At 43.5% G+C, this 143,138-nt stretch overlaps 8 protein-coding genes and 1 pseudogene across 15 annotated transcripts; 4 read left to right on the forward strand and 5 right to left on the reverse strand.

The window, feature by feature from the left end:
- Window positions 1-30,406: 30,406 nt before the first annotated feature.
- Window positions 30,407-39,899, forward strand: fam20a (FAM20A golgi associated secretory pathway pseudokinase). The gene is made up of 11 exons (XM_038975424.1): window positions 30,407-31,822; window positions 33,816-33,994; window positions 34,159-34,209; window positions 36,155-36,233; window positions 36,356-36,448; window positions 37,629-37,744; window positions 37,918-38,098; window positions 38,266-38,375; window positions 38,578-38,659; window positions 38,749-38,808; window positions 39,011-39,899. The coding sequence occupies exons 1-11, from the start codon at window positions 31,428-31,430 to the stop codon at window positions 39,288-39,290; spliced, it is 1,626 nt and encodes a 541-aa protein (XP_038831352.1). The 5' UTR covers window positions 30,407-31,427; the 3' UTR covers window positions 39,291-39,899.
- A 1,176-nt stretch (window positions 39,900-41,075) lies between these two features.
- On the reverse strand, window positions 41,076-51,451 carry prkar1ab (protein kinase, cAMP-dependent, regulatory, type I, alpha (tissue specific extinguisher 1) b). Its single transcript, XM_038975434.1, has 11 exons — window positions 51,319-51,451; window positions 48,260-48,497; window positions 47,895-48,062; window positions 47,559-47,650; window positions 47,363-47,424; window positions 47,210-47,256; window positions 46,629-46,787; window positions 46,300-46,360; window positions 43,859-43,980; window positions 43,696-43,777; window positions 41,076-43,458 (listed from the first exon to the last, which is right to left on the reverse strand). Exons 2-11 carry the CDS (start codon window positions 48,431-48,433, stop codon window positions 43,286-43,288), a joined length of 1,140 nt encoding a protein of 379 aa, XP_038831362.1. The 5' UTR covers window positions 48,434-48,497; window positions 51,319-51,451; the 3' UTR covers window positions 41,076-43,285.
- A 1,209-nt stretch (window positions 51,452-52,660) lies between these two features.
- Window positions 52,661-61,409, forward strand: LOC120030092 (WD repeat domain phosphoinositide-interacting protein 1-like). Its single transcript, XM_038975433.1, has 12 exons — window positions 52,661-52,737; window positions 56,631-56,713; window positions 57,389-57,558; window positions 57,695-57,791; window positions 57,886-57,983; window positions 58,225-58,317; window positions 58,909-58,979; window positions 59,130-59,237; window positions 59,426-59,590; window positions 59,691-59,798; window positions 60,045-60,193; window positions 60,330-61,409. The coding sequence occupies exons 1-12, from the start codon at window positions 52,661-52,663 to the stop codon at window positions 60,446-60,448; spliced, it is 1,338 nt and encodes a 445-aa protein (XP_038831361.1). The 3' UTR covers window positions 60,449-61,409.
- Window positions 61,216-80,474, reverse strand: LOC120030088 (arylsulfatase G-like). Of its 6 annotated transcripts, XM_038975425.1 has the most exons (13): window positions 71,656-71,867; window positions 71,394-71,532; window positions 70,123-70,365; window positions 69,644-69,831; window positions 69,468-69,515; window positions 69,210-69,327; window positions 64,325-64,471; window positions 63,460-63,656; window positions 63,296-63,376; window positions 63,069-63,177; window positions 62,804-62,924; window positions 62,580-62,670; window positions 61,216-62,404 (listed from the first exon to the last, which is right to left on the reverse strand). In XM_038975425.1, exons 3-13 carry the CDS (start codon window positions 70,350-70,352, stop codon window positions 62,124-62,126), a joined length of 1,611 nt encoding a protein of 536 aa, XP_038831353.1. In that variant the 5' UTR covers window positions 70,353-70,365; window positions 71,394-71,532; window positions 71,656-71,867; the 3' UTR covers window positions 61,216-62,123. The 6 variants fall into 6 exon arrangements, with proteins under 6 accessions (XP_038831353.1, XP_038831355.1, XP_038831354.1 ...); XM_038975427.1 differs by lacking the exons at window positions 71,394-71,532; window positions 71,656-71,867 and adding an exon at window positions 80,413-80,474; XM_038975426.1 differs by lacking the exon at window positions 71,394-71,532.
- LOC120030085 (monocarboxylate transporter 7-like) lies at window positions 71,053-85,111 on the forward strand. 2 transcript variants are annotated; one of them, XM_038975422.1, is made up of 7 exons: window positions 71,053-71,200; window positions 71,429-71,538; window positions 81,682-81,936; window positions 82,337-82,480; window positions 82,584-82,712; window positions 82,943-83,947; window positions 84,142-85,111. In XM_038975422.1, the coding sequence occupies exons 2-7, from the start codon at window positions 71,475-71,477 to the stop codon at window positions 84,450-84,452; spliced, it is 1,908 nt and encodes a 635-aa protein (XP_038831350.1). In that variant the 5' UTR covers window positions 71,053-71,200; window positions 71,429-71,474; the 3' UTR covers window positions 84,453-85,111. The 2 variants fall into 2 exon arrangements, with proteins under 2 accessions (XP_038831350.1, XP_038831351.1); XM_038975423.1 differs by lacking the exon at window positions 71,429-71,538 and having other exon boundaries at window positions 71,054-71,200.
- A 2,864-nt stretch (window positions 85,112-87,975) lies between these two features.
- LOC120029427 lies at window positions 87,976-95,615 on the reverse strand (annotated as a pseudogene).
- Window positions 95,616-96,051: 436 nt separating this feature from the next.
- On the forward strand, window positions 96,052-98,349 carry si:dkey-21c1.1 (protein FAM104A-like). Its single transcript, XM_038975441.1, has 3 exons — window positions 96,052-96,714; window positions 97,226-97,349; window positions 97,442-98,349. Exons 1-3 carry the CDS (start codon window positions 96,698-96,700, stop codon window positions 97,676-97,678), a joined length of 378 nt encoding a protein of 125 aa, XP_038831369.1. The 5' UTR covers window positions 96,052-96,697; the 3' UTR covers window positions 97,679-98,349.
- A 4,561-nt stretch (window positions 98,350-102,910) lies between these two features.
- Window positions 102,911-108,215, reverse strand: LOC120029429 (neuronal pentraxin-2-like). Its single transcript, XM_038974641.1, has 6 exons — window positions 107,899-108,215; window positions 107,760-107,868; window positions 106,450-106,669; window positions 104,613-104,857; window positions 104,141-104,320; window positions 102,911-103,147 (listed from the first exon to the last, which is right to left on the reverse strand). The coding sequence occupies exons 1-6, from the start codon at window positions 108,213-108,215 to the stop codon at window positions 102,911-102,913; spliced, it is 1,308 nt and encodes a 435-aa protein (XP_038830569.1).
- Window positions 108,216-132,997: 24,782 nt separating this feature from the next.
- Window positions 132,998-138,938, reverse strand: LOC120030084 (AP-4 complex accessory subunit Tepsin-like). Of its 2 annotated transcripts, XM_038975421.1 has the most exons (14): window positions 138,771-138,938; window positions 138,312-138,438; window positions 137,851-137,923; window positions 137,614-137,705; window positions 137,317-137,410; window positions 137,116-137,183; window positions 136,951-137,020; window positions 135,468-135,539; window positions 135,195-135,383; window positions 134,914-135,103; window positions 134,689-134,802; window positions 134,507-134,585; window positions 134,254-134,388; window positions 132,998-134,086 (listed from the first exon to the last, which is right to left on the reverse strand). In XM_038975421.1, the coding sequence occupies exons 2-14, from the start codon at window positions 138,348-138,350 to the stop codon at window positions 133,367-133,369; spliced, it is 1,935 nt and encodes a 644-aa protein (XP_038831349.1). In that variant the 5' UTR covers window positions 138,351-138,438; window positions 138,771-138,938; the 3' UTR covers window positions 132,998-133,366. The 2 variants fall into 2 exon arrangements, with proteins under 2 accessions (XP_038831349.1, XP_038831348.1); XM_038975420.1 differs by having other exon boundaries at window positions 135,195-135,539.
- Window positions 138,939-143,138: the final 4,200 nt, after the last annotated feature.

The following is a 143,138-nucleotide window of genomic DNA, read 5'->3' on the forward strand; positions in this document are numbered from 1 at the left end:
AGGAGAAGGAGGGATGAGTTCTGTGATTGGTCCAGACAGCCAGGGCAGATGGATGGAAAGGGTCTTTAATGAGGTAACATGTGAACTATAACCCTTTGTTATGTATATTTTAACTGTTTGATGTTTGTTTGTTTACCCAATTTCATCAAGTAAGTCTATTTTAATGATCGGCTATGAAAAGCCAACTGACATTTACTCCTGAGGTGCTGACTTGCTGCACCCTCGACAACTACTGTGATTATTATTATTTGACCATGCTGGTCATTTATGAACATTTTAACATCTTGGCCATGTTCTGTTATAATCTCCACCCGGCACAGCCAGAAGAGGACTGGCCACCCCTCATAGCCTGGTTCCTCTCTAGGTTTTGGCCTTTCTAGGGAGTTTTTCCTAGCCACCGTGCTTCTACACCTGCATTGCTTGCTGTTTGGGGTTTTAGGCTGGGATTCTGTACAGCACTTTGAGATATCAGCTGATGTAAGAAGGGCTATATAAATTGATTTGATTTGATTGAGAACTAATTCTCGTTCACACCAATGTCCTGCTGTTCTTATAGATTGACGTGTCATGTGAGTGGAAGGAGCTGTGTAGCTACCTGCTACAGAAGTGCAGAGAGAGAGACAACACCTCCAGGCCTAGAGGTGCTCTACCCCCCACTCCGCTACATCTGTGTCAGTAAAGAGGGGCTGCCCACTCTGTGGAACCGCCAACTACATGTCCTCTAGACTATGAAGGTGAGTGGGATAATGTGTGAATGAGTTAGCACACACACACACACACACACACACACACACACACACACACACACACACACACACACACACACACACACACACACACACACACACACACACACACACACACACACACACACACACACACTCTCTATGTATGTCCCCAGCTGGCTGGAGACCCTGCAGAGGAAGGGTTTAACAGAAGGAGGTTCAGGGGCTGGACCACTGATTCGTCTACATGTCCACAAGGACGCTGTAGCAACCAGCAGCATGGACCTCCACTTTGTTGACGTGTCCACGACCAGCTGCTTTAAGGACGTCCACTTGTTTGGTGTCTAGCTGACTTTTAACTGTTAACTTTTAAAATACTCAAAGTGTAACTTTTGCTTTTGATTTGATAAATTGAAGTTCCATTTTTGACTGAGTGTCTCTTGTTTTCAGTAATGTCCCAATCTCTCTCTGCTACTGGTATGACACAAAAGTACAGCTAAAATTCCTAATTCTCTTTGTGCTAAAATAAATGTCCCATCTGAAGATTTGACCAATCTGGCCAGTATTCCTCCCAGTCACCAGGGCTGCGCTGTTTGCTGCAATGGGGAGATGAGAGGGGAGGGGTCCATCTGTTGTGGTTCCTCAAACATCACACTGGGCTGTTTGAGAGCCCCTTCAGTGAGGACAACGACCCGAAGAGAATCTACATGCAGGTAGGCCTCATTATCTCCATTTACTTTGTGCTGGGCTAGAACAAAACCCTGCACACCATTGCAATGACTGTATAATTGCTTGCTGCATTACAAGCTCTTCCAAGGGAGTTATTTGTCTTGGCACTGTGGTTAGCATGCCTTCCTTGGGACCAAAAGGGTAGGGTGTTTTTCAGGCTTCTTTCCTAAGAGAGCTACACCCCATAGTTCTCCAGGACCAGGGTTGGTGACAGGATACAAATTGGTTAACTGGCATTATGGGTGAGAACATGTCTCCTACCAGGATATTGGTGACTTCTACCAAAAAATCCCCGTAGTCCAACAGGAACCAATCAACAGGATCAGCGAAGCCTCCTCAGTATTCATCATGCATGTCTCACTCAGGAGAAAACCCTAAGTGTGGGAAATCAATAAGGTAATAATATTACATAGTATCTACATTATTATGCATATTTATTGTGTTGTTACTATGGAGTAAGCAAGGTATAAAGTGCCACCATTTCTATTGGATGATACAAAAAGCAGTGGGTAGCTGTTATTGTACCACACAGCCTTATTCTTTATCAGATTTTGACAGCACTCAAGGTTGGGTTTTAATAGACAGAGAAGGTCTGAGTGACCTTGACCCAGGTCAAGTTGAAATGTCAACTCTGACATAATCAGATTCTCTCATGGTAGCAATCTACACATAGTCATGGAGAGTAATGAATAACATCAGAGGTCAACCGTCACACCGCAGAATGATGAAACTCAACTGGTCAGAATTATTTTGAGTCATAACTGTGTTTTATCTAGAAATTAGATGTTGCTCACTGTCGTTGACTCCCTCCCTATAACCAATGTAAAAAAAAAAAAAAAAAACACACACACAGACACAGAGGATATAATGTCCTTTTACTGGGGAGAAAACATGTGAAGAAGTAATTAAAGTGGGAGGGGATGTTTTCTATTAGTCGTTATGGCTTCTGAGAGGGCACATTTTGTGCTGCAATAAACTGTCTAGCTTTGGTCAGTTGAACAATGAAGCTGTCCTCAACAGTTCCCAATTATAAACTAATAGGAAAGGAAGTATTTTTAGAATAGTTATGCTACATTTTATTAAGTAACCCATAAATCCTAAACTCCCTTTCTCTATGTCTGTCTGTCTGCTGTCCTGTCTGTCTGTCTCTCTTCCGCTGTTCTCTCTCTCCTTTGCCCACCCTCTCTCTCCCTCTCCTCCCCCACCCTATTTCCCGCTCTCGCTCTTCACCCCCTCTCTCCCTCCTCTGCAGGGTGTGACCTGTTTTGACTTCAGCAGGTCTCTTAACCAGTTGGTGACGTGTGGTCTGGACCATACGGTCAGACTGTGGAACCGCTTCATTGTAGTTAATTATTAAGTTTTCTGCGCTAAACTATGTAGAACATTGGCCTGTTGGAAACTACAACTCCTTACTAAATCTCAAAGTTCGGCAATTATCTGATTTATCTCTAGAGAAACTGCAGCGCAATGTGAGCATTGAGTTCAGAAAAAAAGGAAAGAAATGGTTTCACATAATTGAACCGACGTAGGAAAATAACTGACATTTCGGTTAATCGCTCAGCACTACTAGAGACAAAAGGGGGAGGAACAGGGAGGAGGAGAGGGGAGACAATGCCATGGTGCCCCCCTCTCCTGTGCCCTCTACAACCACACACTGAAACAGGAGTGTATGGAATCTTATACACATATACACTGTCACATCTACATATACACACACAAGAGTGTGCATACTGTATGTGTGTGTTTACGTCCGTGTGTGTGTGTGCGTGCCTGTTTACATCCATGTGTGTGTATCGTGTGTGTTTCTATGTGTGTGTAGGTCATCGCCGGATGTAATGACTTGTCTGTATCACTGTGGGACGTAGAAATAGGGACTCTGAGTCTGAAGATCACCAGTGTTCATGGAGAGGAAGAAATTACCTGCATGGCGATAGACTCCTCCCACACAAGACTCATCACTGGAGCACACAACAGAACCAGGACCTCTCAAGGACCCTGTTTGCAAATGATCAATTAATCTCTCTCCATATTTTTTTGTTATCACTGAACTGACAACCTGGATTGGTAAAAGCAACTGTAGCTTATGCAGTGGAGCCTGTGCTTTCACCCATCCAATCATGTTACTGATGTCTGATAACTATTTTAAGAAAAGGAGAAAAGCAGGATACATTCTCCAAGTATCTGTTAATGTAACGGCTTTCGTCCTCTTCGTCTGAGGAGGAGTAGGAAATATCGGACCAATGTGCAGCGTGGTACGTATCCATAATATCTTTTAATGATAATGAATACAAAATACAAAAAGAAATGATAATGAATCAAAATGAAAACCGAAACAGTCCCGAATGGTGCAAACACTGAAACGGAAAACAACTACCCACAACCATTGTGGGAAAACAGCCTACCTAAGTATGATTCTCAATCAGAGACAACGATCGACACCTGCCTCTGATTGAGAACCATACTAGGCCAAACACATAGAAATATAAGATACAGAACAAAAAATAGAATAACAACATAGAATGCCCACCCCAACTCTGCCCTGACCAAACTAAAATAAAGACATAATAAAGGAACTAAGGTCAGAACGTGACAGTACCCCCCCCCCCCCCCCCCCCCAAAGGTGCAGACTCCGGCCGCAAAACCTGAACCTATAGGGGAGGGTCTGGGTGGGCATTTACCGCGGTGGCGGCTCTGGTACGGGACGTGGACCCCACTCCACCATAGTCTCGGCCCACTTATGTGGCGCCTTAGGAGCGGCGACCCTCGCCGCCGACCTCGGACTGGGAACCCTTACAGCGGGCCCCGAATAGATGGGAGACTCCGGCAGCGCCGGACAGGCGGGAGACTCCGGCAGCTCCTGACTGACGGGCGGCTCCGGCAGCTCCTGACTGACGGGCGACTCCGGCAGCTCCTGACTGACCGGCTCCTTCATTATTTTGTATTTTATTTAACCTTTATTTAACTAGGCAAGTCAGTTAAGAAGAAATTCTTATTTACAATGAACAAACCAAAAGGCAAAAGGCCTCCTGCGGGGAGAGGGGCTGGGGGCTGGGATTTTAAAAAATAAAATAAAAAATATATAAATATAGGACTAAACACACACCACGACCAGAGAGACAACACAACACTACATAAAGAGAGACCTAAGACAACAACATAGCATGGTAGCAACACAACATAACAACAACATGGTAGCAACACAACATGGAAACAGCACAAAACATGTTACAAACATTATTGGGCAAAGTCAACAGCACAAAGGGCAAGAAGGTAGAGACAACAATACATCACACAAAGCAGCCACAACTGTCAGTAAGAGTGTCCATGATTGAGTCTTTGAATGAAGAGATTGAGATAAAACTGTCCAGTTTGAGTGTTTGTTGCAGCTCGTTCCAGTCGCTAGCTGCAGTGAACTGAAAAGAGGAGCGACCCAGGGATGTGTGTGGACCTTTAACATAATGTGACTGGCAGAACGGGTGTTGTATGTGGAGGATGAGTGCTGCAGTAGATATCTCAGATAGGGGCGAGTGAGGCCTAAGAGGGTTTTATAAATAAGCATCAACCAGTGGGTCTTGCGACGGGTATACAGATGACCAGTTTACAGAGTAGTATAGAGTGCAGTGATGTGTTCTATAAGGAGCATTGGTGGCAAATCTGATGGCCGAATGGTAAAAAAACATCTAGCCGCTTGAGAGGACCCTTACCTGCCGATCTATAAATTATGTCTCCGTAATCTAGCATGGGTAGGATGGTCATCTGAATCAGGGTTAGTTTGGCAGCTGGGGTGAAAGAGGAGCGATTACGATAGAGGAAACCAAGTCTAGATTAAACTTTAGCCTGCAGCTTTGATATGTGCTGAGAGAAGGACAGTGCACCGTCTAGCACCGTCTAGTACTCCCAAGTACTTGTATGAGGTGACTACCTCAAGCTCTAAACCCTCAGAGGTAGTAATCACACCTGTGGGGAGAGGGGCATTCTTCTTACCAAACCACATGACCTTTGTTTTGGAGGTGTTCAGAACAAGGTTAAGGGTAGAGAAAGCTTGTTGGACACGAAGAAAGCTTTGTTTTAGAGCATTTAACACAAAATCCGGGGAGGGGCAAGCTAAGTATAAAACTGCATCATCTGCATATAAATGGATGAGAGAGCTTCCTACTGCCTAAGCTATATTGTTGATGTAAATTGAGAAGAGCGTGGGGCCTAGGATCGAGCCCTTTGGGTACTCTCTTGGTTGACAGGCAGTGGTTGAGACAGCAGATTTTCTGACTTTATACACTGCACTCTTTGAGAGAGGTAGTTAGCAAACCAGGCCAAAGACCCCTCAGAGACACCAATACTCCTTAGCCGGCCCACAAGAATGGAATGGTCTACCGTATCAAAAGCTTCGGACAAGTCAATAAAAATAGCAGCGCAACATTGCTTAGAATCAAGGGCAATGGTGACATCATTGAGGACCTTTAAGGTTGCAGTGACACATCCATAACCTGAGCGGAAACCAGATTGCATACCTGAGAGAATACTATAGTCATCAAGAAAGCCAGTGAGTTGATCTTTTTCCAACACTTTTGATAAACAGGGCAAAATAGAAATAGGCCTATAACAGTTAGGATCAGCATCTGACCCAGATGTTTTTGGGGGGTCAAGTTTAAGGAGCTCCTTTAGCACCTCGGACTCAGTGACTGCCTGCAGGGGGAAACTTTGTAGTGGGGTAGGGGGAAAAGAGGGAGAAGCATCGAGGATAGTTGCATTAGAAAGGGTGGGAGATGAGGACATTTTGGACGGGCAAGGAGGCATGGCTGAGTCAAATAGGAATCCTGAGTTAATGAAGTGGTGATTAACAAGCTCAGCCATGTGCTTCTTGTCAGTAATAACCACATCATCAACATTAAGGGACATGGGCAGCTGTGAGGAGGAGGGTTTATCTCCAGGTCTTTAACCGTTTTCCAGAACTTCTTGGGGTTAGACCCACAGAGAGAGAACTGCTCCTTAAAGTAATTCACTTTGGCCTTCCGGATAGCCTGAGTGCACTTATTTATCATTTGCCTAAACGAGAGCCAGTCAGTCTGAGTATGCGTGTGCTAAGCCTTGCGCCAAATGTAATTCTTGAGGTGGAGTAACTCTACAAGATCACGGTCAAACCAGGGGCTGAACCTGTTAATAATTCTAATTTTCTTTATGGGGGCGTGTTTGTTAACAATACCACTGAAAATATCAAAAAAGGTTCAAGTGTCTTCGACAGAGGGGATCAAGCTGATTCTGTATACCATTTTACAGAGGCCAGTTTATGACTGAAGGCTTTCTTATTAAAGTTTTTTAGCAAGCGTCTATGACAAATCAGGACAGGTTGTTTCACTGAGCAGCCGTTACGAACACAGGCTGTAAACAGTGATCATTACAGAAAACACCAGACCGATACCTATCAGGATTATTTGTGAGGATAACATAGTAGCCTTTTCTGGGTGTTTGGAGTCATACTTTGTGGGATTGGTAATAATCTGAGAAAGATTTAGGGAGTCCCATTGCTTTTGGACTTGGTCAGGTGGTTTAAGCATGTCCCAGTTTAGGTCACCTAGCAGGACAAATTCAGACTTAGTGTAAGGGGCCAGGAGAGAGCTTAGGACAGGTAGGGTACAGGCCGGTGCTGATGGAGGACGATAGCACCCAGCAACAGTCAACAAAGAGCTATTTGAAAGTTTAATGCTTAAAACCAGCAAATCAAAGTGTTTGGGGACAGACTTGGTGGAGACAACCGAGCACTGAAGGTGAGCCTTGGTAAAGATTTCCCCCCCACCTTTGGAAGATCTGTCTTGCCGAAAAAGGTTATAACCAGAAAGGTTAACATCTGTATTCAAAACACTCTTCCTTAATCACGTCTCAGTAATGACCAACACATCTGGATTGCAGCTGTGAACCCACACTTTCAATTGATCCATTTTAGGTAATAAGCTTCTAGTGTTAATGTGCAGAAAACCAAGGCTTTTAACGAGAGCAGAAATCAGTGAAGCAGATATCAGAGCACAAGTCAGAATTGGAGCTAGCAGCTGTAGATGGGCCAGGGTGTACATGCACGTTTCCAGATATCATCAACAGTAATACAATCAAGGCACAGCATAGGACAGGGAGAGCTCTGCAGTGCTGATTTATGACATCTGAATGTGCATCAGATGGCAACAAGATCATATTGTACAGCAATTTCATCAGGTAACATGAATACAAAGCTGGCGAGAGGTGGTTAGAATAGGATGGGAGGCCAAAAGTCTATGTAACCAATAGAGTGTCAGTGTCCTGAGTGTGGGAACAAACATAGTCTGTCCCACGGTTGGGTAAAGAAAGTTTGTAGTCAACGAAGTATGCAGGAGTCATAAGGCAAACAGCAAAATGCACAATAAAAAAATTAAATATATAATGACTTGGGGCTAGCCATTGTAAGTTCAGAGTCACTCGCCCCAACAGTGTGTGTGTGCTGGAGGTGAGCGAAAGCTCAGGAAAGAGGGGGGAGTGTGGTGGGGGTACCTGTACCACACGGGGGAAGACAGGCCAGGGCAGGCGGTGAACAGATCGCCAGGTGGAATCCAAGCAGCAGTGCAGCAGGCAGCGGGAATAGGTGTCACACCCACTTGGGAGAAGCTTTTATTTCTGGAGGCAGATTCTTGTAGAAAATGCCAGTGAATGGTCTTTGAACAGCAGGAGGGGGCTTCAGAGGACGCTTCAAAGACTCCTGCCACTTGTTGAGCCCGAAAGGCCTCAACACCTTTTACTTCACACCTTAGTGCTAATTGAAGTTGTATCTGGTCTGTCCTTGCAAGCCTGGCAGCCTTAACTAAGCATTCAGTCCCCATAAAGTCAAATATATCATTGTAATGTACTTTATTTTTCATTTTTTAAATGTCTTTTTCTTCTTGGCTTTCAAAATAGCATCAGACTAAACACTACTCACTCAGTTCCAGGTTGGATGGTGTCCTCAGGTCTCTGCTGTTTGTTTGCTTGAGCACCCTCCGTATAGCTTGGAAAAAGGAAACCTTGGTAGCAGTAATCTCTCCGGTTAATTTTGGTCAAAATTAGGTTGTAGGTTTGGAGTTTTGATCTGGAGCGAAGGCCATGCTGTGGAGGGTAGCAACCTGCACATGTCCCTGCCGAAAAATCCAAGTTGATCTAACTCCAAATCTATCCTTTTGTAAAAAACATGCTGAAAAATGTGAGAGCTCACATGCAGCTGTGTCTCTCTCTCTGAGGGGGGGGTGGATTGACTATGATTAAGTTAGAACAACTTTAGATGGACACAGATGTAGTTTACTGTGATGTGATGTTTCTGTGTGTTAAAAGGTGTGGAACCTACTGAGCAGCCTCAACCTACACAAGCTAGAGCATGCCACCTTCTCAGAGGTCACAGGGATCATCTGTATCCATGACAATCAGCTCCTGGCTGTGGGGTGGAGCCAGCAGATCGCTAGTATGACATCACAGGGGCTAAGGTACATTCCCACACACATTTTCCTTGTCAATGAAAAGTGCTTTTGTTACAGCCAGTATAAACACCTTTACTGCACTCTCTGGTGAAAGAGTCCACCACACCTCAACCCCAGTGTTATCTTACACTACCGCCAGACCATGTCTGCACCATGTGGTTCCACTCAGAGGTACCAGACACATACCTTCCTTACAAGAGAGCTTTCATGAATTAATATCTATTTATATATATATATAGCATATTAGTTCTGAGGTTTCTTATTGTAAGACGTCAGCAGAACCTGGTGGGGTTTTGAGAACACATCCTGTTTATACTCTAACAACTTGGCTAAGAGGTGGTGTATGTAAAATATATCAGTGAATCAAATCAAATCAACCTTTATTTGTCACATGCTGTCACGAGTTCCACCGAAGGTGGCCCCCCTTCCTGTTCGGGCGGCGCTCGGCGGTCGTCGTCACCGGTCTACTAGCTGCCACCCATTCCCTTTTCCTTTTCTGTTGGTTATGTCTTATTGGTTTCACCTGTTTCTCGTTTGGGGTTTGGTTTAGGGCTATTGAAGCCTGTTATGCCCGCCTGCTTTTGTGCGGGCTTGTTTCTCTGTTCTGTTTTGTGGATGGTATTGTTTGTATTTTTCCGGACTGTTTGTGTTCTGTTTTGTGGATGGTATCGTTTGTATTTTTCCGGACTGTTTGTGTTCTGTTTTGTGGATGGTATTGTTTGTATTTTTCCGGACTGTTTGTGTTCTGTTTTGTGGATGGTATTGTTTGTATTTTTCCGGACTGTTTGTGTTCTGTTTTGTGGATGGTATTGTTTGTATTTTTCCGGACTGTTTGTGTTCTGTTTTGTGGATGGTATTGTTTGTATTTTTCCGGACTGTTTGTGTTCTGTTTTGTGGATGGTATTGTTTGTATTTTTCCGGACTGTTTGTGTTCTGTTTTGTGGATGGTATTGTTTGTATTTTTCCGGACTGTTTGTGTTCTGTTTTGTGGATGGTATTGTTTGTATTTTTCCGGACTGTTTGTGTTCTGTTTTGTGGATGGTATTGTTTGTATTTTTCCGGACTGTTTGTGTTCTGTTTTGTGGATGGTATTGTTTGTATTTTTCCGGACTGTTTGTGTTCTGTTTTGTGGATGGTATTGTTTGTATTTTTCCGGACTGTTTGTGTTCTGTTTTGTGGATGGTATTGTTTGTATTTTTCCGGACTGTTTGTGTTCTGTTTTGTGGATGGTATTGTTTGTATTTTTCCGGACTGTTTGTGTTCTGTTTTGTGGATGGTATTGTTTGTATTTTTCCGGACTGTTTGTGTTCTGTTTTGTGGATGGTATTGTTTGTATTTTTCCGGACTGTTTGTGTTCTGTTTTGTGGATGGTATCGTTTGTATTTTTCCGGACTGTTTGTGTTCTGTTTTGGGCCGGTCATTTATTCGCCTGTTGTTTTGGCATGACCTTTTCTCACCGGAATAAATACGGTTTTCCTTAAACCTCTGCTCTCTGCGCCTGACTCCGCACCCACCACTCCTAGTTACGTAACACATGCGCCGAATACAACAAGTGTAGACCTTACCATGAAATGCTTACTTATACAAGTCCTTAACCAACAGTGCAGTTGGTTGACTCAAAGAATGACTCAAAGTACGACTTCTGGGTCTTGTTATACTCACAGTATCACTCACTAGATGGGTAGATATAAAGTCATACATACTGCATACAGAGGCAAACTTGGTTTGTTTTCCCATTTTAATGGATGGCATGTTGGCACCAAGGTTCAAATTAGTATGTTATTTTGGTGAACGTATGGTTCCAATATGGCGTCCTGTGTGTGTTGGTGTAGGATGTGTATGTGAGGGCGGACATGTTGTTATATGGCCTCTTGTGTGTGGTGTGTCATATGGGATGTGTATGTGAGGGCAGACATGTCTTGGGAGTCGGGTCAGCAACACAGAGCTGACATCCTGGCGGTTGACCACTGCCCTGCGCTGGGGGTCGTTGCTACGGGTAACCACGATGTAGAGGTCATCATCTGGAGTTGGGACACATAGAGACCTCTGGTTCGCCTGCAGAGGGACACACACTCACTGTGAGTCTGCTGTGTGTGTGTGTGTGTGTGTGTGTGTGTGTGTGTGTGTGTGTGTGTGTGTGTGTGTGTGTGTGTGTGTGTGTGTGTGTGTGTGTGTGTGTGTGTGTGTGTGTGTGTGTGTGTGAAACAATTTACCATGTTTTCCTTTGTACCTCAATGCTTCAATAAAATTTTCATAATGTGTTTGCTGTCTGTGTATGTGATGTGTGTGCGTATGTGTCCAGGACAACGCTCCTCATAGGGAGTAACCTGGTCACACAAACGGTAACCTGATCACACACTCACTGTAAACTGGTTGCCCACACGGTAACCAGGACACACACACGGTGAGAGAGGGAAGGAGGGAGAGGAGGTGGCAGAGGGACAGGGATCTGGGAAAAAAAGGAGTAGCTAAGGAAGGAGAGAGAGAGAGTTTGTGGTGGGCTGTAGTAAATCTGAAAGTGATTATGATGACAGTTGTGTGGTGGTGTGGTGTCATCCAAGTGGAGGCGAAGAGGAATGGGGAGCCAAGACAAATTATATTACTCATGATATCAATCAACTTATTTATTAGAGCTGGGAATTTCCAGGGACCTCACGATACAATATTATCACGATACTTAGGTGCCGATACAATATGTATTGCAATTCTCAAGATTCTATATGTATTGCGACTCGATACTGCGATTTTATTGCTGTTCGATGTTCCAAAAATATTGCTCACCCTGTCTGCTGCAGGGATGAGAGAGCCATGAGAAAGTGAGTTTTGATCAGTCATGGAAATAAAAGTGCTAAAAACATGTTGGCTTGTCATTTAGAAACAAGATGGCGAATAAGCTATAGAAGGAAAAATACCTGAGTTTTGGCGCAGGTACAGCCAGCTAGCCCAAAAATATATTGCGATATTGTCAAAAATAGTACCCCCACATCACTACCGTAGTGGGAATTTCCAGGTGAACAAAAGGAGAGCAGTCGTTGATCTAATTAATCAAAAATTATTTCGGATTAATTACAATTTGCAACAGGAAGACAACCTCCAGCATAGAATCATCTAACTTGTCTAACTAAAGTCTAACTTGCCTTCTCTAAGCAGGCCCCTTATATTGTAATCTCACAGCACCAATGTTCTGTAACACCCGCCTAGAGACTTGCAGGAAGTCACAACATCAGCTGCTCCATAATCACAGTGTGACAGAATACAAAAACATAAAGTGTCCTCGGTCCGTGTACATCCAGTCCAGTCTAGCGTTAATCACTATCAACAGATATGATTACCCATCAGCCACGGCGCTAGGGGGGCCCCTCAAGCATTTTTGTATATATCTTTGTTTAAATAAAGCAATATGTATAAATTAATAACCAGCCATTCTGTTCCCAATCTGATCCCTGGCTGCGTGCTCGTGCCGCGCGTGTACCCTATGACGTGTGTGTGTGTGTGTGTGTGTGTGTGTGTGTGTGTGTGTGTGTGTGTGTGTGTGTGTGTGTGTGTGTGTGTGTGTGTTTGTGTGTGTGTGTGTGTGTGTGTGGAGGCGGTCTGGTGTGTGTGCTCGCGCACGTTACAGGCTGACTACACTGCTCGCGTCACGTGCGCTCGCGTTGCAAAATAAATTTAGAAATCTATATTATTCAATTATTGCACCCACACTGCTCGCGCGAGCCAACGAGCGTCTGCGTTGCCAAGGGCTAAAATAGAAGTCAGTTCTATTTCTGACGCAGATAGCGCTGCAAGTCCTGCCTCTCCCATCTCCTCATTGGTTTATAGAAGCAGGTACCCACGTGCCATCTCCTCATTGGTTATACTCACGTGGGTGACTGAAGACGAACGAGGTCAGTGGCGGTAATGCACCTAATTTATGAAAGTTGCCAATCACAATATAAAGTCAAGAGAAGAAAAAGCCTGGAAGGATGAGAGATGACTAGAAACGATTCGGTTGATCGTTTTATGTGTGGATTAATTGGTGGAGTAGAGGACCTTGTGCATTTCAGGTAAAATAACAACTCAATGTTTATATCCCAGGACAAATTAGCTAGCAACAGCAAGCTAGCTAAATAAAACAAATTAGCTAGCAAGTGCAAGCTAGCTAGCTAAATTGCCATAAATGTTTAATGCTTTTCGACCTGTCCCCAAATTAATATAATTGTTTCAGAGTTTGTTTTGATATTTTAACCTGCGTGTCATGATCGCGTGTGGGGGGACAAAATACATTTATGCACGATGGCGCACGCGCGCAGCCGGTTTGGGTTCCGTGTTAGGCTACGTTATGTGAGCTAACTTCTAGCTAGCTAGTCACCTATGTCGCCCCGTTGCGATGGACCGTTTTCTGATCAAGAGAAGAGTGCGGGTAGAAAATGAAAATCCAGACCCAGACCCTGTCTCCGAGGGGGCCAAAGAAGAAGAGGGAGATAAGAAAGATGAGTCGGAGAGAGAGACTCGTGAGCCACGACGTGAGGGAGCACCAGAGCAGTTCATCACTGCCACCGTTAGCTGCACTGTTAGCACAGCCACCACTCCCTCTGATTTAAGCCAGTCACCTGTTGAAGAACCAAGATGCCCTCTTTTTCTGCATTATCCAGCCACAAAAGTTGGACAGCAGGATCGTTACTTCAATCGTAAATGGTATGAGGATTACAAATAGCTGGAATATTCTATTTCAAAGGGCCGTGCTTTCTGTTTTGCATGCCGTCACTTTCAACGTCCAGGAAAACATGGTGGAGAGAAGGCGGCATTTACCCACGATGGCTACCAGAACTGGAAGAAGGCGACAAGTTCGTTCAAGCCACACAATGCTAGTGTGGAGCATAAATATGCAATGACAGCGTGGAATGAGTGGACAATTCAGAGAGAGTCTGGCTCAACAATATGCAATGCTCTAAGTGATGGACATCGAAAATAGTCTGAGAAAACAGAGAGTATATGAGAGCAGTTGTGGAGTCATTGTGTTACACTGCATACCAGGGACTTTCACAGAGAGGAGACATAGAAAACGACATGGCTGTCAACCAGGGAAACTTCCTTCAACTTTTACAGGTCATAGGCAAATTCGACAAAACAGTTGCACAGAAAATCTCAGATAATCCTAGAAATTCTAAGTACACGCATCATGATATACAGAATGAAATACTAGGCAAACCCTCAACTCAGCAACCTTGCCTGCCTGTCCATACACACAGAAAGAACCAAGGCCCTGGATGACCAGAAGATTATAGACTCACTTGCACTGAACCACATCAGACACATTGTCCTCCTATAAAACAACACTTGGTAACTGAAAGGCCTTTTATTTATTGACAGGGCACGCCTGTCCTGTGGTGGGAACATGATTCAATCGTGCTTATCTGGGTGGAACAAGAAGACGCATGCATATTGTCGGCCAGTTGGCCAACAAGTATTTTTGCAATAGAAATATAATCGCTAAGATTGTGATGATAGCCAGCTCGTTTTACACAATGTGTGCACAGTTGACAGACAGAGGGTAGATGCGCTTCTCGTTGTGGCTGCACTGTGGATATTATGCCTTTCATTTCTGACGTTGTGATAGACATTTAATCCTTAACATTATATCCAATGCACAGCAGGACGCATGTATATCGTTGGCCTACAAGTTATTTGTTTGCAATAGAAATATAATCACTAAGATTGTGATGATTAACAGACATAGGATAAATACATTGCACTTCTCATTGTGGCTGCACTTTGGATATTATTCATTTCATTTCTGACATTGTGATAGCCATTTCATCCAAAACATTATTACCAATGCACAGTTGTCTGATTATGCATATGGAATAAATGCTGTAATAAATAGTCATGAAAATCTACTATTTTCTTAGCACCCCCAAGTATTGGTCGCAATTCAACAGCTCAGACACAAGAGGTATGTGGCAGGGTCTACAGTCAATCACGGATTACAAAAAGAAAACCAGCCCCGTCGCGGACCAGGATGTCTTGCTCCCAGACAGGCTTAATAACTTTTTTGCTCGCTTTGAGGACAATACAGTGCCACTGACACGGCCCGCTACCAAAACCTGCGGGCTCTCCTTCACTGCAGCCGAGGTGAGTAAAACATTTAAACGTGTTAACCCTCGCAAGGCTGCAGGCCCAGACGGCATTCCCAGCCGCGTCCTCAGAGCATGCGCAGACCAGCTGGCTGGTGTGTTTACGGACATATTCAATCAATCCTTATCCCAGTCTGCTGTTCCCACATGCTTCAAGAGGGCAACCATTGTTCCTGTTCCCAAGAAAGCTAAGGTAACTGAGCTAAACGACTACCGCCCCGTAGCACTCACTTCCGTCATCATGAAGTGCTTTGAGAGACTAGTCAAGGACCATATCACCTCCACCCTACCGGACACCCTAGACCTACTCCAATTTGCTTACCGACCCAATAGGTCCACAGACGACGCAATCGCAACCACACTGCACACTGCCCTAACCCATCTGGACAAGAGGAATACCTATGTGAGAATGCTGTTCATCGACTACAGCTCAGCATTTAAAACCATAGTACCCTCCAAACTCGTCATCAAGCTCGAGACCCTGGGTCTCGACCCCGCCCTGTGCAACTGGGTCCTGGACTTCCTGACGGGCCGCCCCCAGGTGGTGAGGGTAGGTAACAACATCTCCACCCCGCTGATCCTCAACACTGGGGCCCCACAAGGGTGCGTTCTGAGCCCTCTCCTGTACTCCCTGTTCACCCACGACTGCGTGGCCATGCACGCCTCCAACTCAATCATCAAGTTTGCGGATGACACTACAGTGGTAGGCTTGATTACCAACAACGACGAGACGGCCTACAGGGAGGAGGTGAGGGCCCTCGGAGTGTGGTGTCAGGAAAATAACCTCACACTCAACGTCAACAAAACAAAGGAGATGATTGTGGACTTCAGGAAACAGCAGAGGGAGCACCCCCCTATCCACATCGACGGGTCAGTAGTGGAGAAGGTGGAAAGTTTTAAGTTCCTCGGTGTTCACATCACGGACAAACTGAATTGGTCCACCCACACAGACAGCGTTGTGAAGAAGGCGCAGCAGCGCCTCTTCAACCTCAGGAGGCTGAAGAAATTCGGCTTGTCACCAAAAGCACTCACAAACTTCTACAGATGCACAATCGAGAGCATCCTGTCGGGCTGTATCACCGCCTGGTACGGCAACTGCTCCGCCCACAACCGTAAGGCTCTCCAGAGGGTAGTGAGGTCTGCACAACGCATCACCGGGGGCAAACTACCTGCCCTCCAGGACACCTACACCACCCGATGTCACAGGAAGGCCATAAAGATCATCAAGGACAACAACCACCCAAGCCACTGCCTGTTCACCCCGCTATCATCCAGAAGGCGAGGTCAGTACAGGTGCATCAAAGCAGGGACCGAGAGACTGAAAAACAGCTTCTATCTCAAGGCCATCAGACTGTTAAACAGCCACCACTAACATTTAGCGGCCGCTGCCAACATACTGACTCAACTCCAGCCACTTTAATAATGGGAATTGATGGAAATTATGTAAAAATGTACCACTAGCCACTTTAAACAATGCCACTTAATATAATGTTTACATACCCTACATTACTCATCTCATATGTATATGTATACACTGTACTCTATATCATCTACTGCATCTTGCCATCTTTATGTAATACATGTATCACTAGCCACTTTAAACTATGCCACTTTATGTTTACATACCCTACATTACTCATCTCATATGTATATACTGTACTCTATACCATCTACTGCATCTTGCCTATGCCGTTCTGTACCATCACTCATTCATATATCTTTATGTACATATTCTTTATCCCTTTACACTTGTGTGTATAAGGTAGTAGTTGTGGAATTGTTAGGTTAGATTACTTGTTGGTTATTACTGCATTGTCGGAACTAGAAGCACAAGCATTTCGCTACACTCGCATTAACATCTGCTAACCATGTGTATGTGACAAATAAAATTTTATTTTATTTTATTTGGTCAAGCCCCCCCTTAGCACCAGGAGATAAAAAATCAAGTCTAGTGATATAACGTGTGCGCTGGGAGTCGGGAAGCAAGTTCAGGGAGTGAATCATTTAATAAATGAAACATAATACAAAACACGAACAACGCACAAACAGGAAACTGAAACAGAAACAATGATGCCTGGGGAAGGAACCAAAGGCAGTGACATATATAGGGCAGGTAATCAAGGAGGTGACGGAATCCAAGTGAGTGTCATTATGCGCTGATGAGCGTAACGATGGTGACAGGTGTGCGCCATAACGAGCAGCCTGATGACCTAGAGACCGGAGAGGGAGCACATGTGACAAGTGACCATCAACCCGTTCACAAATGAGTGCACTCATTTGAGTGCATCCCAAATAGAACACTGGAAATCATGTGTATTACAGAAGGGGGGCGAAAGTATGCTAAGCATTGTGTTCATTATGCTAAACTGAATAAGAACGTTATTCACCTTAAAATTCACAACTACAACTAGTATTTATGTTCTCTGTCCTTGTGTGGGTGTGTGAATACTGTACATACCAGTGGAGGCTGCTGAGGGGAGGACGGTTCATAATAATGGCTGGAATGGAGTGAATGGATATCAAACGTGTTTGATACCATTCCATTCACCCCATTCCAGCCATAATACTCCGTTCCAGCCATTATTATGAGAAGTCCTCCCCTCAGCAGCCTCCACTGGTATGTACTGTCTCTCTCTGGTCGGGGGTATACAGTATTATCCAGATCATCGCCTCTGTTTTTGGTACAGTATATGCAAGTTTAGGATACATCTCTTTATTCATCTCTGTTTTATGTGTTTTACACTGTATTCTATCTTCAGGTGTGTCTACCTGTCTGTTTCACCTCCCCAGCCCTCCTCCAGCCACCCTCCTCCCCTGCAGTCCTGGAGGGCCCACGAGTGTGGAGGTGCTGGTGTACACAGAGTGACTTCCTCTCTGGCTCTGTGGATGGGACCACCAGACTGTTGATGGGGGAGGGAGGGCATGTAGGTTCCTTCGGAACAGTAACCACAGTGGAGCCTCAATGACGCAGCCACTTACCATACTTACAGATACTGAACTGAAGTGGTCTTTAGGTGCTGTACAGTACTCTTTCTGTCAGTTTTCCATAAATGGCCCATTTGGATACACATCACTCACAAAGTTCTTAACATCTACTGTTTTATGGATCTTGGAGAACATTATGTGCTAGCTGAATTTAAGTGATTTTAACCTTTCCCTGGGAGATTGAGTTGGATCCATTTTTTTGTCACTTATTTTTGTAACTTCTAGGCCTACCGCAGTCTTTCTCAATCTGCTCCTTTGCAGAGGTTTGTAGTCTTTTATATATAACCGAAAATGGCTGCCATCATATATCACAAAATACCCCAGAACAAAGCAGTCTGGTCTGGTGTACCGCTGTTGGCTGGGGAGTATTTCTGTAAGACCGTGGTGTATTTAAAGGCACTGGGAAAGACGCACAAAATGAGAGATTTGCATCAAATAAATGAGGATGTTGGAATGTTGGAGAGGCTTTGTCGGAGTCATAGAAAACAGGGCTAGGCTGAAATGTAAAGACTCACTGTATACACAGTGTGTGTGTGTGTGAGTGCGTGCATGCGTGGGTGGGTGTGTCAATTTTGATGGGAAGCAATGAGAAAGACATCCTGATGAATTGGCTAACTGTTTCAACAATGGTTGACTTCTGTTGATAGTTTACTGTAAGCACAGCTGAGTTAAACCAGATGGAGTTTGGTTCGGTTTCGACAGTTTTCAGTAGGTGTGTGTGTGTGTGTGTGTGTGTGTGTGTGTGTGTGTGTGTGTGTGTGTGTGTGTGTGTGTGTGTGTGTGTGTGTGTGTGTGTGTGTGTGTGTGTGTGTGTGTGTGTGTGTGAGTGTGTGTGTGTGTATATGCATGTGTATCTTTTTGTGTCTGTGCGTGTGTGTGGACAGAGAGAGTCACCCGTAGCGACCGTTTGTTGTTGTGGGGATGTGGTGAACAGAGCATCATCAATCTTCCCATGATGTTGAAACCCAAGTAAAAGACACAGGCACACACATGCACACACACACCTACTCATCAATATGTTATGTGAGGGCATAATGACTACCAGCTCTGAGAACAGACCTGATGTAAGTGACAGTGTGTGTGGTGCTGGTTTTAGTGGTTATGAGGTCACTGTGGTACAACCCCAGTGTAGGCTGTGTAGGATAAAAAAACATGTCATTATATGTTTGCTGGCCAATTAAGCTCCCTAGAAACATACGTTTTCAAAAAAGAGATCATTATTCTAAATGTTTTTCACAAAGTCTCTCTCGAAAGTGATTTATATCAATGATAATTAAAGGTTATATGTAAGTTTCATCAAACTTTTCAACAGCTATGTTTTCTATACAAAGACCAACTGAATGACATGGCAGAGGAGGAGAAAGAGAAACTGAAGAAGAAGAAACTGTACTACGAAAAAAACATTCATGATATAAAGAATGATAGTAAAGAGCTTTGGAGCACCTACATTACATTTTAGGCATTACAACAACAAATTCTGAACCTACACATCCATGCATAACTGACCAAATTATGAAAGACAAGCATTGTCGTTTTGAATTCCTTAAAGTGATTGTGGAAGATGTGAAAAAATATTTGTTGTCTATCAACAATAACAAGCCACCTGGGTCTGACAACTTGGATGGAAAATTACTGAGGATGATAGTAGACGATATTGCCACTCCTATTTGCCATCTCTTCAATCTTGCCTACAGGAAAGCGTGTGCCCTCAGGCCTGGAGGGAAGCATAAGTAATTCCGCTACCCATGAATAGTGAAGCATCCTTTACTGGCTCAAACAGCCGACCAATCACCCTGTTACCAACCCTTAGTAAACTTTTGGAAAAATTGGTGTTTGACCAGATACAATGCTATTTCACAGTAAACAAATGAACAACAGATTTTCAGCACACTTAAAGGGAAGGGCATTCAACATGTACAGCACTTACACAAATGACAGATGATTGGCTGAAAGAAATTAATAATAAAAAGATTGTGGGAGCTGTTTGTTAGACTTCAGTGCAGCTTTTGACGTTATCGATCATAATCTGCTGTTGGAACAACGTATGTGTTATGGTTTTACATCCCCTGAATATATTGTGTATCAAGAGTTACCTGTTTAACAGAACACATAGGGTGTTCTTTAATGGAAGCCTCTCCAAAATAATCCAGATGGAGTCAGGCATTCCCCAGGGCATCTGTCTAGGCCCCTTATTTTTTCTAACTTTACTAATGACCTGCCACTGACTCTGAGTAAAGCCTGTGTGTCTATGTATGTGGATGACTCAACACTATACACGTCAGCTACCACAGCAAGTGAAATCACTGCAACAATTAACAAAGAGCTTCAGTCAGTTTCAGAACGGGTGGCAAGAAATAAGTCCTAAATATAATATTAGTTAGTCATAAATATTTCTAAAACAAAAATCATTGTATTTGGGACAAATCATTCACTTAACCCTAAACCTACTAAATATTGTAATGAATAATGTGGAAATTGAGCATGTTGAGACTAAACTGCTTGGAGTGACCCTTGATTGTAAACTGTCATGGTCAAAACATCTTGATGCAACAGTAGATTGGGAGAGGTCTGTTCATTACAGGAGGTAGGTGGCACCTTAATTGGGGAGAACAGGCTCTTGGTAATGGCTGGAGCGGAATTGGTGGAATGGTATCAAACACATCAAACACATGGTTTCTATGTGTTTGATGCCATTCCAATTACTCCGTTCCAGACATTATTATGAGCCGTCTTCCCTTCAGCAGCTTCCGCTCCTGTCCATAATAAATCACGTCTCTGCTTTCTTAAGAACGCTATCAACAAGGCAGGTCCGACAGGCTCTAGTTTTGTCACACCTGGACTACAGTCCAGTCGTGTGGTCAGGTACCACAAAGAGGGACTTAAGAAAAACTACAGTTGGCCCAGAACAGGGCAGCACGGCTGGCCCTTTAATGTACACGGAGAGCTAACATTAATAATATGCATGTACATATCTCCTGGCTCAAAGTAGATTAGAGATTGACTTCATCACTACTTGTATTTGTGAGAGGTATTGACATGTTGAATGCACTGAGCTATCTGTTTAAACTATTAGCACACAGCTCAGACACCCAAGCATATCCCACAAGACATTCCACCAGAGGTCTCTTCATAATCCCCAAATCCAGAACAGACTATGGGAGGTGCACAGTACTACATAGAGCCATGACTACATGGCTCTATGTATTCCACATCAAGTAACTCATGCAAGCAGTAAAATCACACAACGAAAACCTGCACACACAGTGGCCCTACGACAGGAGTCTGACACACAGTGGCCGTGTTGAGAAAGGAGAAAGGTTACTGTAAAGCCAGACAGGTCATAGCCAGACCCAATAAAAGCTGATGCTATAATTCAATCACCCTCAGTTTAACTGACTTATGAAGCATGGAATCTGTACATTCTTGACATTCTAGAACAGGAATTGGAGCAGGAGTTTAGTACATTTGGCCAACGTTTCACTCAGGACCTGGGGGCTGGAATTGAAGAGCAGAACTGAGCAGGTGTGTGTGTGTGTATGTGTCTGGTTCTCTGGTGTTGGGGCTTCCTCTACAGGCCCTGTCTGGTTCTCTGGTGTCGGGGTTCCTCTACAGGCCCTGTCAGGTTCTCTGGTGTTGGGGCTTTCTCTACAGGCCCTTTCTGGTTCTCTGGTGTTGGGGCTTCCTCTACAGGCCCTGTCTGGTTCTCTGGTGTTGGGGCTTTCTCTACAGGTACTGTCTGGTTCTCTGGTGTTGGGGCTTCCTCTACAGGCCCTGTCTGGTTCTCTGGTGTTGGGGCCAACTCTACAGGACCTGCAGGGAGGAAACTGCTTAATGTGTGTGTGTGCCCGTGTGTGTGAGTGTGTGAATGAGTGTGTGTGTCTGGAAAGGGGAGCACAGCTAATCGCTTATTTTGGCAGGGACAAGGAAATAGGCAGACTGAGAGAGGAAAGGGTAGGAAATGTTCTACACACACACACACACACACACACACACACACACACACACACACACACACACACACACACACACACACACACACACACACACACACACACACACACACACACACAAGCACACACAAACACACACACACACACTGCAATATTCTGCTTTCAGGTCATGTAAACTCAGAGATTGTTCAGACCATGTTGACATATTCAGGAGAGGGTAAATCATTGACTACCAGATATGTTCTAATGTCACTAACACTGACACTGACACACACTGATACTGACACTGACACACACTGATACTGACACTGACACACACTGATACTGACACTGACACACACTGATACTGACACACACTGATACTGACACACACTGACACTGACACTGACACACACTGACACACTGATATTGACACTGACACACACTGATACTGACACACACAGACACACACTGACACTGACACACACTGATACTGACACACACTGATACTGACACACACTGATACTGACACTGACACACACTGATACTGACACACACTGATACTGACACTGACACACACTGATACTGATACTGACACACACTGACACTGACACACAGTGACACACTGATATTGACACTGACACACTGATATTGACACTGACACACACTGATACTGACACACACTGATACTGACACTGACACACACTGATATTGACACTGACACACACTGACACACTGAAACACACTGATATTGACACTGACACTGACACACACTGACACTGACACACACTGATATTGACACTGACACACACTGATATTGACACTGACACACACTGACACACTGACACACACTGATATTGACACACACTGATATTGACACTGACACACACTGACACACTGACACACACTGATATTGACACTGACACACACTGACACTGACACACACTGACACACACTGATACTGACACACACTGATACTGACACTGACACACACTGATACTGACAATGACACACACTGATACTGACACTGACACACACTGATACTGACACACACTGACACTGACACACACTGATACCGACACTGACACACACTGACACTGACACACACTGATACTGACACTGACACACACTGATACTGACACACACTGATACTGACACTGACACACACTGATACTGACACTGACACACACTGATACTGATACTGACACTGACACACACTGATACTGACACACACTGATACTGATACTGACACTGACACACACTGATACTGACACACACTGATACTGACACTGACACACACTGATACTGATACTGACACTGACACACACTGATACTGACACACACTGATACTGATACTGACACTGACACACACTGATACTGACACACACTGATACTGACACTGACACACACTGATACTGACACACACTGATACTGATACTGACACTGACACACACTGATACTGACACACACTGATACTGACAATGACACACACTGATATTGACACTGACACACACTGATATTGACACTGACACACACTGATACTGATACTGACACACACTGATACTGACAATGACACACACTGATATTGACACTGACACACACTGATATTGACACTGACACACACTGATACTGACACACACTGATATTGACACTGACACACACTGATATTGACACTGACACACACTGATACTGACACACACTGACACACACTGATACTGGCACACACTGATACTGATACTGACACACACTGATACTGATACTGACACACACTGATACTGACACACACTGACACTGACACACACTGATACTGACACACACTGATATTGACACTGACACACACTGATACTGACACACACTGATACTGATACTGACACACACTGACACTGACAGACACTGATACTGACACACACTGATATTGACACTGACACACACTGATACTGACACACACTTATACTGATACTGACACACACTGATACTGACACACACTGATACTGACACACACTAATACTGACACACACTGACACTGACACACACTGATACTGACACACCCTGATACTGATACTGACACACACTGACACTGATACTGACACACACTGACACTGACACTGACAATGACACACACTGATACTGATACTGACAATGACACACACTGACACTGACACTGACAATGACACACACTGACACTGACACACCCTGATACTGATACTGACACACACTGATACACACTGATACTGACACACACTGATACTGACACACACTGATACTGATACTGACACACACTGATACACACTGATACTGACACTGATACTGATACTGACACACACTGACAGACACACACTGATACTGATACTGACACACACTGACACTGACACACACTGATACTGATACTGACACACACTGACACTGACACTGACACACACTGATACTGATACTGACACACACTGACACTGACACACACTGATACTGATACTGACACACACTGATACTGATACTGACACACACTGACACTGACACTGACACACACTGATACTGATACTGACACTGATACTGACACTGATACTGACACACACTGATACTGACACTGATACTGACACACACTGATACTGACACACACTGATACTGACACACACTGACACTGATACTGACACACACTGATACTGACACACAGTGATACTGACAAGCACTGATACTGATACTGACACACACTGACACTGACACACACTGATACTGACACACACTGATACTGACACACACTGATACTGATACTGACACACACTGATACTGATACTGACACACACTGATACTGATACACACTGATACTGACACACACTGATACTGACACACACTGATACTGATACTGACACACACTGATACTGACACACACTGATACTGATACTGACACACACTGATACTGACACACACTGATACTGATACTGACACACACTGACACTGACACACACTGATACTGACACACACTGATACTGATACTGACACACACTGATACTGACACACACTGATACTGATACTGACACACACTGATACTGACACACACTGATACTGACACTGACACACACTGATACTGACACACACTGATACTGATACTGACACACACTGATACTGACACTGACACACACTGACACTGACACTGACACACACTGATATTGACACTGACACTGACACTGACACTGACACTGACACTGACACACACTGATACTGACACACACTGATACTGACACACACTGATACTGACACACACTGATATTGACACTGACACACACTGACACACACTGATACTGACACTGACACTGACACACACTGATACTGACACACACTGACACTGACACACACTGATACTTATACTGACACACACTGATACTGACATTGACACACACTGATACTGACATTTACACTGACACACAATGATACTGACACACACTGATACTGACACTGACACACACTGATACTGACACTGACACACACTGATACTGACACTGACACTGACACACAATGATACTGACACACACTGATACTGACACACACTGATACTGACACTGACACACACTGATACTGACACTGACACACACTGATAGTGACACTGACACACACTCACACTGACACACAATGATACTGACACACACTGACACTGACACACACTGACACTGACACAGACTGATACTGACACACACTGACACTGACACACATTGACACACACTGGTACTGACACTAACACTGACACTAGTAACAAACAATAACAGCACTACAGACACAGCCTGACACAAAGGAGCTTGGAGCTCTCTCTCTCTCCCCCCTCTCTCTCTCTCTCTCTCTCTCTCTCTCTCTCTCTCTCTCTGTTTGCCATTTACAACCAGAACCTTATTTCCCTCCCTCCCCTCCCTCTCCCCCAGGTGTCTCTGTGTCACCAGCTGTATGGGGACATCCAGAGGATGATGAAGGCGAGAGAGGAGGGAAGTGTTTGGGGGCGTGTGCACGACCTTCCAAGCCCTGGCCGGGCAGGTGAGTCAAGGTCAAATGTCACAAACCAGCATTCCCTCTGAGCTATAGTTGATTAATATATTGCATTACATTGTATTGTTACTGGGTTTATACACATTTGGTTGCTAAGGGACTTGACATTTAAATCTGGGTTACTTACACCAGTATTATAATAGCTATTACCAGTAATATAACTGAAAAAGATCAATTATCAATGTTGAAGGAATTTTTCAAGCATAACTCCACATCCTTTAGGCAAATATTCTGTGATCAGAAGGACTGGAGTAGAAGAGGGAGCGGAGGAGGAGGAAGAAGTCACTTGGCTCTGTCATAACCTCACATGGTCTCTCCTATCATTGCTATGCAGACGACACACAATTAATCTTCTCCTTTCCCCCTTCTGATAACCAGGTGGCGAATCGCATCTCTGCATGTCTGGCAGACATATCAGTGTGGATGACGGATCACCACCTCAAGCTGAACCTCGGCAAGACGGAGCTGCTCTTCCTCCCGGGGAAGGACTGCCCGTTCCATGATCTCGCCATCACGGTTGACAACTCCATTGTGTCCTCCTCCCAGAGCGCTAAGAACCTTGGCGTGATCCTGGACAACACCCTGTCGTTCTCAACCAACATCAAGGCGGTGACCCGTTCCTGTAGGTTCATGCTCTACAACATTCGCAGAGTACGACCCTGCCTCACACAGGAAGCGGCGCAGGTCCTAATCCAGGCACTTGTCATCTCCCGTCTGGATTACTGCAACTCGCTGTTGGCTGGGCTCCCTGCCTGTGCCATTAAACCCCTACAACTCATCCAGAACGCCGCAGCCCGTCTGGTGTTCAACCTTCCCAAGTTCTCTCACGTCACCCCGCTCCTCCGCTCTCTCCACTGGCTTCCAGTTGAAGCTCGCATCCGCTACAAGACCATGGTGCTTGCTTACGGAGCTGTGAGGGGAACGGCACCTCCGTACCTTCAGGCTCTGATCAGGCCCTACACCCAAACAAGGGCACTGCGTTCATCCACCTCTGGCCTGCTCGCCTCCCTACCTCTGAGGAAGTACAGTTCCCGCTCAGCCCAGTCAAAACTGTTCGCTGCTCTGGCACCCCAATGGTGGAACAAACTCCCTCACGACGCCAGGACAGCGGAGTCAATCACCACCTTCCGGAGACACCTGAAACCCCACCTCTTTAAGGAATACCTAGGATAGGATAAAGTAATCCTTCTAACCCCCCCCCCCCCCCCCCCCCCTTAAAAGATTTAGATGCACTATTGTAAAGTGGCTGTTCCACTGGATATCATAAGGTGAATGCACCAATTTGTAAGTCGCTCTGGATAAGAGCGTCTGCTAAATGACTTAAATGTAAATGTAAATGTAAGAACATTGCTGTTCTATTTCGGAGAGGTTTTTGGGGAGAAAAGGTATTTTTCTGCACTGTTACATAGCGACGGAGTTTGGATGCAGTTTCTTCTCTCTCACCATCTTTCTTTATTTCCCCTTCTCTCTCTCTTCCTCTATTTGTCTCTCCCTCTATTTCCCTCTCTCTGTCTCCCTGTGTTTGTTGTGTGTCTGTTGCCATGCTCTGCCTGAAGTGAGGGATTTTGACCTGCTGACTCAGTGATGGTCAGTGAGGGAGGAATGGAAAGAGCAAGATAAAGAGAGGTTTGAAAAGATTCTCAGGCTTAGAGGGAATTATTCCAACAAAGAATGGCAGAATTGTTTTGTTCTTCGAACGTCAGTTCTAAGCCTGCACGACAAATGTATTCTCAACCTGAACTTTGAACCTCACACTCTTCCTTTAACCTCCTCCCATTCCCTCTCATCCCCATATCACTCTTCACCTCCTTTACCCTCCTCCCCTCTTTTTCTCCCTCTTCTCCTCTTCCCTCTCATCCTTCTCTCCCAGGACTGTCAGGAGGTGTTGTTAGCGGAGGATTTACCTATGAGCCTGTGGATGCAGCGTCAGGCTCTGAGGTGTATGAGTGAAGTGGGGCTTAGCTCCCTACCGCTGTCAATCAACAGATCAGAGCAAGAACAGGAAGCCACCTGACCAGCCTCCTCTTCCTCTTCTATCAGATCAGACATTGGGATGTAGAGTATTAACTGATAATGACTTTTCAGACAAGTGGACAGTCTAGTACTCATTTCTTTAATGCAGTTTAAGGACATTTAAAAAAAAAAAAAATCATAAAAACGACCAGAATCATTAGGAAAAACCATGAAATAAACCATAAAGAATTAAAATGTGTTATATAATGTAAAAAATGATTTGGCTTTTCATAACAGCTTTTTTTATTAGATTATCACAAGGTAAGCACGGTCTACCCTCACTGCACGTCACGGGGTACTATGCTATGGCAGGGCTGGCGTCCTTACAGGGTAATGCGATACCACTTTGACTAAACTACTGCAAGGAACTCTAGAGCATCGAAGGTCAGTCGCTGTGTAATTTCTTTCTCCTCTCTTGTCCTTTCTCTACTTCTTCATTGGTTTTATCTGTCCCATTTCTTTCTCTTTCTTCCCCCACTCTCTATCTCTTTCTCTCTCTCTCCCTCTATCCCTCTCTCGCTCTCTCCCTCCCTCTCTCTTTCTCTCTCTTCCTCCCCTTCTTTCTCCCCCCTCCCATATTTTTCCCATCTCTCTGTCTGACCTGTTTGGCACTATCATCTCCCACAACATGTTCTGGTTCTCATGACATCATCGCAACGACCAAATAACAGGAATCAGGGTGAGTTGTGATGACAGGTGTACATAAAATACAGCACCCACTGGGCACAGACGTCAATTCAATGTCTATTCCACGTTGGTTTAACGTCATTTCATTGAAAGGGACGCGGTAACAACGTTGATTCAACTAGTGTGTGCCCAGTGGGCAGGCTTCACTGTGTAAGAAGAAAAGGGTAGAGACTAAACCTTTATCAGCACAATTACATTTTTTACAATATTATCCATCCCATCCTCATCACTGCACATTTTAATTATAGAAGTAAAAACAATGACGTACAACCTGGGATAGTTTTGTTGTGTTGTTTTCTTATTCTATTTCCCCTATTTATTGCCTGCGTGTGCCCTCCTTGTGTATTTCCCCAAAGCCAGTTATGCTATTTTACACTTGGTTTTCTGGAGAGAGAGGGAAACAACGTTTCTAGAAGGAGCAGAGCAGTGTTTGTGTCGGGGATAAAACAGAAACAGACAGGGTTAGCTCAAAGCAAGTAAACAACTCCCGGTTCATACTAACACAGACATTATATGTTGATTTCGGGAATTATCAGATGATAATCTAGAGGTATTATGAATTGAACCCATATTATAATTTAAAAAATGATTTCTCTCTATCAGTGTCAGGCTACCAAGGTTTATTTTAGGGGGACTGTGACAATAGCCTTTTAAGGAGTCACATGCAAACAACAGTTTAATTAAATGGAAAGCTCAGTCTGTTGTGAAAAATAGTGGTCGTCGCCTGTCTAAATAAAATGCTTATTTTTACATCAAACTTTTAGGTTTGTTAGAACAACAATAGCTGCTCATATTTTCATAGTTGTGGTATTCCTAGCACTTCTAGGGAGTGTTCACTTCACTCATTTTAGTGTCTTCACACAGAAGCACTTTAACAGCTAAAAGGTCAGGTTACGGACGCCTTTCGCTAATTTCCAACATCAATCAAGGAGAGTCTGGGTCCATTTTCTCCTTCTCAGAGAGAGAGTGAAAACCCCCAGAGAACAAGTTCCACACACACACACCCAAACACACGACAGATGTTTCTAAAATACCACAGTAACAACAACACACAGATGGAGTCTGGGAAATACCCTCTGAGTTTCTTGTTGCTCAGGGAATTAGAATAACAAATGTAGTCTACTGTGACTTTTAGTAGTGCCATTGAAGAACCTTTTCACCCACTGAAACAACAGAAGCATAAAAAAGAGTGTATGAGTGTGTGTCAACGCTGTTTTACTCTGTGTGGGTAGACGTATTCTAGCTCTCTTCACCATGCTCTCGCTCTCTCTCTGTCTCCCTCTCTCCCTCTTGCAAGTATGACAGATTAAGGGAGGAGTGTGTCCATGTGTGTGTATGTTCATGGGAAGTGGGACGGGGAGGAAAGTGCTGTTGGAACAGTGCCTAGGAGCTGAACATAGTGAAGCAGAGACGAAAGGAGGGAGGTGTGTAGAGGAGAGGAAGAGTGCGGCAGCAGTGTAGAGGAGAGGAAGAGGGCGGTAGCAGTGTAGAGGAAACGAAGAGGGCGGGAGTAATGGAGAGGAGAGGAAGAGGGCGGGAGGGAGCAGTCTAGAACAGAGGAGTAAAGGAGAGGAAGACCGAGAGGAGCAGAGGGGAGAGGAAGAGGGGGAGTGGATCTGACTGAGGAACAGGTGAGAGGAGTTGAGATTACAGGAGATGGGTGGAGAATAATAGAATAAAAGGGGGAGGAGTGGGGTGGAAAGGGGGAGGAGTGGAGAGAGAATGGAGGAGAAAAGAGGAGAGAGGGTGTTGAGAGTGTTGTGTTCACACCCGACTCACCCAACGGAAGAGAGGAGAGCAGGAGACAGATGACCAGAGACAAGCCAATCACACTGAGACGGTTGACTTACCACACCCACCAACGCACACACAAGCCACACACACATACCACATGTACACCACACACACACACACACACACACACCACACATACACCTAAAGAGAGCAACTCAGACACATACACAAAGACTTGTAAATCTGTTCAGACACATGTACAAGCAAACATACAGACAAACACACACAGACTTTCACTTTTCTCAGAGAACACTGTTCGCCAGGTCCAGATGAAGAGGAATGCGTTCAGGAGGACAAGAGGTGACCAGGAAACACACACTGGACTTGGACCTCCAATCTCCCACCAACAGGCGTGTAACAAACACACACACACACTGTCAGAGCAAGACCAGGAGGACAGAAGCTGGACTGTACTCTACATTCTGCTGTGACAAGAGATGGACACACGCTCTCTTCACACAGCCAAGGACCTCTGCTTGGAGCCACAAAACAACCTGTCACTTGGAGTAACACACTGTCTCTCATCTGATCTGAGCCAGAACGGAACCAAGCACCTGGAACCTGGAACATTGACTGTGTCCAGCACATGCTTTGGGCTTTGACCACCTTCATCCAGGAAGATTGCACACAGACAGAGACCCGGATCTAGCCTCTGACCTCTCACCTGCAACCTGTGGCTGGCGGTGTGACGGCTTGTCTACTGTGGAGCAGCACCTACTCTCTTTCTCTGTTCTCTCTGGTCTCGCTCCTTACATGGTCTCGTTCTTTAGTCTCACTGTCTAGTTAATTATCTTGGTCTCTCTCTTCTGTCTTTTAAGACTTCTTTGGTTACTCTCTCCATCTTCTTGTTCTCTCCCGTGTCTCTCCCTAGCCACTATCTCTCTCCTCCAGTCTTTCTCTCTAGTCTCGCTTCTGTCTCTCCCCTCCATCTCCCTCTCTGTCTCCTCACATCCTCCCGCTATGATGCTGAGGAGAGACCGTCTGCTCCTGTCTGTGACCCTCACAGCCATCTTCACTGCTGACCTCTACTTCGTCCTGCTCCCCAAGCTCCGCCACAGACAACCAGGACCAGATGATGGAGGCTGCATTTGTCCCTCCTCCAGGGGGACTAACTTCACCCTTGCCGGGTACAGCGGCCTCACCGCCCCCTGGCCCTCCAACACCACCTCCATGGACCTCCAGGGGATGGGGGTCAGAGCTACGGACAACCTTACAGATTGGGGCTCGAAGCTGGAGAGGCTGTTTGCTCAACCCCTGTATAACATCCAGACACCGGAGCTGGTGCTAGAAGAGAGGCTGTTACAGTCTGAAGAGGTAATGGGGTATTACAGGAGGAAGGTCTCGCGCTGGGAGAGGTGAGTACACTACACACAGCCCTGAGTTTAGACATTTCTCAATGTTTTGTTATGGTTGTGATTTAGTTTTGGTGGGACTAGAGATGTTAGGAGACATGTGTGTTTCCCCACTGTGGCTTCGATGTGGTGGAGGGGTAGGGTCCCTGACATTACGGCTGTGGATCCCTGGCACATGCATAAACACACCGTTCTCTTTCTCCCTCTTTCTCTTATTCTCTCTCACACACACGCACAGACACTCAAGCATAAGCACGTCGACTCAAAACGTTTTCTCTTAGGCAAGCAATTTTTCCATAAAGACTAACCCCATAAAATATCTTTAAAGTCGATGTTGTAAACAGCATTTAATGGTGGTCTGGAACCAGTACTCAAACATAATTTGAGAGCCTATGTCTGAATCTCCCTGTGCTAGGTAAACAAGACCCTTAAACCTGATGAAATCCTTTAAACCTGTGAGAGCTGAACAGACTGTAGCTGTCTTGGCTCCTGTCTAACACTGTCCATCACAGCTCAGTGCATTCCCCTCAGAGAGATCCTGTTTGGGCTTCATTGGTGGAAAAACAGAAGAAATATGAAGAGAGGAGATTTCTACCCCCTTGGCTTACTTCTAAATGGCACATAACAATAGATACCCCAGGGCTTAGAGTCTTGCAAAAATCTTGCAGCAGCCTGTCAACAGAAGAGAAATGGACTTAACAAGAGGATGGATGGTTTTCGTAGGGACTTCTGAGGAAAGTTTTGACTGTTTTATTTGGAGGCTGAAATAGAGCAGTTATAGTTTACTGGCTTACAAGTCAACCACTACGATTGATGGTGTGTGTGTGTGTGTGTGTGTGTGGCATACAACAATAGTTTGAATCAAGACCACTGAAAGAGGAAGGTGATGTGTTGTTGCAGCCAGCTGCTTGGTTCCTAGTTTCTAGTTCCTGGGTTTGTGGTCTCTGGTAGTGGTCTGTGGTCAGCCTTCCTGTGACGACCCCTCCTGTCATCTGACCACAGCAACTGATGATGTTTGAACGCAGAGAAGCAACCAACCCTCCCACCCACCGCGGTCAGAACTGGCACAACGGTGCACCAATGCCACATGCTTCCCAAACCTCCTTAATGGTTTGAATGTTTGCTTTGGATCCGGGGTGATTCCTGCCCTTACTTTAAGTGTATGTTTCTGTGGGGATACATACAGAAGTGTCAGGAGAGGAAGGAAGGGGGATTTCTAAGTGAGGGCGAACAGCTCGGAAGCTTCGAGAGGGAGTCAGAGAGTCCAAGAGAGAGGTGGCGACTGTTTTTTTTTTTTTTTTTTTTTTTTTAGGGGTGGATCAGCTTAATATTGCGGAAAGAATGTTGCTTCCAATGTAATTGTCTGCATCATTTCCAATCCCCCATATTTTTTTGGGTAAATATACATATCCATACACGTATGCATACATATACACATATATACATACACATACCTATATAGACATACATACTTTTTTAAAGAGTATACCTTTATTATTATTCCCCGCAAACCCTACCACCGATCCCCCAATTGGAGTAAACTGATAAACATTTCTGTTTTTACCTTCAATTTATTGGCGACTGTTTACTAGGCTTTAGTTTGTCTGGAATGCTGCCACTACAAATGTTTTCCTCCGAGAATAATCTGCATTTGTCTTTGACTGATTACCGCTGACTCTATTCTCCTCTGTGGAAATACCCTAAAGGTTTGGATGATTGTTGGTCCGGTGAAGGAACTGTTGTCCTCACCATGGATGTTGCAAGTGTATTTTTGAAGGCGCTTTCAATAAAGTTTGATTTGATATGATACTGTATGAGTTTCACAGTGGGTATCACAGGCTTTCAAGGATAACTCCACTGTTTTGCATACCCTAACTCTGACCTCATTTTGACCGCTTCTCTCACCCCCTCAGGCATACATTATGACGTTGTACAGCAAGGGCAAGGCTATGCATAACCTTAACACCACTGTAACACCTCTCTCTCTCCCCCCCAGGCATATGAAGCTGTACAGCGAGGCAGCAACGTTGCTGGAACACCAAGCGACCTTTGACCCTGAGGCCAGCTGGCTGAAGTTCCACCTGGGCATTAATCGCTACGCTCTGTATGCCCGCGAGGACCCCACAATCCCCCGCCTGCTGAAGGACATGCAGTCCACCGCCGTCATCAGCGCAGGTTGGACCTGTTGTATGAGCGTTATAACCATTCATATAAGCGGTATTCATATGCGTGTTGCATTATAGTCACTGTCAACAGTGCATGCAGGTGCTATAGGACCCGAAGCTTTAACCATTTATATGATTGTTATAGGTATTCATTGCAGAAATGTCTTTATGCAGATTACACTCAAGACGAAAAGGCCCTCAAAGGAGCGTGTGACTGTACCCGGGGTAAGGTCCAGTGCTGTCTTGTCTACGTATCTGCTCTGTTTTGTTCCTCTATGATTTATGTGTTTTGTGTTCTGTGGTGGAATATTCTATTCAAGTGATAGAGACTTGGTAATTTCTTCAAACATTCATCTTTATTCAATACCGATTAATTATTGACATAATGAAACCGTCGACTCAACACTCTTGACTGTTGGGTTGAGAGCCTACCCTTTACAGACCATGCTGTTCCTTATATACCAGATACCAAGATTGCTTAGTCATAGCTGGTTCAACTCCCCCCATATAGATTGGGGGCACCATAAGCCACTTTGGGTTCATCCTGTGGTCATCTGCTTCTGGTATTGTCTCCCAGATGCCAGGATAATTAGGGCTACTGAGGTCTTTGTTCTGTTCCTCCAGGCTCTCTCTATCTCAGTGACACCCACCACATCTGATCTATGGAACGCCAGCTGTAGGTTTTTATCACCCAGCCATCACTTAATCAGTTGCCAGCCCAAGCTCCATAAAGACTCCTCTCAGTTAACTCAGAAAAGAGAGAGAGTCCTAAGAACCTTACTCTATTAAATAAAACAACCATTTGGTGCATAAATATAACATCATCTTGCAATCCTGCTACCACAGTTCTAAGATGCATTCCATTTGCTTAAAAAGTTTCCCATGAGGACAGGGAGAGAAAAGAGAGAATCAGTTGACACAGTCATCTTCTTGACTGGTTCTTTTGTAGTTTTGCTCCCTCTGTTATTTCCTTTGGTGCTCAGCCGTGCTATCAGAGCCGAACACCCAGTCGCACCACTGACAAGACTTTTGTTTTCATCTGGTTCCAAGCCCCATAAATTAGCATCATTTTAATTTCTCACACTCTCCAGATCTTCATAAGTCACATCCCTGGAGACAGAGAGCAGAGACAGACTCATTTAGTTCAAAGGAAGAGTGTTCTTTAAAAAGCTTTATCTCATGAAGCAGGAGAGTGGGGAGATGCTACAACAGCCCACACACCGGCAGTCTCCACAGCTTTGCTATACCTTCAAGCAACAAACAACTCAGACCATGGATACACACTCACACGCTCACAGAGAGACAGACAGACACACACACACAGCAATCTCATCTAACAGGGACCTGCAGCCGGCTGCATTCCAAGATTTGTAGAGCTTCCAACCACACTCCCTAAAAACACACAGGTGGCTCCAACCTCAGCAACAACACAAACACAAACACACTTCCAAGAACCCAAAATCCTTCTATTGCTCTGTCCCACTTTTTACATTTTTTAATTTATGTATTTTTCAACCACTTCTTTTTGAACAGTTGAAATAGCAACAATGTTCCCTTTGCACTTCAAAGCTTGTTTGTGTCTGTTTGATTTCCCTCCAGTTAAACACAGCGGAGAGAGATTGTAAACTATTAATAAGCCAGAACTTCAGAAGACTGAGCTGAATCAGCTGGAATCAGGAGAAGTGTGTATCTTTATGGTTACTGGTTAGCCTTGCTTTCTGCCACGGTATGCTAAATACCCTGACATACTAGAGAAACCCTACTGAGTGTAGTTCTCCATCTGTGGAACCATTACAGCCTCTGTCATGGTCTTATCATTGGGAACAGGTCCAGGCTGAAACAGATCTAGAGCAGAGAAAAGAATATCTAACAGAATCAAATAGAAACCCCAAGGATTCGAGCTGCAAAATAAACTTGGGTCAGATTTCCGGCCAACTATGTGTTTTTTGGATAGGATTTTTAGCGAGCTTAGCTTTGCCAAGCTTTCTCTCTGTACGAGACAAAGAGCTGCCGAGAGAGACACAGAAGCTGAGGGCAGGTGGTTGGCTGAGTGGTTGGTTAGAGAAAAGGCCTCATTTAGTTAATTTTATTTCTGATCCGTCACTGTCTCTCTCTCTCGTTATCTTTCATGGTCTCTCTCGATCTCTTTCTCTCTCTTTCCCGGTATCAGTGGTAAAGCCCAGTGGATACCACCTCAAGCTGGCCCTGAAGATGCAGAACTTTGGCAAGGCCATGTTCAAACCCATGAGGTGATTGTTTTTTGGGGAAATCAATCAGGGGGAGTGCTCTGGTTTGTAGTGATATTTTTAACAGTACTGTAGTTATATGAACCACTCGTTAGCAACTCTTTCCTCTCATCTCCTTCTCTCAGACAGCAGAGAGACCAGGAGACTCCTGATGATTTGTTCTACTTCGTCGACTTCCAGAGACACAATGCTGAGATTGCTGCCTTTCATCTGGACAGGTAACCTTGGCAACCTGTACTCTCCTCATATTTATTTAGTTTTGTTTTATTCAACCTTATCTTACCTGGAACTCTCTCGCCGATTCAATCTATTTTCTGAGAAAGCATATAAGAACCCTTCAAATTGAATGATTTTCAAGCATACTGTATTTCTCAAGTTGCCTCCCAACAAACAGATCCTAAAATGTGTACCTCTGTATACCTTTGACTGTGAAAGAGTGTCCTTGGGGAGATTAAGGCCTCTCCACTATTTCAACATGTCTCCTTCCCAAGCCAAGCATTTTTCCCCCACAGACTTAGGTGTAATTACTGCTGTCTACTGTAAAGTCTCTCTAACCTCCATGCCTCCAGGTTACTGCACATTAACTGAAGTGAGTCATCAGTCACATACAGTCATTTGAGTCACAGCTTATCAACCCAAAACCACACAAGACACCAAGTCAACGTGATTGATATACCTTGACGCACAACAACATTATGGATGGGTGTACATGGATGTAGGCTAATAAAGCTCAAAGAAGTTATCAAGTTATTACGTTCCATACATTTTTACCTCACAATATACCATTTAGTCAATTTCGAATTTCACGAAGTGGAAAAGAAGAGAAGAAGAACAAAGAGTAAATGCTCGGTTATCATTCATGAATTGAACACTGTGACTCTACACTACAGCACTGTCTAAGACTAGATACTGTATGTCTAGTATGTCTGTGTGTTCCCACCAATGTCTCTGTGTTGTGTCTCTGTCTCTGTGTTGTACCAGAGGCTTTATCATTATAAGGCCCAATCAGCAGGTGAGATATGCAGCACCTCAATAACATCTCCAGTATTTAGTCTCCGATACACACACTGATGACTGTTATTGAGACACACAATTCTGTCAGACTGTAAATATGGCCCTGGGGGCTGTAGCCACACATCAACAACTGCTAGACTACACAGCGGGGAACAGAGGCAATTACATAGGCGTTATTATGGATAAAAATCTGTAAAGTTGAATTAAATTCCTGTGACTTTGTGTATGTCAGCTGAGGTGAGAGATTGCAGGAGCTATGAGTTCATCTGACTTTCTATTGTTTGTTCTGTTCAGAATGGAACTCTTTCTTCTAGAACTCTGAGTAGTAGAAGATGTATGAGTTTGCGTTCATCAGAATGGAACTCTTATCTTTCTCTCTTCTAGAATCCTGGACTTCCGGAGGGTACCGCCGGTGGTGGGCAGGCTGGTGAATTTGACGGGGGAGATTCTCCTGACCACTCACAATGAGGACCTAAGGAGTGTGTTCTTTACCTCTCCAGGTAGGCATTACCCTACTAGAGGAATATAGTTCCATAATAAGACACATTGGCTTGAGAGTCTACACACCTGCTACCTAGATCTTAATGAATCAGTCTATGATTAAAAGGTGAGGATGAATACTGATGGTTTAAACTAATCTACAGTATATCTATGTATATTCTCTCTCAAACAGCGAACAACACGTGTTTCTTTGCTAAGTGTCTGTACGTGTGTAAGACGGAGTATGCAGTGTGTGGGAGCCCTGACTTGCTGGAGGGCTCCATGTCAGCCTACCTCCCCGGTCTCAGCATCGCCCCTCGTATCTCCATCCCCAACCCGTGGATACGATCATACACCTTCACTGGCAGGGAGGAGTATGCGTACAACCCTTACTTAACCCTGAGACCTACTGTCATCTCTTCCCATATACCATTTTGGAGCCTCTCATTTCCATTTTGAAAGTTATCCATTTTACTGTTTTTTGGTAAGGTAATATGGCAGACTGAACATCTTGGTAACATTAATATCCTGTCTCTACCAGGTGGGAGGTGAACCCCTTGTACTGTGACAACATAAAGCAGCTGTATCCCTACAACTCAGGGAACCGACTGCTCAACATCATAGACATGGCCATCTTTGACTTCCTTATTGGTATGTACGACCACCCATCACCCCTGATGGATCCCTGCCCTTGTTCCATATGACACCCTATTCCCTTTGTAGTGCACTACCTTTGTCTATACATTGAATAAACACGTTGTGTCACAAATGACTCCCTATTCCCAATTACAGTGCACTACTTTTGTCTGTAGCCCTGTGTGAGTGAATATTTGTTCTTGGCACTCTCCCTCAGGTAACATGGACAGGCACCATTATGAGATCTTCACCAAGTTTGGCGATGAAGGTTTTCTTCTTCACTTTGACAACGCCAGAGGGTGGGTACAAGAGTTGCTTTATAACTTCAGTCATTGCACAATGGAATATTTCTAGTTCCCTTATGATGACATCACTTCCTGTGTTTCAGGTTTGGGAAGCATTCTCAAGATGAGATGTCCATACTGGCTCCACTGTCACAGTGCTGCATGTAAATATGGAGAGCATACACTATAGTCACTAACACAGATGAACTGACACCAACATTGAGCCTATATTCATATTTAACTTGGCATGGCAACTCTCGAGTCAAGTCTCACTCTCTGCCTATCTCTCCCTCATTCTCTCTCCCCCTCTTCACCTCCATCCCTCCCCTCCCTCTACCCCCTCTCCCACCCCTCCTCACCTCTCAGTATAAAGCGTTCCACGTTACTGCGGCTGCAGCTCCTCTCCCAGGACCGCTACAGGCTCAGTGACGTGATGAGGGAGTCCCTGGGAGGAGACGCACTGCAGCCGGTCCTTACTGAGCCCCACCTGCAGGCCCTGGACCGCCGGCTGCAGCGTGTTCTGAAGACAGTCCACAGGTGTGTCCGCAGGCTGGGAGAGGCTCAGGTGATCACCACAGACTTTGTTGATACCTCCGCCATGCCTGAGTCTGTCAAACCAGTATCTGCGCCCAACAAGGAGAGGTAACTAAGGTTAACAAGGAATTCAAAAGAAGTGCACTATAATAGGGGAATAGGGTGGCATTTTGGACGTATCCCCAAGTCCTACAAGGGGAGGTAACTTAAGACCAAGGACAGCCTGAGGACCATGATGGCAGGTGACCTCGTCCTGTAAAAGCAGGAACCACAGGGTCTGGTCCCTCTCACAGAGTAATGCATTTCGAACTAGTCTTTGAAGTCAAACCTTTGGAATGATACGGTCTGCTTTAACAATAGACAACAGCACTGCTTTCCTGCACTGTCAAAATGTCACACATGGCCTTGGGCTATGAGGTCACCTGAGGTCACCTTCCATGCATTGCACCCTCTCTGGAGATCCCCTCTGCCTTGCAGTGCATTGAAATGGACCTACAGTATCAGTGCATCAAAGGAGCCAAATTACTGTGGAAGATGCACTGGATAATTTAAGATGATTTCTGCCTTTTCACAATTTCACACCCTTCTTCAGTACTCAACAGTCATGTGACTGTCATTTGAATTCTATGTAAGGATGATTGCACATCGGTTCTGTGAAGTAACCTTGTACCAACAGATATTTAATCAAATATAAATTTGGAAATAAAGGTTATGATTTGGAGTGATTCATTGAACAAAATTCTAATACGAAGAAATGATGACACATTTCTACTGCTTTCTGTTGTGTAACTGTTTTGATTGATCTGGATTCACATTAGACATACATAGTGAAAGTTAAAAGGAAAGAGAAACCGAGAGAAAGTGCATGGATGAAAAAGTGTGTGTATGAGGTGTTTCTTCCTACAGGAAAGTGTTACCTATTAAACCTTAATTTAAACAGCCCGTGGTTTTTCCAGATAGCACGTAGATGTCTAATGCCCGTCTGTCTGTCTGTCTCATCAGGAGGTGTCTGTCTGTCTGTCTTTCTGACTGTCACATCAGGAGGTGTCTTTCTGACTGTCTCATCAGGTGTCTTTCTGTCTCATCAGGAGGTAGCTGTCTGTTTAATCAGGTATCTGTCTGTCTGCCCTTTAAGAGCTTTCACAACCATAACACACCCTGACATAAATACCTCATCATCACAGCTACAGTACTGTATGTGTAAGTGCAGCTTATACTTTGTTCTAACTAGTCTGAAACAAAGTATTGTCTTCAAACTACATTCTGTTTGATATCATTTCATCTCAACATGTCTGGACCTTTTGCTCTGAGCTGTTCTCATTGTTGTCCTGACTACAAATCCAATGCATCCTGATGTTTTTGAAGAGGGAGAATAACCACAACTATTTTAAAGAGCCTGAGTAAGTGAAATCACACCAAATTAAGTTTGGCTTCTGTCCAACAATGCTGGAGGGAGCTTATGGAAGACTGTTTTATAAGGTGTCAGCAGCAAAAACGCTCAGAACATTTATTGGTTGTGCAACAGTGACTGATCTTAAACGCATGCAGGAGTGGGTTCTGAGTTTACTAACTTTATGAGCTCTCCAATGAAGTGGGTGGCTTTCTTTCATCCACCGACAGTTAAACATCTAATTTCACCAAACACCAATAGGCTACAGTGGAGTCCTTTGCTCATCTCTTTTTTCATATGCACTGAACCAATAAAACAGAATGTCAAGAGGCCCTCCTGGAGATTTTCCTTCACCTGTCCTGTTCTCTCGGATCAACGTGGGTATAGTGAGTAAAGGAAACCACTGAAGAATATTGAGAAGAGGTACTACACTGCCCTCCAGAGTTAGGACTATTCATTAATATTATAGTATGGACATATTCAGACAACCAATGAGTAAATGACTCAGTCGGTGATTTTTCCTTTTATTGCTTAAACTGCCATCTGGAACAATCTATACCAAAAGGATAAATGTCTTTGCACATACAGGAAGTCAAACCGAGTACAGTCATTGGGTAGAATATAAAAAGAATGGTCCTCAGATGACCTGCAGCTCTCAGAGCCTGCTGCAGGCCGCGCAAACTTGCTGAAGGTCGGGCTAGCAGGAGTGCCTACGCCCAGGTTACATAAGCTAAGGCAAACTGGGTCAATTGCAGTGTGCCTACTAGTTAGTAGTAATCTTGTGGTGATGTGTTTTACCACATCAGTACTTCTATGTGATTGCTATGTGACAGAAGAAACACAAGCAAATCATTGGTGGGAGTTTGAACTGTCAGCAAATAGACAACTGCAAAATTCCATAACATCAACTGAATCTGAAAGCACTACAAAAGTTTTGGACCAAGTAGGCAACACTGCAATCGACTCAGGATCATGTTGATTGGTTTGGACATATAAACAAACGGTTACACAAGTCAATCCATCCATCCATCCAATCAGCCATACTGTTTTGTACACAAGATTGAGAGCCTAAACAAGGAGAACACCTCAGAAAGGGATAATAGCATTACGGTATGTAAGGGTACTTTCTGTAAAAAGGGGGTGAGGGGCAAGCTGTGAGGCAGGAGTGCAAAGGAATACAACCTTGAGACTATAGATTTCTGCAGGAGTTAATAGGGGAAAAAATGCTAAATACATTTGTCAGAATGACATTGCATTGTTAAGATTCAAGGGGTGAAACTGTTTGACCAACACAGGGAATACCAGTTTGGGAATACTCTTTCATTCACACCATCTCATCACTTTACATTATGCTGTAGGTAAGCATAAAGTAGATCACAGATTGTTTCAAAAACACATTCAAATAATTCTCACAAAGCTTTAACAGCGAAGCCGCTTTAAAATAAATATATAATCTTAAAACGCAAGACAATTTAATCTGAATTTAGTCTGAGTCACCAGTCACTGGGATTCTTTTGCTTTTTTAACTTCACCGCTCAAATAAATAAATAAATAAGTCTTAAACCCATAAAACAATCTACAAATTTGGAGACTTAAAATGCTAATTATTTTAAAGCCCTTTCGCCTACTTTTAAAAGGTTAACCCATTACATTTTTCACAATACAACTACATACTGTTTTGTCAGTTGACAAGAAGCATTTATTTACGCTGTGGCACTGAACACCTAAAATAGAATTTATGGAAAAATAAGCATTTACAAAAAGACATTTAAAACGTACTTAAGATTACCATCACTCCAAACCATAGCGTAACATTAGTTTGTTCAGCCAATAAAGATAATAATACCTTTAATAATAATTGAATAACTATATCATAATTCTATTTAAAGAATTATAGTGCTGAAATTATTTGGTGTATACTGAAAAATTATGAATACTGAAATACACTAATACTCCATGTTTTCCCCTCATTGTAGCCAATAATGTACCAACCAATCAGAGGTGAGTGTTAACATGGTGATAGATACTTCCTGTTTAGAGTTCCACTGTTTCGGACTATAGAATAAGAATCTTCTATGGGTTCCGAGTTGTGAAAAGAATTATCAACATTTGGCACTAGTTTGATAGCTGTACAACAGAAAACCTTCTGGTTGCATTAAGTTGTACAAACGCTCTCAAACTAGATAAAACAATAGTGAATTAGATTGATGGAACAATCAATGGAAACAATATGAGAAATGTAAAAATCAATTTGAGCAATGGAGGATAAACAGGAGATCATAACATGAAAATTAGATGGAATCCTTACGCTTCCAGCATTCTTTTCACTCTGAAAGGAAAAATTTGATAATTTTGTGAGAATGCCAAACTTGACACTTTATATGGAACCAAAATATCTGCATAATAATCATCATGGATCCTTACTTCACCATGTTTGATTGTCCCATCTTATCATTGGCCTGTCCTAACCTCGGCCAATCCCTCACTAATCACCGTTCATGTTTAAATTAGAGTAAAAAAAATAAATAAAAAAAATATATATTTCAGTGAATGCAGTGAAAGCATAAAAGCTCAAAAAAAAAGCTAAAGCAAACGGAAGATCAAATTAATTGACATTGAAGCAAAATTGCATTGGTGGACCCTGGGTCTAAAAGAAGGGGGGGAGGGGTTATGGGGTTACAGGGGGGATTAGGGGGTACAGGGGGTGGGGAAACCCCTCAGACAGACAGTGACACGAAGCTGTTGTACTGTTGGATGTTGCGTTTGAGAATGTCCGAGCAGGGCCCTAGGACGCGTTCGAACCGTGGTCGGTCCAGCTTCACACACTTCAGAGGACCGCGGGCGACCACAGTGGCAGCACGGGGACGGTTCATCAGCAGGGCAATCTCACCTGGAGGAACGGAGTAGATGGTCAATACAAAACAGGCTTCACAAATTAGGTTAATTTCTGCTAATATAACATCTAAATATGTAAGAGGCTTGCCAAATCAGGTTAGAGCTTTGTGCTTTTCTCATCATATCACCTTAAAAATGTGAGAGTCAGGCTTATATAGTGCATATACAAACAAATTAAGAAAGAAAGTTGATGAGGAGAGGGAGAGCTGAAGCCTGAGCAGGTTCTTCTTACCAAAGTAGTCAGACGGTTGTAATCTCCCAACCTCCACAAACTCCTCGTTCTCAGAGCGACGCTGCAACACAGCTGCAGAACCCTACAGAACACAAACATCAGGGTCCTGTTCAGTAGGGAGAACTGAAACAAACTAAATGAAACACTAGAGTGAAGTACATACCTCCAGTATGATAAAGAACTCGTCGCCAGGCTCTCCCTGCACCACGATCTTCTGTCCGTCATCAAACTGCACCGGCTCCAGAGAATCAGCCACCGTCAGACGCTCCCATTTGTCCAGAGACTCTGAGGGGATGGAATCACAAGACAGGGACGTAAGTGACATCACAATAAAGAAACCATTCACTGTACAGTACACCTAGGTGGTGGACGAAGAGTTGTTAACGTGTCTTGAAAGTCACTGTATGCAAGTGGCTATAATCAGGGCATAAAATTAACATCCGCCACCTGCTAAATAAGGGTAGATTTTGACATTGGTGGGTAAGATGTCTATTTCACTAATCACGTTCCCGGGTGGTCAGGCCTCCACAATGCAAGCATTTCACTTGCATTTGTGAATAAAAATGGTCAAGTATGATCACATTTATAGTCAAATGCTGCAGTAGCTGTTATCAAAGTATTTCTGCCATGTTTCATAGATGGGAAAATAACTGCAAAAAGTAAAAGTATCCTATATAGCCTATCCCACCTCGCGCTGCAACACTGCCTGGCTGGGGGCTGTAAGCACATGAGAAGCTGTGTAAAATATTCATTTTTAGAAGTGCTGCGCACAAGCATAAAAGTTGGTCTAATTTACTTGAAACGAAAGTCTACTGAAGTGAGACTGTCATTGTGTTTCTTGGCTATTTACATAGTTTTGTTCACAAGCTGGGTTGTTTTTCAATGTTTGAGTTTCAACTGCTAGGGAAGAGAAGATAATGCTGCTACTAGTCAGACTCAATCTCACAGGCACAAACATGACTAGAGTTGCATTACCACGGTAACATCCTGCCTTTTTGTGTCATCTAATATTTTGGTTAAAAGCCTCACAAAAAATTTTATGAAACAAATACCACATTTCTTCTTACAAATAATACATGTATTGTTTTAGAAACATTACAAACCATGCTCATCTGTTTTTGTTGTGTAACTTTAGCAGAAAATAACATATTTTGGCTGGTAAAAAATCTGAGTGAATGGTAGATTTTTTAAATATCTTCTTGGGTATGACGCTACAAGCTTGGCACACCTGTATTTGGGGAGTTTCTCCCATTCTTCTCTGCAGATCCTCTCAAGCTCTGTTCTGTTGGATAGGGAGCGTCGCTGCACAGCTATTTTCAGGTCTCTCTAGAGATTTTTGAATCGGGTTCAAATCCGGGCTCTGGCTGGACCACTCAAGGACATTCAGAGACCTGTCCGAAGACAACGCAGGAGTGGATTGGCTGTGTGCTTAGGGTCGTTGTCCTGTTGGAAGTTGAACCTTCACCCCAGTCTGAGTGCTTTTTCCATCAAGGAGCTCTCTGTACTTTGCTCCGTTCATCTTTGCCTCGATCCTGACTAGTCTTCCAGTCCCTGTCACTGAAAAACATCCCCACAGCATGAAGCTTCCACCACCATGCTTCACCGTAGAGATGGTGCCAGGTTTCCTCCAGATGCGACGCTTGGCATTCAGGTCAAAGAGTTCAATCTTGGTTTTATCAGACCAGAGAATCTTGTTTCGCATGGTCTGAGAGTCCTTTAGGTGCCTTTTGGCAAACTCCAAGCGGACTTTCATGTGCAATTTTACTGAGGAGTGGCTTCTGTCTGGCCACTCTACCATAAAGGCCTGATTGGTGGAGAGCTGCAAAGATGTGAGAACCTTCCAGAAGGACAACCATCTCCGCAGAGGAACTCAAGAGCTCTGTCAGAGTGACCATCAGGATTTTGGTCACCTCCCTGACCAAGGCCCTTGTCCCCCGATTGCTCGGTTTGGCCGGGTGGCCAGCTCTAGGAAGAGTCTTGGTGGTTCCAAACTTCGTCCATTTAAGAATGATGGAAGACAATGCGTTCTTGGGGACCTTCAATGTTGCAGAATTTGTTGGTACCCTTCCCCAGATCCGTGCCTCGACACAATCCTGTCTCGGAGCTCTACGGACTATTCCTTTGACCTCATGGCTTAGTTTTTGCTCTGACGTGCACTGTCAACTGTGGGACCTTATATAGACAGATGTGTGCCTTTCCAAATCATATCCAATCAATTGAATTTACAGGTGGACTCCAATCAAGTTGTAGAAACATCTCAAGGATGATAAATGGAAACAGGATGCACCGGAGTTCAATTTCACATCTCATAGCAAAGGGTCTGAATACTTACGTTGTAAATAAGGTATCTGTTTTTTATTTAGGTTTCTATTTAGGTTTCTAAAAACCTGTTTTCACTTTATCATTATTGGCTATTGTGTGTAGACAATTTTAGAATAAGGCTGTAACATAACACAATGTTGAAAAAGTCAAGGTGTCTGAATGCACTGTACGCCAGTGGCTGGTGGACCTATTTTTTTTTTTTTTAAACAGTGGCTATTATTATTATTATTATTATTATGATGAGCAGAAATGTGAAAAAGCTAAATAAACAGTGAACCTTACCTAAGATGGAAACTTTGCTGAGGAACTCCTCGTACATCTTTCTCTTCCTCAAAGTGCTTCCCTGTAAAGAATAACAACAGGTCGTAATGTTCATTCCTGAGTTCTGACAATTGTTGTAAGCCTTCAAACATCATGCATAAACTGGTCATACGGCTAACCTTTTGTAGTTGTCTGTATTTTCAATTTGTAAAATTCAGCAGTTATAAAAAATTTGATAAAAATTCATTCGCAACAATTCTACATGTCCTTACTCATCGTAAATCCATCCAAAAGTAAATCAAAGCATGTCAGTCAGGTGAAGTGTCAGAGCAGAGCAGGGCGAGGCTCACCATGAGTATCCTCCTGTAGCTGTCTCTGTCGATGCCCCACAGTTTGACGTTGCTCTTGGCTCGGACGGTGGCAGCCCTGGGGGTCCCGTAGATCAGGGCCAACTCTCCGAAGCTGCCCCCCTCCCCGATACTGGTCACCCACTCGTTGTTCACATACACCTGGCAGGAAGGGGGAGAAGGGTATTTAGACATTAAGATCAGGTAACGTCAGCGTGTTACTGTCACTATTAGATGTTGTTCACTGCCTATGTGTATGTTGTTTCTTGTATTATATAGAAATAATGCGACGTAGCCATATAATTAGAATGCTAGATCTATGAGAGTAGGCATTGCTAAGGTAACAGATAATAGGGATCTGAATAGCAAAGTAACATATGACAAAACAAGAAGACAGAACAGTCTAAAAAGACAGTTGCAAAAATAAGCCTGTCATATTCAGGAGGGAAAGAAACAAGACAAGCTTTCAACTTGGGGGCCTGTTTTCTATCAAACTGGAATGCTTGTGTGAGAATGTTTGTTTATTAATACAAGAGTCATTGTGCAAAAATGTGTGTGTTCCTAAAATACATCAAGAGACTTACATCCGTCTCTCCTTGGTCGATGACGTAGAAATTATCTCCCTCATCACCTGAGAGAAAAGGAAGACATTGTTAATCTTTTCTCTGGAATAAAAAGACACTTCAGGTCTACTTGAATTTCCACTGAATCTAAAGGACAATGAGAACCTACTGTACCTTGCATAATAACAGTCTCTCCAGTGATGTAGGTAACTGAAAACATGGCGTCAAAGATGTCGCTGTGAATAAAGATCGTGTTTGTAAAGTTTCAGGTTTGTGGCATGATCAGTGGGATTGATCTAAACTCACATTGACAACCAATCTTTACAGACAAATCAAAGACCATTACCAACAAAGCCTGTTAACAACATACCTCCTCTCGTTGTCATCCAAGTGAGAGAAAAGCACATTCCTTTTGATAGCTTTAGCTAGGGCAGCCATTGTTTTGTAGTCTTTAGGAATGAACTTGAAAACAAAAACCATCCATGATTAAGCAAATCACCCTAAGTATTCACAAAATCTCCAGCCAGCCTATAGATATGACTGTAAGTAGAGAATATTGTTTTGTGGGCTGGTCTAAATGACTGCGTTTTGTCAGATGCTTTGTTGTTTTAGTAGAGCCATGTGTTTCAAGATGATGTAAGTTTTTATGTGTGCAGTTGTGTGTGTATGCGTACAGTATGTTGTATGAGTGTGTGTGTATCCTCACCTTTCGGACATAGGATGCAGCATCCTCCTCTGTGTAGACCTCAGCACTGATGGCTCCTCTCCGCCGGCGACCCTTGACAACAGGGTTCATGGGAGGAGACACCTCCTCATCCCGGGAGTCAGAACGGCTGCTGGCCTTCTGCTGGTTCAGGATTTGCTTGGCCTCCTCCTGCATGGTTCACAGGTCAGAGGTCACACACAGACAATCAGCTGCCAGGGCAAGACTTTACAATATAAAGGCACTACAATTATAAAACTAGTTTCATGGAAGGCCATGGGCCTAGAGGCACACAGCTGGATGAAGCACACAGCTGGATGATGCGCACAGTTGCACACACACTCGCCACCCTACCCACCCAGACTCACCTTCTCCAGCCTCTCGAAGTACTCTCTGAGGAAGGCCATGGGTCTGTCAGGCCTAGAGGTACACAGCTGGACGATGCAGTCCTTCAGCAGCTGCTGGATGTTGTGTTTCTGCACGTACAGCTCACACTCCCTCAGACTCCTCTCCTCCTCGCTGCTCGTACTGCCCGACGCCATCACGATTGAAGACGCACTACTGCTCCGCTACGACCTGGTGAACTGGCGAACTCTGGCCTCTAAACTAGAGATTGAGAGACAACTTGGATTGCTTCTATTACGTGTACTTCTATTACGCATATATATTTAAAAAAAATAGTTCCAATCTTCTTCTAATGTGGTTGTTATAGTCTTATAACATCTGATAACTGACTAAAATGCAGATGCGAGAGAGAGGAAGAGAGGGAGGGACTAATTGGAAGGGATTAGAGGAAGGGAGAGAGATTGTGAGACAGAAAGAAAAAGAGATGGGCATTTCAGGGATGCTTGAGGGTAACTTGGTCATATGATGTGATTAAGTCTTAATTCTTATGGCTGCAATCCTGTTAACGGGATGATATGACAACAGCCAGTGAAAGTGCAGGGCGCCAAATTCAAACAGAAATCTCATAATTAAAATTCCTCAAACATACATGTATCTTATACTTGTTGTTGTAATCTTGTAGTTAATCCCACCAAAGTGTCAGATTTCAAATAGGCTTTTCAGTGAAAGCACCACAAACGATTATGTTAGGTCACCACAAAATCACAGAAAAACACAGCTATTTTTCCAGCCAAAGGATTCACAAAAAGCAGGAATAGAGATAAAATGAATCACTAACCTTTGATGATCTTCATCAGATGACACTCATAGGACTTCATGTTACACAATACATATATGTTTTGTTCGATTAACTTCATATTCATACCCAAAAACCTCAGTTTACATTGGCGCCATGTTCAGAAATGCCTCCAAAATATCCGGAGAAATTGCAGAGAGCCACGTCAAATAACATAAATACTCATCATAAACTTTGATGAAAGATACATGTTTTACATATAATTAAAGATACACTATTAAAGACTTTTAAAGATGCAACCGCTGTGTCAGATTTCAAAAATCTTTACGGCAAAAGCACAATATTCAATAATCTGAGACCAGCGTTCAGCCACAAAAGGAAGCCATACAGTTACCCGCCAAATTGTGCAGTCAACAAAACTCATAAAAAGCATTATAAATCTTCACTTACCTTTGCTGATCTTCGTCGGAATGCACTCCCAGGACTCCCACTTCGACAAGAATTGTTCTTTTTGTTCGGTAATGTCCATCATTTATGTCCAAGTAGCTACTTTTGTTAGCGCGTTTAGTACACATATCCAAACGCTCGTGCAGGTCCAGGCGAACATCGGACGAAAACGTCAAAGTTATATTACAGGTCGAATAAACTTGTCAAACTAAGTATAGAACCAATCTTTAGGATGTTGTTATCATAAATATTCAATAACGTTCCAACCAGAGAATTCCTTTGTGTCTATAGAAGTAATGGAACGCAAGTCGATATCATGTGGAATGCGTGTGACCAGGATCTGGCTCTCTGCCAGACCACTGACTCAAACAGCTCCCATCCGGCTCAACATCACAGTAGAAGCTTCATTCAACGTTCTACAGGCTGTTGACATCTAGTGGAAGCTGTAGGAAGTGCAAACAGATCCATATCCTACAGTGTTTTCAATAGGCGATGAGTTGAAAATCGACCAACCTCAGATTTCTCACTTCCTGGTTGGATTTCTTCTCAGGTTTTTGCCTGCCATATGAGTTCTGTTATACTCACAGACATAATTCAAACAGTTTTAGAAACTTCAGAGTGTTTTCTATCCAATACTAATAATAATATGCATATATTAGCAACTATAACTGAGGAGCAGGCCATTTACTCTGGGCACCTCTGTGCACCTTTCATCCAAGCTACTCAATACTGCCCCTGCAGCCATAAGTTAAGTGGTGGTAGACAGATAGGCCCAAACAACAAAACAAACTGTATCCTTGTTTGATGGGAGAAGAAAAGTTACATTTCTTATCAGTTTCATCATGCTGAGGTCTGGATTACTGTATTTCATATGCCATTTAAATAGGACCATGTCATTACTAATCTGTCAAAGTAGATTTAGATTTATAATATTGACCAAAAAAATGGAGCCAGTAGCAAGTATGACATGCTGCTTTACTACAAAAGAGAGGATCTAGTGCATTGGTCACGTTAGGTACACCACCAAATGGTTGCATTGTACACTAAGTACAGATCATGAAGAGTCAAATGATAGAAACAACCATTTACATCAAGTATCAATCAAATAAATAGTTAACAGAGCTACTGCTGATTAGGATTTCAGACAGTTCTTGAATGTCCTGCTATCTAGCAATGCTTTTTGCTCTGGCGTTTTCAATACTGCCCATGAACTGTCTGTCTCCTGGAATAATATGACAGATCCCCCACCAAAAAGAAAAACATTCAAAATGACCTTGCTTTCAAAACGTTTACTGGAGCAGTAACGTTACAACTTCGATAAATTAGAAGGCAAACTATGGTTGGCTACCAACAAACATGGAAAACAAGGTACATTTCGGTGCCATCAATGCTAGCTAGCCAGCCAACTCTGATAATATAGCTGTTAAAGATACAACACTAGGAGCAAGGAGCATAAGAGATGACAGCAACCAATACCTAACTGCCCTGGCCTATAATACTCTAAACGTTAACTATCTAACGTTACTATAGTTAGTACGCATCAGATGGCTGTTTGATCGCAGTTTACTGGTACGTTAGCTAACTTAAATAAACATAATCATGACGAAGCTTGCTTGCTAAAACTGTATTGATGGATATCAAATCTATCAACCAGCTAGGTAGCTAGAAACCTAGTTGGCAGTTTGGCCTGCAAAGCCAGTCAGTCCAGAGATACTTCAGTACTGGCCAGTCTTGCCAATGACGCCATCTTGAGCTCTATCATAAACAAATACAAGGCCGAGGCTACATATCCCGCGATCGCAATGGCATCAATTTCAAACACTGTGGCGCAATACTTACAAGAATCCGCAAATTATTGGCGAGCCCTTTGACACTAACTCGGTTTTGGATGTTATTTCCACAAGCTCACCAAATATCTCCCTTCGATTTTTCCAAAAACTTGGACCGCTTCCCCACCGGATATGGGTTTAGAACCAATCACGAGCCGTCATTGACGTCAATTCGCCTCATTCTGACACGTGAGCCGTAACCCTTGGCAACATTAAAGGGGAACGCATGGAAATCATGACGTCAATGGGAAATCAATAGCAGATATAAGGACCTGATAGCCTCATATTAATTTCCCATGAACGGTGGAGCGTCCTCTATTCAAATAGTACTAAATGTATGAATATTTTGGGTGGATATTGTTGTTTTATGAAGATAAATGTTCTGCACACTGTGCTTCAGCAGTTTAACCTTAATATAAACAATAGATGGCTGATCGCAGTGCCATTGGATTAGATTATGTTTAATGACTGATCAGCCAAGGAATATGTAAAATGCATTGTTGTACAGATGTAGGATCTTAATTAGAGCCAGTTTGCTACAGCAGTAAAATAATCCTGGAGCAACAGGAAATGTTAATTATTCAGTGGATTATAATTCAAGTACATTTTTGTAGGGGTCGATACAACTTTTCGTTAGGGCACATCAAGTCTGACATTTCAAAGTGGAAATTACAAACTTTAGAAGCCTTTTTAAAACTCAAATACACTACAAATTTGCATTTCCTGCTTAGCAGGAAAATTCTCAGCAACAAAAGAGTGATCAATTTAAGTAAAATCCTATATCTGTATGTATTGCTTTTGTGCAAACTCTGCAAAACTTCACATAGAGAGATGTAGCAAAAATGCGGTCAGCAAACCACTTGATGGGTCCAACCAATCAAAACAATCAAAACAATTCCTCGTGCCCAAAGAAGGTATAGTGAACCAATCGCAAAATTTAGAATGGGCGGTGCTCTCTGCACTGTTTTCTTGTAAACCAATCAGATACAAGTTATGAAAAGGTCGGCCAATCTGAGTGGTGCAGAGGTAATGATCTAACCAGCCAATAGAAAATGAGGCAAAAGTCACGCATACAGCCCTTAGCGGTTTTTGTTTCACTTTTCGGTCTCCTGTTAACTATTGATGTTAAGGATAAAAACAGAACAATACAAGCGCCTTCCTTCCTTCCTCAATAACAGGGAATTATAGTTTCAGGATTCAACCTAGCTGTTTGTAATTTGTATAACATTTATTACATTGTATTAACTAATCTCTAGCTCATACGTGTGTCGAGGAGCTGGGTTTCAGAGTGATCGATCAGAACCCAGCTCTCCAAACTAGGGCAGTGGAGCTGGAGAATAACCGTGGACGAGATGGAGGACCGGGAGACCTTCGACGGTCCAGGAGGGCCTCAAGACTTGATCAACTCCTCGTTCAACCAGGACACCACGTAATCTAGTGGATTCTCCTTGTCATACTGCTAGATATATTCTAATTACATAATCTAGGGCCGAAGTAAATCCTTATGCTCCCAGCTATAATATGGTCTTATTCCTAGCATAAATATGTTAGTGTGTGAATTGTATCTTCCAACCTCACCCACTTGTGCAGTTTGTTTATCACTGTTAATCCAATTGTCCCATGGTGTCTCTTCAACACGGTTCCTAAAATATAGGTTACTAGCTTGTGAAGTAGGCCACCACACTACGAAGGCCTATTGATAGCCAGAGAAAAGTAGCCAAGCTAGATTTGACCTACAGTGGAGAGATACTGGTCAGCAGACTACACACTAAAAATAAATGGTTATATATAGTGCCAAATCAGGGTTATTTGGCTTCTAACATATCCACCTTATTTTCGAACGCTTTCAAAACACGGAAGCCAAACGCGGAAACTATGGATACAACTCCACGCTCGTGCATTATCATAATTAATATGTGCGCCACTAGAAAGGGGATAGGGGATTTTAGAATCACTTAAAATAAGGGCTGTGTTTCCTGTAGATTTACCCTGGCGTGACGTTTTGATAACCATGTAAATCTCTCTCGGATAAGGTGATTTATCAATATATTCGGCTGTATTTACTCTCAGATTCGAAAATGCTAATTAGCATCAAAAGAGACATCATGCAAAACAACAAATCCCTGTAAGCCCCTGCACGTCATCTCTAGCTGACACTTTTGCCAACATGTATTTTGTCAATTTAAAACTTGCACGAGACAGTTCACATAATTTTCCATTTAAAGAAGTGTAACCAATGTATTGATTAATACATTTAGCTAACATTTAGATAGTTAATCCAGAGATTCTTACCTTTGTCTCGATTCGGGAGTCTTGTTGTCCATATCATCATGGCATTTTTAGTTCTTTATGATAGCCACATTAGCAGCTAATCAGCATTTAATGTTTTTTTATGGGGGGCAATATCAGGCAATCTTGATAAAAGTCACCTTGTCCTGGAGAGATTTACGTGGTTATCAAAATGTCAAGCCAGGGTAAGCCTAGACGAAACACAGCCCTTATTTTAAGTGTTTATAAAATCCCCTATGGTAAAAATGAATGGTGGAAAAACGATTGGAACCATTTCCTTGTTTGACTGCTATGTTTTATGGGCATTATGACTCTTACTGTGGTACTCTTTTATGCCATAATTTACTTGAATGGAGACACCTGTTCTATTCATTCTTATTTCTATTGTAGAGCTGTACAAGTTTTTACATTTTGGTTTAATAGCCATATTATATAATACAAATTCCACAGGTTTTATTATGTTTATTAACAAGTTGAATTAGGTGTGCTAGCTCTGGAACTGCTGGGGGTCCCTGGGGAGAGAAATGAGAACTACTGACTTAGGCCAGTGACCGTGTTTTATGAACAGTTGACTAAGTCATATACTGTATAACATATGATAGCATAACACAAGATTTTAGATAAACTGCAATGACACTCACTCACGGTTGCACAGAAATATCTGTGAGCAAACCAAGCCCCAAAATATTCAAATGAGCCGCCACCCCTACATTTTAATTTAAATTTAAAACGGAAATAACCTTTTTTTGAACTGCAAATAACTATTGAAGGGCTCAAAGGGTTCTTTGGGTCAGTATGGTTCCACATAGAACCATCACTCTTCGCAAAGAACACTTGGGGAACCCACATTTTTTGTGTGTATTGTGCAAGTCTGGTATTTGTCTCAGATGATGACACATGCAATGAGTTTTGGAACTGTGAAATACTTAGGCTATCACAACTGCATGCATGGGGCGGTTGGATGTATTGGATTATGGCAACATTAGTGTGAGTGATAAAGGAGCATCCAGACACTGTTGATCTACAGGTCAATTACAGGTGTAATAACAGCTGCATGGCTGGGGTCTGGTGTTGTAAACAATCCAGGTTGTCAAACAGACACATTGACATTAACTCTCTCCCATTTTCAATCATTCTCAGCAGTTAGGCTATATGTTGCCTGGCTGGGCAAGGCCTATATCCCACTGAACCACACACCTGATCAACTCTGGGTAGCGGTTGCCCTCAGGAACAGATCTATGATCAGCTCACCCTCCCGATAGTGTAACCTAAACCATAAGAGAGGAAAACATTAAACTAATCTTAAATCAGTGTCTATTCTAGAATGAATATCCTATATCATCCTACTCCATCCTATTCCGTCTGTTGACAGACGCCTGCCCCTCCTTTTCTCTACAGTATTTCTGTATATGCCCATAGATAGTGTGCTTGATTATCAGTGCTGTTTGAAGTGCTTAGGGCGATCACATCCTTTCGCAACAGCGAATGGGGATCCTAAAAAAATATATAATAATAATACATGACCTGATTCAATTCTTGCTGTGTTGGCTATACAGCACACTGTGTATCCTTAATTTCCCCATGACTGCTATATATAGCTCACTGGGTAGTGAGGCATTACACGTATTCCCTACACTTCCCGGTTAGCCACTGTCCTTAGAAAACAACATCCTCTGCCTTTAGTGGTCCAATCAGCCTTGTTCCAATCAGCCTTTCCACTCATAAACATTGTGTCATCTAATTTTTTAATTGTATGGTTTTTCTGTTGTATGTGCATTTATTTCCGTAGCTTAAGACCCCTATGGTATATGATTTACATAAATTATGGCACCACAAGTTAACATCTACAGTACCAGTCAAAAGTTTGGACACACCTACTCATTCAAGGGTTTTTCTTTATTTGTACTATTTTCTACATTGTAGAATAATAGTGAAGACATCAAAACTATGAAATAACACATGGAATCATGTAGTAACCAAAAAAGTGTTAAACAAATCAAAATATATTTTAGATCCTTCAAAGTAGCCACCCTTTGCCTTGATGACAGCTTTTCGCACTCTTGGCATTCTCTCAACCAGCTTCATGAGGAATGCTTTTCCAACAGTCTTGAAGGAGTGCCCACATATGCTGAGCACTTGTTGGCTGCTTTTTCTTCACTCTGCGGCCCAACTCATCCCAAACCATCTCAATTGGGTTGAGGTCGGGTGATTGTGGAGGCCAGGTCATCTGATGCAGCACTCTATCACTATCAAATTTGGACTCATCAGACCAATTTCCAACGGTCTAATGTCCATTGCTCGTGTTTCTTGGCCCAAGCAAGCCTCTTCTTATTATTGGTGTCCTTTAGTAGTGGTTTCTTTGCAGCAATTTGACCATGAAGGCCTGATTCACACAGTCTCATCTGAACAGTTGGTGTTGAGATGTGTCTGTTACTTGAACTCTGTGAAGCATTTATTTGTGCTGCAATCTGAGGTGCAGTTAACTCTAATGAACGTATCCGCTGCAGCAGAGGTAACTCTGGATCTTCCTTTTTGTGGCGGTCCTCATGAGAGCCAGTTTCATCATAGCACTTGATGGTTTTTCCGACTGCACTGCTCTTGAAATTTTCCGCATTGACTGTCTTAAAGTAATGATGGACTGTCGTTTCTCTTTGCTTATTTGAGCTGTTCTTGCCATAATATGGATTTGGTCTTTTACCAAATAGGGATATCTTTTGTATACCACCCCTACCTTGTCACAACACAACGGATTTGCTTAAATGCATTAAGAAGGAAAGAAATTCCACAAATTAACAAGGCACACCTGTTAATTGAAATGCATTCCAGGTGACTATCTCATGAAGCTGGTTGAGAGAATACCAAGAGTGTGCAAAGCTGTCAAGGCAAAGGGTGGCTACTTTGAAGAATCTCAAATATAAAATATATTTTGATTTGTTTAACACCAGGACTGAGTTTGGGAAACTGATAAAGAGTACACACATAGTGGGCACCATCATGGATGTGTAATAACAGTTGGGTCTCTTTGTGTCTCAGGTCTCTATCAGTGGGCACTAAGTCAGGCTACAGACTCTTCTCTGTCACCTCGGTGGACAAGATGGACTGCATCCATGAAGGAGGTGAGTGAGTTTCCTTATAGCCTGTGTGTACTGGTAGCTAGTAACTACAATTAAACACTGGCAGATGTTCACTAAACTGGTATCATAGGACAGGGACAAAACAACCACCTAGTAAACTGTGGTCAGGTCAACCAGCGTGGTTGTACAGTAGTCTCTAACCAGAGAACAAGTTGTTCTAAGCTGACACAGTCCACCCTCTCCCACGTATGTAAACAATGGTAGTGAGTAATGTGTTACACCATAAGCCTGTTCCCAGTAATGCATTCTACAAGTATTTTATCAGTGTTTCATATCACGGTGAGAGGAAAGTGTCAGCGTATTAATGCTTTGGTTTGAGTGTCGAATCAAAAAATCTAATACAATTTTGTCACATGCGCCAAATACAACAGGCGTACCCTCAACTATGCTTACCGTGAAATGCTTACTTACATGCGCTTAACCAACAATGCAGTTTTAAGAAAAATAAAAGTTCAGAAAATATTAAACTATGAAATGAATGTGATGGAATGTGCGCCTGCGTGAGTGTGTACGTGTTTGCGTGTCTGTGCATGTGTGCTCTATGCACATGTTTACCTGTGTGTGTGTGTGTGTGTGTGTTCTATGCAAAGTGTTTTTATATAAGCACATCTATGTGATTTAACCCTTCCCACCCACTTCCTTCCCTTCCTTTCCCAGCGGAGTGTCCAGACATGTACATCGTGGAGCGGTTGTTCTCCAGTAGTCTGGTGGTGGTGGTCAGTCTCTCCATGCCCCGACGTATGAACGTCTACCACTTCAAGAGGGGAACAGAGATCTGCAACTATAGCTACTCCAACAACATCCTCTCAGTCAGGCTCAACAGACAGGTAATGGCCATCGGAGGCCCCATTCCAAACCCACTCCTCACCCCAATCCCTAGGTCAGATTGAGGCCCACATGAGAGGGATTCCCATTCCAAACCTTATAGCTCTGCAGTAACGTTTCTCTCTCCGTCCCCTGTAGAGGCTGGTAGTGTGTCTGGAGGAGTCAGTCTACATCCACAACATCAAAGACATGAAGCTGCTCAAGACGCTGCTCAACATACCACACAACCCCTCAGGTACTGAATACACACGTAGGCACACACACACATGATGCGTACCCTCAACTATGCTCCGTTTTTAAACACAGACACACCCTCCAAAACCCGTCAGGTCTCTGTGCCCTCTCTGTGAGCCATGGTAACTCCTACCTGGTGTACCCTGGCAGTCAGACCATCGGGGAGATCATGGTTTATGACGCCAACAACCTGGTAAGACCTGACATTCAAACTTCTTCTGCCACCGCTGCTATTCAAGTCAGTCTACACAGCACAACGCAGGGGGTATTCATGTTGATCTCAATCGCAGCTTGTGATTAGGTAGTATAGTGTTTGCAGTGGTAGTGGAAATGCCTTAATACTTTTGAGTACATGGAGTACAGTCATTGCATGTCACGGCTGTTGAAGTGGTTGCAGGTTAATGTCAATGACGTATGACCTGTGGGTTCCTCAGAGCACGGTGACGATGATCCCAGCCCATGACAGTCCCCTTGCAGCTCTCACATTCAACGCGTCAGGAACCAAACTGGCCAGCGCCTCCGAGAGGGTGAGCCTGACTGTTCCTCCCTGTCTTTCTGTTTATCTCTGCTTGTCTTTCTACTGTATCTCTCTCTATATACACTGAGCATACCAAGCATTAGGAACACCTTCCTAATATTGAGTTGCGTTCCACAGGGATGCTGGCCCATGTTGACTCCCATGCTTCCCACAGTTGTGTCAAGTTGGCTGGATGTCCTTTGGGTGGTGGACCATTCTTGATACACACAGGAAACTGTTGAGCATGAAAAACCCAGCAACGTTGCAGTTCTTGACACAAACCGGTGCGCCTGGAACCTACTTCCATACCCTGTTCAAAGGCACTTAAATCTTTTGTCTTGCCAATTCATCCTCTGAATGGCACACATACACAAGCCATGCCTCAATTGTCTCAAGGCTTAAAAATCATTCTTTAACCTGTCTCCTCCCCTTCATCTACACTGATTGAAGGAGATTTAACAAGTGGCATCAATAAGGGATCCTAACGTTGACCTGGTCATGGAAAGAGCAGGTGTTCTTAATGTTTTGTACACTCAGTGTGTCACTCCCTTTCTCTGTGTACAATAGTTCTGTCTGACCATCTCCTCCTCCTCTTCCCCAGGGTACAGTGATCCGAGTGTTCACCATCCCAGAGGGACAAAGACTGTTTGAGTTCCGCAGAGGGATGAAGAGGTCAGTTTCTGGCAGACAGACTACAGACACACACACAATACTACAGCTGATAGACACACAATACTACAGAATGTTTCCCGATACAAGGTTTTGTAGGAGTAGGTTTGGTCTCTTGAGGATGATGACTTTTACCATGCGTGTTTGTCTCAGGTACGTGAGTATCAGCTCGTTGTCCTTTAGTTCAGACGCCCAGTTCCTCTGTGCCTCCAGCAACACCGAAACGGTCCATATCTTCAAACTGGAACATCACAGCCCCAGGTACACACTGTTTACTTTCTTTTGATTTTGTTGTGTTGATTGTGTTACAACTTGGCCCTTTCTGGTCCTCAGTGGCTAGTTGTCAGGAGTGGAAGATGCTTTGTGTTTCAGTTGTCTTTGTAGTCAGTTGGGAAGAGGAGTGTGATTGACTTGTTGAGTGTGACTATGTCTCTTCTGCCTGTCTGTAGTCGAGAGGGGGAATGTCCTACGTGGGGTGCATACGTGGGAAAGATGTTCACAGCAGCCAGCACCTACCTTCCCTCCCAGGTCTCTGACATAATGCACCAGGACCGGGCCTTCGCCACTGTACGACTTAACATGTTCGGACTCAAGAACATCTGCGCCTTGGCCACGTAAGTTTGTGTGTGTTTGTCGGGGGGATGGTGTGTGTCTGTGTGCGTTTCGATGTTTGGTAACTCTTTATTTGACAGTCCTATTTGTTATGATTTTCAGGGTTCAGAAGCTGCCTCGTCTGCTGGTGGCGTCATCAGATGGACATATCTACATCTATAACATCGACACACAGGAGGGAGGAGAGTGTGTGTTGGTCAGGAAACATAGGTGAATAAGTGTGTGAGCCTCAAGGTTGGGGTCAATTCCATTTAAATTCCAGTAATTTAAGGAAGTACACTGAAAGTCCCATTTCATTTCTCTTCACTGCTTTTCAATCAGAAATTTGGTTTACTTTCTGAATTGACTGGAATTTAAATAGAATATACCCCAACCCTGGTGTGTGTGGAAGCATGTTTGTATATGCGCTTCTGTGCGTGTGTATTTGCTCTCAGGCTCTTTTTGTGTTTTCTCCAGACTATTTAAAGGAGATAAGGAGCCACAGGAAGAACAACAGGAAGAGGAGGAGCTTGAGGATAGAAGGTCCCTCCCACCGTCAAACAGCCCATCATACGCTGCCACTGTGGCTCTCCCCTCGACCCCACCCTCTTCTACCACTCTCACAGGTATTATGTGGATGTTTGGTTGTGTGTATGGTGTGTGTCTGTCTTACCTTGTGTAATTTAGTCTGGTGATGTGACCTTTTGTCATCTCTCCTCTCTTTCCATCTTCTTCTTCTCCGTCCCTCAATCCTCCTCCCAGGCTACTCAGATGGAGGGGCTAAGAAAGGTGATGTGATCCCTCAACATGAGTTTACCAAGGGACCCGTCTATCTGGATGACGAGAACGAGATTCCTCCAGTCAGCAACCAGAGCAACTGACCCGACTTTTCCCGGGAACCAATCAACTGGAGCCATTCAAGCTAGAAGAAGGGATATCAGTATTCAGAGAACCCCCCCCCCCCCCCCCAGGTCCCACCCCCATGTCCCCAATGAGCCAATCAGATGGGAGAAATGTAGAAGCCACATGGGTGATTGGTTACTGTCATGCGCCACTCAGAAGTAGAGTATGGATAGACAGTAGACCTGTCTCTGTACATTGTCTTATACCTGGCCCTGAAGGTCAATATGAATAAAAACATTTAATTCCCTAACTATCAGAAGAAAAGGAGGTCTGGGCTCTGAAGTTGTAGCCTACCTCTAGTCTAATATTAACCAATATTAACATGGTTAAAAAGGGACTTTAATATTTAATTGCATTCATATAGAGCTATTGAGAAGTGTTCAAAGTGCTTAACATTGTCAAAAGGGGAAGAGGCAAAACCATTCAATTGTACTTTTATCACCTCTTAGTATCGTTTAGTGATATATAACACTGACTGGATAGTGAAATCCGCGTCCTATTCTGCTGCTTGATGCAGATTGGCTAGAACCCAGTGTATGGTGGCAGAGAGGGGCACAGAGACTGAGGCTTATCACTGTTCTCTAGCTGTGGCACGCCCTGAGAGAGAAGAGGGGGGGAAGAGAAAGAAAGAGGGGGGGCTTTATATGTCTGAAGCGATAGTTTTCTAACAGCTCTAGGAAAAAAGGTGGAAAGAAAAGTCAAATACTGAAATGTGAAAAACTGAAAAACTGAATAGAGAACTGTATTATAGGATCGTACAGGTCCTTTTATTTCATTGATTTCATTATGAACACCATTGACTACATAATATTGAATATTGTAACATTTCAGATATGACAGATGTTTTTACTTTGTAAAAAAATTATGTTGACTTGTACTAAATACTCTTTTGGAATATGAAATTAGTATTATTCATCAATACATTAGGTCTTAAGTGGTTTTGGTGGAAAGTGATTTTTTTTTATTGTTTGTGTATATATACATTTATACATATAGTATGTAAATAGCACACCTATTGTTATGATCCTGTGACTGACTTGCCAAAGGGTGAAGCTTTAAGAACACTCATGTTCTTTGGATGTTTTGATTTTGGGTTAAAGTGAAGTTATTCGTGGGACAAAACTAAACTGGTCTTAGATCAGTGTATTGGCAACTTCATTCTACTTATTGCATGGTCATATACTCCCCACCAGAGAGTGCTAGAGCAACCCAGAAGCCTCCGTTATATAACTGTACAAAAAGCCTGTGTACAGGAAAACACTTAATATTGGTAATAATACGGTGAATTGTCCTTGCTACGCAACAGCAGCTGTCTTCCCATGTTTCCCCTCAGAGCAGCAGTGAGCAATGTGTCTCAGCCAATCCCCAGTACTGACCTCCAGGAGAATGACCCACAGTCCGGCCTCCTCACAACAGGCTTGATACTATTTGCTTTTCTTCTTCACTCTGGCGGATGTTTCTGGTTGTTCTCTGGGGTTGTTTACATGAACCCAGATGTAGGCTACAGGTCTGTGATTTCTACATTCCCATTGGCACGCACATGCCTCCAAGAGCAAACAATTATTGGACTAAAACTAAAGTGTGTGTGTGTCTGCGTATCAGTCGGTCTTTCTGTGAATGTCAAACTGTGTAACACTGAATGTGTGTGTGTCCTCAGCCCAGGGTGTGGCAGCGGCAAGCTGTGTGCCGGGGGTCACAGCAGGGGGCTGCTGATTGGTCTGTGGCGTAGTCGGCCGTGGACACTGATTGGTCAGTGGCAATGTCATAGAGCAGTGCCTCCCTCCACCTCCTCACCCTCTCATCCACCTCCTTGTACTCCTCCGTGGTGGGGTCCAGGGGTGTCTCCTCGCCCTTGTCCCCAGACAGGTCAAATATCATAGGGGGGTCGTGGAGCTCCTGCCTCCCTGTAGACCCCCCACACGCCTCAGCCGCACCTGTAGGGGCAACATGTACTACAGTAAACTAAACTATCAATACTACTATTTCACTAAACTATCAATACTACAGTAGACCAATCAAATCTCAGTCAGTCACTCACTACACCTGACCAAGCATACCAATGAAGTTTATCCAGATCCCTTTTAGCCGTTACTTTAGCGGCTGTATTACCCGTGATGTAGAAGGCCTTGTGGCGCCCCAGTCTGACGGTCTGCAGGTCCCCATATTTCCCTGCCGCGCCACTGTTGGGGTGGAAGAGGAACTGCAGGTAGGGAGAGGAAGACAAATGAGAGAGACTCGTTCCAGAAATCCATCCGATCATATTCCTGTTTCAGAGTAGTTCTACGACACTACATTTGTGTTACGACTAGCTCTGATAGCTCAGTGGGTCATACCTCATTTCCTGTTTCTTTGCCGTGTAGGAGGACGTCTGTGGCGTCGATACCGTCATAGCGTCTGTCTGATGGGGGGTTCACTCCAGCTAGGGAGAGGAGGGTGGGGAAGATATCCAGACCACTTGGAGAATGGAGAGGGGAGATCAGGAGAAAGAGGGGGTCAAGTTTGCACGAATAACGCAAAAGTGTAACATTCATTCACCTGTGTTTTGTATCTGAGCTGGGAGTAGCTTCAGATATATCTGTACTGTAATGATGACCAAACCTGAGCAGGGCAGAGCTGGTGCTGTTGGCTGGTACTCTGCCAGGCCAGTAGGACACTGTGGGCACCCTGTGCCCCCCCTCCCAAGTGGTCCGCTTGGCAGAGCCCCCACCTGACAGACAGGTAACAGACCAATACATGGACCATTGACGTCAATATCCATAAGGTTCATAATTTAGTTCAGTGAATTGATGCACTAGAATGCAAGTGCTGACCCAGGAAGTACTTACCTCTGCTGGTCTGCCACTTCCCCAGGAAAGGACCCACACTTCCTGCATACTGGCACTTTTGCTCCCAGGGGCCATTATCACCTGGAGAAAAACACATTAAAAAATACAGTGATGTTCAATGATCCAAATGGAAACATGATCGCTGGTAGTCAGTGATCACTCACCAGTGAACCAGATGAGAGTGTTCTCCTTGTCTGAGGCATCAGAGGCATTCTTTATTGCCCCCACCAGACCGTCCATCTCCCGCAGACTGGCAGCGTACACACCGCCTTCTGAGGGGTGGGGGGCGTAGGAAGCGGGGTACAGGGGGACGTGCATGTGTGCCAGAGCTACATAGAGCAGAAAAGGTTGTCCCCGTTCCCTATGAAGAAACATGAAATCATGATATTGATAACATAAAAGATCCCACATTTAAACGTTTGAGCACTGAGAAGAAAGGTATATTTGAGCTACGAGTATGGTAGGCTACTGTATATGCCTATAGATAGCCACTTGACTTGCTAGAGAAAGGGCAAGCTCTTCTCTTTGGCAGAGTGAGAGTGTATTAAGCCGTCACGAGATCTGATACTGTAAGCGATGGGCATTTCAAACAGGTGTGATGTAAAACGAGAGAGTCAGACTTACAGAATATTGTTCAGCCCAAATAACCCCTTCTTAACACACGTTTCTTACTGTTTAGGCAGCTGTGCTCTGACATGAGAGAATGGAACACCATCTTTGCTTTCGGAATCAAAATGTTGGCACAGACAGATTGTGAAATTGGTTTCTGAAAATAAACAGCACGTGTACTGACAAAAACATGTTGCCATTTCTGTTCTAAGAATCTGGGCTACATTCGTTCAGAACTATGTTCCCTTTGCACTAACCTGTAAACATATCACGCCATGACCAACATACAACTGTCTCACTGAGTATATAGGCTATATCAACGGCAGCAACCCAAGTTACAGTACTGCATATGAGGGTTTTGTTCTATTAAATAGCTGTATGTTTTTTCCTGACACATATGTTTTTATGGGCATATTTTACCTGGCTGTGTGTATGACATTGAGTGCAGTGGATGTGTATCGCTGTGTTAGCCTCCACAGGTCCAGAGGCTGCTCTACAATGGTCCTGTTCTCAAACAGAGGCAGAGCCACTTTGGTGTAACAGCTGCTGTAACCACTTCTCTTCAATCTGGTTAAGTAGACAACACAAATATTCAGTATTAGGAGAATGCAGAGTTCTGACTAGGGCTGTTACGGCGACCATATTACCGCCACACCAGCGGTCAAGAGTCATGAAGGCAGTCCAATTCCACGTGACCGTTTAGTGGAACATTCCCGCTAATAGCCTACTGCCATGTGCTCATTGCTGCGCTTATAATGTGAAGAAATAGCCGTATAGTTTATCAACATTTTAAGCTAAATGTTCTGATCTGTTGCATCAGCCTCATTGGTTAATTTTTTTTTATGCTAGTGGTTGTATTCATTTGGGATCTATCACATCCCACAACTGTCCCAGACTATGTTTGGAATATTTATTTCTAACACAGAATAGAATAGTTAAACTCTTGTACTATGGGGGATAGTAGATTGACATAGGCTCGTGCTTTTGCTGTTCGTTAGGCCTACTCATCTTGTTGGCTGGCAAAAATTAAATGTGTACAGTTGTTCCAATATCTTCAATATGCACCTCAGAATTGGATAAGTACGCGCGCAGTTGAGTCCCCGATGTGTCCGTCTTCACTTGTAGCCTGTGAGAAAGACCCGATCACGTGACGAGCCATGTGAGTGAGAGGTGATTCGGCGCAAGCAGCACATAGGGAGAAATTATATTCAGCCCAAGGGCACAATGGCCACTGGCCACAGATTGCATGGATTTTTTAGGGGGCATTAGAGTCACACAAAGGGGATGGCGCCGGGAAATTCGAGGCATTATCAAATGCTTGTAAAATTGTGAATGAGAGACTGATGAAGTGTGTACAGCCTGTGCAAAAAACTAAGCAGAGCTCATGCCTTTCATGCTACTTTTTTCCAAACATCATTAGAGTCGCATCATGCAACCTTAGAATGTATAAACATCATTCAGCCTTAGAATGTATAAACATATAGCCCAATGTTTGTATCCCAACTAAAGTTACATTAATAACTCTAGATTAAGCATATAGGAGTAGCTGTTTCTTTATTAACCGCTCAACATAGAATAGCCACATGTGTGCACTCCCTTAAATTGTTTGTAGAAAATATCCTTCCTATTTTATTCAGCTTTTCATTTGTATTCTTCATGCTATAAAATACTATAAAATAATGCCATGGAATTCTAAGCAAATATTGTCTGAAATAGACTACATTTTCTTCATATTCTTCATTCTTTTTTATCTTTCTTTTTTTAAATGTAACCTTTATTTAACTAGGCAAGTCAGTTAAGAACAAATTCTTATTTACAATGACGGCCTACACCGGCCAAACCCGGACGACACTGGGCCAATTGTGCGCTGCCCTATGGGACTCCCATTCACGGCCGGTTGTGATACAGCCTTAGACCTGTCTAAAATAAATAATCAAATCAAATTTTATTAGTCACATGCGCCGAATACAACAGGTGAAATGCATACTTACGAGCCCTTAACCAACAACGCAGTTTAAAAAAAAACGGACAAGAATAAGAAATAAAAGTTACAAGTAATTAAAGAGCAACAGTAAAATAACAATAGTGAGACTATATACAGGGGGGTACCGGTACAGAGTCAATGTGTGGGGGCACCGGTTAGTTGAGGTAATATGTACATGTAGGTAGAGTTATTAAAGTGACTATGCATAGATGTTTACAACAGAGAGTAGCAGCGGTGTAAAAGAGGGGGAGGGGGCGCAATGCAAATAGTCTGGGTAGCCACTTGATTAGGTGTTCAGGAGTCTTATGGCTTGGGGGTAGAAAATGTTTAGAAGCCTCTTGGACATAGACTTGGCGCTCCGGTACCACTTGTCGTGCGGTAGCAGAGAGAACAGTCTATGACATGGGTGGCTGGAGTCTTTGAAAATTTTAAGGCCTTCCTCTGACACCGCCTGGTATAGAGGTCCTGGATGGCAGGAAGCTTGGCCCCAGTGATGTACTGGGCTGTTCGCACTACCCTCTGTAGTGCCTTGCGGTCGGAGGCCGAGCAGTTTCCATACCAGGCAGTGATGCAACCAGTCAGGATACTCTCGATGGTGCAGCTGTAAAACCTTTTGAGGATCTGAGGACCCATGCCACATCTTTTCAGTCTCCTGAGGGGGAATAGGTTTTGTCAAGCCCTCTTCACGACTGTCTTGGTGTGCTTGGTCCATGTTACTTTGTTGGTGATGTGGACACCAAGGAACTTGAAGCTCTCAACCTGCTCCACTGCAGCACTGTCGATGAGAATGGGGTCATGCTCGGTCCTCTTTTTCCTGTAGTCCACAATCATCTCCTTTGTCTTGATCACGTTGAGGGAGAGGTTGTTGTCCTGGCACCACACGGCCAGGTCTCTGACCTCCTCCCTATAGTCTGCCTCGTCGTTGTCGGTGATCAGGCCTACCACTGTTGTGTCTTCGGCAAACTTAATGATGGTGTTGGAGTCGTGCCTGGCTGTGCAGTCATGAGTGAACAGGGAGTACAGGAGAGGACTGAGCACGCACCCCTTAGGGGCCCCTGTGTTGAGGATCAACGTGGCGGATGTGTTGTTACCTACCCTTACCACCTGGGGGCGGCCCGTCAGGAAATCCAGGATCCAGTTGCAGAGGGAGGTGTTCAGTCCCAGGGTCCTTAGCTTATTGATGAGCTTTGAGGGCACTATGGTGTTGAACGCTGAGCTGTAGTCAATGAATAGCATTCTCACATAGGTGTTCCTTTTGTCCAGGTGGGAAAGGGCAGTGTGGAGTGCAATAGAGATTGCATCATCTGTGGATCTGTTGGGGCGGTATGAAAATTGGAGTGGGTCTAGGGTTTCTGGGATAACGGTGTTGATGTGAGCCATGACCAGCCTTTCAAAGCACTTCATGGCTACAGACGTGAGAGCTACGGGTCGGTAGTCGTTTAGGCAGGTTACCTTAGTGTTCTTGGGTACAGACACTATGGTGGTCTGCTTAAAACATGTAGGTATTACAGACAGGAGAGGTTGAAAATGTCAGTGAAGACACTTGCCAGTTGGTCAGCGCATGCTCGCAGTACACATCCTGGTAATCCATCTGGCTCTGCGGCCTTGTGAATGTTGACCTGTTTCTTATAAGCTTCCGGGTTAGAGTCCCGCTCCTTGAAAGCAGCAGCTCTAGCCTTTAGCTCAGTGGGGATGTTGCCTGTAATCCATGGCTTCTGGTTGGGGTATGTACGTATGGTCACTGTGGGGACAAAGATATCGATGCACTTATTGATGAAGCTAATGACTGATGTGGTGTACTCCTCAATGCCATCGGGGGAATCCCGGAACATATTCCAGTCTGTGCTAGCAGAACAGTCCTGTTGCTTAGCATCTGCTTCATCTGACCACTTTGTTATTGATCTAGTCACTGGTGCTCCCTGCTTTAATTTCTGCTTGTAAGCAGGAATCAGGAGGATAGAATTATGGTCAGATTTGCCAAATTGAGGGTGAGGGAGAGCTTTGTATGCGTCTCTGTGTGTGGAGTAAAGGTGGCCCAGGGTTTTTTTCCCTCTGGTTGCACATTTAACATGCTGATAGAAATTTGGTAAAACGGATTTAAGTTCACCGCCGCCTCTGGTGAGCTTTTTCTTGTTTGCTTATGGCGGAATACAGCTCATTCAATGCAGTCTTAGTGCCAGCTTCTGACTGTGGTGTATGTAAACAGCTACGAAAAATACAGATGAAAACTCTCTAGGTAGATAGTGTTGTCTACAGCTTATCATGAGATATTCTACCTCAGGCGAGCAATAGTTTGAGGCTGCCTTAGATATCGTGCACCAGCTGTTATTTACAAAAATATAGTCCGCCGCCCCTTGTCTTACCAGACGCCGCTCTTCTATCCTGCCGGTGCAGCGTATAACCAGCCAGCTGTATGTTGATAGTGTCGTCGTTCAGCCACGTCTCCGTGAAGCATAAGATATTACAGTTTTGAATGTCCTGTTGGTAGTCTAATCTTCCGCGTAGGTCATCTATTTTATTGCCCAAAGACTGCACGTTTGCTAGCAGAATGGAAGGAAGTGGGGGTTTATTCAATCGCCTACGAATTCTCAGCGGCCAGCTGGTTCTCCTGCCCCCTTTTCTCCGCCTCCTCTTCATGCAAATAACTGGGATCTGGGCCTGTTCCCGAGAAAGCAGTATATCGTTCGCGTTGGCCTTGTCAGACTCGTTAAAGGGAAAAAAGGATTCCGCCAGTCCGTGGTGAGTAATCACAGTCCTGATGTCCAGAAGTTATTTTCGGTCATAAGAGCCGGTAGTGGCAACATTATGTACAAAATAAGTAAAAAAATAAGTTACAAACAACGCAAATAAACTAACAAAAAAACACTTGGTTGGGGGCACGTAAAACGTCTGCCTTCTTCTCCGGCACCATCTTAATAGCCTACAATATAATGGCTTTATTGTGAAGGTGTAGGCTATATTACATGGATTTATTAGACTTGTTAAAATGTAGATGTTCCAAAGGTCTGCATCAGTGGCTTGTAGGCTATGTGTGGAAGACAGGAGGTGCTAAATGTGTTTATGTTAATTAACGGTCAATTAATGTGAGACAGCAGTTATTTGCTTGACAATCACTTGACAATCACCGGCTTACAAGATTTTGTTACCGCCACAGCCCTAGTTCTGAAAAGAAAATGTATGATTCATGCAGGAAAAATTATATTTCTGGGTCTCAAATTAGAATCCGGTTCAGTCTGTATAAACTCATCTGTCTATGAGAGCAAACAAAGACCCCTGTGTATGTTTGTGTACCTGTGTTAACCATGCGCATACAACCCCCACCTGTTGTGTAGTATCTGTGGTCCGGGGTAACAGGGAGGGCAGGAGGGCAGGTCATAACCAGGCAGGTCTGTACAGCCCATATCATTACTGTATGGGATCCCCAGGTAGTAGTCAAAACCTGCCCACAGAAAGCAATAAGACACTCATTGTTTTAGACCTCACATTCACTGTAACACCTGCACTACTGTGGCTTCATGCAGATAGATATAGTATATATAATATGTCAACCATTTAACTCAAGAACCCAATGCCTCTTACCTCTGTTGGTGGGACTGTACGGACCATTGTGCCCTAGATGCCATTTACCTACACTTACAACAGAGAAAACACAACGGTTTAGAACAGAATAAAATAGAATAGAGCAGGATAGAATAGAACAAAACATAATAAAATATAGAATAGAATAAAATGGAGGAGGTCTCTTTGCCTCTCACCGATCATGGCTGTGTAGTATCCACCCTGGTGCAGTATCTCGGCCAGGGTGGTCTCAGAGAGGGGTAGCCCACCCACGGACCCCACAGCGAAGTTGTGTGTGACCCCGTTCCTCAGGCCGTGTCGGCCTGTGAGGAGAGCAGCACGGGACGGGGAGCAGGTGGAGGCTGGGGAGTGGAAGTCTGTCAACCTGGAGGATACAGATGAAAGGGGTTATGGAGGACAAAATGGGTTTTGAACAAATAAAGTGGTGGTGACCAACACTGGTTCTGGACTAGAGAGTTACAGGGTGTGCAAATACTTGTTACAATACATAAGTAAGACATGTGTAACTCATGATTCAATAAAGGTATTTGACACCAGGACTGGAACTAAAGCCTCCACCTCCTGTAGCAGTTATCCATGACAGTTCTATCCTGTGAGAAAAAGCCTACTTTAAGTTAGGCTAGTTGGTTAGTGAACAGGCTAACAAGAGCTGTACCTCATTCCTTGCTGGGCCATCAGATCCAGATGAGGGGTTTGGCTTGACCTCTGACCCGCCTGCTGGTTGGCTCCTAGGTCTCCCCATCCAATATCATCTGCCAGAATGATGATGAAGTTGGGTCTCCTGGTGCGGGTCCTGTCCCCAGCTTCATTCTGGCTCACTGTGTGGAACAGTAGCCCACAGAGCAGGGTCCCAGCTAATAGGAGCAGGAAGACACTCCCTGCCATTCTGGTTCAAGACCTGGGAGAGTGACAGAGTAAGACAAGGCAAAGAACTGATCAAATCTAAGGTCCCAAGATACACTTTTATAGCAGCTTTGGGTTAAACAATAACAATTATAACAATCATGGTCCACTGCACACAGTGTCACGATCGTTGGAATAAATGGAACAAGACGCTTCGTGCGTAGAGTTCCACATGTTTATTAGATGAAACTCACAACAAAAAAACAATAAAGAGTAACGAAACGTGACGCAAATGCAGTGCTCACAGGCACTACACAAAAACAAGATCCCACAACCACAGTGGGGAAAAGGCTGCCTAAATAAAATCCCCAATCAGAGACAACGATAGACAGCTGCCTCTGATTGGAAACCATACCAGGCCAAGATAGAAATACAAAACTGGAGTACCCACCCTAGTCACACCCTGACCTAACCAAAATAGAGAATAAAACGGATCTCTAAGGTCAGGGCGTGACACACAGACAGCACTCTGACAGTTATTAGGTGCATGGGGCTGCAGTAGACTGATATAGGACCGAGCTGACTGATTGTAACCCGATTCCCTTAACCCCTGTGTTTCCTCATGAATGTGTGTGTGTGGGTGTGTAGGTGTGTGTGTGTGTGTGTGTGTGTGTGTGTGTGTGTGTGTGAGTGAGAGAGTATGTGAGAGAGAGAGAGAGAGAGAGAGAGAGAGAGAGAGAGAGAGAGAATGAGTGAGTGTGAGTGCCACAGTAAGGTTGTCACTGGTTTCACCGGTCATAAACTGAACAGCACACAGGATTACCACACAGCACAATGTGAAAAACATTTGGGATAGAGACAGATCTTTTATCTCTAAAACTGAAAAACAGGTAAGATTTATGCAATACTAATTTTACTATCTTTAAGTAAAGATTCTGTATCTGACTGAGAAGTATTGATTGAAAAGGAGCAACAAGTGAACTGGCAAAGAGTAAACCTACAGTTATCTACAATCCACGTTGGCAACAGCATGAGACCTATACAATGGGTAGTTCAACGCTGTCCTTCACAAACTCGTGCTACCTTTAAATTCAAGACGTGGGCTTTCCTCTCCTCAGCTCTCCTCTCCTTAATTCTTCAAAATATTGGAGAAGTGGAAGCAATATGGCAGAGACCCACCCGGGGGATTTGCTTTCACCGGTGGTTATTCGAGATCAGTCCACTAAAGGTGAGGAATAAGGTTAGGAGCCTAAAGTTCTGTTCTCATTATAATAATTATTTGGACAGTTCCAAATTAGTGAGATTTTTCAGTTAGAAAGTGAATGTTATTTATAATAAGGTTTACCTGTAGAAAATGGATGGTCCTCCCTTCAGCAAAATATAGTTTCCCTAAACCCTATCTGAACGCCAAAAATAAGAAGACCCTCTCCTACAGCTAAATTAATAATTAAAACAAAAGTGGACGGCGTTTACCCGCACTTCTTGGACAGACCAGGCAGAGCCTCAGATATGAGAAACTGTTCTTCGTCCTGTAGCCTACATGGCAATGTGGAATTTTGATAGCGCACAGGGCTGCAGGTCAGGAGGTTGTGGGTACGCAGACCACCGTGGATATGAGTAGGGGTGCAAAGATCTCCTTTATAGTAAAAGCATTGCATTAATCTATCATCGTATATAGAAAAAATTTGCATTTTCTCATTAATTTTACATATTAGAGGAATCTTTTTTAATAACACACAAATTACTGAAATTACAGCCTAAGAATGGACAGAGAAATAGGCCTATGTGTTCATTTTGTCACATTTCTCCCATGCCAAATCAGTGTGTCTTGTTTGCAACGAAACTGTCCGTTTGCAATAATTACATCCAAGACGTCATTAGGAATCTGAGCATTGTACTTTCAAAAGTTAGGCCTACATTTCCATCCCAGACAGAGTAGGCCTACCGACACAGAAACATGTAAGCTTTAACTGCTGGCTACTCTTCTTCCGTGGCTTAACCCAACGAGAAAAGGTCACAAGTGTTTCCCTAAAAGCTGTCTGGGTTTAAACATCTTCTACTGTACAGACTATAGGTCGACCGATTATGATTTTTCAACGCCGATACCGATTATTGGAGGACAAAAAAAGCCGATACCGATTAATCGGCCGATTTATTTAAAAAAAAATATATATATATATATATATCATACACAGACACACACATTTTTGTAATAATGGCAACTGCAACAATACTGAATGAACAATGAACACTTTTATTTTAACTTAATATAATACATAAATACACACACACACACACACAGCTCTGAAGTGACAATGATACTGACGAGTCTGCTTAGGAGACAAATACTCTCAACTGTTTGAATAAAAATAGAGTTTAAGTTACCTGTGATGAATGTTGAAAACAAAAACTGTCATTTCTATATGCAGGAAATCCTATTTTAATAATGGGCATGGTAAGAATTGACGACCAAAGTGCGAGTCATAATTCCCATGACACCTTCTAGCAGAATCTGAAAAGCGGTTCCTTCATTTATTCCATAGGATATTTTTAGAGTCACTTAAAATAAGGTCTGTGTTTTGTGTAGGCTTACACCACCTTGCCAATTTTATAACTGTGTAGATATCCATAGGACAAGGTAACTCTGATCAATATTGGCTAAATATAAGCGAAGATCATTTTTTTTGTAGAGTGGATTTATGAAAATATGTTGACAAACGTTACCTTATCCTAGTGAGATTTACACGGGTATCAAAACGTAGAGGCGGTTTAAACCTGCACGAAACACAGACCTTATTTGAAGTAGATCAAGACATTCTCTATGGAAGACATGAACGGTAAAATAACGAAGGAACCCCTGTCAAGTTCAGCCGCAAGTTATTACAGGAATTATAACGCGTCGACTATTTCTCTCTAAACCATATACAGTGGGGCAAAAAAGTATTTAGTCAGCCACCAATTGTGCAAGTTCTCCCACTTAAAAAGATGATAGGTACACTTCAACTATGACAGACAAAATGAGGGAAGAAAATCCAGAAAATCACATTGTAGGATTTTTAATTAATTTATTTGCAAATTATGGTGGAAAATAAGTATTTGGTCACCTACAAACAAGCAAGATTTCTGGCTCTCACAGACCTGTAACTTCTTCTTTAAGAGGCTCCTCTGTCCTCCACTCGTTACCTGTATTAATGGCACCTGTTTGAACTTGTTATCAGTATAAAAGACACCTGTCCACAACCTCAAACAGTCACACTCCAAACTCCACTATGGCCAAGACCAAAGAGCTGTCAAAGGACACCAGAAACAAAATTGTAGACCTGCACCAGGCTGGGAAGACTGAATCTGCAATAGGTAAGCAGCTTGGTTTGAAGAAATCAACTGTGGGAGCAATTATTAGGAAATGGAAGACATACAAGACCACTGATAATCTCCCTCGATCTGGGGCTCCACGCAAGATCTCACCCCGTGGGGTCAAAATGATCACAAGAACGGTGAGCAAAAATCCCAGAACCACACGGGGGGACCTAGTGAATGACCTGCAGAGAGCTGGGACCAAAGTAACAAAGCCTACCATCAGTAAAACACTACGCCGCCAGGGACTCAAATCCTGCAGTGCCAGACGTGTCCCCCTGCTTAAGCCAGTACATGTCCAGGCCCGTCTGAAGTTTGCTAGAGAGCATTTGGATGATCCAGAAGAAGATTGGGAGAATGTCATATGGTCAGATGAAACCAAAATAGAACTTTTTGGTAAAAACTCAACTCGTCATGTTTGGAGGACAAAGAATGCTGAGTTGCATCCAAAGAACTCCATACCTACTGTGAAGCATGGGAGTGGAAACATCATGCTTTGGGGCTGTTTTTCTGCAAAGGGACCAGGACGACTGATCCGTGTAAAGGAAAGAATGAATGGGGCCATGTATCGTGAGATTTTGAGTGAAAACCTCCTTCCATCAGCAAGGGCATTGAAGATGAAACGTGGCTGGGTCTTTCAGCATGACAATGATCCCAAACACACCGCCCGGGCAACGAAGGAGTGGCTTCGTAAGAAGCATTTCAAGGTCCTGGAGTGGCCTAGCCAGTCTCCAGATCTCAACCCCATAGAAAATCTTTGGAGGGAGTTGAAAGTCCGTGTTGCCCAGCAACAGCCCCAAAACATCACTGCTCTAGAGGAGATCTGCATGGAGGAATAGGCCAAAATACCAGCAACAGTGTGTGAAAACCTTGTGAAGACTTACAGAAAGCGTTTGACCTCTGTCATTGCCAACAAAGGGTATATAACAAAGTATTGAGATAAACTTTTGTTATTGAACAAATACTTATTTTCCACCATAATTTGCAAATAAATTCATTAAAAATCCTACAATGTGATTTTCTGGATTTTTTTTTCTCATTTTGTCTGTCATAGTTGAAGTGTACCTATGATGAAAATTACAGGCCTCTCTCATCTTTTTAAGTGGGAGAACTTGCACAATTGGTGGCTGACTAAATACTTTTTTGCCCCACTGTACCTTTGACTAATCCGGAAACTATCACCTCGAAAACAAAACGTTTATTCCGTTCCGTATTTTATCTAACGGGTGGCATCCATAAGTCTAAATATTCCTGTTACATTGCACAACCTTCAATGTTGTCATAATTACGTAAAATTCTGGCAAATTAGTTCGCAAAGAGCCAGGCGGCCCAAACTGTTGCATATACCCTGACTCTGCGTGCAATGAACGCAAGAGAAATGACACAATTTCACCTGGTTAATATTGCCTGCTAACCTGGATTTCTTTTAGCTAAATATGCAGGTTTAAAAATATATACTTGTGTATTGATTTTAAGAAAGGCATTGATGTTTATGGTTAAGTACATATTGGAGCAATGCCAGTCATTGATTGATTGTTTTTTATAAGATAAGTTTAATGCTAGCTAGCAATTTACCTTAGCTTACTGCATTCGCGGCACAGGCAGGCTCCTCGTGGAGTGCAATGTAATCAGTGTTAGAGCATTGGACTAGTTAACTGTAAGGTTGCAAGATTGGATCCCCCGAGCTGACAAGGTTAAAAATCTGTCGTTCTGCCTCGTTCCTAGGCCGCCATTGAAAATAAGAATGTGTTCTTAACTTACTTGCCTAGTTAAATAAAGATTAAATAAAGGTGTAAAAAAAAAAAAAAAAAAAAAAAAAAACGGCAAATCGGCGCCCAAAAATACCGATTTCCGATTGTTATGAAAACTTGAAAACTTGCATCGGAGTCACGTCTTTCCTGGGTATTTTACAGCTTGTTTCTAACATAAAGCATCGCAGACTAAAGCGCTGTTATAGATCACTTTATATAATCAGATACATTTGATTTTCTTCAAAATCATTTGCCATTTTCTGTAATAAAAAGGTATGCCTATGGCATATCCCTCTCATCATACCTCCTCAATTCGAGTCTTAGTTTTATGGTGGGTGGAGGAATTGACCAACAAATCTATGGATATAGCAGCCTATAGCCTAAACATGTAGGCCTACCTATTATTTCTTAAAATAGGAAGAAATAGGCTCCAACACAAAGCACAAGCACCATGAAGCACCACAAAGCACCATGAAATGGACAAAAATGAATGGCAACTTATTGGCATTGGGAGAACAATATACACAAATCGCAAATACCACTCAAATGGACGGCAGTTCATCAAAACCATATTGCAACCGGGAAAGTTGCAAATGCCAAGTGTAAAATAACCAAAATTCCCATAGGGGGTGAGCGCGCTCCACCATAGATTTTCATATGGGAAATGGTCACAAAGTCAGGTCCAAAGGGTAACATTTTCAAAATCTCAATTTTTTCAAAATGTTAAAACCTCATAAAAAGTGCTTTTTTTTGTGTGCCAATTATACATATTTTTTGGTCAATTACACATATGTAGTAACCGTATGGCCACACATTTGTCTTATTTTATTGAGTTTGTCCATAAGGCCTATGTTTTGTCCATTTGCAATATATGATCATAGGAAGTCGGCTTCCGAACCAAAAAGTCAGTGTACCATGTCCAAATGGCATAAGAAATGTCCAAATGGCATATATACTGACCAAATTATATATATATCACTATGTTAAGCCCTGAATCAACCTAGAAGGTTTATTTGTCATGTTTGATCATAGGAAGTCATAGGAAGTAAGAATTTCTCATTGATGTTGATTCAGCATGTCCATTTCGTAATGGGAAGTCGTTATGGATATACATTGGCAATGGACACTGTCAACTTGCAGAAGAGCATGTTCACACTGACAATATAGAATATGTGTAATGGACACTGTCCAATCGCTCATTGGTGTTTATTTCAGCCTGTCTATTTGGTGATGTTAAATCCCTCATTAAATACATTGGAAATGTACAACTGTACACTGTCCATTTGCAATGTCTGACAATGGGCATTTACCATCACGAATTAAGAGGTTAACAACACGTGCGGATGTCTAGTAAGGGACCGTACATTTGCAATATGGAGATCCTCATCAACCATACGGGAAATGCCGCTCACGTCCCTTATGTAGGTAAAGTCTAATTTAAATGAAGACGGTTTAAATGAATTATGTCTAGGCCTATTCTCAGCACCATGAGCTGTCCATTTCCGATTGATTGTGCCGCTGCTACAACTTTCAGCCCCACAATGTAAATTACTCGAATATGGCTATTGTGAGGTCAATAAATCTGATAAGTAGACTATGGGCAAGAAGCATATTGTTCTTAATTAAATCAATTAGGCTATAGTAGTAGCAAGTAATCAAATTTGACCTCCGGTCCTCCTTCTCATCTTCTTCGAGCTCTCCCTCTCAAACTGAACAGAGCATTGGCTATTGCAGGGTTCCCCAACTGGCGGACCATGGCCAAATCAGCATATGTGGGAACTCCTTCAAGACTGTTGGAAAAGCATTCCAGGTGACTACCTCATGAAGCTGGTTGTGAGAATGCCAAGAGTGTGCAAAGCTGTCATCAAGGCAAAGGGTGGCTACTTTGAAGAATCTCAAATATAACATATATTTTGATTTGTTTAACACTTTTTTGGTTAATACATGATTCCAAATGTGTTATTTCATAGTTTTGATGGCTTCACTATTAAAAATAAAGAAAAACCCTTGAATGAGTAGGTGTGTCCAAACTTTTGACTGGTACTAATATATACAGTATATCACAAAAGTGAGTACAGCCCTCACATTTTTGTAAATATTTGAGTATATCTTTTCATGTGACAACACTGAAGAAATGACACTTTGCTACAATGTAAAGTAGTGAGTGTACAGCTTGTATAACAGTGTACATTTGCTGTCCCCTCAAAATAACTCAACACACAGCCATTAATGTCTAAACCGCTGGCAACAAAAAGTGAGTACACCCCTAAGTGTAAGTGCCACTCCAATACCTTGACTTTGATGTCCTTAAGCCATTTTGCCACAATTTTGGAAGTATGCTTGGGGTCATTGTCCATTTGGAAGACCCATTTGCGACCAAGCTTTAACTTCCTCACTGATATCTTGAGATGTTGCTTCAATATATCCACATAATTTCCCTCCCTCATCTATTTTGTGAAGTGCACCAGTCCCTCCTGCTGCAAAGCACCCCCACAACATGATGCTGCCACCCCTGTGCTTCACGGTTGGGATGGTGTTCTTCGGCTTGCAAGCCTCCCCCTTTTTCCTCCAAACATAACGATGGTCATTATGGCCAAACAGTTCTATTTTTGTTTCATCAGACCAGAGGACATTTCTCCAAAAAAGTATGATCTTTGTCCCCATGTGCAGTTGTAAACCGTAGTCTGACTTTTTTATGGCGGTTTTGGAGCTGTGGCTTCTTCCTTGGTGAGCGGCCTTTCAGGTTATGTCGATATAGGACTTGTTTTACTGCGGATATAGATACTTTTGTACCTGTTTCCTCCAGCATCGTCACAAGGTCCTTTGCTGTTGTTCTGGGATTGATTTGCACTTTTCGCACCAAAGTACATTCATCTCTAGGATACAGAACGCGTCTCCTTCCTGAGCGGTATGACGGCTGCGTGGTCCCATGGTGTACTTGCGTACTATTGTTTGTACAGATGAACGTGGTACCTTCAGGCGTTTGGAAATTGCTCCCAAGGATGAACCAGACTTGTGGAGGTCTACAATTCTTTTTCTGAGGTCTTTGCTGATTTCCCCATGATGTCAAGCAAAGAGGCACTGAGTTTGAATGTAGGCCTTGAAATACATCCACAGGTACACCTCCAATTGACTCAAATTATGTCAATTAGCCTATCAGAAGCTTCTAAAGCCATGACATAATTTTCTGGAATTTTCCAAGCTGTTTAAAGGCACGGTCAACTTAGTGATTGTAAACTTCTGACCCACTGGAATTGTGATACAGTGATTTATAAGTGAAATAATCTGTCTGTAAACAATTGCTGTAAAAATTACTTGTGTCATGCACAAAGTAGATGTCCTAACCGACTTGCCAAAACTATAGTTTGTTAACAAGAAATTTGTGGAGTGGTTGAAAAACGAGTTTTAATGACTCCAACCTAAGTGTATGTAAACTTTCGACTTCAACTGTATATATGTTTTGGCTTCTTGCAGTCAATTTGCAGTCTACAAATTCCTTATAATTATGTTCTGGCCCCGACCATCCTCTCAAGAATTAAAATCGGTCCGCAGCTGAATCTAGTTGATTATCCCTGGGCTATAGGCTAGTCCGTGCACATTTTTGGGATTAGACCTAATCAAAAATTATTTTAGAAGAAACCTTTGACTCTCCTCGTGAAGAGAGAGAGTGTAGCACTACACAGTGCAGCCATTGGTTATTAAGCAGCACACAAAACAGTTTTTGCTCAGCAGAGCAGGCCGGACTCAGGGTTTGAATATCCATTGCTGTGTGTATTGTTCTGTGCATCTTCGAGCATGCACTTCCTAGCCTAAAGCCTATGGATCATTTGATTGAGACCACACTAAATAGCCAGTTCGCAGTTGTAAATGAGAACTTGTTCTCAACTGGCCTACCTGGTTAAATAAACGAGAAATCAAGAAAAATCAAAAATAATATGCCAGTAGAGAATCAGAGATGAGGGGCGGCATCCGGCACACATCTATATGTAGCCTAATAATCAACTCATTATAAAAGGCTCTGAAATATTGAAATGTAATTAATGACATGACCCTTCTTTCTCCTGGACTAGATTTAAATAATACTAACCCCTCCCCTTGACTGAAATTGAAAAAGCATGACCTTCCCCCATTTCCTACTGTAAATACAGGTTTTTCAAGATGCCCAATAATCACCTCTGTAGCCTAGTTATAATAATTTTCATTGTGGTCTAACATTAATTACTGATTAAAATACTTGGGCAGCTTATAGCTTACAGCTTATAGCCAAATCGGTTAGATGCAAAATATCTAGAAGGCCCTCGAATGTAAGAGAACATGATGCCATGGGCAAGTAAAGTAGTATTGGTAAAGTAGTATTGGTAAAGTAGTATTGGTGTTATACTTTAGGCTAAGTCAAGTCTATAGAGGGCTTTAACTTCATCTGCTGTTTGTCTTTCCTTTGGCCACCTTTGGCTGAATGAGATAACATGTTGGCACATTAAACATTGGTGTTGGTCGACCCACACAGATCTATACACACTTTTGGTTATAAGACAGACAAGTCAGAGAAGACAAGTCAACACTTCAGCATAGGTTATGACCGTTGGAATGGATGAGTTACCAATGCCATAGGCTATTCACCAATGACATCAAGGGATGGCATTGCTCATTCATTCGTTGAGAAAAGGCAAACTGGATATGTGGAACGACAATAAAAAGGCAGTGAGTGAAACAGGTTTATGTGTGTGTGAATTGTAGTTATTGTTGCGTAATTGAAGATGTGCTAATTAGCGCTGCAGCATCGATTAGGATCATTGATACAAAGTAACAGTTGCGTTGATATAGCAAGCAACGTGTCCTGAAAAGCTACATTGTTCCGGATGTAAGCAGCAACAAACGTTCATCATAACATTGCCTGAAACGACAATAGTTTGCAAGTTGCAACATATGAAATTGATAAAGGATACTTTGTATTGAAAGTCTGCCATGTAATCCACAGGTAAGAGTGATTGTATTACCGCTTTACAGTGACGTCTTGCTTGCAGAGTTATTGCAGACTCGAAGAACGTGCACGTTCACGCCAACAATGCGCGTCCACAGTTACCAGAGGGTTCGTTACAGTTGGGAGGGACTGACTCAGAAAGTCACATGTAAACTGCAAAAAAAATGATTTGCTCCTCATAAATCAACTAATCCTAGCCTTATATACACTGCTCAAAAAAATAAAGGGAACACTAAAATAACACATCCTAGATCTGAATGAATGAAATATTCTTATTAAATACTTTTTTCTTTACATAGTTGAATGTGCTGACAACAAAATCACACACAAATTATCAATGGAAATCAAATTTATCAACCCATGGAGGTCTGGATTTGGAGTCAGACTCAAAATTAAAGTGGAAAACCACACTACAGGCTGATCCAACTTTGATATAATGTCCTTAAAACAAGTCAAAATGAGGCTCAGTAATGTGTGTGGCCTCCACGTGCCTGTATGACCTCCCTACAACGCCTGGGCATGCTCCTGATGAGGTGGCGGATGGTCTCCTGAGGGATCTCCTCCCAGACCTGGACTAAAGCATCCGCCAACTCCTGGAGAGTCTGTGGTGCAACGTGGCGTTGGTGGATGGAGCGAGACATGATGTCCCAGATGTGCTCAATTGGATTCAGGTCTGGGGAACGGGCGGGCCAGTCCATAGCATCAATGCCTTCCTCTTGCAGGAACTGCTGACACACTCCAGCCACATGAGGTCTAGCATTGTCTTGCATTAGGAGGAACCCAGGGCCAACCGCACCAGCATATGGTCTCACAAGGGGTCTGAGGATCTCATCTCAGTACCTAATGGCAGTCAGGCTACCTCTGGCGAGCACATGGAGGGCTGTGCAGCCCCCCAAAGAAATGCCACCCCACACCATGACTGACCCACCGCCAAACCGGTCATGCTGGAGGATGTTGCAGGCAGCAGAACGTTCTCCACGGCGTCTCCAGACTCTGTCACGTCTGTCACATGTGCTCAGTGTGAACCTGCTTTCATCTGTGAAGAGCACAGGGCGCCAGTCCAATCTTTGTGTTCTCTGGCAAATGCCAAACGTCCTGCACAATGTTTCATATATATATACACACACACACACACACACACACACAATGTTAATATTAATATATTAACCTTATACCATACCAATAACATTTGCATTATTAACTATGTATTTATTTTCTTACCAATCACAAGCGTTGTTTACTTGTTACCTTTTCTAAAAGTTCTCTATTGCCCCCTTCCCTACAGCATCTTCTGCTCCAACTATGACAGTGTGGGGGTCCAGAGTGAAGCGCTACATGGGGCCTAACGTCTACACGGCTCCCCCAGATGGTGGCTGGGGCTGGGTGGTGGCGGTCTCCTTCTTCCTGGTGGAAGTGTTCACCTACGGAGTCATCAAGAGCCTGGGCATCTTCCTCCAGGACCTGATGGGGGAGTTTGGGGAGAGCAACAGCCGAGTCTCTTGGATCATCTCCATCTGCGTCTTCACTATGAGCTTCACTGGTGAGACTGGGGATGGGGGATGAGAGGGTCTAAGGCAGGGGTTCTTAAGCTTTTTCAGCTCAAGACCAAATTGAGGAATTGACTGTCCTCTCGTGAGCAAAATGGTTCTCCAAATTAAGAAGACATAGTGCATGATCATAGATGTATTCTCATAACTTGTGACCCACCTCTCACATGCCCAGGGCCCACTTTGGGTCCAGACCCATAGTTTAAGAAACCCTAGTCCAGGGCAATTCTGGTTCTGAAGAGCTGCTGAGTGTGAAGGCTTGTGTTACTGTGCCAGACTGCTTGATCTCATAATAATGTTTTTAGGGTGATATTAACTGAAAAAGGTCAGATGCTCTATAGTGTGTCATATCATGGTGCTAACAAGAGATACCTATCCCCTCTCTCCTCACAGCTCCTCTTGCTTCTATAATGACCAACCGATTTGGGTTCCGGCCAGTTGTTATGATTGGTGGACTCCTCATCTCCATAGGAACCATCGCCAGTGGCTTCACCAACTCCATCAACGAGATGTACATCACCATCGGACTCGTTGCAGGTAAGACAAACAAATACACACAGGATATTGACCATCATAACTGTCACAGCGGCACCAGTGTTGTCACCAGTGGGTGTGAATGTGTGTCCTCTCCCCTCCACAGGTCTTGGGTACTGTCTGACCTTCCTTCCCACCGTCACCCTACTGTCTCAGTACTTCTCCCAGCGACGCTCCCTGGTCACAGCTGTCGCCTCCACGGGAGAGTCCTTCTCTGTGTTCGCCCTCGCCCCAGGTAAGAGGTCACAGTGGGACTAAAAGCCTCTGCTTACTAGCAAAGTTTCTCTTTAAAAAATACAATGTTTCAGTTTACCAACCTTCCCATTACCTTAATCTCACTTTTCTCAATTGCTTTTTCTTTTAAAATTAACCCGCATTTAATTTGAGGTTGGATTGCAAACCCTGACCACTATAGTCTTGTATTTCAAACACTCTCCTCTTTGTTCTCCCCCATCTGCTCCTCAGCATTCTCTGCTCTGAGGGACTGTATCGGCTGGCGTTACACTCTGGTGGTGATTGGAGCTCTGCAGGGCATCATCATCATCTGTGGAGTTTTGCTAAGACCCATCTTCATCAGACCTGGACCAGCCACGGAGACAGAGACAGGTGGACTGGCTGACCAAGAGCTGAAGGCTCTGAACACACAGGAGGAGTACAGCACTAAGGAGAGATTGTACACTAAGGACAGTTCATATGCTAAGGATAGCTCTTACACACCGCAGAGTTCCTACTCTCAGGAGAACAAGCTGACTCATTGTTACTCCCTGAGCTCTGGAGAGTCTGAGGACTCTGGGGTCCAGTCCCTCCATCACCAGGTCCTGGATGATGGTAGCAAGGCAGGGGAGGAGGTTCCTCTGAAGGGGAAAGGGGAGAAGGGAGAAAAGGGGGGGAAAGAGAGAAGAGAGAAGGAGGCGTCTTCACAGCTGTGCTTAGGAAGCAAGGAGAAGGACGAGGAGCAGACACAGACAGTATCCGCCCAAAAGCCCAAACTCCTTGACTTCTCCGTGCTGAGAGAAGGCAGCTTCATATGCTATGCTCTCTTCGGCCTCTTCGCCACATTGGGTTTCTTTGCCCCTCAGCTCTATATCATCGAGCTGAGCGTGAGCCGTGGCGTGGAGCGCGACCGTGCAACCTACATGCTTTCCGCCATGGCGGTTGCAGAGATCTTTGGTCGCCTCTCCATTGGTTGGGTGCTAGGCAGGAAGCTGTTTAGAGGCAGGAAGCCCTTGGTGCTGCTAGGATGTGTAGTCCTGCTGTGCCTGGTGCTGGTGGCCTTTACCCTGGTGTGGGAGTTCTGGGGCCTGGCGATGTGTTGTGGGTTCTATGGGTTTTTTATGGGCACTGTGTCATCAACGCATATACCCATGCTGGCAGAGAAAGATGTGGTGGGCATAGAGAGGATGGCGTCGGCCGCGGGAGTCTATGTGTTTATACAGAGCTTCGCTGGGCTGGCCGGACCACCACTAGGAGGTAAGAGATGCATTCAGGTCTCATATTTATTCACAGCTCTCTGTCATGTCATGTCTCTTTTTCTCTCTCTCTCACTAATGATAGATTTACCATTGGTTTTATTTTCATTATCATCAAATGAAATAACTTGATGAATTTGTGCATCATTTTTATGATTTTTTTTTTTTTTACTTATAAAAATGTTATTCTCTCAGGTGTTCTGGTGGACCTGACTCAGAACTACGGCTCAGCTTTCTACTCCTGTGCGGTGGGTATGGGTTTGGGAGCTGTGTTCCTGGGACTGGTACGACCAGCCAAGAGAGGCTTGCCCTGCTTCAGCAAGAGGGGGCCTCAAAATTGCCCAGAACCCCTGCAGGTGGGGCCAGGGAACCCTGTACCTCAGCGAGAGGGGAAGGAGGCCCAGGACAGAGACAGTCTTCAGGACTTCCTAGAAGTTGACCTTGATTTGGACCAGAAACAGGAAATCATTACTGAAAAAGGCCAACTGATGACAATCTCTACTTGAAAAGACATCACACAGCTCAGAAGGAAACCCCATAAGAGTCTGAACTTAAGTCTTGGCTAAGCTAGTGCTGATTGAGACAAATCAGACAAATATGTGAATAAAGACTGCCATGGACAGATAAGGAATCTCTATCCTGTGATTTCAGATCTGGTTTCGGGAGTCTGGAGAGGTTTCATATCTCCAGTCACTCACACTGAACAAAGGAAAGGGCATACTGAACAACCTGGATGTAAGGGGTGAAATTAACACTACAACAATGTTATTATGGCGTCCATGAACATCAAAACACTGTGCTTTAGCTCATGGAACTGTTAGAGAGGATATACAAACAATATGTAGAGGCCAGTTATTAGATTTATGAAGTCAGCTGGGAAACCTTATTACGCTCACACTTGATTTCAAAGGTCAATTGTAAGGCAACTAGCTGCAATAAGATTGTGAGTTTGCTCCCAAAAATAACATTAAAGTTGATTCAACTTACAATTGTATCTCATTTGGGAGTAAAGCTGAACAAACATACATTCTCAAGTTGAATTGTATGTTCACTCAACTTTTAGTTTTAGGTTGAGTGAACATACGCTGAACAAAAATATAAACGCAACATGTAAAGTGTAAAGCCCATGTTTCATGAGCTGAAATAAAATATCTCCTAAATTGTCCATACGCACAAAAAGCTTATTTCTCTAAAATGTTGTGCACAAATTTATTTACATCCCTATTAGTGAGAATTTCTCCTTTGCCAAGATAATCCATCCACCTGACAGGTGTGACATAACAAGAAGCTGATTAAACATCATGATCATTACACAGGTGCACCTTGGGGACAATAAAAGGCCACTCTAAAATGTGCCGTTTTGTCACACATCACAATGCCACAGATGTCTCAAGTTGAGGGAGCGTGCAATTGGCATGCTGACTGCAGGAATGTCCACCAGAGCTGTTGCCAGAGAATGTCATGTTATTTCTCCACCATAAGCCGCCTCCAACGTTGTTTTAGAGAATTTGTCAGTACATCCAACCGGCCTCACAACAGCAGACCATGTTTATGGCGTTGTGTGGGTGAGCAGTTTGCTGATGTCAACGTTGTAAACAGAGTGCCCCATGGTTGTGGTGGGGTTATGGTATGGGCAGGCACATGCTACAGAAAACAAACACAATTGCATTTTATTGATGGCAATTTGAATGCACAGAGATACTGTGATGAGATCCTGAGGCAATTAATCTGCCGTCATCACCTCATGTTTCAGCATGATAATGCACGGCCCCATGTCGCAAGGATCTGTATACAATTCCTGGAAGCTGAAAATGTTCCAGTTCTTCCATGGCCTGCATACTCACCAGACATGTCACCCATTGAGCAGGTTTGGGATGCTCTAGATTGACGTGTACGACAGTGTGTTCCAGTTCTAGACAATATCAAATATAACTTTGCACAGCCATTGAAGAGTGGGACAACATTCCACAGGCCGCAATCAACTGCCTGATCAACTCTATGCGAAGGAGATCACACCAGATACTGACTGGTTTTCTGATCCAAGCATCCAATTTTTTTTAAGGTATCTGTGACCAACAGATGCATATCGGTATTCCCAGTCATGTGAAATCCATAGATTAGGGCCTAATTCATTTATTTCAATTGACTGATTTCCTTATATGAACTGTAACTCAATAAAACATTTGAAATCGTTGCATGTTGAGTTTATATTTTTTGTTCAGGATACAATTCAACTTGAGAATGTATTCTACCCTATTCGCATAGTTTAATTTTACACTAGGAAATATGACAATACATTAATCACAAGGCCTTTCTTTGAGGGCCTAATTACACACTAACGCAGTGGTTTGAAACTCCTGGTTAACAGGCCACGTCTGCAATTCACATTATGCTGACTTGCAAAGGATAGCCAACAACTGGAACTTTTAATCACCTGCATTCAGAATGAATGCCAGCATAAGTAAGATTGTTTATTGAGACAACCTAAATCATATAAACTGGAACAGCCACCTCAGTAATGGGTCCAAAAAGTCCAACCACTAACAGATTGAATTAGTTTAGACATGTTATTTATGTTTGTGTATCATAAGATTAATCAACGAACATGAAAAAAACAGGTATTGAAACAAACAATTCTGAAATTAAACCTGCAATAGAGCATGCTGGGAAATGTGATAATGATGGGCATGGTTGAGTGGTTTTGAGCAAACATACATTTATAATTTCACTCAACAAGCTTGTTCAAATTCAGCTCACTTCAAGGAGAGTTTGTTGAATCAATGTACAATTGTAAGGCAACCAGCTGCAATAAGATTGGGAGTTTGCTCAACATTTGGGCATATAGCTGAACCAACATACAGTGCTGCCTTCCAAAGGCAAACATAAATTTGTTTGAATTTTTTAAAATTCAGCTCACTTCGAGTTTGTTGAGTGAACAAAGTTTAAAGGGTGACTGCTCTTCCTGATTTGGCCTCGTTTAAGATTTGGCTAATTAAGAAATGATAGCAGCCATGACTGAATTTGAAACGTGGGACGTGATTTGACGTGGATGTCTCTTGTGTGTTCACAGGTGGGAAAAGTTAGCTAAATTATTTAGACAATTAGCTTCAGCTGGTTGGTATGCGACCATAGCAAAATTGGTTTGACTTTGGATAGCCCATCTCTGGGTATAGTTAGCGACGGTCAATAAATGACACAATGTAAATGGGACAACATTTTCATGTTGCCTCATTAAATGCTTTCAATATTTGTATATGAATTTCTACAATTTCTAGTTGGTTTGAGGTTAAGTCATTGAAATCTGGAGCTATTGACCTTGTAAAATATTGTCCCATGTACACTGTGTAATTTGCTGATGGTCCCTAACTAGCTCCATAGGGATATCAAATGTCAAACCAAATTGACCATGGGCATTATGATCAGATCACTTGCAGCTGCACTCTGAATTGAAAATTATTTGGGTACTGTCAGCTGTGAACAGAATTAAAATAAACACAATCCACAGAAAACTGTTACGTACCCTTTCTTCTGTGACATACTATTTTTTCCTATCTCGCAAAGCTCAGTTTTGGACGAGACTTACTTTATGACCAAAATTATCCTATTTACACTTTGTAGTCAATTATGACACTAGAATAAATGTTTTTGACACATATCGATGAAACATAGGCAATTTTCAAAACGAGAAGTTGCTTTTTAGGGGCATCTGTTCTTTAACACATTTGCTCAAATGCTTGTCCATTTGAAGTCCACTCAACTGGCAGAATAACGCTGATTAAGCATTCGGTATTTTATTTTTTTTACAGTGCAGGAGAATGACAAATCATGACATTATTGTATTTACTTTTGAATCTTAACTGTTTGTTATCTAGACAATTAAATAACATGAGTCATGATATTTTTGTACAAATAAAACATGTCACAATGTGTAAAGTACTTTGAATAGAAATGTACGTTCTAGGATCTTCATCTCATCCTTGTGTACATTCATCAGTCATATCTATTTCCGCAGTGTGACCATTCTAGAATCTAGAGGTAAATCTGCCACTGTCTGGAGGTCTGGAAGGCCATGGTGGGTTTGGGACAATGGGGCTCAGAGTCAGACTGGGAGACAGTGAGGTGTTCATGGCTAGCTGCTCCCTCCTCCTCTATCCATCGCAGCAAGGCCTGAGAGACAAGTCAACCCATTATACTGTACCATGGGAAATAGACTTGCAACCAGGCTACAGAATATAGTAGTGTATCAAAGTTTACACAAATTATGTGCTTACCTTGCGGAGGCAGAGTGGGCAGGGGTCCAGGGGCTGGGTGTCTGACTCCTCCAGGTGGTTGGAGCCCTGCATGACACACTGCAGCCACTGGCATTGCTTCACCCCAAAGATTTGCCCCATCTCATGGGGGACTGTATGTAGGCAAACATAGGGTAGGAATAGGTATAAATGTGGAAGCAGCAAGCAGCCTAGCGGTTAGAGCATTGGTCCAGTAACCGAATGGTCGCCAGTTCAAATCCACAAGCTGACAAAGTGAAAAACCTGTCAATGCTCCAGGATCTGTAATTACTCCACCTCGAAGGAGTGTAGTGACATGGGAGAACTTAAGGTTGAACACCAGGCAGGCTGTGGCATTCTGGATAAACTGCAGGGTTTTGATGTTCCCCCCAATCAGGGACTTATTTTGACCTGGGACACCAGGTGGGTGCAATTTAGTATCAGGTAGAAAAGAAAACGAGCAGGCTCTGGACCTTGTAAGGTAAGAGTTGAATACACCTGTTGTAGCGCATTAACCAGCAAGAGCGACTCACTGCTTTGATGTTTGCAGAGAACTAAAGGATGTTGTCCAGGGTCATGTTAAGTTTCTTTGCACTCTGGAAGGGGGACACCATGGATTTAGCGATGTTACCTCTTATGCCGGAGCTCCAAGGCACGCAAAGCAGTGTACTTAGAAGCAGTGTTCCGATGCCTGTATCACTTTATCAGAAGCACGTGATCAATGACCTCTGGAGATTTGTTTAGTCTAACAACCACCTGATTGGATTGGTATTGGTTTGGTAGAAGACAAAAAGACTATGCTGCGCACACGCTACGGGGTGTGGTAAGTCATTATAATAATTTGGCTACTCTAAATTATTTTGACCAGCAGGTGCCACTAGTGTACACTATGTTGATTGATTAAAGCCTTGAGCAATGAACCTATTTTCGACACACTTGGCTGGAAAACCTCAATGCTTCAGGAAGCTTCGTTTCCCCATCACTATGTGGAGTTATCAACCGTGGTGGAGAGGTCTTGGAGTGGGCAGGCCTTTCCCGGGAGGAAGAGCAGCTCCATTTTGTCAAGGTTGAGCTTGAGGTTGTGGGCTGACATCCAAGCTGAGATGTCTGCCAGGCACACAGAGATGCGTGTTGCCACCTGGGTGTATGAAGGGGGGAAGGAGTAGAGTAGGTGAGTGTCATCCGCATAGCAATGATAAGAGAGACCATGTGAGGATATGACAAAGGTTAATTTATTTCAGTATATTTTGTACTCAAAGTGACCCTTTGGGGGCCATAGCACCTGGAAACATCCCCAAAGGGGAACCCTGGCCCATGCCCCTGGGTATGTCATGAGGTGGTTTCTCTCACCTGTGTGGATCTGTAGGTTGCGTGAACTGCAGTTGACCCTGAATGCACAGACCATGGCGGCAGTGGTCACCGGAGGCAATAGCTTAACCATCAGCCCAAAAGAAGGCCTGGCAGTAGTCCCTCAGCCACTCCACGTACTGGCCTGTCTCTCCCTCCCCATAGGAACCTGTGAAATAACCCACAAATGGGTGACATCAACTGAATGGTACCACTCAATGTTTAACCTTGCATATCCTCTCCCACATAGCTCTGTAAAATGGGTTCAATGGAACATTCTGGTGTTTGTACTGTAGCCCTGAATGCTGTTTCTGTGGTCTTTGTGCCTGGCTCAGAAGGAAAGAAAAACTAGGAGATCCACTGGTAGTGTATGCCCTATCCAGTCACTTACAGTAGCTGCTGTGTGTGGCTCAATAGTAGTGGTCAGCTCAATCACACACTAATTAGTTTGTTGTACATGGTGCGCCAGCTTATGGCATCTGATTCACTGTTACTTTCAGAGGATCTTGCCACTGCAGGGAAAACTGTATCCCTGTACAGTATTAGGCCATAGGGCTTGAGAGACGACAAAGACAGAGAGAGATTGTGGACCCACCTACCGATGGTCTATGTGTAGATAGTACTGTGACCCTTGATGGGCGTGCTGCGGTAGGGGTTGCTATAGAAACTAGAAGTCCAGCGGCTCCTCTGTGTGCGAGGGGATCCAGTCCGAGTCGGAGTACACAGTGATGAGCCGGAACCAGGACCCGTCCCCCGGATGGAGACCCTCCTCCAGGAGCCTCCGCTCTTGTCGGCTGTACTTACAGTAGCGATCACTCAGGTCACAGCGGCTGGACACAAGGGCGGTGCAAAGTGTCTCCGGGGGTGCTGGATCACCTGCATCTGTGGAGCAGCCAGGTGGAGGTGAGGAGAGGACACAGGTGTGACGCAAGGTGAAGTTAGAGTAGGATGAAGTTGACCTAAAGGCCTAGACACTGTACCTCCCTCCTAATGGCATTGGTTAGGGTTAGGGTTTGAGAAGGATGTTTAATATTTGTACCTTAGAGCATCTTCCAGAGCCTTGTATGGCACAGCGACAAGTGAGACTAAGACTGCACAGGTAAGACCCACCTTATATGTGTAAAGGGTCGATGTGCAGCAGGTGGGACGGAGTCAGGCGCAGGACACAGAGGATGAGTAATAATGGACTTTTACTCAAGACGACAACAAAATAAATTCCACGCAGGGAAAACAATCCAGCTCACAAAATATTAGCGACAGCTAAACACAGAACAAACACGCACAAAACCATGTGGGAACCAGAGGGTTAAATAGGGAATAAATAATAATGTAATGGAAACCAGGTGTGTACAATAAAGACAAAACAAATGGACAATGAAACGTAGATCGGTGGCGGCTAGAAAACCGGTGACGTTGACCACCAAACGCCGCCCGAACAAGGAGAGGCACCAACTTCGGCGGAAGTCGTGACAAAATGTGGGGCTCAGACAACAGAAACTAAACCCAGCTGAAACATAACGTTCTGAGAACCATATGTTTCTCCGAGCTTGGTGAGAGTTTGGTTGTCCTATGGTTATTTTGCATACAACCTTCCCACAACTTTCTCTGAATGTTGCATGATTGTTCCAAAGCCAAGCAAACTTTCTCAGTACATTTAAGGAACTTTACATTATTTTAACAGAACGTTTCCTAAAGGTTCAAACATGGTTACATTTACTTTCAATGTTGGTAATGTTCTCCAACTGGTTTGACATTGGGGATGCTCTCAAAAATTTCAGAGAACATTAAGAAACAACATTCTTCTGTGGGAATCTCAGTACTTCAGCGTAACATTTCCTACAGGTTTCCTCATGGTTCTACTTAAAGATATGTTCCCAAATTGTTCTGAGAACGTTAAGAAATTGTTCCATAAAACCAAAAGAACACCTTAGTAACGTACAGAGAACATTTCGTTCTCAGCATCAACAAAACTCTCTCTATCCTCCTATATTGTTAAGTGTGTTGGCTGCGCCCACTAATCGGCCACTAATGAGTGCTTGTTTCCTTTTGAAATGGGTATGGTTGAATACACTAAAATGAACAGCTTTGTATGCATAAAAAAAACATGGCATGCTTGTTCCATCCTGGTGGTGCAGTATTTGTATTTATTATGGATCCTCATTGGCTGCTGTCAAGGAATAGAGTTCCATGTGGTCATGGCTCTATGTAGTACTGTGCGCCTCCCATAGTCTGTTCTGGACTAGGGGACTGTGACAAGACCTCTGGTGGCATGTCTTGTGGTGTATGCATGGGTGTCCGAGCTGTGCGCTAGTAGTTCAAACAGACAGCTCAATCATTCAACATTTCAATACCTCTCATAAATACAAGTCAATCTCTCCTCCACTTTGAGCCAGGAGAGATTGACATTCATATTATTATTTTTAGCTCTTTCTGTACATCCAAGGTCCAGCTGTGCTGCCTTGTTCTGAGCCAATTGCAAAAAGTCACTTTTTGTGGCACCTGACCAAACGACTGAACAGTAGTCCATGTGCGAACCAAACTAGGGCTTGTAGGACCTGCCTTGTTGATTGTGCTGTTAAGAAGGTAGAGCAGCGCTTTATTATGGACAGACTTCTCCCCATCTTTGCTACTGTTGTATCAATATGTTTTGACCATGACAGTTTACAATCCAGGGTTACTCCAAGCTGTTTAGTCACCTTTCACATTATTTATTACACGATTTAGTTGAGGTTTAGGGTTTAGTGAATGATTTGTCCCAAATACAATGCTTTAAGTTTTAGAAATATTTAGGACTGACCTATTCCTTGCCACCCACTCTGAAACTGACTGCAGCTCTTTGTTAAATGTTGCAGTCATTTCAGTTGCTGTAGTAGCTGACGTGTATAGTGATGAGTTATCCGCATACATAGACACACTGGCTTTACTCAAAGCTTACTCATAAGCTTTAAGAGATGTCCTACCCTAAATTACAAATTAGTCCACAGCTATCTTCCTGGTGACTCTCAAAAAACATGGCTTGACCACAAACCCAAGGGCTCTTTTAAATGTAACCAGTGCAACCATTGCAGCAATATTGCACAGAAAACGTATTTGGTGGACACAGCTTATAAAATGGAGTATTAAGTTAAGCATTTCATTAACTGCAAAACCACTCATGTCATCTATAGATTGGAATGTCCACAGTGCAAGGTGTTCTACATTGGACGGACAAAGAGACGCCTTCAAGACCGCTTAGCGGAACACAAGTACGCCATACGGGTAGGCAATGAAGACTACCCCATGGCAAGGCACTACAAGTCCTTACACCATGGCAACCCTGCCCTGCCAACCCTACAAGCTATGGTATTGAGCATGTTCCGGCCTCAATTAGAAAAGGGGACAGTCTTAAACAGTTAAACCAAAGGGAACGTTTTTGGATTTACAAACTACAGGCCACTAAGTACCCTGGTTTAAATGAAGATATGGATTTCTCACCCTTCCTGTAGGGTCGTGATAGGTCCATTTGCTGTCATTTAGTGGACATTTTGCTCAATTGCCCTCAGCTATGTTTAGACTGTTGTTCATGTTTGCTGTGTTCTAGTGCAATATGGAATATATTGCTTTCTTATTCTTGACACTTCTCCCAGTCATATTTAAGGTTAGAACTACCTTTCTAGGGGTTCTGATACTTCTAGCTTGGAGTTTAATTTTTTGATAACATAGCTACTGTATTTCACTTTTTAATGTGTATAGTATTGCTTACTAGGTGTGTCCAATCAATTTTGTAACTACTCCCTCTTCAAATTAGGGCTAATTGGAAAAGCTGTTCAAAAGAGGACATTGTATTATTTCTTTGTACTCCCTGACGAAGGCCATGCAGCCGAAACGCGTCAGATTTTTAAAACTTTGTTTCTATTGACCATGTCATACAAATAAAGGCATTTTAATGAATTATATGAAGAGTGCCTTGGTCCTCCTTTTTTACCTTCTGTCTACCAAAATGTACTATTGTGTACCTTAGTAGCGCTTCCCTTCCTCCTCTTTCTGCCATTGGCATGTCGTTTGTAAAGATTGAAAAAAGTAAGGGGCCTAGACAACTGCCCTGGGGAATTCCTGATTCTACCTGGATTATGTTGGAGAGGCTTCCATTTTTTTATTTTATTTTATTTATATTTATTTTAATTCACCTTTATTTAACCAGGTAGGCAAGTTGAGAACAAGCTCTCATTTACAATTGCGACCTGGCCAAGATAAAGCAAAGCAGTTCAACACATACAACAACACAGAGTTACACATGGAGTAAAACAAACATACAGTCAATAATACAGTAGAAAAATAAGTCTATATACAATGTGAGCAAATGAGGTGAGATAACTGTAAAATAGCATTGTATCTGGTCAAACACAATTTTTTCCAAAGGTTGCTAAGGGTTGGTAACAGGCTGCTTGGTCGGCTATTTGAGCCAGTAATGGGGGCTATTCTTAGGTAGCGAAATCACTTTTGCTTCCCTCCAGGCCTGGGGGCACACACTTTCTAGTAGGCAATTTCATCTGCTATTATCCTCTGTAATTTTCTATAAAAGTTGTCAGACCCCGGTGGCTTGTCATTGTCTATAGACAACAATTTTTTCACCTCTTCCATGCTCACTTTATGGAATTCAAAATTACAATCAAATTGTATTTGTCACATGCGCCGAATACAACACGTGTAGACGTTACAGTGAAATGCTTAATTACAAGCCCTTAACCAACAATGCAGTTTTAAGAAAAATATTTTGGGTACCGGTACAGAGTCAATGTGTGGGGGCACAGGTTAGTCGAGGTAATTGAGGTAATATGTACATGTAGGTAGAGGTAAAGTGACTATGCAAGGATAATAAACAGAGAGTAGCAGCAGCATAAAAATGGGAATGGGAGGGTAGAAGCTGTCAAGAAGCCTTTAGGACCTAGACTTGCGCTTGCCATGCGGTAGCAGAGAGAACAGTCTATGACTAAGGTGGCTGGAGTCTTTGGCAATTTTTTTAGGGCCTTCCTCTGACACCACCTGGTGATGCAATCAGTCAGGATGCTCTCGATGGTGCAGCTGTAGAACTTTTTGAGGATCTGAGGACCAATGCCAAATATTTTCTGTCTCCTGAGGGGAATGTGTAGTGACAACGTTTGTTGCTGGCACGTCATGCCTAAGTTTGCTAATCTTGCCAATGAATTTTTTTAAATTAAAGTAGTTGGTAATATCAGTCAGTTTTGTGATGAATGAGCCATCTGATTCAATGAATGATGGAGCTGAGTTTGACTTTTTTACAACAATGTAATTTAAGTTGCTCAAGTTGTTTTACTATCATTGTTTATGTAATTTATCTTTGTTAGTGTAGTTTCTTCTTTTATTCTGTTTAGTCACAGGATTTCTTAATTTGCAATATGTTTGCCAATCGGTTGTGCAGCCAGACTTATTTGTCATTCATTTTGCCTCATCCTTCTCAACCATACAATTTTTCAATTCCTCATCAATCCACAGGGATTTAACCGTTTTTAGTAATTTTCTTAATGAGTGCATGCTTATTAGTAACTGGAATAAGCAATTTCATAAATGTGTGAAGCGCAGCATCGGTTTGCTCCTCATTACACACCACAGACCAAGAAATATTCTTTACATCAACAACATAGGAATCACTACAAAACTTTTTGTATGACCTTTTTAAGTGGACTAATTCCAGGGATACAGAACAGAAGATTGATGCAGGGTCGCAATAAATGTGTTTGCATTATTCATGCATAAGGAAATTAATTTCCATTGGTCCTATCTATGCTTGGAGTTAGCCCAAAATAAGATAGCAGTGTTATTAAAAGGCTTATTGAAACATTCAATAAAATGTTTAGGGAAGTTATAAATCTCCAAATAACCTATAATACCCGTTCTCAGAGCGCTAATAAAACCTCCAGGGAAAACTTTCAAGGAACCAGAGTAAAACGTTCTCAGACCCTTCCTGCAACTGAAAAAAAAATCCCAGACAAAATGTTCACTTCTGTACTCAGAATGTTTAAAAAATATGTAGGTTTTACCAGTCAGGAAATGCATGACGACGTTCCCACAACCAACGTGAAACAAAAAACATAAGTTCCCACAACTTCCAAGGAACCAAATGTGCTAGCTGGGAACGCCTCCTGACTTTTTTGTTTTTGTCTATTGTCTTTAAAGCTGCACTATGCAGAAATCAAATAATTCAGATACGCAAAAATCGAATTATGGCCCCTATAATTCCAGAACTGGTGGAGGAATAAAAATAAATGTCAACTTTTGTCAACTTTTGCAACCACCAGTAACACATACAACACAAAATGACACAATCATTATTTTTCTTCGGTGACCCAGGTAGATAGAACAATGAGGGTTAGTTCTAAAAATATATATTTGGTATTACATGTGATTTACAAATCGTACTGTAGATTCTGCAGATGGCATTCGGTCGATTTCTGCTTCAAGTAGATCGTTACGTCATCAAACGTCATGTAAATACTATCAGCTGGGTCTTTTTCCTAGCAGGGCTGGCTTGGGTTCCTGGTACTGTACATCTTTCGGATCTGTCATTTCACCAAGACGGAATGATAGTTTGACTGATCTCAAATAAGACTATCAACACTCGAGTTAAATTGACGGTTTGGAGGAATCTCTCGCTTGTTTCGTTATAGTTTAGCCAGTTTTCTATGCTAGCTGGTTAGCAAAGTAGCGTAGGCTATACGTTAGCTAGCTAACAACGGTGAACGGTAGCCAACTCTAGCATAGAGAGACTGGAAATAGACTTCATTGCATAACGTTAACTGAGAGAGAAGCTAGTTTACTGACATAATTAGCATCCATATTCTGGGAAAGTGACAGTGAATGCTCAATTCTCAAGACTTAACCAGTCAAGGGTTGTTACTTTGCTAACCAGGGCAGGGAGGCTATTCAACAAGCTAACGTTAGCATTCAGCTAGATCAGAATGCCCTGACTGAGCTTGTGCGGTAAGTTTGGGGAGAGCTGCTGTGCGTACGATAATAGATTTTCTGCAAGGCTGAAAGCTTCCAGGGAGAGGAGTTGTTTTCATTCAGACGTGTCCAGGGCAGGGGCCTTAACGAACGTCTTTCTCACTAAAAAGAAGCCATAGGCAATCGTCTCCCAAATGTTGACAGAAAACAGGTGAGTTTCTTTCTTAGAATAACGCCTTATTCAATTACTATCGACCTCAGTGACTGCTAACTGTATTTGTCTCTCTTGTAGGCTAACTGATCACACCATATCAGTTTAATATCTCACTTGGTTGTTTTCTACCCTGTGTACTGATCAATAAGTTGTCATACTCATGGCTGATAATTTGAGCACGTCTGCTCCTGTAACTAGGCTGTGCATGAGATCGCCTATCTCTCTATTTTGGGTACTTGGTGTTCTCTCACACATACACCTGCTCTCTCAAAATAGGCCTAATAATATATGCCATTTAGTAGCCGCTTTTATCCAAAGGGACTTACAGTATACATTTGAAGTGTGGGTGGCACCAGTGGGAATCAAACCCATGGCCTTTGTTGTTGCAAGCACCGTGATCTTCTGACTGAGCCACACAGATCACAAATGCAAACTTCCTCTCTTTCTCTCTAAGATGGTCACTCTCTCACTTTTACTCCCTGGCCTCTCTCACTCTCACTGTGTACAGGAAGCGGCGGCGTGGTGGAGACAATGAGGGGGACCAGCTGAACCCCCAGGCCAAAAGGTCAGGAGGGGGGCAGGAGGGTCACGTCATGGTGTCCAAATTGGGCCAAGATGTTTGGGACTCTGAGGTGACAGAACACACACACACACATACTTGTGATGGTTTGGGCAACAAGTATTTTATGTAAGTCATACCTGTTTTTCTCTTTCTGTGCTCCAGTCGTCCAGCAGTGACAGCAGTAGTGGTATCAGTAGTCCTGAGAGGGCAACGGGAGGAGGTAGCACATATACGAAGAACAGCACGTCCCAGGGTCTCCTCAGACCCTTGCCAGAAGACCCTTCCATTTCCTCGTTGAGTCTTTATGGCAACGACACCCCCTATGACCACATCAACAGTGTCCTGAGGGAGGCCCACTTCAGCAGTCTGCAGACCAGAGGTCAACCAGGATCTACGTGACCTCACCCCACCCCAGACCCTTGTTACCCCACTGGAACAAGCCCCTGGGTAGGATCCAGGAAGAAGTTGCCCATAGGCTCAAATCTAGAATAAACTTACCCCAGATTTGTGTCCAGGAGCAACTTCATCCTACTGGAATTCAGGATGTGGCAGATGTGGGTAAAGATCCTTTGGGCTCTGGACCCAATCCATACCATTGTCCCTGTGCTGTACACCTTGAAATGTGCCATACAGAAAGCACACCTACATATCCAATGGCCCACCCACTGTGGTACTACTATATGCAGTATGTATGTACTCCAGCACTTTACTGAGGGGTCTACTATTCTGTGGTGGTCTCCTTACATGAGTGAGTTGTTGTTGGACATTATCATCGCCACTGGTGCTATCTACTACAGACAGACATCTGTATGAGTGTCTAAGTGCTTGCTGTAGCCTAATTAATAAAGTGAAGCACTTTATCCTGCCTGTTATATTTTCTTGTCTAGCCCAGTACTCATGCTGTTTCTATGCATAGCTGAGTGTGAGTTGGTGTTGATTAGTCTCTGTGATTACTTTCTATGATCATCACATTTGCCTAGAGGAAATCCAGAAAGAGAATTTCAAGCCACACTGCCAAGCTTCTTGAACTGATAAGGCGAGGTTCTTTACAGAATAAAGGTTGAAGTTTGGGTTTGTCCTTGTGTACACATGTCGGCAGGTTTCTGTGGAACTGGCATTTCCAGCAACTGCAGTGACCATCAACTGCTCATCCTCGCACCACGAAAAAAGTAGAGGGAACCATGAGTACACTCACTTGCACAGAATACATTTCTCTATGACTATAACAGGCCACATTCTCCATTGTTCAGGGGAGTGAATTGAACATTACAGAATGTTCCAATAGAAATGGTATTTTTTTGTTTCTCTCTACAACATTGTTTAACGGACCACACCACTCAATAGTTTACGCCTCAGACCCACGGGTGTGGGTCAGTCTGTGGGAAGATCAGTGGGTTCACTGTAACGAGACACAATCTACATTTTGCCATACCTCTGCTATTTTCCAGATACCATCACAAACATTGAGTTGCAGGGGACTTTGAGTTTGTTTTCATACAGCCTCCAATAACCTTTATCCTTCCCTGTGCTTTTCTTTATCCTTCCATCATCTTGGCAATGCTTACCTTCATCACTGTTATAGCCTGTCACCCTAGGAAAGTAAACAACAAAATACAGGTGGGAGACTGACATCTCTGGTCTTGTTGAAAAATGTTTGGCCCTGTTTGAAAACTTTGAAAAAGCATACTTTCTTCCTCTCTTCAAGTAAAGTCACTGCTTGATTACTTAGGAGTCTGTTCTACACTATACACAAGGGGGCAATCTATACCTAACATTGATGAAAAATCAAGAAAGGATGGCTGCAGTAAGCAGCCCTGTCAAGTGACAATTTCGCAGTGTATGTACTTGTTCAGTTTGAAATTGCTATGAGACAATTTATTTTATTATGTTACCGATGTCTGCATACAGTAACGCCACTTACTCCAGCATTAAAATGGAACTGCAGCCCCATCAGGACATCCCTGATATCAGTAGTGATCTGTACAGTTTAAGTGGGAAGTTTACATACACTTAGGTTGGAGTCATTAAAACTTGTTTTTCAACCTCTCAACAAATGTCTTGTTAACAAACTATAGTTTTGGCAAGTCGGTTAGGACATCTACTAAGTAATTTAGTAATTTTAGTAATTTTTCCAACAATTGTTTACAGACAGATTATTTCACTTATAACTCACTGTTTCCAAACGCCTGAAGGTACCATGTTCACCCGTACAAACAATAGTACACAAGTATAAACACCATGGGACCACGCAGCCGTCTTACCGCTCAGGAAGGAGATGCGTTCTGTCTCCTAGAGATGAACGTGCTTTGGTGCGAAAAGTGCAAATCAATCCCAGACAACAACAAAGGACCTTGTGAAGATGCTGGAGGGAACAGGTACAAAAGTATCTATATCCACAGTAAAACGAGTCCTATATCGACATAACCTGAAAGGCCGCTCAGCAAGGAAGAAGCCACTGCTCCAAAATCACCATAAAAAAGCCAGACTACGGTTTGCAACTGCACATGGGGACAAAGATCGTACTTTCTGGAGAAATGTCCTCTGGTCTGATGAAACAAAAATAGAACTGTTTGGCCATAATGACCATCGCTATGTTTGGAGGAAAAGGGGGGAGGCTTGCAAGCTGAAGAACACCATCCCAACCGTGAAGCATGGGGGTGGCAGCATCATGTTGTGGGAGTGCTTTGCTGCAGGAGAGACTGGTGCACTTCACAAAATAGATGGCATCACGAGGAAGGAACATTATGTGTATATATTGAAGTAACATCTCAAGACATCAGTCAGGAAGTTAAAGCTTGGTCGCAAATGGGTCTTCCAAATGGACAATGATCCCAAGCATACTTCCAAAGTTGTGGCAAAATGGCTTAAAGACAACAAAGTCAAGGTATTGGAGTGGCCATCACAAAGCCCCGACCTCAATCCTATAGAAAATTTGTAGGCAGAACTGAAAAAGTGTGTGCGAGCAAGGAGGCCTGCAAACCTGACTCAGTTTCACCAGCTCTGTCAGGAGGAATTGGCCAAAATTCACCTAACTTATTGTGGGAAGCTTGTGGAAGGCTACCCGAAACATTTGACCCAAGTTAAACAATTTAAAGGCAATGCTACCAAATACTAATTGAGTGTAAACTTCTGACCCAGTGGGAATGTGATGAAAGCTGAAATAAATAATTCTCTCTACTATTATTCTGACATTTCACATTCTTAAAATAAAGTGGTGATCCTAACTGATCTAAAGACAGGGAATTTTTACTAGGATTAAATGTCAGAAATTGTGAAAAACTGAGTTTAAATGTATTTGGCTAAGGTGTATGTAAACTTCCCACTTCAACTGTATGTGTCCAGGGCAGAGAAAGGAGAGGTACAAACCCTTCTTTTGCAGCACAGGACTAGAGCTGACGCCTACTTGTACCGCAACTAGTCTTCATTTACACGCTTTTGATTTGGGCTTTGCTTGTCTGATTCAAGTCAAATATTGATCATTTGTTAGAAATGGATAGTTCAGGATGAATAATGTAACATTGAACTATTGATTGATTCATTATAACTTGATACCGCTGCAGTTTACATTTCCTCTGTGTGCATTTTACAATTTTACTATTTGCCTTAATGATCCCAAGACCCAGACAGAAGTCTGACCCCTAAAACAAAGTATCCATCCAGGGTATTTTAGAGGATTGGATCAACCTATGATGATAGATGAGAGCTGCCAGTAACACTGTAGGGAACGGTCCTAATGGCTGTTACCTAAAGCCCCCACCAGCACAGCAGCCAGCCACCTCTCTGTCTGGGCTACAGAGCACCAGAGATTAATTCCTCAGTCACATGACTAATGACCTTGAGCTGAAAGACATGGACTTGATTGACATGTACCATTTTATTGCAGCAACTGAATTCGAATTTGGGGTTGGGTGTGACTCACCAACACAATAACAAATGTTTTTATGGAGCAGAACATCTAAACAAATCAATTCTTTGTTAGCAATTTAACTTGTTATATTTACATGCTTATGTTCACGAAAATGTATGTATTTGTTAGGCAATAGACCTCTGTGGCTGTTATTTCTTTATATGTATCTTGTTACTTACAATTGTACTTGCTGCTCACGACTGTACCAAAACATATGTATTTTAATTGTATCTTACAATGTCATCAAGTAACTTGATTTGTACTTCAGTAATGCTACTTACCCTGACTTTGAATTCCAGACAGAAACTGGCCTTCAACTAAATAGTCTCTGGTAGAATAGAATAAAAAGTGAATGATTTTGATAAGTAATACAGGACTGCATTGCATGAACATGTGGATGCAGTGAAGACTGTGAACACTGACCCTGTCCCACTTCTATTCACAACCATATTCCATTTATTTTGCTGAAGAGTCAGGGAGATGTTTTCACATTAGTTTGTATGAGTCGGTAGGAGTTGGTGTGTAGGAGTGTACCTAAATGACTGTGATGTCACCGTTGACCTTTGAGCTGCTGTCATGTCTTAATTAAGCATTACTAATGCCACCTAGGCTTTGGTCACTTGTTGGTTAAGGCTTCTGGTCTATGAAATGTAACTGCTATATAAACAGTAGACTGCTTTTCAGTAGTGTTTTATTTTTCCTTAATTTTTCACATTCTTGTTAATTTTCATTGGCAAAGCAAAGGTTAGGTTTGTAAAGCACATCTGGCACAAAATCCTTAAAAGAAGGCCACATGAAAAGTCAGCAGTGTAATAGCTTTACACACATTACACACCCAACACTGTTCATGGAAAGAAACACTTGTACACATTAACGTATTGTTCATATCATACATAACAAATTGTTCTTATCTGCTTAAAAAATGTACACATTTAACAGTAACAATGCTCCCATATAAATTAGTCTTTGTTTGTTTGTAAACTATGCACTGCACAGACATTGGAGACCTAAACAAACCAACATGTCCCAAACAACAAGATGATAATTACGGAATAGTTTTGTGAGACAACAGCATATCCTGCTGCAGGCATTGAGGTGGACTTGGGGTTTTGAAAACAGTATGGGTAATAATGGATAATAAAACCTTATTAACATTATAGTACAACATACATGCCACAAGTACAAGAACACCAATTTCCACACATAACTATGAAATGTTAACCAATACCAATACTAACTCAAAGATCATAGCTAGTCACTGATCATCTCTGCAATAGGTTGTACCATGGAAACCTGGTTTCCATGTTTGATTTGATATTTGCCTAGATCTGATTAGGCTGTCTCCAGTCAAGGTGGAGAGGCTTTAATGACCTCTATCAGGAGACCAGGAGACTTAGGCTACTGTACTGTATGTGAGTCCTGGGACGGCTAATCTGTGCCTTACACCGCCCACGCAACACGCAAGCCTTAGCCAGCCTCACATGTCAAATCCAGTGTAATTAAGTCTGTGTCTGCCGGTGTGTAAGTCTGTATGTGAGTGTCAACACGTGTGTGAGTATAACTGTCTCGGTGTAGTAGAATCATCTCGAATTAGGTCAATCAAAGCCTTTCCTTACACAAACAGCCAAACAAAACATGACAAGCATTACACGTAACATGTACAGTATGCGTCAAGATCAAGAACATGAATCTGAACAAGTCACAGACAGACTGAGACAACCATCCTAAGACTCAGTCTCAGACAGCCGGTCCTGGCATAGCTCTAGAGGCAGTTTGGCTGCTCCCCCGCCAAACACCTCCACATCACTGTCCAGCCAGGACACCACGTTCCCGGGGGTGTAGGAGGAACAGTTGGCCATGGTGAGGATGTCGGATGGCTTCAGGACATTGTCCCAGATATTAACCTGGCTCAGCTCACCCACAAAGGCCTGCGTGGCGTCAAAGCGCCCGCCCACTATGTCCTGTTGAGGCCATAAACGACAGGCATCGTTAAAAACAACAACAATAACATCATCCTCATATTCACTGTGTACCACCAGGCTCAACCTGTCACACTCAAGGATGCTGTACTCTCTCTAGACAATGTTTTGCTTTCTCAAGTCACTGATGTTTAGAATTCTATTAGCGATTGGGCTATTCATATTTGGACTACACTCTACAGCACGGTTTCCCAATAGGTAGCCCCCCCTTACCATCCACTCAAGGGTTGCTATTCAGCTGTGGTCACCAACATTTTATGAGTCAAGATAACTTTGAGTCCAAAAGCAAGCCGATATCTACCACTGAGATTTTTTTTTTAACAGGACTTAAAAACATAAGCCTATGCAACATTAACATATTCAAAACAGTTCTGTAGCGATGAAGTTTGTGCAGTAGGCTATAGGCCCAATTATTATCACTGCATATTGGCTATGCTTGAATTGCCCTGCCAATGTTGTTCTTATCAGACCATTTTGAAATTATATTTCAACATGTTAGGTAACACAGGTAATAGATAATTTGTTGTATTACTTGGGAGACACAGCTGAGTGTGCATAATCATTTGCTTTTTCTAGTCTGACTTGGGTGACTGGAGTCTTCTACCTTCAGACTAAGGAAATGGTTCAAACTGGGAACACTTTGACTTCCCAGCGATAGGGCTGCTGAATCAAGTGCACCTACCACCAACAGCGCAACATAAAAAATGTAAAAAGGAACGAAAGGCTTTATCATTGTCTTTTACAGAAATGTTTGGTGATCGACTACAAATGCCTTGGAGATCGACCGGTTGGTACCCACTGCACTAGAACCTATAGCTCAGGACTCATGGTCATGGCTAAGCTACTGTACAATTAAAATCTGTACAATTCAAAGCTACTGTACAATCCTAATCAAATAGGTAAAAATATTTCACATACAAATAATATATGCAATTGTGTATACTACACATAAAAGGCACTAGCCAGCATATTCACCTGTTCCTGCCCCAGTATGATGGCTCCTCCAGGCTTGATGGGGTGCCAGGGGGCCAGGTTGTCCCCTGCCCCCAGCCTCTGACCATCCTGGTAGGCTTCCCACAGACCATCCCTGGTGGTCCAGGTGATACAGATGTGGTGCCACCTACCGTCACGCACCGACAGAGGCAGCTGAGCCACCTGGACAGGTAACAACATAGCAGAGAAGTGTAAGGAAGGTAACGATGCTTACAAACAGAAAGAAGAAGTGCATATTAGAGGGAGGAAGGTTAGGGTTTGGTAAAGGTGATATAAAACACCAGACACTGTTTTAGACCGTGCATGCAAAAACAAAAAATCTGCAACCTCATTAAAGCCAGATCTAATTTAAAAGTAAGAACTAAGACTCCTGTCAAGTAAGGTAAGCTCCCCCTCAAATATCAGCACTACTGAGAAACAAAGAGAGATATTGAGTCTTTTAGAGTGCCCTTACCTTGTCATTGATGAGCAGTTCTATGGGGTTGTTGCCCCACTCAATGAGCACAATCTCATTGGCCTGTCCTGGCACCCCGTAGGAGAAGGGGGTGCCTATGCCAGGGCCGGCGCTGGACCGGAGCCACATGCAAAGCGTGAAGGCGTACATCTCAGGAAGGCTCTTGGTCATGCGGCCGTACAAGTAGTTAGTACGCAGGGGGAGGACCAGCTTAAACTGCTCAGGGGACTTGAAACCACCGCCACCTACAGAGAAAGCAATGGGAGAGCTGTTTATGAAGTCAACTCTATACTGTATACGCAGTATGCATGTAGTAAGACAGGGTTTCCCAAACTCGGGCCTCGGGACCCCAAGAGCTGCACATTTCGTTTTTTACCCTAGCACTACAGCTGATTCAAACTATCAACTAGTCATCAAGCGTTGATCATTTAATTCAGCTGTGTAGTTAGGGCAAAACCAAAACTTGCACCCCTTGGGGTCCCGAAGACTAAGTTTTGGAAATGCTGGTATAAGAGAACAAAATGATAAGCCAATGTTTGTCAGATTTTATCTAAAGCATCAGTCTTCTACTACTATGTAGTGTAGTAAGTGAGTGACAGTTAGTAAGCAGGTAAATTGATAGTAGATTGAATGACTCGTTGTGTTTACAATATGTGAGTCTTCCTGTTTCTGCTGCATGTGTGTGTACTCCTGTCATCTGATTGTGTACACAGACGTTTGTGCGTTTTATTTTTACCCGGTAAGGTGACTGAAAACACATTCTCTTTTACAGCAACAACCTGGGGAATAGTTACATGGGAGAGGAGGGATGAATGAGCCAATTGGAAGCTGGGGATGATTCAGTGCCCATGATGGTCAGATTGGGAATTTAGCCAGGACACCGGGGTTAAGACCCCTACTCTTACAAAAAGTGCCATGGGATCATTAAAGATCCACCCCTTTATCCACCCCTCAATTTTTGCCTGAAATGACATACCCAAATCTAACTGCTTGTAGCTCAGGCCCTGAAGCAATGATTTGCATGTTCTTGGTACCATTTGAAAGGAAACACTTTGAAATGTGTGGAAATGTGACAGGAATGTAGGAGAATACAACATAATAGATCTGGTAAAAGATAATACAAAGAAAAAACAACCGTTTTTTAAAATTGTTTTTGTAACATCATATTTGAAATGCAAGAGAAAGGCCATAATGTATTATTCCAGCCCAGGTGCAATTTATATTTTGGCCACTAGATGGCAGCATTGTATGTAATACGTTTTAGACTGATCCAATGAACCATTGCATTTCTGTTCAAATTTTTGAATCAAGACTGCCCAAATGTGCCTAATTTGTTTAGTAATAACGTTTCATGTTCAAAATAGAGCACTCTCCTCAAACAATAGCATGGTATTCTTTCACTGTAATAGCTAATGTAAATTGGACAGTGCAGTTAGATTAACATGAATTTAAGCTTTCTGCCAATATCAGATATGTCTATGTCCTGGGAAATGTTCTTGTTACTTACAACCTCATGCTAATCACATTAGCATATGTTAGCTCAACCATCCTATGGAAGGGACACTGATCCCAAAGAAGATTAATGACCACAGAGAGTCAGGACACCCATTTAACATCCCATCCAAAAGATGGCACCCTACTCAGGGCATTGTCCCCTAACTGCCATCCAATACCATTTCCATCAGCATCTGGTCTACCATCCAGGGACCAACCGGGACCAACCCTGCTTAGCTTCAGAGGCAAGCCATGCAGGGTGGTATGCTGCCAGGCATGTGTGAGTGGGTCAGTGTGTGGCCTTTTGTGTCTCTGTCATATCTTTCTTTTTCCAGTTATTTACCTTTCTCCAGCTCGTTAATCCTGGTCAGCAGGGAGTTGAGGGTGCTCTCCGTCTTCTGCCTGTGGGCTGCGGTCTCGTTGTAGAGCAGAGACTTCTCTTCCTCCAGGTTGTTGACCTTACTGAGCAGCTGTTTCTCCAGATCTCCCAGCCTGCTCTGCAGCAGGTCTCTGAGTTCGCTGGGGAACGACGTTCCCGATGTGTTGGCTCTCTGCTGCTGTTGCTGTGGGGGAAGATGAAGATGTCAAAAAACAATTAAATAAGTGGAGGCAACGCAAGATGGTCAAAGACAATCAGTAGAGGTTTATGCAAAGAGTGTAATTTTGAAAGATCATTGGCTGAGTGGAAATCGGATGCACTGTGTGTAGACCAGTATGTCTTCAGAAGGGCCACATGAACTGACAAGGGAAAACTTGAGGGGACATTGAAAGGAAACTTCTTCAAAGGGAATCTTTTTGGACCTACAGGCTCAACACACTGTCTCCTCTTGGCCTTAACGAGGAGTTAAACTTAAAACCGTTTTTATAGTTTCAAAATGTCCAAATTATTGTGTTTTTTATCCTAATTGAATATTGTATGTGTATATATATATATATATATATATATATATATTACTGTAAATATTGATCACATTCCTTGTGTATGATCATATATTTTGATACATTGAATGTTAATATTGGGAACTTATATTATATATTTTTCACCTCCTGTTTCAGTTAGTGATGTCACTGAGTACTGCCCCTATATATAGGACCTTCCACCCCAACCTGGGATATGGATGCCTGATGAAGACCTAAGGGTCGAAACATTGTTATAAATAAATATCACCAGGGAGCATGAGCAGCAGTGTGTGGCGTTTTCCTTTTTGTTTTCCATCTTTTTTTTCAGCTCATCAAACATGGGACCAACACTTTATATGTTGTGTTTACATATTTTGTTCACTGTAGTTGTTACTGTTTACAACATTTGTTGATTAAGGTGACATAGGGAACTTAATCACTGGAGGGTAAATGAGATAGAAGGCTAATCCATTTAGGGTACACCTCCACATGGTGGCAAAAATAGATGGATAGGCTACAGGTCAAAATAGGAGCAAAGTTAATGGCTACTCAATGTTGACCACAGGAACCGGTGTTCACTTTAGATTCAATGACTTAATAAGCAGACAATCAAGCAAGAGCCAACAATGTAAAAAAAACATTAGGCCTATTTCAGATGTATTTAATTCACACTGATAACAATCATTTTCAGCATTCCCTTTCCATTATTTAGGGACCAGAGTCATGTGGTTACTATCCACTCATGCGCCTTACCTCTAGGTTCTCTAGTCGGTCCTTCAGACTCTGCATGGTCTTCCCGAGGTTGTCGATTGTATCATTGGGATCTCTGGGTAAATCTCCCATTGTGTTCTGATTATCTTTGCTTTTACTCCAAGATCCACCACTATCATACTTCCCTCCATCGGAGGCTGACTCACAAAGGGAGAGCTTTGCGGTCAGCTCGTTTATGGTCCCAAGTTGGTTGACTATAGTTTCTTTCTGTTGGAGAATCGTTTCCCGGAGCTGCATGGCTGTGTTCCTCAACTCTTCCTCCTGTGCCGCTGCGTTAGGTTCGGGACCTACGGGGACCAAACAAGTGTCGGCGCCGACGGGGATGACTCGGCATAGGAGCCGGGTTCCCGTGCCCGGGGTGTCATCCTGTCCACGTACAAGCTTCCCATAGCCCAGTCCCAGTGCGTAAAAACACAACAATCTCAAAAGAAAGAACATACCTGCGGCAGTATTTTGGTCGTTAAGCTTTAGTGAAATAAGGTTATTGGGTAATCGCGGGGCCACCTAACCGATGATTAAGCGTTTCAAATCCGGTGCGTAAAGCACAACGAGAAAGCGGTAATCTACTCGGAATACCATAGTCAATCTCGGATTAAACGATATATTTTGTTTCAAAACGTTCTCAATCCATACGACAGAAAATTCTGAAAAATAAACTTTTAGGAAATGGTAAAACCACCTGAAGAGTCTGGGTTTACATTAAGTATCCCTGGCTTTACGCACGTTCGTGCTGAAAGGACAGCGACCGTGAGTTAAGAAGAATACCGTCAGACGTATGGCGCGATTGGATTGGTTGTAGCATGTTGACGTAACTACAGTCCATAAAGGTAGGTCTGTATGATGGACAGGTCATTGTTGAGTTGTGTGTTTACCTGGTACTAGATTATCATTGACCAATCAATTGAAATAGATGAGCTAAAACAATGTCCGCTAGTCCAAAATTCTATATCCTTAGAAAAACAATAGTATTAAATAAATGAGGAAAAGGCTTCACACATATGGTTCAGTTCCATCAAACCTGTACTGGCAGGCTCTTTATCCAATAGCCTAATAACCCTGCGCTTAGACGGTTACTTCCTCCAGTTCCTGATTGGAGGAAAGTTTTTGACTTACATGCTGCTGGGGCCACGGGTGAAAGGATAGGTAGTTTGTTATACAGACAGGCACAGCGAGAGGGTTATGAATAATCTTGATACCACCCATGGACAAATCGAGAACCGCCTGGTGTGACAAAACTAGACACTGCCGGAAAGATGATGGAAAGGAGGATAGGAAAGTTGATGGAATGATGGAAAATGAGGTGAGTAGAGTTGACAAGGGAACAGATGTCTAACCGGACCATATAAGGATATACACTGTTGCTCGTTCAGCATTGCCACCATCCACACTAATTATGTCAGCCTGCCTTAAGAACACTGGGCATCTACCAATGTTCATGACAAAGGATGTGCGGGTAAACCATTACATTTAGCAAACGCGACTACCCAGAGCGACTGCATTGATTTTAATACTTTTTTTGTACTGGTCCCCTGTGGGACTCGAACCCACAACCCTGGCGCCATGCTCTACCAACTGCGCTACACAGGACTACAATTAGCAGAATCACCTGTGTCGTCTGACTGGGAAATCTGAAAGGCAATAGCACCTTAACAGCAAGAGAGGAGCACGGACAGGAAGACAGGAAGCTATGTACCACAGGTGGGATTGGCTTTGGATGTGGCATCCAAAACAGTCACTAACCAGCCAATTAGTGATCTATGACACAGTGTGGCATACTGATATTAGGGCTCAGAGCTCAGCTGGTGAAGATGGAATATATTTGTATATATACTGAACAAAAATATAAGCGCAACATGTAAAGTGTTGGTCCCATGTTTCATAAACTGAAATAAAAGAACCCAAAAATGTTCCATACACACACAAATATTATTTATTTCAAATGCTGAGGACAATAAAAGGCCACTCTAATCCAGCCCAGGACCTCCACATTTGGCTTCTTCACCTGCGGCATCATCTGAGACCAGCCACCCGGACAGCTGATGAAACTCTGGGTTTGCACAACCAGTTCTGCGCAAACTGTCAGAAACCGTCTCAGGGAAGCTCATCTGCGTGCTCGTCGTCCTCACCAGGGTCTTGACCTGACTGCAGTTCAGCATTGTAACCGACTTCAGTGGACAAATGCTCACCTTCGATGGTCACTGGCACACTGGAGAAATGTGCTCTTCGTGGTATAAACCCTGTTTCAACTGTACCGGGCAGATAGCAGACATTGTGTGGGACAGAGGTTTGCTGATGTCAACATTGTATACAGAGTGCCCCATGGTGGTGGTGGGGTTATGGTATGGGCAGGTATGGGCAGGTATAAGCTACGGACAACGAACACAATTGCATTTTATCAATGCAATTTAATCCACAGAGATACCGTGACGAGATCCTGAAGCCCATTGTTGTGCCGTTCAACCATCACCTCATGTTTCAGCATGATAATGTACGGCCCCATGTTTCAGGATCTGTACACAATTCCTGGAAGCTGAACATGTCCCAGTTCCATGCTCTGCATTCTCACCAGACATGCTACCCATTGAACATTGACATGTACGACAGCGTGTTCCAGTTCCAGCCAATATCCAGAAACTTTGCATAGCCATTAAAGAGGAGTGGGACAACATTCCACAGGCCACAGTCAACAGCCTGATCAACTCTATGCAAAGGAGATGTGTCACGCTTCATGAGGCAAATGGTGGTCACACCAGATACTGACTGGTTTTCTGATCCACGTTCCTACCTTTTTTTTTAAAGGTATCTGTGACCAAGAGATACATATCGGTATTCACACTCATGTGAAATACATATATTAGGGCCCAATGAATTCATTTCAAATGACTGATTTCCTTCTATGAACTCTAACTCATTAGAATCTTTGAAATTGTTGCATGTTGTGTTTATATTTCTGCTCTGTGTGTATATATATATAAAGACACTACCATCAGTTGCTACCTCAATCATGGAAAGCTTGCCGTAAATGTGACAGTCTTGATTCAAACTCATGAAGTAGATATCGTCATTATTTTTGACTGCCCAGCACCCAATATTTTCTTAACTCTTCTTGAACTGCACTGTTGGTTAAGGGCTTGTAAGTAAGCATTTCACGGTAAGGTCTACACTTGTTGTATTCGGCGCATGTGACAAATAAAGTTGGATTTGATTTGATTTGGTATATACACTGCTCAAAAAAATAAAGGGAACACTTAAACAACACAATGTAACTCCAAGTCAATCACACTTCTGTGAAATCAAACTGTCCACTTAGGAAGCAACACTGATTGACAATAAATTTCACATGCTGTTGTGCAAATGGAATAGACAAAAGGTGGAAATTATAGGCAATTAGCAAGACACCCCCAATAAAGGAGTGATTCTGCAGGTGGTGACCACAGACCACTTCTCAGTTCCTATGCTTCCTGAATGATGTTTTGGTCACTTTTGAATGCTGGCGGTGCTCTCACTCTAGTGGTAGCATGAGATGGAGTCTACAACCCACACAAGTGGCTCAGGTAGTGCAGCTCATCCAGGATGGCACATCAATGCGAGCTGTGGCAAGAAGGTTTGCTGTGTCTGTCAGCGTAGTGTCCAGAGCATGGAGGCGCTACCAGGAGACAGGCCAGTACATCAGGAGACGTGGAGGAGGCCGTAGGAGGGCAACAACCCAGCAGCAGGACCGCTACCTCCGCCTTTGTGCAAGGAGTAGCACTGCCAGAGCCCTGCAAAATGACCTCCAACAGGCGGAGGTAGCGGTCCTGCTGCTGGGTTGTTGCCCTCCTACGGCCTCCTCCACGTCTCCTGATGTACTGGCATTTTTAGAATAAGGCTGTAAACGTAACAACATTTTGAAAAAGTCAAGGGGTCTGAATAGTTTCCAAAGGCACTGTATATACTCCCAACTATCAGTGACAAAGACAGGCAATCAGCTTGCACTGGCTCAAACACAACTGTATTCTATCAATGTCCTCCTATTTGTTTGGATTTTCTATTCAACAAACTTGTGTATTCAGTGTGATTACGATAAATGGAAGTATATATTTGGTAAAATATCTTGTTATCTGCCAAAAAGCACAGAGAAAATATCAAGAAAATGACACAGTGAAGTGATTGGCAGAGCAAGTACAGGAGGATCCCCAGTTGCTATAGCTACAGTGGTCCGCCATCAACACCTTGGTTTCACAAGGTGAGGAAGAGACAATCAGGTAGGTATAGGCCTAGTTCTAGCAACTGGGGATTGGCTGCTGACCAATTATTACTCCTGTTTTGAGTCTCTCCTCTGTCCTCAACACCTAGTCACTGCACAGAGTCGACACCCAACAGTTACTTACGGGGTGAGGGGGGCACCAGGATCGGTCAGAGCTGCCTTCTGCCAATCATTTATGGATGGAAAAATAACACCTCAGAGATGGAGATAAAAGAAAAGCCGCTAGGAAAAAGTTGTTCAGAAAAACCACACATAAGAAATCTAGTGTAGACACTGCCATATCTGTATGAGATGTGCACAGTGCACATGAATGATTGAGCACACAAGAAGCCTTTCAGGATGACATCACTCAGGGGATCGAAGCTGAGCAGAGTCTCTCAACAAGAGAGACAGCTACAAGGTTATACCATAGGCCTACTCACCAGAGGGTATATGGGCTATTGCACACTGAAAAGGGGCACTAATGTAATGGAGTGATGAGTGTTTTTTGAGAGCAGATGGATAGCGAGCTATTGAATCACCCACTCCAGGTAGGTTAGAGCCTTCACAACAAGTCTCATTATGAGATGAGATGAGCTGAGCACAACACCACAATGGTCGACATCACTGTTAAAGTTAGTCGATGTTACATAAAACCATATTAGGCCCTATGGTTCACACTCATTCATAGGACTCCCCCCCACACCTTGTTTTTTTCTCTGTGCACCGACAGCCCATCCACGCCTGGAAGAGTGCTGAATGGATCCTGAACTAAAATCCATTTGAAGCCTGTGTGCTGAGTCCGAGGCCTCCTCTGCTGCACTGAAACAGATGCGATTGTACATTCAGACTAATTAAAAAGCCATTCACAAAGCCAGCTACAAAAACCATTTAGCAAAGGCACATGCAGTGGAACCATGCTCAAGACAAAGATAATCCCCTTTCAAAATCTACTAATTACTGGTAGATACTGTAGCATACATCCATGGCTTGAAGGTGGATAATGGCTAATATGAATATGTAACCAGAGGTGGAAAAAAGTACTCAATTGTCATGCTAAAATTAAAGATACCTTAATATAAAATGATTCAAGTAAAAGTGAAATACTACTTGAGTAAAAGTCTAAAAGTATCACATTTTAAATGTACTTAAGTACGGTGGTGGAAAAAGTACTAAATTGTCATACTTGAGTAAAAGTACAAAGTAAAAGTAAATGCTACACATCAAATTCCTTATATTTAGCAAACCAGACGGCACAATTTCCTTTTGTATTCCTTTTTTTTGACAGCTAGGGCCAACTCCAACACAGACATAATTTACAAAGGAAGCATTTATGTTTAGTGAGTCCACCAGATCAGAGGTAGGTAGAGATGACCAGGGACGTTCTCTTGATGAGTGTGTGGATTGGACCTTTTTCCTGTACTGCTAAGTATTCGAATTGTAACTAGTACTTTTGGGTGTTAGGGAAAATGTATGGAGTAAAAAGTACATCATTTTCTTTATGAATGTAGTGTAGTAAAAGTAAAAGTAGTCAAAAATATAAATGGTGAAGTAAAGAACAGATACCCCAAAAAACTACTTAAGTAGTACTTTAAAGTATTTTTACTTAAGTACTTTACACCACTGTATGTAACAACCAGGTTCTTGGTGTAGGCCTAACCCTTGAAACAACTGTTTGTAAGCTATTTCAAATAATTAAAGGGTTCTTTGATTTTAAAGTACAGTAACTGTCAAGGGAAAATCACACTTTTAAAAGTTCATATTCTGTTAACTCATACCCAAATAATGCTCGTATTTGTGGCCAAAGCATAAATTGGAGAAAAAATACTTCAAGAGCAAGTGCCCCTAAGCCAATAATCCCTTTTAAATGGCCTACACGTGGCATTGATATGAGTCAGAAATTCTTATTCTAGTGTCAAAATTGACTGCAAAGTTTAAGTTTGTCTCTGTGAATGATTTGTCCTCTGACAAATCAACTGTAAATTTCGGTGTTCCTCAAGGTTCCATTTTAGGACCACTATTGTTTTCACTATATATTTTACCTCTTGGGGATGTCATTTGTAACATAACATAATGTTAACTTTCACTGCTATGCGGATGACACACAGCTGTACATTTCAATGAAACATGGTGAAGCCCCAACATTGCCCTTGCTAGAAGCCTGTGTTTCAGACATCAGGAAGTGGATGGCTGCAAACTTTCTACTTTTAAACTCGGACAAAACAGAGATGCTTCTTCTAGGTCCCAAGAAACAAAGAGATCTTCTGTTGAATCCGACAATTAATCTTGATGGTTGTAGAGTCGTCTCAAATAAAACTGTGAAGGACCTCGGCGTTACTCTGAACCCTGATCTCTCTTTTGACGACCATATCAAGACTGTTTCAAGGACAGCTTTTTTCCATCTACGTAACATTGCAAAAATCAGAAACTTTCTGTTCAAAAATGATGCTGAAAAATGTATCCATGCTTTTGTTACTTCTTGGTTAGACTACTGCAATGCTCTACTTTCCGGCTACCCGGATAAAGCACTAAATAAACTTCAGTTAGTGCTAATTACGGCTGCTAGAATCCTGACTAGAACCAAAAAAATGTATCATATTACTCCAGTGCTAACTTCTCTACACTGGCTTCATGTTAAGGCAAGGGCTGATTTCAAGGTTTTTACTGCTAACCTACAAAGCATTACATGGGCTTGCTCCTACCTATCTTTCCAATTTGGTCCTGGCGTACACAAGACGCAGGCCTCCTAATTGTCCCTAAAATTTCTAAGCAAACAGCTGGAGGCAGGGCTTTCTCCTATGGAGCTCCGTTTTTATGGAATGGTCTGCCTACCCATGTGAGAGACGCAGACTCAGTCTCAACCTTTAAGTCTTTACTGAGAACTCATCTCTTCAGTAGGTCATATGATTGAGTGTCGTCTGGCCCAGGAATGTGAAGGTGAACGGAAAGGCTCTGGAGCAACGAACTGCCCTTGCTGTCTCTGCCTGGCCGGTTCCCCTCTCTCCACTGGGATTCTCTGCCTCTAACCCTATTACAGGGGCTGAGTCACTGGCTTACTGGCGCTCTTTCATGCCGTCCCTAGGAGGGGTGTGTCACTTGAGTGGGTTGAGTTGCTGACGTGGTCTTCCGGTCTGGGTTGGCGCCCCCCCTTGGGTTGTGCCGTGGCGGAGATCTTTGTGGGCTATACTCGGCCTTGTCTCAGGATGGTAAGTTGGTGGTTGAGATATCCCTCTAGTGGTGCGGGGGCTGTGCTTTGGCAAAGTGGGTGGGGTTATATCCTGCCTGTTTGGCCCTGTCCGGGTGTATCATCAGATGGGGCCACAGTGTCTCCTGGCCCCTCCTGTCTCAGCCTCCAGTATTTATGCTGCAGTAGTTTATGTGTCGGGGGGCTAGGGTCAGTCTGTTATATCTGGAGTATTTCTCCTGTCTTATCCGGTGTCCTGTGTGAATTTAAGTATGCTCTCTCTAATTCTCTCTTTCTCTCTTTCTTTCTTTCTCTCTCTCGGAGGACCTGAGCCCTAGGACCATGCCTCAGGAATACCTGGCATGATGACTCCTTGCTGTCCCCAGTCCACCTGGCCGTGCTGCTGCTCCAGTTTCAACTGTTCTGCCCGCGGCTATGGTACCCTGACCTGTTCACCGGACGTGCTACCTGTCCCAGACCTGCTGTTTTCAACTCTCTAGAGACAGCAGGAGCGGGAGAGATACTCTCAATGATCGGCTATGAAAAGCCAACTGACATTTACTCCTGAGGAGCTGACTTGTTGCACCCTCGACAACTACTGTGATTATTATTATTTGACCATGCTGGTCATTTATGAACATTTGAACATCTTGGCAATGTTCTGTTATAATCTCCACCCGGCACAGCCAGAAGAGGACTGGCCACCCCTCATAGCCTGGTTCCTAGGTTTCTTCCTATCTTTTTGCCTTTCTAGGGAGTTTTTCCTAGCCACCGTGCTTCTACACCTGCATTGCTTGCTGTTTGGGGTTTTAGGCTGGGTTTCTGTACAGCACTTTGATATATCAGCTGATGTAAGAAGGGCTATATAAATACATTTGATTTGATTTGATTTGAAATTGGATGACTTCGGTCATAAAGTCAGTCTCGTGTAAAACGGATTTTGGAACCTCAGTGCGTCACGAGTAATTTTGTAAAAAAAATATATTTCACCTTTATTTAACCAGGTAGGCAAGTTGAGAACAAGTTCTCATTTACAACTGTGACCTGGCCAAGAAAAAGCAAAGCAGTGCGACACAAACAACAACACAGAGTTACACATGGAATAAACAAACGTACAGTCAATAACACAATAGAAAAGTCTATATACAGTGTGTGCAAATTAAGTAAGATTAGGGAGGTAAGGCAATAAATAGGCCGTAGTGGCGAAGTAATTACACTTTAGCAAATAAACACTGGAGTGATAGATGTGCAGAAGATGAATGTGCAAGTAGAGATACTGGGGTGCAAAGAAGCAAAAAAAAAATAACAATAAGGGGATGAGGTAGTTGGATGGGCTATTTACAGATGGGCTATGTACAGGTGCAATGGTCTGTAAGCTTCTCTGATAGCTGATGCTTAAAGTTAGTGAGGGAGCTATGGGTCTCCTCTTCAGTGATTTTTGCAATTCATTCCAGTCATTGGCAGCAGAGAACTGGAAGGAAAGGCGGCCAAAGGGGGAATTGACTTTGGGGGTGACCATTGAAATATACCAGCTGGATCGTGTGCTATAGGTCGGTGCTGCTATGGTGACCAGTGAGCTGAGATAAGGCAGGGCTTTACCTAGCAAAGACTTATAGATGACCTGGAACCAGTGGGTTTGGCGATGAATATGAAGCGAGGGCCAGCCAGCGAGAGCATACAGGTCGCAGTGGTGGGTAGTATATGGGGCTTTGGTGACAAAATGGATGGCACTGTGATAGACTGCATCCAATTTGCTGAGTAGAGTGTTGGAGGCTATTTTGTAAATGACATCGCCGAAGTCAAGGATCGGTAGGATAGTCATGCTTTGTTACGAAATAGGAAGCCGATTCTAGATTTAATTTTGTATTGGAGATGCTTAATATGAGTCTGGAAGGAGAGTTTACAGTCTAACCAGACACCTAGGTATTTGTAGTTGTCCACGTATTCTAAGTCAGAACCGTCCAGAGTAGTGATGCTAGGCGGGCGGGCAGGTGCGGGCAGCGATCGGTTGAAGAGCATGCATTTAGTTTTACTTGCATTTAAGAGCAGTTGGAGGCCATGGAAGGAGTGTTGTATGGCATTGAAGCTCATCTGGAAGTTAGTTAACACAGTGTCCAAAGAATGGACATACAGAATGGTGTCGTCTGCGTAGAGGTGGATCAGAGAATCACCAGCCGCAAGAGCGACATCATTGATGTATACAGAGAAAAGAGTTGGCCCAAGGTTTGAACCCTGTGGCACCCCCATAGAGGCTGCCAGAGGTCCAGACAACAGGCCCTCCGATTTGACACACTGAACTCTGTCTGAGAAGTAGTTGGTGAACCAGGCGAGGAAGTAATTTGAGAAACCAAGGCTGTTGAGTCTGCCGATAAGAATGCGGTGATTGACAGAGTCGAAAGTCTTGGCCAGGTCGATGAATATGGCTGCACAGTATTGTATTTTGTCGATGGCGGTTATGATATCGTTTAGGACCTTGAGCGTCGCTGAGGTGCACCCATGACCAGCTCGGAAACCAGATTGCATAGCGGAGAAGGTATGGTGGGATTCGAAATGGTTGGTGATCTGTTTGTTAACTTGGCTTTCATAGAAAGGCAGGGTAGGATAGATATAGGTCTGTAACAGTTTGGGTCTGGAGTGTCTCCCCCTTTGAAGAGGCAGCTTTCCAATCTTTGGGGATCTCAGACGATATGAAAGAGAGGTTGAACAGACTGGTAATAGGGGTTGCAACAATTGCGGCGTATCATTTTAGAGAGAGAGGGTCCAGATTGTCTAGTCTAGCTGATTTGTAGGGGTCCAGATTTTGCAGCTCTTTCAGAACATCAGCTATCTGGATTTGGGTGAAGGAGAAATGGGGGAGGCTTGGGCAAGTTGCTGTGGGAGGTGCAGAGCTGTTGACCAGGGTAGGGGTAGCCAGGTGGAAAGCATGGCCAGCCGTAGAAAATGCTTATTGGAATTCTCGATTATCGTAGATTTATCGGTGGTGACAGGGTTTCCTAGCCTCAGTGCAGTGGGCAGCTGGGAGGAGGTGCTCTTATTCTCCATGGACTTTACAGTGTCCCAGAACTTTTTGGAGTTTGTGCTACAGCATGCAAATTTCTGTTTGAAAAAGTTAGCCTTTGCTTTCGTAACTGCCTGTGTATATTGGTTCCTAACTTCCCTGAAAAGTTGCATATCGCGAGGGCTATTTGATGCTGATGCAGTACACCACAGGATGTTTTTGTGCTGGTCGAAGGGCAGTCAGGTCTGGAGTGAACCAAGGGCTATATCTGTTCCTGGTTCTACATTTTTTGAATGGGGCATTGTTAGGTTCCCCAGTTTCTGTGTTTTAGTTTGTAGTTGAGTGTGTGTTTCAGGAGATGGCTTCCTGAAGTACTCCCCAACCAGATGATTGGTCGACCCCAGGCTAATTGATGATTGGAGCTGACCCCGCCCCCTCGTCAAGAAGCAGCTGACTCTAATCACCATTGCCACCTGAAGATATAAAAGCCAGTGTTCTGTTCAGAAGAAAAGAGATGAGATCAGGAGAGAGATTAGAGGGAGATTGAATATTTAGGAGAGAGATTAGAGAGAGATTGAATATTTAGGAGAGAGATTAGAGAGAGAGAAATTAGAGATTAGAGGGAGATTGAATGTTTTGGATAGTGTTGGTTGTGTATCAGAAAGTGTTGGTATGTACTATATTAGTTGTTGTTGGTAGCAGCTTTGCTATGTCCTGTGTTTGTGAGTGTTTGTGAAATTGTTAATAATTATTCTGTTTCATTTGTTCCCAGGGGGGAAGGGGAAGGCACTTTGGGAGTGCTTAGGCAAGAGGCCCGCGGGCATACATATACCCGTAGTATATTTACTGTCTAGGCACACTAGGTAAGACCTGGGCGGACCACCCCCTGTATTTTGGTTAGGGCACCAGGTGGTGCTAAGTTAGGTAAGTTAAGTGGGTAGGCAGGTTAGATAGGAGAGGGGGAACTTTGATATTTACTTTCTTTGCTTTGGTTCCGTCCAGCCCCTTTTCCCCATATTACCGTGTAAGAAAATAAATCCTAGTAAACGGTAAATTCTGCCTTTGTCGTCCTTTCTCGCACCTACGGTCCATACCTCTTTCGCTTCACGGAGAGTTGAGTTGCAGCAGGGAGTTGCGTTCCCTCTTTTTAGAGGCATGCGTAACAGGCATACGTATTTAAGATGGTGAGGAAAGCACTTTTAAAGAATAACCAGGCATCCTCTACTGACGGAATGAGGTCAATAACTTTCCAGGATACTTGGGCCAGGTCGATTAGAAAGGCCAGCTCGCTGTAGTGTTTTAGGGAGCGTTTGACTGTGATGAAGGGTGGTCGTTTGACCGCGGACCCATTACGGATGCAGGCAATGAGGCAGTGATCGCTGAGATCCTGGTTGAAGACAGCAGAGGTGTATTTAGAGGGCAGGTTGGTCAGGATGATATCTATGAGGATGACCAAGTTTACGGATTTGGGGTTGTACCTGGTAGGTTCCATGATAATTTGGGTGAGATTGAGGGCATCTAGCTTAGATTGTAGAACGGCCGGGTGTTAAGCATATCCCAGTTTAGGTCACCTATCAGTAAAACTCTGAAGATAAATGGGGGGCAATTAATTCACATATGGTGTCCAGGGCACAGCTGGGGGCTGAGGGGGGTCTGTAACAAGCGGCAACAGTGAGAGACTTATTTCTGGAAAGGTGGATTTTTAAAAGTAGAAGCTCGAACTGTTTGGGCACAGACCTGGATAGCATGACAGAACTCTGCAGGCTGTCTCTGCAGTAGATTGCAACTCCACCCCCTTTTGCAGTTCTATCTTGGCGGACAATTTTATAGTTGGGGATGGAAATTTCAGAATTGTTGGTGGCCTTCCTAAGCCAGGATTCAGCCATGGCTAGGACATCAGGGTTGGCGGAGTGTGCCAAAGCAGTAAATAAAACAAACTTACGGAGGAGGCTTCTGATGTTAACATTCATGAAACCAAGGCTCTTACGGTTACAGAAGTCAACAAATGATAGCGCCTGGGGAGTGGGAGTGGAACTGGAGGCTACAGGGCCTGGGTTAACCTCTACATCACCAGAGGAACGGAGGAGGCTAGGTCGTCTAGTGCGTTGGGGACAGAGAATAAAAGGAGCAGATTTCTGGGCGTGGTAGAATAGATTCAAGGCATAATGTACAGACAAGGGTATGGTAGGATGTGAGTACAGTGGAGGTAAACCTATGTGTTGCGTGACGATGAGAGAGGTTTAGTCTCTGGAGGCATCAATTAACATAGGTGAGGTCTCCGCATGTGTGTGGGATGGGACGAAAGAGCTATCTGAGGCATTTTGAGCGGTACTGAGGGCTCTACAGTGAAATAAAGAAATAAAAACTAGCCAAGACAGCAGTAGACGAGGCACATTGACAATAGAGAGAGGCATAAAGCAATCACAGGTGTTGATCAGGAGAGCGGGTAAATGGTGATGAAAGGGCAGAGCGGTGAAGGTTGAAGGTTGGGTTTGGATTACAATTACAATTACAATTATGGATTACAATTATGTCAACAAATTGTGCCTGTTTTGGCCAAGGTCCATGTGCAAATCGCCTCTGCCCACTTCGCTTCCTTCATTGAATGGGGCTCTGTTGTTTCATCGCCCCAATGCGTTCAAAGGATCATGGCCATTTAAGACTGAAAAGCCCTATACGGATTGAGCATGCCTCCACAGACAAAGTTCTATGGCTTGCAAGCCCTGCTGAAGGACCTAGCATGCGGAAAAGTGGTTGGAGTTCGTCGGTCCCCATTAACGCTAGCTTGGTGGGCAACGGGTACGTTTAAAATCACATTTTAAGAAGTTACATTTTAGAAATAGGCAAGGTTTATGACTTTGTGGCTGTGGTAATTAGTGACGACCTAGAATTAGCTTGACCTGATTTACTGCCATGAAGACACAGACGGCTTCATCAACAACGGTAATGTGTGTTATGTGAAAAGTTGCATAAAAAATACACGGTTTGATAAATTAGTAGGGTAATTACCCAACCAAGCAGATACAAGTAGTAGAGTCATTTTGGTTGTGAAGTGCGTTATCAAAAAGCATTTGCCTTTCTTAATCACAAAATGCAATTTACCACTTGGCTGTCTATTGTTAGCAACATAGAGAAGACCAGTAAGGGGCCCCTCAGCATCACGCAGACATGGCCTCGCTGTGAGCATTCCTATAAATGGAAGAGGGAGGACACTTGAGTCGGGTTGGTGACATTTGACCTGGAGTTTTGTCCCAATTCACCTTCATAACCTAGCCTAGTGGAACCAGTCTGATCGCTGTGTTTACCATTCTATTTCACTTCACATATCATGATATCTCAAGTGAAATAGAAAGGGAAATGCAGTGATCAGGTTGGCGCCACCATGCTAATCATAACCATCATTGATAATTTAATCAGTGCTCTGTGTGTGTTTGTCTGTGACCAACCAGTATCTTTGATGAGGGGCCAGGAGGATCTACGCTGCCATGCCCATCAATGGGGCTCTGGGAAAGACCTTACCTCCAGCCTCACCTCTTGCTTGTTCACCAACGGTTGTTGGTGATGAGACCAGAATTAGGTAGGTTAAGTCTGACCTGTTCAAACTTTAACATAGTATATGTTTGTTTGTCAGATATCACATACCCTAACTGCCATTAGTAATAGAACAGTGACTGTATGTGTTCAGATGCATCTCCCTGGGTCGCTCCTCTTTTCAGTTCGCTGCAGCTAGCGACTGGAACGAGCTGCAGCAAACACTCAAACTGGACAGTTTAATCTCAATCTCTTAATTCAAAGACTCAATCATGGACACTCTAACAGACAGTTGTGGCTGCTTTGTGTGATGTATTGTTGTCTCTACCTTCTTGACCTTTGTGCTGTTGACTTTGCCCAATAATGTTTGTACCATGTTTTTGTGCTGCTACCATGTTGTGTTGCTACCATGTTGTTGTCATGTTGGGTTGCTACCATACTGTGTTGTCATGTGTTGCTGCTTTGTTATGTTGTTGTTTTAGGTCTCTCTTTATGTAGTGTTGTGTCTCTCTTGTTATGTTGTTGTCTTAGGTCTCTCTTTATGTAGTGTTGTGTCTCTTATGTTGTCTTAGGTCTCTCTTTATGTAGTGTTGTGTCTCTTGTTATGTTGTTGTCTTAGGTCTCTCTTTATGTAGTGTTGTGTCTCTTGTTATGTTGTTGTCTTAGGTCTCTCTTTATGTAGTGTTGTGTCTCTCTTTATGTAGTGTTGTGTCTCTCTTGTTATGTTGTCTTAGGTCTCTCTTTATGTAGTGTTGTGTCTCTTGTTATGTTGTTGTCTTAGGTCTCTCTATGTAGTGTTGTGTCTCTCTTGTTATGTTGTTGTCTTAGGTCTCTCTATGTAGTGTTGTGTCTCTTGTTATGTTGTTGTCTTAGGTCTCTCTTTATGTAGTGTTGTGTCTCTTGTTATGTTGTTGTCTTAGGTCTCTCTTTATGTAGTGTTGTGTCTCTCTTGTTATGTTGTCTTAGGTCTCTCTTTATGTAGTGTTGTGTCTCTTGTTATGTTGTTGTCTTAGGTCTCTCTTTATGTAGTGTTGTGTCTCTCTTGTTATGTTGTTGTCTTAGGTCTCTCTATGTAGTGTTGTGTCTCTCTTGTTATGTTGTCTTAGGTCTCTCTATGTAGTGTTGTGTCTCTCTTGTTATGTTGTTGTCTTAGGTCTCTCTTTATGTAGTGTTGTGTCTCTCTTGTTATGTTGTTGTCTTAGGTCTCTCTTTATGTAGTGTTGTGTCTCTCTTGTTATGTTGTTGTCTTAGGTCTCTCTATGTAGTGTTGTGTCTCTCTTGTTATGTTGTTGTCTTAGGTCTCTCTATGTAGTGTTGTGTCTCTCTTGTTATGTTGTCTTAGGTCTCTCTATGTAGTGTTGTGTCTCTCTTGTTATGTTGTTGTCTTAGGTCTCTCTATGTAGTGTTGTGTCTCTTGTTATGTTGTTGTCTTAGGTCTCTCTATGTAGTGTTGTGTCTCTCTTGTTATGTTGTTGTCTTAGGTCTCTCTTTATGTAGTGTTGTGTCTCTTGTTATGTTGTTGTCTTAGGTCTCTCTATGTAGTGTTGTGTCTCTTGTTATGTTGTTGTCTTAGGTCTCTCTTTATGTAGTGTTGTGTCTCTTGTTATGTTGTTGTCTTAGGTCTCTCTATGTAGTGTTGTGTCTCTCTTGTTATGTTGTTGTCTTAGGTCTCTCTATGTAGTGTTGTGTCTCTCTTGTTATGTTGTTGTCTTAGGTCTCTCTTTATGTAGTGTTGTGTCTCTTGTTATGTTGTTGTCTTAGGTCTCTATGTAGTGTTGTGTCTCTCTTGTTATGTTGTCTTAGGTCTCTCTATGTAGTGTTGTGTGTCTCTTGTTATGTTGTCTTAGGTCTCTCTATGTAGTGTTGTGTCTCTTGTTATGTTGTCTTAGGTCTCTCTTTATGTAGTGTTGTGTCTCTTGTTATGTTGTTGTCTTAGGTCTCTCTATGTAGTGTTGTGTCTCTTGTTATGTTGTTGTCTTAGGTCTCTCTATGTAGTGTTGTGTCTCTCTTGTTATGTTGTTGTCTTAGGTCTCTCTTTATGTAGTGTTGTGTCTCTTGTTATGTTGTTGTCTTAGGTCTCTCTTTATGTAGTGTTGTGTCTCTTGTTATGTTGTTGTCTTAGGTCTCTCTATGTAGTGTTGTGTCTCTTGTTATGTTGTTGTCTTAGGTCTCTCTATGTAGTGTTGTGTCTCTTGTTATGTTGTTGTCTTAGGTCTCTCTATGTAGTGTTGTGTCTCTCTTGTTATGTTGTTGTCTTAGGTCTCTCTATGTAGTGTTGTGTCTCTTGTTATGTTGTTGTCTTAGGTCTCTCTATGTAGTGTTGTGTCTCTTGTTATGTTGTTGTCTTAGGTCTCTCTTTACGTAGTGTTGTGTCTCTCTTTATGTAGTGTTGTGTCTCTCTTGTTGTGATGTGTGTCTTGTCTTATATTTATATTGTATTTATTTTTATTTTTATTTAATCCCAGAGCCGTCCCTGCATGAGGCCTTTTGCCTTTTGATAGGCCGTCATTGTAAATAGGAATTTGTTCTTAAGTGACTTGCCTAGTTAAATAAAGGTTAAATAAAACATGAATAAATCAAATGTATGGAGCCAGCACTTGGAGACTTGCAAGAGGATGTGATGGAGTCCTGACGAACAGACAGGCTTGATACTGACGTCTGAGTCGAGAGAGACCTGGCACTCAACACATCCACAATGTGCGACTGAAAGTGATTACTAATAATACAGTACAGCAGAAATATCCAGTATTTGCAACACTCTTTTCATTCCATGTGTCACTGACGAACTCTGCCTCAACTCTGCCTATTTATACAGATAGACTGTAGATGCCAGACTAATAACTAAAGGCTGCCTCTCCATGCCTCTTGGTCCTAGGCTTTGGAATAGTTAAAAGGCCAGTGCCAGAGGACCTGAGGGACCTACTGGGTACAAAACTTAACTGAAAAGCATATGTGACATGTATTGGGGTGCATAATCGTGGATTGATTTAAAAAACAATAGAAGAATCTTAAAATGAATTCTTAAACTCGAGACCTTAAACCCGGTGTGATGTGTGCTTTACGTCTGGTCTTGGTCAGTACCCGTGCTGCAGCATTCTGTATGTTTTGCAGTTGACCAATGGCTTTCTTAGGTAGACCAGACAGGAGAGCATTAGAGTAGTCAAGCCTGCTTGTAATAAAAGCATGGATGAGTCTCTCTGTATCAGCCTGAGAGAGAAACGGCCGCAACTTGGCAATGTTCCTCAGGTGGTTAAAAGCTATTTTTGTCACATTCCTAACGTGTGATTTCAAATTGAGTTCCAAATCTAAAATAACACCAAGATTTTTTACGTGGTGTTTTATCTTTTGTTTCCTGTGAATTAAAATGTGCAGCTATATTCTCTCTGTGCTTTGGCTCCAACAGTAAGTACCTCGGTCTTGTCTTGATGTAGCTGGAGGAAGTTGTGAGCCATCAAGGTTTTTCAAACACTAATACAGTCTATAAATTTATCCGTGGAGCTGAAATCCTCTGGTGACACAGAAATGCAAAGTTGTGTATAGTCTGCGTAGCAGTGAGAATCAATGTTGTGCTTTCTGTTAACGCTGTCAAGGGTTAACATATACAGTGCATTCGGAAAGTATTCAGAGCCCTTGACTTTTTCCACATTTTGTTATGTTATAGCCTTATTATAAAATTGATTGAAAATATTATTTTCCTATCTACACACAATACCCCATAATGACAAAGAAAAAGTTTTTTTGACATTTTTGCAAATTTCTTAAAAATAAAAAACTGAAATATCACATTTACATAAGTATTCAGACCCTTTACTTTTTCGTCAAATATTTAAAGGGGGAGATCAAGCTGATCCTAACTGTTATAGGCCTAATTCTATTTTGCCCTGTTTATCAAAAGTGTTGGAAAAACTTGTCAATAATCAACTGACTGGCTTTCTTGATGACTATAGTATTCTCTCTGGTATGCAATCTGGTTTCTGCTCAGGTTATGGATGTGTCACTGCAACCTTAAAGGTCCTCAATTATGTCACCATTGTCCTTGATTCTAAGCAATGTTGTGCTGCTATTTTTAGTGACTTGGCCAAAGCTTTCGATACAGTAGACCATTCCATTCTTGTGGGCCGGCTAAGGAGTATTGGTGTTTCTGAGGGGTCTTTGGCCTGGTTTGCTAACTACCTCTCTCAAAGAATGCAGTGTATAAAGTCAGAACATCTGCTGTCTCAGCCACAGCCTGTCACCAAGCGAGTACCCCAAGGCTCGATCCTGGGCCCCACGCTCTTCTCAATTTACATCAACATAGCTCAGGCAGTAGGAAGTTCTCTCATCCATTTATATGCAGATGATACAGTCTTATCCGTCTTAGGTGGAGAGCATCCTCACGTTCAGTATGACAGTCTGGTATGGTAATCTGAGTGTGAGGAGCAAAATCAAACTGACCAGAATAGTAAACACAGCCAGTAAAGTAATTGGTCGACCACAGGCACATTTGAGCATTCTGCAACACAAGGCAACCAAAAAGAAGGCACTGGCTGTCATTGGCGACCCCTCCTACCCTCTACACCCTCAGTTCGAGAGGCTTCCCTCTGGCCGGCGATTCAGAATGCCCATGGCCAAGAAGAACGTGTTCAAACATGAATGTGTTGCTTGTGCTGTTGTATCGGTATATGTACTTATCTATCTAGTGCAGTTGGGACAGTGGTCATTTGTGAGTGAATGTATTAACGTCCTCTATGTTGTTAGTGTTTGCAACATGATGGACTGACTGGTTTAAATGTGTATGATGTGAGAATGTATGTGTATGTGATTCTTTTAATGGAAGGTGATGCCAAAGAAAAATGTCCATCCTGGATGGACAATAAAGTTTTATTCTATTCTATTCTATTCTACTATTATACACGCTCTACAACAAAGTTTCTTAGTGTCCAACAAGCTTTCTCTACCCTTAACCTTGTTCTGAACACCTCCAAAACAAAGGTCATGTGGTTTGATAAGAAGAATGCCCCTCTTCCCACAGGTGTGATTACTACCTCTGAGGGTTTAGAGCTTGAGGTAGTCACCTCATACAAGTACTTGGGAGTATGGCTAGACGGTACACTGTCCTTCTCTCAACACACATCATAGCTGCAGGCTAAAGTTACATCTAGACTTGGTTTCCTCTATCGTAATCACTCCTCTATCACCCCAGCTGCCAAACTAACCCTGATGATGACCATTCTACCCATGCTAGATTACGGAGACATAATTTATAGATAGGCAGGTAAGGGTGCTCTCGAGCGGCTAGATGGTCTTTATCATTAGGCCATCAGATTTTCCACCAATGCTCCTTATAGGACACGTCACTGCACTCTATACTCCTCTGTAAACTGGTCATCTCTGTATACCCGTCGCAAGACCCACTGGTTGATGCTTATTTATAAAACCCTCTTAGGCCTCACTCGCCTCTATCTGAGATATCTATTGCCGCCCTCATCCTCCACATACAACACCATTTTTGCCAGTCAGATTCTGTTAAAGGTCCCCAAAGCACACACATTCCGGTAAGACGAGGGGGGGGCGGTCTGTGCACATTTGTCAACGACAGCTGGTGCACGAAATCTAAGGACCTCTCTAGATTTTGCTCGCCTGAAGTAGAGTATATTGTGATAAATTGCAGGCCACACTACTTGCCTAGAGAGTTCTCAGCTATACTTTTGTGTCTGTTTTTATCACCACAATCAGATGCGGGCACTAAGACCGCACTCAGTCAGCTGTATAAGGAAATAAGCAAACAGGAAACCACTCACCCAGAGGCGGCGCTCCTAGTGGCCGGAGACTTTAATGCAGGGAAACTTAAATCAGTTCTACTAAATCTCTATCAACATGTTAAATGTGCAACCAGAGGGAAAACAATTCTAGATCACCTGTACTCCACACACAGAGACGCGTACAAAGCTCGCCCTCCATTTGGTAAATCCGACCACAACTCTATCCTCCTGATTCCTGCCTACAAGCAAAAATTAAAGCAGGAAGCACCAGTGACTCGGTCTATAAAAAAATGGTCAGATGAAGCAGATGCTAAACTACAGGACTGTTTTGCTATCACAGACTGGAACATGTTCCGGGATTCTTCTGATGACATTGAGGAATACACCACATCAGTCACTGGCTTTATCAATAAGTGCATTGCTCACACTGAGGGAGAGGTTGTTGTTCTGGCACCACACTGCCAGTTCTCAGACGACCTCCCTATAGGCTGTCTCATCGTTGTCGGTGATCAGGCCTACCGCTGTTGTGTCGTCGGCAAACTTAATGATGGTGTTGGAGTCATGTTAGGCCACACAGTCATGGGTGAACAGGGAGTAAAGAAGGGGACTAAGTACACACCCCTGAGGGGCCCCAGTGTTGAGGATCATGTGTTGTCTACCCTTACTACCTGGGGGCGGCCCGTCAGGAAGTCCAGGATCCAGTTGCAGAGGGAGGTGTTTAGTCCCAGGGTCCTTAGCTTAGTGATGAGCTTCGTTGGCACTATGGTGTTGAACGCTGAGCAGTAGTCAATGAACAGCATTCTCACACAGGTGTTCCTTTTGTCCAGGTGGGAAAAGGCAGTGTGGATTGCGTCATCTGTGGATCTGTTGGGGCGGAATGCGAATTGGAGTGGGTCTAGGGTATCCGGGAGGATACTGTTGATGTGAGCCATGACCAGCCTTTCAAAGCACTTCATGGCTTTGGTTGAAAATGTCAGTGAAGACACTTGCCAGTTGGTCCGCGCATGCTTTGAGTACACATTCTGGTAATCCATCTGGCCCCCGCGGCTTTGTGAATGTTGGCCTGTTTAAAGGTCTTGCTCACATCGGCTACCGAGAGCGTTATCACACAGTCATCCAGAATAGCTGGTGCTCTCGTGCATGCTTCAGTGTTGCTTGCTTCGAAGTGAGCATAAAAGGCATTTAGCTTGTCTGGTAGGCTTGCGTCACTGGGCAGCTCACGTCTGGGTTTCCCTTTGTAGTCCGTAATAGTTTTTTAAACCCTGCCACATCCGACGAGCATCAGAGCCGGTGTAGTAGGATTCAATCTTAATCCTGTATTGGCTCTTTGCTTGTTTGACAGTTCGTCTGAGGGCATAGCGGGATTTCTTATAAGCGTCCGGATTAGTGTCCTGCTCCTTGGAAGCGGCAGCTCTAGCCTTTAGCTCGATGTGTATGTTGCCTGTAATCCATGGCTTCTGTTTGGGATAGGTACGGTCACTGTGGGGACGACGTCGTTGATGCACTTATTGATGAAGCCGATGACTTGAGGTGGTATACTCCTCAATGCCATTGGATGAATCCCGGAACATATTCCAGTCTGGGCTAGCAAAACCGTCCTGTAGCGTAGCATCCGCGTCATCTGACCACTTCTGTACTGAGCGAGTCACTGATACTTCCTGATTTCGTTTTTGCTTGTAAGCAGGAATCAGGAGGATATAATTATTGTCAGATTTGCCAAATGGAGGGCGGGGGAGAGATTTGTATGCATCTCTGTTTGTGGAGTAGAGGTGGTCTCGAGTTTTTCCTCTGGTTGCACATGTGACCTGCTGGTAAAACTGATTTAAGTTTGCCTGCATTAAAGTCCCCAGCCACTAGGAGTGCCGTTTCTGGGTGAGCATTTTCTTGTTCGCTTATGGCCTTATAGAGTTGGTTGAGTTACTCAGTACTTTGTTGAAGCACCTTTGGCAGTGATTATAGCCTTGAGTCTTCTTGGGTATGATGCTACAAGCTTGGCACACCTGTATTTGGGGAGTTTCTCCCATTCTTGTCTGCAGATCCTCTCAAGCTTCATCAGGTTGGATGGGGAGCGTCGAAGCACAGCTATTTTCAGGTCTCTCCAGAGATGTTCGATCAGGTTCAAGTCCAGGCTCTGGGGCCACTCAAGGACATTCAGATACTTTTCCAAAGGCCACTCCTGTGTTGTCTTGGCTGTGTGCTTAGGGTCATTGTCCTATTGGAAGGTGAACCTTCACCCCAGTCTGAGGTCCTGAATGCTCTGGAGCAGGTTTTCGTCAAGGATCTTTGTTCTTTTTTCCGTTCATCTTTCCCTTAATCCTGACTAGTCTCCTAGTCCCTGCAGCTGAAAAACATCCCCACAGCATGATACTGCCACCACCATGCTTCACCGTAGGGATGGTGCCAGGTTTCCTCCAGACGTGACGCTTTGCTCTCATGTTCTGAGTCCTTTAGGTGCCTTTTACTGAGGAGTGGCTTCTGAGTGCTGCAGAGATGGTTGGGTTTCTGGAAGGTTCTCCCATCTCCACAGAGGAACTCCGGAGCTCTGTCAGAGTTACCATCGGGTTCTTGGTCACCTCCCTGACAAAGGCCCTTCTCCCCCGATTGCACAGTTTGGCCGGGCGGCCAGCTCTAGGAAGAGTCTTGGTGGTTCCAAACTTCTTCCATTTAAGAATGGAGGCCACTGTGTTCTTGGGGACCTTCGATGCTGCAGCCATTTTTTGGTACCCTTCTCCAGATCTGTGCGTCGACACTATCTTGTCTCGGACTTCTACGGACAATTCCTTCGACCTCGTGGCTTGGTTTTTGTCCTGACATGCACTGTCAACTGTGGGACCTTTTATAGAAAGGTGTGTGCCTTTCCAAATCATGTCCAATCAATTTAATTTACCACAGGTGGACTCCAATCAATTTGTAGAAACAGCTCAGGGATGATCAATGGAAACAGGATGCACCTGAGCTCAATTTCGAGTCTTATAGCAAAGGGTCTGAAAACTTGTGTAAAATAAGGTATTTTTTCATATGCATTTGCAAAAATGTCTTAACCTGTTTTCACTTTGTCATTATGGGGTGTAGATTGCTGAGAAATTATTTAATTTATTTAATGTAACCTTTATTTAACTAGGCAAGTTAGTTAAGAACAAATTCTTATTTACAATGACGGCCTACCGGGGAACAGTGGGTTAACTGCCTTGTTAAGAACAAGATTTTTTTTTTTTGTTAGCTCGGGGATTTGATCTAGCAACCTTTTGGTTACTGGCCCAACACTCTAACCACTACGCTACCTGCAGCCCTGGAATAAGGCTGTAAGTCACAAAATGTGGAATAAATCAAGGTGTCTGAATACTTTCCAAAGGCACTATATATGTATGTGTGATCTCTGTGGTAACCTGTATATCTGTACAGGGTGAACTCTAAATTACTCTATGCTAAGTTTTTTTTTGGTCCTCTCAGGAATTCTGTTATTTACATTGATCTCATCCCCCACACAAGCTTTTAGATGCTGTGACGCTATGTGGAGATTGGGCCTTGGTCAGGTTATTGTAAACTTGGTATCGTTTGATTAGTCAATGGTGGTTGGTTATGGGTTGAAAGAGTTACACCTTCAATGTTATAAATGTAATTAAATGCCTCTGTTCCCTCTTATCCTGTATCCAATCCATGGAAGACGGTTGTATGATCAATTCTCATTACCTAGGCCACTTTTTGTCCATGCTTTGTCTTGTAAGTTAACCTTGGACTCTATATGGTTGGAATAATGCCTTGTAATGCTTTCAACTTAAGCTTTATGCCTTGTATGTGAATCCATTCATTGTACAATGTTAATTAATTATCTGCCTTTGATATAGACAATACTCAAACCAAATCCTGCTAGACAACTTATTGCCTACTGCTAGCTTGTATATTTTCATTATCTTTATGGAGTTAGTAATTAGCCTATTAAAATGTTTCTGAGTCAGATGAGTCACATGTGAGGTGTGTGTATATATATATACACTGCTCAAAACAATAAAGGGAACACTAAAATAACACATCCTAGATCTGAATGAATGAAATATTCTTATTAAATACTTTTTTCTTTACATAGTTGAATGTGCTGACAACAAAATCACACAAAAATGATCAATGGAAATCAAATTTATCAACCCATGGAGGTCTGGATTTGGAGTCACACTCAAAATTAAAGTGGAAAACCACCCTACAGGCTGATCCAACTTTGATGTAATGTCCTTAAAACAAGTCAAAATGAGGCTCAGTAGTGTGTGTGGCCTCCACGTGCCTGTATGACCTCCCTACAACGCCTGGGCATGCTCCTGATGAGGTGGTGGATGGTCTCCTGAGGGATCTCCTCCCAGACCTGGACTAAAGCATCCGCCAACTCCTGGACAGTCTGTGGTGTAATGTGGCGTTGGTGGATGGAGCGAGACATGATGTCCCAGATGTGCTCAATTGGATTCAGGTCTGGGGAACGGGCGGGCCAGTCCATAGCATCAATGCCTTCCTCTTGCAGGAACTGCTGACACACTCCAGCCACATGAGGTCTAGCATTGTCTTGCATTAGGAGGAACCCAGGGCCAACCGCACCAGCATATGGTCTCACAAGGGGTCTGAGGATCTCATCTCGGTACCTAATGGCAGTCAGGCTACCTCTGGCGAGCACATGGAGGGCTGTGCGGCCCCCCAAAGAAATGCCACCCCACACCAAGACTGACCCACCGCCAAACCGGTCATGCTGGAGGATGTTGCAGGCAGCAGAACGTTCTCCACGGCGTCTCCAGACTCTGTCACGTCTGTCACATGTGCTCATTGTGAACCTGCGTTCATCTGTGAAGAGCACAGGGCGCCAGTGGCGAATTTGCCAATCTTGGTGTTCTCTGGCAAATGCCAAATGTCCTGCACGGTGTTGGGCTGTAAGCACAACCCCCACCTGTGGACGTCGGGCCCTCATACCACCCTCATGGAGTCTGTTTCTGACCGTTTGAGCAGACACATGCACATTTGTGGCCTGCTGGAGGTCATTTTGCAGGGCTCTGGCAGTGCTCCTCCTGCTCCTCCTTGCACAAAGGCGGAGGTAGCGGTCCTGCTGCTGGGTTGTTGCCCTCCTACGGCCTCCTCCACGTCTCCTGATGTACTGGCCTGTCTCCTGGTAGCGCCTCCATGCTCTGGACACTACGCTGACAGACACAGCAAACCTTCTTGCCACAGCTCGCATTGATGTGCCATCCTGGATGAGCTGCACTACCTGAGCCACTTGTGTGGGTTGTAGACTCCGTCTCATGCTACCACTAGAGTGAAAGCACCGCCAGCATTCAAAAGTGACCAAAACATCAGCCAGGAAGCATAGGAACTGAGAAGTGGTCTGTGGTCACCACCTGCAGAACCACTCCTTTATTGGGGGTGTCTTGCTAATTGCCTATAATTTCCACCTTTTGTCTATTCCATTTGCACAACAGCATGTGAAATTTATTGTCAATCAGTGTTGCTTCCTAAGTGGACAGTTTGATTTCACAGAAGTGTGATTGACTTGGAGTTACATTGTGTTGTTTAAGTGTTCCCTTTATTTTTTTGAGCAGTGTATATAATATGCATATCAAATATTACTTCACTCTACAACCAGTCCCATTCCTATTGAATGTGAGTCAACAGGAGAAATAAAACACACTTGTGAAATAACACTCATACAATGTTTATATTTACAGTAGTAAGAAGTGCACCAAGTACCAGCAAAGAACAGAAGACATATTACTCTAACAACTGTTCTTAATAACCTGAACTAGCTCATGAAAATTACCTCCACTTTTGCAAAACATAATTATACATACTGTGGACTTGGCTCCCGTGACAAACCATATAATCGTTGTTTTAGAGCAGACATACTTATGGTGACATTATCCTAAGCATTACCGTTCGAGGTCAGAGGTTAAGGAAAGAAAAGGCTGAGGTTGATTGGCTGCTGGTGGGCGTGAGGTTGCACGTGGGCGTTGTATCACTGTTGTCATCGAGGCAGAGTAACGGTGTGTTTGTAGGGCTAATGCTCTTCATTTCAACTCTCAGACGTTCCGTCCCGTCTCTCTTTTCCGCCTCAGGCTCCATGTCTCCATTCCTCTCTGTAAGGGCTGATGGGCACACAGACTTCCCTCTGGTCACCAGCTCCATGCCACTGAACAAAGTGAGTCTGCCCCCACAGGGCTGCTCAATCTTGGGGTCCTTGAGTCGGATGGGGTACCTCTCTGTATGGAGCTCTGGATCTTTAACTTTAAGATCTGAGGTGAGCTGGGTCTCACCAGTCCTGAACCCAGTCTGACTTTCCACAAACTCTTCATCCTGAGTAGCAGACCTATCCTCATCATCATGGTTGTAATTTAGTAACCTCTCAGATGTACCCCTTTGGGGCCAGCCCAGGTCAGGTACGGGAGGGGGGTGAGTTCGCCCCCTAGGTAAGAGCTCAGGTTCTCTCCTTCTATGATGGTTAAGGACCGTGGTGTCACCTGGGTGTGTTTGCAGTAGAAGTGCGGGACATGTGAGAGTAGGGGGCTGGTCCGAGGAGGATGAAAGAACAATACTGGCTGCTGCTGCATCACGTCTGGCACCACTGATTGGCACGCCCATCAGAGCCTCAAATTGACGAAGGATCTGGAAGGCAAAACCATTCTTTTTTTGTTTTTACAATACAAAACTAAATATGTGCTCATAAACCATCATCGTAGATCATCATCTTAGATTTTAACTCCCATGCTCCCTCTGGTTTTACATGATTTATTGTTATAAAAGTTAATAACTAGATTGTTATTATGTGTTACCTTGGTGGCCTTGTTGGCTACAGCCCCTGGGGATTCCTCACTCAGATGGGCCAGCCTCCTCTGGGTCGCCCCGAAGATTTGCTCCAGAGACAGCAGATCAGAGATCATGAGACAGGCCACGGCACACAGAGCCCTCTGGGGGGTACGAGGGAAACGGCACATTCTCACATATTTGATATTTGAAATCGTGTTTCTTTTTCAAGAAAAATCTGGTCAAAAATATCAGCACATTCCGACAGTCAATTGACTGTACCATCTGGACAGTCTGTGATGGGTCCTGCAGTCTTCGAGAGAGCAGCTCCACCACCACCTCACAGTTTAGAGTGGAACACCTGCAGACAAAGGGGAGGGAATTAAACCATATCCAAAAGACACTGGACAAAAATCAAGGTGAAGGTAGAGAGGAATAAGGGTTGAATGTTGGTCAGTACTAACTCCTTGATGAAGTGCTGGCTCTCCTTTCTGGACAGGAAGACCTTGGAGCCCTCAGTTATTCTGCTGATTAGCGCCATCTCCTGGCCACAGTCCCCTAACTGCATGGCCTCCACCCTGACAGAGAAAGATGGATGAGGGAGAAAAAGGGAGACTCAGAATGGTTGACTCATTTAGTATTTTGACGGTGAAGACGTATTATATCATTTAATATTCTTTTTGACTCACCGTTCTGATTGGTCCCCGAAGCTGTCCCTACTGGCTTCCGATTGGCTCCCGGTGCCATACGACTTGCTGCTCCCACCCCCTGAGGCCTGGCTGTGGTCTGCGTTCCCCTGAGATGAGTTGTGGGAGGAGCTATGGCCACTGTTAATCTCCTCCCAGCCCCCTCCCACCTGCTCTGGACACCCCTGGGAAACTGAGGTGGATGAGAGAGAAGGAACTGGCCATATGTAACAGCCTAATGATCTATCCGCAATATAACAGTCGATTTAAAAAACCCAACAAACCTCTGGGTCTGTGAGGAGGCACAGTGTAGGCATATGCTGGCACTGCCACCTCTACAGGGCCTGAGGGTACCACCACCGCCTGGTAGTGGTTGTCATGGAGACGGATACCCTGTAGTTCTGTTGGGGGCAGGACCGCACTGGCCACAAACTCAGTAGCCTTATGGATCTTGTCCATCAGGGTCTCGCCACCTGCCGGAAATAGAAAGCAATATAAGAGACAGACAGCACATGGATTTGACTGGATGCATTTGAAATGTATTCCAAAAGGGCTACTTGTTATCTTCTTCCCTGGGCTGTATCCAAACCCCTGCATTCTGGATCCATGGGCAGACTCCGACCCGATGCCTGGCAGGAAAGAGAGAGAACCCAGACCTCAGCAATCAAAGACAACCATTGTCTCTCTACCTTTCTCCACTCTCTCTTCCGATCCACTCCCTCTTTCCCCCGTCTCTTCCTCTCCCTCCATCTCTTCTCTTCCACCCTCCATTTTTCTTCATCAAACTCTCTGTCAGAAGGATTGGGTTAACTTGATTGTAATCAATTCAGTAGCCAGAGGTCTGTCATTAGTAGCAGTATTAGGGCAGAGATAGTGTCCCCCAGGGCTCGGTTCTAGGTCGTCTCTTCTCTCTATATATCAAGTCACTCGGCTCTGTCATATCCTCACATGGTCTCTCCTATCATTGCTACGCAACTACTTTTCTCCTTCTCCTTTTATGACAACAGGTGGCAGCACGATTCTCTGCGTGCCTGGCAGATATCTCAGCTTGGATGTTGGCCCACCACCTCAAGCTCAACAAGAAGGAGCTGCTCTTCCTCCCAGGGAAGGCCTGCCCGTTCAAAGACCTCTCCATAACAGTTGACAACTCCACGTGTCCCCCTCCCAGAGTGCAAAGAACCTGGGCATGACCCTGGACACCATGTCATTCTCTGCAAACATCAAAGCAGTGACTCACTCCTGCAGGTTCATGCTCTACATCCGTAGAGTACGACCCTACCTCACACAGGAAGCAACGCAGGTCCTTATCCAGGCACTTGTCCTCTCCTGTCTGGACCACTGCAACTCGCTGTTGGCTGGGTTCTCCGCTTATGCCATCAAACCCCTGCAACTTATCCTTAACACTGCAACCCACCTTGTGTTGAACCTTCCCAAGGTCTCCCATGTCACCCCGCTCCTCAGCACACTCCACTGGCTTCCAGTCAAAGCTCGCATCCACTACAAGACCATGGTGCTTACCTACGGAACAGCAAGAGGAACTGCCCCTCCCTACCTTCAGGCTCAAACCCTACACCCCAACCCGAGCACTCTGTTCTGCCACCTCTAGTCTTTTGGCCCTCCCACCCCTACAGGAGGGCAGCTCCCGGTCAGCCCAGTCCAAGCTCTTCTCTGTCCTGGTACCCCAATGTTGGAACCAGCTTCCTTCTAAAGCTAGGACAGCAGAGTCCCTGCCCATCTTCCAAAACAATCTGAAACCCTACCTCTTCAAAGAGTATCTTAAATAATCCCACAGCACCCTGCCTCGCACCACCTCCTCACCACTTAACTTTTTTTCTCCCCTTTACTAGTTCTGACCTCACTGATAGCTACTTTATTGAGGAACATCTTACTATGACTGAGACGTGGTTGTCCCACCTAGCTTTCTTAAGATGAATGCACTAATTGTTAGTAGTGCTGGATAAGAGCACCTGCTAAATGACTAACATGTAAATGTAAGGTAGACATGCAGAACATGGAATAACAACAATATAATGTACTCACCCATGTTGGGCATGGCTAGTTTGCTGCTCTGGGGAGAGGCTGTGCCTGAGAAAAGTAACCTGACTATGTCCTGGAGACAGATAATGACAGGATTAGCATTGTGTGTGTGAGATACACAAAGGGATAGTGATTGGCTTAGACATTGTCTCTCATTCTCTTGGCCACCTGTGCTGTGGCCCTCACTTTCTGATACAGAGCAATGCCATGGATGGGATCAGGGGGACCACTGTAAACTGAAGGGAAAAACACAGATTCAGTAGAACACTCATGGCTCTCTGAAATGCTACTGTCGTAAATAGAAAGATGAAATGGAGACAGTGAGGTGTGTTAGTGGTCATATCATCATCGTCATGTTCATCATCTCACCTGAGGCCTGCTGGATGAAGGTGGAGTTCCGTCTAAGTTCTGTCAGAAAGTGAGGCGATCCGTGGCCACAGAGATGGACGAAGACCTTCAGAACCTGGAAGGACAGAAACAATGGAAAGGGAAGAGGGATAAGGCTCAGGAGGAACAGATTAATACATTATATTATTTATGGTGAAGATTAGCTGCATTCTTCTACATGATTCCTCTTCAGCCTCAGTTAACAAACTATGGTAAAATTCAGTGTTTGGGGTTTCTTAATGCAGGTGAAAGCCTGCTAACCTGGCTAGCTGAGCTCACCTTTATTTTGACATGGCAGGATTCTACCTCCAGCCTCTTCAACAGGTACTCCAACAGGAACTGACCACACCCAGTGGACTCCTGGGAGATTTCTACACGGCCAGGAGGATAAAGGATGCATACTGTACTGTCTTTGGGTTGACATTGAAAAGAGGTGAATCTTGCTAAATGATCTTTCATATCAGAACACAGTACTGTATCATCATACAGTGGGAGGTGATGGGGTTAAAAGGATACTTCCGATTTCTTCAAAGAGGTAGCTAGGACAAGGCGATTCATCATCTACTGTTGCTTTCATCAGAATGGGAACCTGAGAGGAGAGATCATCAGGCATGGATTGGCCAACAGGTGAACCTCAGAATAACGTTAGACCATTTAGCAAGGATTGCTGCCATGTCATCATTTTTGGCCTCATAGCAAATAGCACAAACAGTGTGATACAGTGTGGGAAGAAAAATATCAACGGACTGTAGAGCTCAAGTCTGGTAGAAGTCTCGTCTGATGATGACATACGAACTGTTCAGAGTGTGATGTCATAATGTGCTATCATGCTAACGTTCGCTAGGCTGCTGTGGTGGTACAGTAAACAGAGGGCGTAATGGGATATACAAAACGATTTACTGTTTCCCTAAAACGTGACATATACACACACATCAAAATATTATTTCCAAGTGTTTATATTTGTAAATAGCACCTACTTTTTGAAGGAAAGACAGTCGTTCCATGAATGTTGCCATGGTTTTGCAATATTGACTAGACGCGGCACGTCTCTTCTTCTTTGAGGTTTATTGGCAGACTACACTCAAAGTGTATTGCCGCCACCTACTGTAAAGGGTAGTAAAAAATCCCCCAAAACAAAATATGTTTTGAATGAACAAATTCACACTAACTACCAAAAACACTAACCAAATTCACGCTACTACCCTGAATTTCAAACAAAAAAAACTGTACTCCAGTCGGATTTAAATGTCTATTCATATTCTGGAACCTGAGAGGGGGAACCTCTTCATTCAGGACTCCCTGTAACATTTCGGCTGTAAAGCCCTGGAGATCCAGAAATATATTTGTGACTTCACAATGATGTCTAGCTTCTTAGATTTGATATTAGATAGACTAGTGAAAAGTATCACTTGCGCTATAAACGCAACAAAGTTCACCTTTTTCACTGTTAGTGCGTCGGATCCTTCTCCTGCATGACATTCACTGCAGACTGGGACACACTACCATCTCATCTCTACTCACTTCAGTATTTCCACTGCCTCCACATAGGAGACATGCTGAATAGCTCTGATCCTAGCTACCGCGACATCCTTCATTCTTCATCCTTACAGGGAACTCGGGAACGTGATTCCTATCACAATTACACAACGACATGCGTCTGCACATCGCTTCCTTGGCACAGACACGGAAGGCGATGCCTATAATAACAGGTAGCCAATCAAACAACCATGGGTAGGATTTATACGATACCATTGGTCCAATACTTTTGAGTTAGGGTACCTATTGGCGAATAAAAAATATCATATTCCCTTTTCTCCATAGATTAATTTGCAAATTAACAAATCACGTTCGTAGATTACTTGCGTGTCATTTCCTGATTCAGAGTCAACAACAAACATGTCGCTGTCCATGGTTTGGATAATCCAATGGTTTGAGTAAATCTTTTTCTACGACTGCATTTTATTTCTATGATACTATGCTAATATTGTACAAGTGCTAATGCTACGGCATTACATTGTTATTCAAATATTTTCCTTGTTTTTCCACCGTCAAAAAGTATTGATCAAGTCTGGAAGAAACGTGTGGACTCCAGTCAGGAGAAGATGAGATGTCCCAGTGTTTCCCCTACCATTGTTTAACCGGGGTGGCCCGCCAAGGAATTTGTCTTGTGGCCCTGGATGATGCTTTGGGGGCCTTTGTTCCTCACCAAGAAAAACAATCAAGGGGAAACACTGCCTTGACCAATAATGTATATAGTCTAACCAGCGCAATCATCCTCCAACAGAAGTTTGATCTAAATACTGACTTTTGAATATCATGTCCTCAGGCTGCAGCTTATGGGAAGTGTGTGACAGCTACTACCACAGGCAGACAGGAGCTGAGAAAGGACCTGTGTGGTAAAGAGTTTGATACTCTAAAGACTTGCTTTGTTACAGCAGTGAGTGGCATATTACAGGTGTTCCATCATTTTGTATAACATTTTGTCTGTCTTTGATGTATAAATTCAATTGACTTGATCATCTTATTGTCTTGCAGGCCAAGAAGGGAGTGAAGTAGACCATTCCGCCCAACACGTCTCTGCTGGACATATAGTGCATTCTGCTGGACATATAGTGCATTCGCAAAGTATTCAGGCCCCTCCCATTTTCCACATTTTGTTACGTTACAGGCTTGTTCTAAAATGGATTAAATATTTATTTTCCCTCATCAATCTACACAAAATACCCCATAATGTATTTTACCCCATTTTTCTCTCCAATTTTGATCTTGTCTCATCGCTGCAACTCCCCAACAGGCTCGGGATGCGAAGGTCGAGTCACGCGTCCGCCGAAACATGACCCGCCAAACAGGGCATTTCTTAACACTCGCCCGGCATTTCTTAACACTTGCCCGCTTAAACCGGAAGCCAGCCACACCAATGTCCCGGAGGAAACACCATTCAACTGACTACCGTGGTCAGCCTGCAGGCGCCCGGTCTGCCACAAGGAGTCGCTAGAGTGCGATGAGCCAAGTAAAGCCTCCCCGGCCAAACCCTCCGCTGACACGGATGACGCTGGACCAATTGTGCGCCGCCCTATGGGACTCCTGATCACGGCCGATTATGACACAGCCTGGGATCTATCCCGGGTCTGTAGTGACACCTCTAGCACTTTAGACCACTGCGCCACTTGGGAGGCCCAAATGTTTGCAAATGTATACAAAAAAAATAAATGTAATACCTTAATTACATAAGTATTCAAACCATTTTCTATGAGACTCGAAAATGAGCTCAGGTGCATCCTGTTTCCATTGATCATCCTTGAAATGTTTCTACAACTTGATTGAGTCCACCTGTGGTAAATTCAATTGATTGGACATGATTTGGAAAGGCCTACACCTGTCGATACAGTGCATTGGCAAAGTATTCAGACCCCTTGACTTTTTCCACATTTTGTTACGTTACAGCCTTATTCTAAAATGTATTAACCATTTTTTCCCTCTCATCAATCTATACACAATACCCCATAATGACAGCAAAAACTTCCCACAGTTCCAACCAGTGCAGTTGGTCTCACAGTTGACAGTGCATGTCAGGACAAAAACCAAGCCATGAGGTTGGAGGAATTGTCCGTAGAGCTCCGAGACATGATTGTGTCAAGGCACAGATCTGGGGAAGGGTACCAAAAAATTCCAGCAGCATCGAAGGTCCCCAAGAACAAAGTGGCCTCCCATCATTCTTAAAAGGAAGAAGTTTGGAACCACCAAGACTCTTCCTAAAGCTGACCGCCCGGCCAAACTGAGCAATCGGGGGAGAAGGGCCTTGGTCAGGGAGGTGACCAAGAACCAGATGGTAACTCTGACAGAGCTCCAGAGTTCCTCTGTGGAGATGGGAGAACCTTCCAGAAACCCAACCATCTCTGCAGCACTCCACCAATCAGGCCTTTATGGTAGAGTGGCCAGACGGAAGCCACTCCTCAGTAAAAGGCACATGACAGCTCGCTTGGAGTTAGCCAAAGGGCACCTAAAGGACTCTCAGACCATGAGAAACAAGATTCTCTGGTCTTATGAAACCAAGATTGATCTCTTTGGCTTGAATGCCAAGCGTCACGTCTGGAGGAAACCTGGCACTATCCCTATGGTGAAGCATGGTTGTGGCAGCATCATGCTGTGGGGATGTTTTTCAGCGGCAGGGACTGCGAGGCTAGTCAGGATCGAGGGAAAGATTAACAGAGTGAAGTACAGAGAGATCCTTGATGAAAACCTGCTCCAGAGCGCTCAGGACCTCAGACTGGCGAAGGTTCACATTCCAACAAGACAACGACCCTGAGCACACAGCCAAGACGATGTAGAAGTGGCTTCAGGAAAAGTCTGAATGTCCTTGAGTGACCCAGCCAGAGCCCAGACTTGAACCCAATCGAAAATCTCTGGAGAGACCTGAAAATAGCTGTGCAGCGTCCTCCTGCTATCTGGACCTCGTCGTGGTGGATGGGCGGCTCGTGCTGATGAGCCTCCACCTCAGGTACCACCACACCTTAAGGGAGGGAGGAGGGGGAATTCACACATAGGTATAACACATGGCTTCAGGTGTTGATGTAAATAGTATTCCGGTCTTCCAGAAAAAAACTGAAAAAACCTATCACTTATAGATTACTGGTTTTCTTGTATGTTCTAGTCTAGTGGATTCTGCCTGGTTCTATAGGGTTCTAAAAGATTCTCCATGGTTCCAACGGGTTCTCCCTGGTTCCGTATCTGCTTTGGGGCGGTCCAGTTGTACCTCCTCCTCCTTCTTTTTCATGTCTGCTACTGCTTGTTCAGGTCTTTTGATCTGGGGGGGCTCAGCCTGCTCCTGCTGTCTCTCCACTGGACGGTCTGGCTCTACTGCAGAAGGGGCATTAGGCCTCTCCACCAACACAGGTTTCACCTCAGGCGGTTTCACTACCACTGGCTTCTCTACTGCTTGGAAGGAGAGGGGGAGAGAAATGGAGAGATAGAGACAAAAGAGAGAGACAATGCAGAACATCATTTTTATCTATATACTAATATTTCTGAGTGTGAGATCCACTAGATGGTAGCAGAGATCTAAACTATAAAAGAGATGCAACACTAATGCTGACATCCCTGCTACAGTACAGTCTAAGAGAGAATCAGGAGAGAATGGAGAGAAAATTACGAGAGGGTACAGAGAGTGTGAGAGAGAAACTGTTCCACTGGCCTCACTTATCTGCAACAAACAGTAACCAGGTTTGGAAGGAAGTGTGCGACTATCAGTCAGAGGGAGTGAGAGAGAGATAAAGATAGGAAGAGAGTGATAGAGGTAGAAAGAGGAAAACGGAAGGCAGGATGGGGCTGTGTGAACTGTCCTTGCTCCTATGTGTAGAGCTCTTTCTAATTTTTACGATCCCCCTCTTCTCCTCTTACCCAAACCCCTCAAGCCCTTAACCCCAGCCCTCCTGTCTCACTCATCTCTCCCCTCATTTCCTCTGTCTGTACCTCTCAACCCCTCCCTCCATACCACCTCCATCTGATACCCCTGTTACAGGAAAGAGCTAGCAGGCATTTCAGCTGCCCAGGAAAGAGGGAAGAGAGTAGGTGAGGGGGAAAGAGGGAGAAGGAAAGGGGGAGAGAGTGGGGGGATAAGGGGAAGATGAGAAACCACTGGAGTTTGAAGGGCATCATTCTGGCTCCATCAATGTCAAACGCTGCTTCTCTTCGATATTATCAAGTGGTTATCCTCTACCCCCGTCTGTCAGTCTGTCTAGCTGTCCGTCAGTCAAAACCCCAATATATTCCCCCATTTATCCGCGGTTCCATATTTCTTTGTTTTA

The sequence above is a fragment of the Salvelinus namaycush genome, chromosome 35 (assembly GCF_016432855.1).
Source record: "Salvelinus namaycush isolate Seneca chromosome 35, SaNama_1.0, whole genome shotgun sequence".
Lineage (NCBI taxonomy): Eukaryota > Metazoa > Chordata > Actinopteri > Salmoniformes > Salmonidae > Salvelinus > Salvelinus namaycush.

Excerpts from the sequence above, each read along its gene's own strand:
- LOC120029429 (XM_038974641.1), bottom strand. The coding sequence starts at position 108,215 with ATGTTCTTTCTTTTGAGATTGTTGTGTTTTTACGCACTGGGACTGGGC. Across the intron at positions 107,869-107,898 it reads TCAGCCTCCGATGGAGGGAA|CAAAGATAATCAGAACACAA; the intron begins GTATGATAGTGG and ends TTGGAGTAAAAG. Across the intron at positions 104,858-106,449 it reads GATTAACGAGCTGGAGAAAG|GTGGCGGTGGTTTCAAGTCC; the intron begins GTAAATAACTGG and ends CTTTCTCTGTAG.
- si:dkey-21c1.1 (XM_038975441.1), top strand. Across the intron at positions 97,350-97,441 it reads AAGATGTTTGGGACTCTGAG|TCGTCCAGCAGTGACAGCAG; the intron begins GTGACAGAACAC and ends TCTGTGCTCCAG.
- LOC120030088 (XM_038975427.1), bottom strand. The coding sequence starts at position 70,352 with ATGGCAGGGAGTGTCTTCCTGCTCCTATTAGCTGGGACCCTGCTCTGT. Across the intron at positions 63,178-63,295 it reads GAAGTGGCAGACCAGCAGAG|GTGGGGGCTCTGCCAAGCGG; the intron begins GTAAGTACTTCC and ends CCTGTCTGTCAG. Across the intron at positions 62,405-62,579 it reads CAAGGCCTTCTACATCACGG|GTGCGGCTGAGGCGTGTGGG; the intron begins GTAATACAGCCG and ends TTGCCCCTACAG.
- LOC120030084 (XM_038975420.1), bottom strand. The coding sequence starts at position 138,350 with ATGGCAACATTCATGGAACGACTGTCTTTCCTTCAAAAA. Across the intron at positions 134,803-134,913 it reads TTCGGGGACCAATCAGAACG|GGTGGAGGCCATGCAGTTAG; the intron begins GTGAGTCAAAAA and ends TTTCTCTGTCAG. Across the intron at positions 134,586-134,688 it reads AGCCAGCACTTCATCAAGGA|GTGTTCCACTCTAAACTGTG; the intron begins GTTAGTACTGAC and ends CTTTGTCTGCAG.
- LOC120030085 (XM_038975422.1), top strand. The coding sequence starts at position 71,475 with ATGGCAGAGACCCACCCGGGGGATTTGCTTTCACCGGTGGTTATTCGA. Across the intron at positions 81,937-82,336 it reads CTTCACTATGAGCTTCACTG|CTCCTCTTGCTTCTATAATG; the intron begins GTGAGACTGGGG and ends CTCTCCTCACAG. Across the intron at positions 82,713-82,942 it reads TGTGTTCGCCCTCGCCCCAG|CATTCTCTGCTCTGAGGGAC; the intron begins GTAAGAGGTCAC and ends TCTGCTCCTCAG.
- prkar1ab (XM_038975434.1), bottom strand. The coding sequence starts at position 48,433 with ATGGCGTCGGGCAGTACGAGCAGCGAGGAGGAGAGGAGTCTGAGGGAG. Across the intron at positions 46,788-47,209 it reads TCGACCAAGGAGAGACGGAT|GTGTATGTGAACAACGAGTG; the intron begins GTAAGTCTCTTG and ends CCTTCCTGCCAG. Across the intron at positions 43,459-43,695 it reads ACAACCGTCTGACTACTTTG|GTGAGATTGCCCTGCTGATG; the intron begins GTAAGAAGAACC and ends CCGTTCCTCCAG.
- LOC120030092 (XM_038975433.1), top strand. The coding sequence starts at position 52,661 with ATGGAGGACCGGGAGACCTTCGACGGTCCAGGAGGGCCTCAAGACTTG. Across the intron at positions 57,559-57,694 it reads CAGTCAGGCTCAACAGACAG|AGGCTGGTAGTGTGTCTGGA; the intron begins GTAATGGCCATC and ends CGTCCCCTGTAG. Across the intron at positions 58,318-58,908 it reads TGGCCAGCGCCTCCGAGAGG|GGTACAGTGATCCGAGTGTT; the intron begins GTGAGCCTGACT and ends CCTCTTCCCCAG.
- fam20a (XM_038975424.1), top strand. The coding sequence starts at position 31,428 with ATGATGCTGAGGAGAGACCGTCTGCTCCTGTCTGTGACCCTCACAGCC. Across the intron at positions 37,745-37,917 it reads TGTGTTCTTTACCTCTCCAG|CGAACAACACGTGTTTCTTT; the intron begins GTAGGCATTACC and ends TCTCTCAAACAG. Across the intron at positions 38,660-38,748 it reads CACTTTGACAACGCCAGAGG|GTTTGGGAAGCATTCTCAAG; the intron begins GTGGGTACAAGA and ends CCTGTGTTTCAG.